This window comes from Pantherophis guttatus, chromosome 9, assembly GCF_059756535.1.
Source record: "Pantherophis guttatus breed Tessera chromosome 9, ASM5975653v1, whole genome shotgun sequence".
Lineage (NCBI taxonomy): Eukaryota > Metazoa > Chordata > Lepidosauria > Squamata > Colubridae > Pantherophis > Pantherophis guttatus.
In genome coordinates, this window is record NC_142071.1 from 28377501 (window position 1) to 28514120 (window position 136620).

The 136620-nt window shown below is 42.4% G+C and overlaps 5 protein-coding genes across 11 annotated transcripts in view; 1 reads left to right on the forward strand and 4 right to left on the reverse strand.

Annotated features, from left to right (window-relative positions):
• GRIK4 (glutamate ionotropic receptor kainate type subunit 4) overlaps nucleotides 1-3098 on the reverse strand; it is a 409943-nt gene extending 406845 nt beyond the window's left edge. The window contains exon 1 of one of the 2 annotated variants that reach the window (XM_087875700.1): nucleotides 2830-3098. The gene's annotated coding sequence lies outside the window, so the exon portion shown is untranslated. The remainder of the gene's footprint in view (nucleotides 1-2829) is intronic. The other variant, XM_060683210.2, reaches the window with a different exon arrangement.
• Nucleotides 3099-22699: 19601 nt separating this feature from the next.
• ARHGEF12 (Rho guanine nucleotide exchange factor 12) lies at nucleotides 22700-91115 on the reverse strand. Of its 5 annotated transcripts, none has more exons than XM_034430490.3 (42): nucleotides 90944-91115; nucleotides 89402-90460; nucleotides 67858-67881; nucleotides 67446-67534; nucleotides 64936-64992; nucleotides 53178-53276; nucleotides 52740-52789; nucleotides 51854-51911; nucleotides 50872-51050; nucleotides 50351-50428; nucleotides 49744-49863; nucleotides 48804-48935; nucleotides 46868-46939; nucleotides 45046-45138; nucleotides 44249-44359; nucleotides 43728-43826; nucleotides 42928-42970; nucleotides 42306-42411; nucleotides 41690-41827; nucleotides 41069-41101; nucleotides 40374-40488; nucleotides 39011-39113; nucleotides 38658-38864; nucleotides 38264-38396; nucleotides 37961-37996; nucleotides 37167-37321; nucleotides 36609-36755; nucleotides 35685-35770; nucleotides 34751-34876; nucleotides 33280-33394; nucleotides 32545-32645; nucleotides 32288-32365; nucleotides 31401-31476; nucleotides 30935-31102; nucleotides 29051-29138; nucleotides 28262-28351; nucleotides 28013-28089; nucleotides 27420-27632; nucleotides 26509-26976; nucleotides 25442-25749; nucleotides 23889-23958; nucleotides 22700-23067 (listed from the first exon to the last, which is right to left on the reverse strand). In XM_034430490.3, exons 2-42 carry the CDS (start codon nucleotides 89431-89433, stop codon nucleotides 23057-23059), a joined length of 4584 nt encoding a protein of 1527 aa, XP_034286381.2. In that variant the 5' UTR covers nucleotides 89434-90460; nucleotides 90944-91115; the 3' UTR covers nucleotides 22700-23056. The 5 variants fall into 5 exon arrangements, with proteins under 5 accessions (XP_034286381.2, XP_034286380.2, XP_087731825.1 ...); XM_034430489.3 differs by having other exon boundaries at nucleotides 38658-38867; XM_087875699.1 differs by lacking the exon at nucleotides 64936-64992 and having other exon boundaries at nucleotides 90944-91110.
• Nucleotides 91116-102103: 10988 nt separating this feature from the next.
• On the reverse strand, nucleotides 102104-105687 carry TLCD5 (TLC domain containing 5). Of its 2 annotated transcripts, none has more exons than XM_034430488.3 (3): nucleotides 105615-105687; nucleotides 103863-104062; nucleotides 102104-102743 (listed from the first exon to the last, which is right to left on the reverse strand). In XM_034430488.3, exons 2-3 carry the CDS (start codon nucleotides 104056-104058, stop codon nucleotides 102205-102207), a joined length of 735 nt encoding a protein of 244 aa, XP_034286379.2. In that variant the 5' UTR covers nucleotides 104059-104062; nucleotides 105615-105687; the 3' UTR covers nucleotides 102104-102204. The 2 variants fall into 2 exon arrangements, with proteins under 2 accessions (XP_034286379.2, XP_034286378.2); XM_034430487.3 differs by having other exon boundaries at nucleotides 105601-105679.
• On the forward strand, nucleotides 105420-111026 carry LOC148112510 (uncharacterized). The gene is made up of 2 exons (XM_087875701.1): nucleotides 105420-106042; nucleotides 109864-111026. The coding sequence occupies exons 1-2, from the start codon at nucleotides 105475-105477 to the stop codon at nucleotides 109956-109958; spliced, it is 663 nt and encodes a 220-aa protein (XP_087731827.1). The 5' UTR covers nucleotides 105420-105474; the 3' UTR covers nucleotides 109959-111026.
• A 1899-nt stretch (nucleotides 111027-112925) lies between these two features.
• LOC117673217 (TLC domain-containing protein 5-like) lies at nucleotides 112926-131805 on the reverse strand. The gene is made up of 3 exons (XM_060683202.2): nucleotides 131686-131805; nucleotides 127640-127845; nucleotides 112926-113620 (listed from the first exon to the last, which is right to left on the reverse strand). The coding sequence occupies exons 2-3, from the start codon at nucleotides 127833-127835 to the stop codon at nucleotides 113031-113033; spliced, it is 786 nt and encodes a 261-aa protein (XP_060539185.2). The 5' UTR covers nucleotides 127836-127845; nucleotides 131686-131805; the 3' UTR covers nucleotides 112926-113030.
• Nucleotides 131806-136620: the final 4815 nt, after the last annotated feature.

Consider the following 136620-nt stretch of genomic DNA (forward strand, 5'->3'; position numbering starts at 1 on the left):
AGAGAGAGAGAGAGGGATAGAGAGAGGGATAGGTAGGTAGGTAGGTAGGTAGGTAGGTAGATAGATAGAGAGAGAGAGAGAGAGAGAGAGAGAGAGAGAGAGGGATAGAGAGAGGGATAGGTAGGTAGGTAGGTAGGTAGATAGATAGATAGATAGAAGGATAGAGGGATAAATAGAGGGGTAGGTAGGTAGGTGGGTGAGTGGGTGGGTGGGTGGGTGGGTGGATGGATGGATGGATAGTGGGATAGATAGAGGGATAGATAGAGGGATAGGTAGGTAGGTAGGTAGATAGAAGGATAGATAGAGGGGTGGGTAGGTAGATAGGTTGTAGGTAGGTAGGTGGGTGGGTGGATGGATGGATGGATAGAGGGATAGGTAGGTAAGTAGGTAGGGAGATAGATAGAAGGATGGAGGGAGGGAGGGAGGGAGGGAGGGAGAGAGAGAGAGAGAGGGAGAGAGAGAGAGAGAGAGAGAATGAGAGAGAAAGAGGACCCTTTAGCATTTCAACAACCATCTCTGGCTTTCCTTGATCCCTGCTGCCCATTTTGTACCACATCCCAGTTGTAACTGGGCCCAGCAACTCGATCACACCGCTTTAATTATACCCTTCACAAAGATGAAGGAATACTTCCGAAGGAAGAAATAAGTGAAAACAGTGTCATCGTTCCAACTGGCTATCCTTTTCCTTTTGAGTGCAGATCCTGCAAAAAGTCAAACCGGGACACCCACACACACACCCCATTGTTTTCCCTTCTTAAAAACACCCCGGATCGCAGTAGGTCCAGCCCCAGCCCCACACCTGGTGGGTGTGACGCAGCAACCTTTGCAAAAGGTAGAAGGGGCGGGGAAACTGCAGCTGCGCCCTTGCAATGACAGCCCTACTGCATTTACACCTGCAGCCCAGAAAGTCCGGTAAGGCAGAAAGCGGCTTTTCCTCCAGTTAAGATGAGGTGACAATTTCTCAAAGGGGCCTATTGGCAAACACAAACTCTGGAGGCACAAAACAGCACCCAGGAACCTGGCTGGCGCATGAATGAATGAATGAATGAAGCACTGGGAGTTGCTGAAGGGAGGTTAGAGGAAACTGAACCCAACTTAGCCAAGTGCCCTTTCCTCCTGCCCAAAGCCGCTCATGCCCATCCCTGGCTGCCATCCTCTTCTCCGGTCACTGGGCACTTCACTCCACCCCGCACCCATCGCTCGCTTCCGCCTGAGAGCCCCCCCCATATATCACTTTCCCTACATATTTACTCTATCCCCTTTCTCTTCCACTCTACCACTCTCTGCAGCCTCCTTCCTTCCTTCCTTCCTTCCTTCCTTCCTTCTTTCCTTATCCTTCCTTCCTTCTTTATCCTTCCTTCCTTTCCCTTCCTTCCTTATCCTTCCCTTCCTTATCCTTCCTTCCTTCATCCTTCCCTCCTTTCCTTCCTTCCTCCCTCCCTTCTTTCCTTCCTTTCCTTCCTTCCTTTCTTCCTTTCCTTCTCCTTCCTTCCTTCCTTCCTTCTTTCCTTCTCCTTCCTTCTTTATACTTCCTTCCTTTCCCTTCCTTCCTTTTCCTTCCCTTCCTTATCCTTCCTTCCTTCCTTTCATCCTTCCCTCCTTTCCTTCCTTCCTTCTCCTTCCTTCCTTTTCCTTCTCCTTCCTTCTTTATCCTTCCTTTCCCTTCCTTCCTTTTCCTTCCCTTCCTTATCCTTCCTTCCTTCATCCTTCCCTCCTTTCCTTCCTTCCTCCCTCCCTCCCTTCTTTCCTTCCTTTCTTTCTTTCCTTCTCCTTCCTACTTTCCTTCTCCTTCCTTCCTTCCTTCCTTCCTTCCTTCCTTCCTTCCTTCCTTCCTTCCTTTTTCCCTCCCACCTCAACCACTTGTTCCTTCCCTTCTTACACCACTCCACTTGGCCAAAACAGAACAAGAGACACCCCCAAAGCCTGTTTCCCTCTCTCTCCCCCCCCCACTCTCTCTCTCTCTCTCTCTCTTTCTCTCCCTCCTGCCCCCCCTACACAATTGTATATCAAATTGGTTCCTTAAAAAAAAAAAAAAACACCGAGACAGAAGCCAAAGAAACAGTTCAAAGACTTAGTCATGTCACCCTCTTCAAGGAGAGCCAGCAAACCTCCCTTCTACGGAGCCCCCCCCCCACCTCTCCTTCCCCACTTTGCAAGAGGGGAACCTCATAAAACCCACCCCAGGATTCCCTTCTGGGCTTTCCATCCAGGAAGGGGGGCAGTTCAATTTGGGCTCCCCTCTTCTTTTAGAGAGGCATCCCTTCCTCCCCCAAATATCCTCTCTCTTTCCTTTCTCTTCCCACTCTCCCCCTCCATCCCTCCCACCCCCAAATCTCCTGTCTTAATCCTGTAAGGTTGGGGAGAAGGGGCCATCTGGAAAGTGATGGGGGGGGGGGACACACATGAGAAGGGAACTTGAAGGGAAGGAGGGCAGATCGCTGGGCACGATGATCTCCCCAACAGACCAGCCAAGGGAACCCATGATGTTCTGGGCACCCCGGAGCTCCCGACTCCGCGACGGTTCGGGGAAATTGGGCGCTCGGAAGCCCAGCTCTGGGGGGGAGGGGAGACCCTTAGCCGGACCCTTCCCTTCACCCCAAAAGAACGCAGGGGGATCAGTCAAGCCTTGGCGCCCTGCAAAGAGGAAACGGGGCTCCCCTTCCCATCTTCTTTTTCTCCTCCGGGGATGGGAGGGTTGAGGAAGGGGCTCCCCCAAAAGAGGCGTCCGGAATCCGGGGCGCGAGAAAGGAGCCCACCCACCCCCGAGACGCGACCCCGAGAGGCGGAGGGTCTCGGCCGAGCGGCAAGGCTGGGCTGCGGTTGTCCTACCTGGGCGGCTCCGCGGGGTTGGGGCGCAGCTGGGCGGCCGGCTCGGAGGCGCCCCCGGTTCTCCTCCCGCCGGGAGGGCAGCGCGGCCAGTGGGAGGGAGGGACGGAGGGACGGAGGGAAGGAAGGGGGCGACAGCTGCGGCGCCGCCGTTGGAGCGCTTGGCCGGCCGCGCTGGCTGGAAGGACCGGAGCGACGAGCGACGCGCTCGGCGAACCGGCAGCAGCGGCAACAGCAACAGCAGCAGCAGCCAAGCCGCGTCCAGTGCCGGCGGCGAAGAGGGCCGAGCGAGCCGCAGGGCGCCCCCCGGTGGCCACTGGGGGGAATTGCACGGGCACGCAGCCGAATTACCGGCGGATGATGATGCGGGGCTGGGGGGCGGGGGGGGTTAGTGATGGAGAGGTGGAAGAGGGGTGGGGGGAAAGAGAGGCTTGCAATTGCAATCATCCTTCGGTCGTTGTTGATCCGTGGGAACCTCGAACTCCCCCCCCCCACGAGCGGAATGACATCATCGCAGCCGGGGCTGGGGGGGTGGGATGGGGGGAAGATCGCAAAGGATCGCTGCGACCGGGAAACCGGGACCTTTTGACTTCCCTCCTCGCCCGGGAAGCGTGACCTTCAGCCCGTGGTTCTTTCTTTGGGGTGGGGGCAGAAGGGAGGGGTCTTCAGCGCTGGAGAGAGGTCCACGTGGGGGAATAGTAGGGGTCTGGAGGGAGGGGGCAGGCGCCGAGGGGATGGAGAGGTCCTGTAGGGGGGAGGAGGCGACCCACGCACAGGAGACCGGGGTGGGTGGGTGGATGGGGGTGCAGTAGTGAAAAAAGAATCTTTGGGCATCTCTGTTGGGTGGAGGAGGGAGGGGGGAAAGACTCGGGAGGGGGGGCGCTTCTTTCTTCACTCCCCGCCCCCCCCTCCGCCAAGGGACACGTTTGGAGTTGCTTTGGGGTTCTGAGCCCGGACCCGGCAGGGATCAAAGCGAAGGGGGAGGAAGCGGCGACACTGCTGGGAAGAAGTCAGGGCAGCTGCTGCAAGAAAAAGGAGCAACAGGTGGAGGGAGGGAGGGGAACGGAGGGAGGAAAGGAGGAAAGGAAAGGGGGAAGGGGAGGGGAGGGGAGGGGGAGGAAAAAAAGGAAGGGGAGGGGAGGGAGGAAAGAAAGGAAGGAAGGAAAAGGGAGGGAGAGAGGGAGGGAGGAAGAGAAGGGGAGGGAGGGAGGAAGGAGAGGGGAAGGGAGGGAGGAAAGGAAGGAAGGAAGGAAGAAGGGAGGGAGAGAGGGAGGGAGGAAGAGAAGGGAAGGGAGGAAGGAAGGGAGAGAAGGAGGGAGGGAGGAAAGGGAGGGAGGGAGGAAGAAGGGAGGAAGGAAGGAAGGAAGAAGGGAGGGGGAGAGGGAGGAAGGAAGAGAAGGGGAGGGAGGAAGGAAGGGAAGGAAGAGAAGGGGAGGGAAGGAGGAAAGGGAGGAAGGAAGAAGGGAGGGAGAGAGGGAGGAAGGAAGGGGAGGGAGGGAGGAAAGGAAGGAAGGAAGAAGGGAGGGAGGGAGGGAGGAAAGGGGAAGGGAGGGAGGAAGGAAAGGAAGGGGAAGGAAGGAAAGTGAGGAAGGAAGGAAGAACAGGAAGGAGGGAGGGAAGGAAAAATAGCAAGGGAAGGAAGAAAGGAAGGAAAATAGTGAGGAAGGAAGAACAGAAAGAAAGAAGGAAGGGGAGGGGAAGGGAGGGAAGGGAGGGAGGAAGAAGGAAGGAAGGAAGGAAGGAAGGAAGGAAGGAAGGAAGGAAGGAAGGACAGACAATGCTAAACTCGTGTTGAATTTCCGTGGCAGTAACCAGCTGGAGAGCGCAGGGATGCTGCACCCAAGGCCATCGAAGCAGCTAGACTCAGTGGTCGAGTTGGGAAGGAGGCTGGCCCATCTCCAAGGGGGAAGGAGGGTGGGGACCCAGCCTCCTGGGCTCCCTCTTCTGGGCAACTGATCTCCTCCTTAGGGCCAGTTGACCGGCTGAGGTTGGGCACAGATCGGGGTGGGCGCCACTATGTGGTCAGGAAGGAAACACAGTGCAGTATGTCAAGCAAATGACTAGCTGTCTGCAAGGAATATAAATCCTTCCATTCCCCGCTATCCTGAAGAGCTGAAGAAGCTTTCCCGAATGAGAAGCAAAACGTCTTCAAAGAAAAAAAAACAAAGTCCAGTTGCCTTTTGAAAAAAAAAGTGTCAGGTTTCGTTGCTATCTTAAATAAACTTCATTCTCAAACGCAAAGTCTCTAATGAATCTTTTTTTTATTATTTAAGAATAGGAGAACGACATCCTTGAACTCTTAGTGCAGCCAAAACTGGCCCCTTCTTCCAAACCCCTCCCTTTCCGTTCTTCAACCCCAATGTCTCATTGGCCATCGTGCAGATCCATCTCTTCGTCCCAAGCACTTTCTTTTCACAGGAATTTTCCCCCTCCCTCTGTCACCCAGGTAACGCTATCTACTAAAGAGCAGGGAACTAGGTAAAAGTTCATCTCAGCATTAAAGCAAAGCTTCTCCCTCTTTCATTCATGTCAGCGCTGGAGGAGAACATAATTTGGAACGCTGACAAAAAGCACCTTTGGGGGGAAACAGGGTAGATAGATGGATGGATGGATGGATGGATGGATGGATGGATAGATAGATGCCCTGTTTTCCCGAAAATAAGACCCTGTCTTATATTTCTTTGAACCCTGAAATAAGCACTTGGTCTTATTGCACTTATTTGGGTTTATTATCAGGGGATGTCTTATTTTGGGGGAACTGGTACATCTAGTCAATGTTGAACATGTAAAAAATAAAACATGCTGGGGCTTTCTACTATGTAACAGATAATCTGTGAAAAAGCAAACAATAAGATTCTTCATCATCCAGGTCACAAAGATGCTTTTTCAAGAGGCAACTGGACTTCCTTTGTTTTTCCTTGAAGAGGTTTCGCTTCCCATCCGAGAAGCTTCTTCAGTTCTGGCTGAAGGGTGGAGGATGGAAGGATTTATATTCCTTGCAGTCCTCTGGTCGTTAGCTCTAGCTGAAGAAGCTTCTTGGATGAGAAACGAAGGGTCTTCAAAAGGATAACCAAGAAAGTCCAGTTGCCTCTTGGAAAAAAAACACCTTTGGGACAAACAATATTAGGAATCACGTACACACGATGGCACAAATAATTTGAAAGATCCATATTGAGAAGAAACCAGAACTTTTCCCATTGATGGTATGTACAACAACTGCAGTAAGCAATATGCACAATGATGGAGAGATGCTAAAACACTGACAATCAAAGGAAAAAATTGTGAAGTTTGCAGAAATGGCAAAGCTGACAGGTCTGGTCAGGGACAAAACAATAAATTTGTTTTTATAAAAAACTGGAGATCTTTTATGGACTTTTTCCTGAAAATGAAAAAGAATGAAATGATGATTTCAACTGAAAAAAGGTTGAATAAGAGGCTGAAAGAATTTTCTTTCTTTCTTTCTTTCTTTCTTTCTTTCTTTCTTTCTTTCTTTCCTTCTTTCCTTCCTTCCTTCCTTCCTCCCTCTTTTTTTCTTTCTTTCCTTCCTTCCTTCCTCCCTCTTTCTTTCTTTCTTTCTTTCTTTCCTTCCTTCCTTCCTCCCTCTTTCTTTCTTTCCTTCCTTCCTTCCTTCCTTTCTTTCTTTCTTTCTTTCTTTCTTTCTTTCTTTCTTTCTTTCTTTCTTTCTTTCTAGAATATTAAAGAACAGTTTGTTTATAATTAGTTTGTTTATAACTAAAGTTTGTTTGTAATTAAAAAATTATACACAAACAATGGGTTTGTTTATAAATTAAAAAGAAGATTGGGAGTTTGCTGATTGTTTTAGGTGTTTTTTTCCCTTTAATTCCCTTTTCTTTCTTTTGCTCTACTGTTGTTGTTTTTTTCTCTGCACCTCTCTGATTCTTTTTCTTCTGATATTTGTTATGGTCCGAAAAACTGAAATCAGCCACATCTGATCAAACCAGGACCATTTTCATTTTTTTTTTTTTTACAATTAACAGATATTCAGTGATCGCGATTCAAATAGAATTTTATGATTGAGGCATTATAGCCCATTTTATCTTTGGCAATTGCATTTGCTCCGTCTAATGTCTCCAGAACTTCCCACACAGCTCTTTTGACAGCAAAATTCAGCACTTTATTTTCTTTGAAGAATGAACTCACCTAAGTTCAAGGAAGATGCATTTGTGCCTAAGGGTGGGTAGAATTGAACAGGGGCGATGTGAAGATGGATGCATTTTGAGCTACTTTTATTTTCTCCAATTTTGACAGAGCAATGGTTGATAAAAGTTAGGCAACGATTGAAGATGATGATGTGGAGTTCTTGGTAGCCTCTGACCTTCGTTATCAGATTGAGTAGGTAGTCCTTGTTTAGCGACTGTCTCATTTAAATGGCATATAAATCAAATTTAAAAAAAAATTAGCAACCACTCACAGTTACAACAGTGATAGAAAAGTAATTTTGCAATCAAGCCTTGCATTGAGGACCTCTGATGGTCTATGAAACAAAGGAAAGCTGCAGTAAGATCATTAAATTGATGGCTAAGATGGAGAGCTTGTCGATCGAAAGGTGGGCAGTTCAGCGGTTCGAATCCCTAGTGCTGCGTAATGGGGTGAACTCCCGTTACTTGTCCCAGCTTCTGCCAACCTAGCAATTCGAAAGCACGTAAAAAATGCAAGGAGAAAAATAGGGACCACCTTTGGTGGGAAGATAACAGCTTTCCATGCATCTTTGGCATTGAGTCATGCCGGCCACATGACCACGGAGATGTCTTCGGACAGCGCTGGCTCTTCGGCTTTGAAACGGAGATGGGCACCGCCCCTTAGAGTTGGGAACGACTAGTACATATGTGCGAGGGGAATATTTACCTTTACCTTCACTACGTAATTCCTTCACTTAGTGACATCGCCGGTCCCAATTTGGGTCCCTAATGAAGATTACTTGTAAACGTTTCACTACCCCATTAGGTAACATCATCAGTGTGAGGGAGGGAGTATAGGAATTTCTCTTCGACGGGTGGACAATATTTATTTGGGTCAGTGATTTGCGAGGGGGCAAAAAAGATGGTTAAAATCAGGTTACTTCCAATCCCCTTGCTTACCAACAAAAGTTATAATCCCAGTTGTGGTTGTAAATTGTGTATACTGTGTGCAGGTTGGTTGGCTTTGAATATGGGATGGTGTTGGGGAAAAAAAAAGTTATTTTCCCACTCAGGGTTTAAAATTGCACCCTTCATGCTGCCACCTCGAGATTATCCGACCTTTTTATTCCTCGGCATAAACAGAGACTGCATAAGAACAGCTCAGCTGCTGAAATGACTCAGGCTCTCGCTGCCGAAAATGCCGTCCCCTCAATTGATGGCTCAGTCATGCTAAGGGAAAAATGCATTAATACAAAAATCTCCACCTAGCACTCAAAAAAAAAAAAAACCCACTGCCTTGGCTTGGCTTGATTTCCTTTCCCCCCTCTAAAAACTGGTTCACCAGGCAGGGCTGTCAATATAATAATTTTAAATTGGGGTATTTTAATTTTTGGGGTTTTAAATCGGCCAAATCTATTTAATTATTTTAATTTTTAATTATTGTTGTGTCTTGTGTTTTTAAATTGGCTGTACACCGCCCTGAGTCCTTCGGGAGAAGGGCGGTATAGAAATAAAATTATTATTATTATTATTATTATTATTATTATTATTATTATTATTATTATTATTATTATTATTATTATTATTATTATTATTTTGCAGTGCCACTCAGAAACGCCGGCACCTGCTCCGTTGGCAGAAACACCTGCAAATTGTTCTTGGGGGTTTGTGGTGGTGTCCCCCCCCGAAAGGTGTAACGTCTTGGTTGAGGGAGAGGAAGGAGGCCCCTACTTGGCACTTTTGGCCTATTTCAAAAATTAGCAAGAAGGCGCAGGGCAGCGGTGAAATCCGGCTGGATCTATCCGGCTTGCGCGAACCGGTAGGGCCGGTGGCGGGAGGCTCCGCCCACCTGCCGGGACATCATTACATCTCGTTTTTGACCCTCTGCGCATGTGCAGAAGAGGCGCGCACGCTCACATTTCCGAACCGGTATAGAAGGAAAGCGTATTTCACCGCTGGTGCAAGGGGAAGGTCACCGAAGTTTGGCCATTGAATGAAGTTATGAGATGGGAGCAGTGATGGAATTCAACTTTTTTTTACTACCAGTTCTGTGGGCGTGGCTTGGTGGGTGTGGAAGGGGAAGGATATTGCAAAATATCCATTCCCTCCCCACTCCTGGGGGAAGGATATTGCAAAATCCCCATTCCCCTCCCCACTTCTGGGGGAAGGATATTGCAAAATCCCCAATCCCTCCCCACTCCAGGGGGAAGGATACTGCAAAATCTCCATTCCCACCCCACTCCTGGGGGAAGGATATTGCAAAATCCCCATTCCCCTCCCCACTCCTGGGGGAAGGATACTGCAAAATCCCCATTCCCACCCCACTCCTGGGAGAAGGATATTGCAAAATCCCCATTCCCACCCCACTCTGGGGCCAATCAGAGGTAGCATTTGCCGCTTCTCCGAACTACTCAAAATTTCCGCTACCGGTTCTCCAGAACCTTCAGAACCTGCTGAATAGCAGCCCTAGATCGGAGGGAGGGCAGTGAAAATAGAAACACAGGAGTCCTTAATCTGTTTTTAAATTTAGTCCCACTTTGTCCAAAAACATCAATGTAATTTTTTATCGTTAGAATAAAAAATAAAATCTTACTTATTGTTTTCTAACAATAAAAAATTACATCGGCTTCTTCTAGGACTACGATGTCTATATTTATTATTTCCATTCATATGGCTGAACCATGCCAGATTCTTATGCCAGGCCTCTGGATGTAATTGGGGGAAGCAATCCACACGATACGGTGGCTTTTGGATTTCCTGTTGGTGCCCCATCCAAACTGAACCAGGATCCAACCTCTTCAACATCAGCCCAGCCCAGCTTACCTTCCTTACCTGGTTGCATAAAAAACTTCAGCAATCAGGCTTTATTTCCGTAAGACTCAGGCAGAGGTGTCCCTTTCGCTTGTTAGTATTCTCACCTCACCAGTCCCTGGTATATCAAATCTGTTTGCTTTTTTTTTTTTACACCCCTTGATAAGATCCAACCTTTGGAATATTTCCACGGTCTATTGTTGTTTTTCTTCTCGCTTGGTCTCGAACAGCAAGAAAAATAAAAGCTTTTAAACCTTCAATTAACGAGCTATTTCGCGAGTTTCCTTCTGCTAGCGAAAGACGGCAGTTTCAAAAAAGAATTGGGGCAGGAGCGGGAAAGGCGAGGAGGTACCTGTACTGCAGACACTAGAACCGGGATGGCGAACCTGTGGCACGCATGCCCAAAGTGGCACACGAAGCCATGTTGCCTGGCACATGCGACCTTGTCTGTTTGTCTTCTGGGTTTCTGGAGTGCATGCTCACACAACGATCAGCTGTCCTTTGCATGCACTGTAGTGGCAAAAACTGGAGTGCACATGTGCACCGGCCAGCTGATTGTTGGCTGCCCATGCGCACCAGAACCCGGAAGTTCAGCTTTTCCAGAGCGCGATCTCTTCACACGCGCGGCACTACCAAAAACCAGCATGGCATGTGCACTAGACAGCTGATCTTCAGGGGCACATGCGTGGTACAACTCGGAAGTTCAGCTTTTCCAGAGCGCAATCCCTTTGAGCGCGCAGCAGTGCTGAAAACCGGCCTGCACATGCGCACCAGCCAGCTGATCATCAGGCAGGCATGCGCGTGTTGTGGCTCCGACCCCCGAGCCCATTTTATCGGAGGAAGAAGGCTCCGAAAGGGAAGGAGAGGAGTTGGCCGGGCCTCCCTCTCCAGGATCCTCCTCTCTGGCAATGCCTCAGGTGTCTCCCGAAGGAGAAGAGATTGGCCAGGAGCCAGGTATCTCTGAGCAGGTGCAGTCGGACAGTGACGGGGATGAGTCTTGGCTGGATCCACGCCAGCATCGGAGAGATAAGCGCGTGCAACAGAAGAAAAGGCGTGCCAGAGATTAGGCTGAGTCACTGGACCACACCCCACAGGATATAAAAGGGAGCGTGGTGGCCAGTCAAACCTTGTGACGAACAAAGCTGAAAGCTTCCATGCCATTCTGCATTGCCGGACTTTTGGCTATAGGCTTTGCTGGACTATAATTGTGAACTGGACTTAATTTACTCTGTAACATTTACTTTGATGTACAAAAGCGGAGAGAAGTTCTCTCCTCCCTTCGTGAGTAAAAGACTCTTGGCAGGCAGCCACTAGGTTGCTGTCAAGTTCCGTTATCAAAAGGGAGTTTTTTGTCGGCTGGTTTGGTTTTTAACTCTTGGATGTCTGTTGGTGTGTGTGGGGGGGGGACGGGGACAGAATAGCGCGCTAGAACCCGGAAGTTCGGCTTTTCCAGAGCGTGGCCTCGATGAACGTGCGTGCGCATGTGTGACTTTTCCGCGCGACCTTTTCGGCACTCGGTGCCAAAAAGGTTCGCCATCCCTGCCAAGATTCCGTGCAGAAAAGTTGTATTGTATGTCTGTTTGCGTGTTTAAAAAATTAAAAAAAAAACTTTACAAAAATAATAATAATAAAGTAACAGAGTTGGAAGGGACTTGGGAGGTCATCTAGTCCAACCCCCTGCTCACGCCGGTGACCTGTACTAGGGATTCGAACCGCCGAACTGCCAACCTTTCTGATCGACAAGCTCAGCGTCTTAGCCACTGAGCCACCTAGCCAGGCTTATCCCAAAGGTGCTTTTTTTCAAAAGGCAGTTGGGACTTTCTTGGATTTTTTTTTTTTTTCTTCTTTGAAAACATTTTGCTTCTCTTTCAAGAAACGTCTTCAGTTTTGGGCGAGAAGCGAAATATTTTCAAAGGAAAAGAAAAATACCCAAGGAAGTCTTTTCGTCAGGCCCTAAAAACTTACTTTTTTCAGTTAGCCGGTCTGTCTTGATTTTAGGGTTGATTTTTTAAAATTTTGATACTGATTTTAAATTGACAAACTTTAAATTATGGGCCAAATTTATTAATTATTTTAAATCTGTTTTTAATTGTAATGTTATGTATAAAAGTTTTTATTTTGGCTGTTCACCGCCCTGAGTCCGAAAGGAGAAGGGCGGTATAGAAGTTTGAATAATAAATAAAAATAAATAAATAAATAAATAAATAAATAAATAAATAAATAAATAAATAAAGAAAGTCCGGTTGTCTTTTGGAAAAAAGCACCTTTGGGATAGATCTAAGATAGCTTTGCTTGGTTCATGGTCGCCTCTGTTCCTTCAGCCTCTCGTGATCCCTGCGTTTTGGCTATGTGCCCATTTAGGATGACAATCAGATGTTTCTGCTAGCCTCTTCTAGAAAGGCAAGGCCTGGAAAAAAATAAAATAAACCAGAATTATTCGTCCGGTTAAACAACGCTGCAAGTTGAGTTTTGGCATCCTGCTCCCCGCCTCCCGAATCCTAATATCCATAGCCATTTCTTGCTAGCGCATCCAAAAGAACAATTTTATAGGCAAGAACAGATCTGAGGAAACTATTGTGGTGCAGTGAAGTATATAATAGCCATTGTAAACCATCCCTTTCTCTCCTCTCCCCGCCCTCCCACATCTAATTATACACATTTCTCAGAGAGTGTTAGCTGACTCAAATGAAGTAGAAAGACGGAGTTGCATGAATGAAACGGTGTTTGGGGGGAAAGAAAATGGTTTGATGGTTGCCATCCAAGGGAAGTGTGTGTGTGTGTGTGAGAGAGAGAGAGAGAGAGAGAGTGTCAAGTTTCGTGGTCGTCTCGAATAAAATGCATTTCAAACAGAATCTTTGCAGAAAAAAAACTCCTTTTTATTGAGCACGACATCCTAACATGACTCCATACGAAGCCAACACTGACGTCCAGCCCCCAAACCCTCCCTTTCCGTTCCCCACTCCCCTGCACTCATTGGCCATCTTCCAAGTCATTCTACCCCTAATCTACTCCAACTCAAAGGAATTTCCCCCCTCCCATCTCATCTCCTCGGAAACATTATCTCCAGGGAAAATAAGTAGGTGAAAAGTCAGCCGTCCCTTTCCAGACGCCTTCGCTTCTCCTTCTTATGTCAGCACTAGAGTAAATGCAGCTTGAAGTGCTGACACAGAGACAGAGAAACAGAGACAGAGACCAACTGACTCTGGCCTGATTGGCCCATGTGATGGGCTGCAAGGGCACGGAAAGTAAAACTTAAAACTTTACTTTTAACTGGGGGGGGGAACCTGATTGGGGGGTGGGGTTGGAGTCAGGTTTCCCCAGACGTGGCAATATGACATGCCTAATAAATCTATAGTTTGAGGAGTATGCCTGCCTTGGAGTTTTGATTCCGTTGGGTGTGTTACATGACATTGAGGACCTGTTATCCTGCACGAGTCAAAAAGAGGGCTGGGAAAATATCTACAGACCCCTCGCATCCTGGACGTAAATTGTTTCAACTCCTACCCTCAAAATGACGCTATAGAGCACTGCACACCAGAACAACTAGACACAAGGACAGTTTTTTCCTGAATGCCATCACTCTGCTAAACAAATAATTCCCTCAACACTGTCAAACTATTTACTATGTCTGCACTACTATTAATCTTCTCATCGTTCCCACCACATCTCCTCCCACTTATGACTGTATGACTGTAAATTTGTTGCTGGTATCCTTACGATTTATATTGACTGTTTCCTAATATGATTTGATTGCTTATCTGTTCCCTATGACTATCATTAAGTGATGTACCTTACGATTCTTGATGAATGTATCTTTTCTTTTATGTACACCAAGAGCGTATGCACCAAGACAAATTCCTTGTGTGCCCAATCACACTTGGCCAATAAAGAGAGAGGAAGAGAGAGAGAGAGAGAGAATGAGAGATTGAAAGAGAGAGAATGAGAGAGGGTGAGAGAGAGAGAAAATGAGAGAGAGATTGAGAGAGAGGGGGGAGGGAGAGAGAGAGGAAGAGAATGAGAATGAGAGAGGAGAATGAGGAGAGAATGAGAGAGATTGAGAGAGAGATTGAGATTGAGAGGAATAGAGAGAGACAGAGAGAGGGAGAGAGAGAGAGAGAGAACAAAAAAGAGGAGAGAGAATGAGAGAGGGAGAGAGAGAGGAAGAGAGAGAAAGAGAGAGAAACTTCCTTATTCATACCGCAAGGCAGCCACATCCCTTCAGTAACCTGCTTTCCACCCCCAGGAGCAAAACAAATTAAAGTTAAATTTATATTGTTTGGACTGTTAAATTGGCCAGGCCCACCCAGTCACATGTCCACCTAGCCACGCCCATCCTGCTGGTCCAGCCCCCCAATAGTCTGAGGGACCGTGAATTGGCCCCCCCGTATAAAAAGTTTGATGACCCTTGTTTTAGGAAGACACTGTAGGAGAAATGGCAAGAGCCTGTAGTACAGTGGACTAAAGGACTGTTATTAACATCTGCTACTTGCAATTACTGCAAGTTCGAATCTCGCCAGGCTCAAGGTTGACTCAGCCTTCCATCCTTTCAAAGGTAGGTAAAATGAGGACTCAGATTGTGGGGGCAATAAACTGACTTTATATAAATATACAAAAGTATGAAGGCTATTGCTTAACGCATTGTAAGCCGCCCTGAGTCTCCAGAGAAGGGTGGCGTATAAATTAAAGCAAAAAAAAAAAAAAATGCTTTTTGTTGTGTATTTCCCACTTGTTCAACCTTACTAGAAGAGGCCATATGTTCACATAAATTTAGTTATTGGATTTATACAGCCAAAAACCCAATTGAAAATGACTTAACATGTTCAATTCTAATGGGGTGGAACAGAAATGAATACAAGTTCATTAATTTTGGAAGATGGCTCCAAATTAATAAGACCTGGAAGCTGAGAGAAAGTCACCTTCTGTTAAAAGTTTTTTGTTTCGAATGTGTGGGTTTTTTTTTATTATTATTCTTTTTTTGCAACAAGTTGTTGCCACTTTCCTCCAATATAAATAAAACTCCATGAAAGGGAGCGGGGAACTAGGAAAATGGTTGGGTTGTTTTTTTTTTTCCTGCCACGAGAAATGAATAAATTGTTTATCCCCCTCATTCAGCTTCCTGCTAATCTTCGAGAGAAGTAGCTTTAGGAAAACACAGAAGGCGACAATGGAGTCCGTCTTACATCAGTTATGATTTTCGCTATCCTGACGGACGCGAGGAAAAAAAAATGTCCAAGATAACAGAGAGGCTTATCATCAGAAACGCAAAACACAGTTCAAATGAACAATTACGTAGAAATAAATGGCACCTTTTACAGTATACGGAGACTATGAGGAAGGGTGAGAGGGATACAGGGAAAGATTAAAAATATTTCGATAGCCTCAGACAATTGAGTATATTGGAAGCCGCGATTCAGCTCAACAGAAAACTCACGTTCAGACTAATGGAAAGATAAACTCGATGCCGTGTCCTTAAAATCTTTTGTTTTGTTCAGATAAACAAACAGAAAGCAACGGCGATACAAACTAGGCGGGCACCAGAAGCTGACTGCAAATGTTAAAAATGTGGCGCCCCTTTTTCCTGAATCCCATCAGAACTTTCGAATTTGTATCATTTATAAAAAAAAAAAAATAATAACGGTAGGGATAAAAACATCCAGATAAATAAATATTAAGGGCACTGGTGGCTCAGCAGACTGATAGCATTGTGATTAACACAGCTGCCTGCAATTTCTGCTGGTTCGAATCTCTCCAAGGCTCAAGGTTGACTCAGCCTTCCATCCTTTCTAAGGTAGGTAAATTGAGGACCCAGTTTGTGGGGGCAATAAGTTGACTTTGTATAAATATACAAAAGGATGAAGGCTATTGCTTAGTGCATTGTAAGCCGCCCTGAGTCTCCGGAGAAGGGCGGCATATAAATCAAAATTAAAAAAAAAAAAAAATAAGAGCAGGGAAACATGGAAGAAGCGTGGGGAAAAAAAAATTACAATGTCCAATAAATATCGAGTTTGGGAAAATGGGAAACTGCTCAAGGCTCCATTTCTGTCATTGGTGTGGTTTCATTGTGACAAGTTTCCTTACGGTTTAGATCGGGGTATCCAACTGTGGAGATTTTTAAGATGTGTGGACAAACAGAATTCCCCAGGCTTTGGAATTCTGGGAGTTTTAAATCCATACGTCTTAAAAGTTGCCAAGATTGGGAATTCCTGGTTTAGATGACCTTGAAGCGAGAGAAGAAAAACTACTGGCTTAAAACTTAAGCTTTTTTTAAAAATTTGATTTATATGCCGCCCTTCTCCGGAGACTCAGGGCGGCTTACAGTGCGTGAAGCAATAGCCTTCATCCTTTTGTATATTTATACAAAGTCAGCTTATTGCCCCCACAAACTGGGTCCTCATTTCACCTACCTTAGAAAGGATGGAAGGCTGAGTCAACCTTGAGCCTGGGGAGATTCGAACTTGCAGTAATTGCAGGCAGCTGAATGTTAATAACAGGCTATTAATCTGCTGAGCCACCAGGCTCTTTGGTGACCAGCTGGCAAAGCCATCCTTGGTGAATTCTCTGATCCACGAAATGCAGCTCAAGATTATGGATGGCTTCAAAATTCCAGTTCCCGCCTGAAGCCCAAAGAAACGCTCAATGGGAGGCCGAGCATCAAATCGGCACATGGATGAATTTGAGGGAAGGCTCGAATTGCTACGGAGCCGGCGTGCCTAAAGACTTCTGGATTTTTACCAATTGCAGCATCGCTTCCTTTTGCAATTACAGTGATTATTATTATTATTTTTGCTGATATTCACAGTTTTTCCGTGCTGCGAAAAAGCTATGTGGGACTTTTTAAAAGCAGAAAAAGTGAGGCGGTGTTTTAATAAGTCGACAAAGGACCTTGACTTTGTGGCAAAGTTATGTCCAAAACGACACTCAGATCTTGCAAATTTTAAAGAGGACTGTCATTTCTTACGTTTCAGGGCAACATGTTGTGCTTGCAAGCAAACTACTAGACTGTCCTTGAATCGACGGTGTCCCTAGTTTGTCATACATGCCTAATTCTGTCCTTTCTCTATATTTGGGCTACTCTTTCTTTTGAAAGAGCTTTGGGTGGGAGGGGGAAGAGGGGGGAACAATTCATTCTGTGGATCTTTTTTCCTCTCTTCTGAACATCCTGTTTAGACGAATAAATATAGCATCATATTAGCCATCTATTGATACGTGTAAATAAAATGATTTGCACAGCTAATACACAAAGTGGATAAAATATGCATGTTTTATTACTCCAATTAATCTTATGGCTTGGTTTTTCTTGCTTGAAGAGGCAATTAGAACTGGGGAAAATTAAAAAATGCTGCAAAACTCCAGCATCATTTTTAATGCCCGGAATACCTCTGGACTCCAAAATGACCTCAGAAGGTTCTTCAGAAAAACAAAAATTAGCCATATGGGTTGTTGTGGCCCAGTTCCTAATTCGAATGTGTCCACCCCACTCACTCCCCATAAATATGGAAGCCAGAATAAAGTATTCTGACAAGTTCTTTGCCTTAAAAGGAACCCGAGAAGCCAACTCAGTGATGGGATTCAAGTAATTTTAACAACCAGTTCTCTGCCCTAATGATTTCTTCCAACAACCAGTTTGCCAAACTGCTCAAAAAATTAACAACTGGTTCTCTCAAAGTGGTGCGAACTGGCTCAATTCCACCACTGATCCAACTCAAATTGTTATCTCCCGGTCTCTTTTGGAAATGGTGGTCCACAAAACCGAAGATGATACCAAATGCACCAGAAGAGAATGACCTTGTCAGCCTGGTTTGGAAACCTTCTGTCTGTTCTTGAAGGTCAGCAGTTCTTAAGACTTAAAAATCTTCTCATCTTACAATGAAACAAGGAACTTTCAAGATCAAAATGCAGAGAAGTGACCTTGAGACTCGGGAAATGTGCTGTACCATCCAGCTAATCAGCTATTCTATGTGTTATATTAAGCCCTGACACTGGGAGAGGAAAAAAAAAATAACCATGTTTCATAATTGTATTGCTGACTCAGAAAGGTAAATTGTACTGAGTTACAACCAATTTATTTGCCTGTCAATAATGCCCGTGACAGCTGCTGCTGTCAAATTCTAAAACCACATGAAGAACAGAGTCAAATGTTGGCTCTTTTGACCTTATTTACTGATATATGAATGCTTTAATTATAGGTTTCTCAAAATCCAAAAGGAAAAAAAAAAACACCCACAAAACTCAATACTTTTTTTAATGATCAATATTTTGTTCCAAAAACATACAACCTTATCAGCTAATAAGAGCTATTTTACAAACATACATACATCTGGATAATTAGAACAATAAATTCTTTTTTTTTTTCTTTCCTTTCCTTAGACATTCAAACATGATCAGTTAAAAATACAGGATATTCGATCTGTCTTATTGTTGTTGTCCTTTTGTTGGTGGGTTGGTTGGTTTTTGCATTTTCCTTTCCAAAGAGTATTTTCAGATTGGAGTCTTGTGTTTTTTCCTTAAAAGCAGAATCTGTTAAAAAGGAGTAAATGCATGGCAAGCAAATAAAATACAGTTCTAGCAGTTGGAGCATTACAACAAACAATTCCATTTTTTTTTTAAAACAAAAAACAAAAAACAGAAGAGCAGAGTAACATTCCAGCTGCAGAATCCTTTTCCACAGCATCTGCCTATAAATTGGTGCAGGGGATGGGGTGGGGTGGGGTGCTGAAGAGGGGAACAAGAGCAAGAAGGGACTTCTTTGGAATGGAAGAGAGAGAGAGAGAGAGGAGAGGGAGATGCAATTCACTCATCAAAGGTACAACCGGCATTGAGATTCTAGATGAGGAAAGCAGCACAAATAAAGTAGGGGTTTTTTTTTTCTACCAAAACAAAAAAAAAAGTTATCCTGACATATGGCAGAGTAAAAGATAATACTGTATGGGTCTTTCACCTATGCAACCTCTCTTCGCACTTTAGTTGTTAACGGTCTCTTTTTTTCTCAGAAGCTATCAATATTTTCTCGGCACAACCGTCAAGAATATCCGACATCCCAAAGCAATGCGGGAACCGTTATGACCTTTCTCTCACTCCATCAAGCGATCCTATTTCTTGCCATTCCTACTCTCAAGGGTAGATCGGGGGGGAGAAATTGGCAGGCAGCGAGAGAGGACGGTTATGCAAAAGGTAAACCCCCCTACCCCTCAAAAAACCGAGTGAAGACAATCTGACTTCGATTTTGTCTCCTGCACAATGTCTCGTTGTGAATCAGTGACAAGATCGCGTCTACACAGGCGGCGAGGCAAGACACAGAGTTGCTGGTAGAGGGTTGAGGGGTTAGAATGGGTCATTCTAAGCAGACCTCCAAGGCAAGACCGGGAATCCTTATTTTCAGCCTCTTTCAACCATCGGCGGGGCCATGGGAGAAAAAAAAAATTAAAAATGGAACACATGCTTTGCAGTCTGCCAGGCCTTGAGATATGGCTGCTCAGTGCTGATTTAGTCAACTGGGAAGTAAGAAGCGGAGAAACTCAGAGCTACTGAGCGGCATCCGGCAGATTAAAGCACCATCGCTGCAAAATACGGAAGGATTGGAAAAACAGAATCCTTTTTATGAATTGTATCTATAACTTCTGCTGGCTCGGGACAACCCTAAGTAAGCCCAAGCAATCCACCATCCCGTCAGAATCCTCCAACTCTCTTCATCTTGGGCAATGTTTCTGAACCTTTAAGATGTCTGGACTTCAACTCCCAGAATTCCCCAGCAGCAATGCCGGCTGGGGAATTCTGGGAGTTAAAAAATCCAGATGTCTTAAACTTGTCAAAAGTTCAGAAACGCTCGTCTTGGGTGTACGGTCAAAGGACATGCAAACCAAGGAGGGAAGGAAGCTGTCTTCAGATTCAGAGTTTGCCTTCTTCAGCCCAAATTCCAATATGTTAGTCCAATAAATCCAGGTTAAAAACAAAGAGATCCTAAATATGATGGTAGCCTAAACGACATAATATTCTCTGGTTAAAAAAAAAAAAGAAGTCTTTCATCGCTTATATTATTTTCAGTTAGCCAAGGGTGGGTGGTGAGAGTGAGAAAAAGAAGGAAGGAAGGAAGGAAGGAAGGAAGGAAGGAAGGAAGGAAGGAAGGAAGGAAGGAAGGAAGGAAAAAAGATGGGCCCAAGGAAGACATGATCACAGCCAGTAGGGAAGGACAGGGAAAGTCTCTTTGGCTGGAATTCCTCATGGCTGTTCTAGAACATTAAGGATCCAAAAGTTCCAACACCAATGGGAATCCCACAAAGTGCATTTTTTTAGGGTTGACCCTTTTCATAAAAATGGATCTGTGCTCGGGGCCTGTTGTACAGTAGACGCGCGAGGGACATCTCCTGCGATAGTCTACTATCGCATAGAGTCATGAGGCTGGAAGCAGTTGGTGATCCCCATTTCTCACTACCTTCTCTTTCTCATCATAAAATAATAATGCCCTTAACGGGAGATTGTGTAATAGGTGGCCTAGAGAAGCCTTGGACAAAACACACACACACACACACACACACACACACACATACGATACAAAGAAACCGCCAGGAAGACAAGAACACAGGACTCTGCTTTGCTCTCCAGGAAGGGTGGGGGGGAGAAGGCAAATGATCTGTCCTCTGTAGAGGTCAAACACGCCCTTCAGTTGCTTGGCAGAGCCTTTGGGCATCCTGACCCTCTCTCTCTCTTTCTCAGGATGCTGAGCAGAGGTACTTCTGTGGCAGAGGTATGGCAGAGGATCGGATACTGGTCTTGCCACAATATCTGTAAAAAGTGGCATCCAGAAGTGGTTTTCAGCAGGTTCTGACCAGTTCTGGAGAACTGGTGGTGGAAATTTTAAGTCGTTCGGAGAACCGTTAGTAAAATTTCTGACTGGCCCCTACTCCCATCTATTCTCTGCCTCCTGAGTCCCAGCTGATCGGGAGGAAATGGGGATTTTGCAGTATCCTTCCCCCAGAGTGGGGTGGGAATGGAGATTTGACAGTATCCTTCCCCTGCCACGCCCACAAAGCCATGCCACGCCCACCAAGCCACACTCACAGAACCGGTAGTAAAATTTTTTGAAACCCACCACTGGTGGCATCCAAGTGTCGACAAGAATTTACCAATTTCTGGCTCCTTCACCTACTTATATTAGGGAAAGATCTACATCTATCTGGATCTGACTTCCTATGGCTCCATGGATGTGGAACCGAAGCATGGGAAGGTGAAAATGTCACGGTTCAGGGACCAAGGAAAAATGTTATTTATTAGACTTTCTTTGCGGACCCATCTCGCCTAGAAGTGACTAGAAACACCTTTGAAAATAGGGAAATGTTTTAAAAAACAGCGTCATCTGTAATACGGGTCGGATCTTCTGAACATAAATTTTCCATTTGGGGAATTGCTTGGAATTTTAGGAGGGAGAAGTTTAGAACCGAGAATCAGCAGGCGGGCCCTGATAACAAGAGACTAAAAAGAATTTTGAGTGGCTGGTGGCTTCAGACCCAAATACTTTGTGACCCAGACAAGTAGGAAGTTCCTGCCTTCAATATGCACCAGTACTTTTGATTGGAAATATTAGGGAAGGGGTGTGGGGGTGTGGGGATTCAAAAATAGTTCCTGCTCTTACAGCTCTTCCCTGTTAAGTAGAAATGGATCTGGATTCCTGGAAAGGGGGGAAAATGTTTCTCTGCATTCATGGAGCATATTCTATGACATTCATGCTGAAAATAAGAAGAAGAAAGAAGATATTCTACACTTTACAGTGCATTCAGCATGGTTTTAAAACATTAAAGCAGGGGTCTCCAAACTTGGCAACTTTAAGGAATGTGGACTTCAACTCCCGGAATTCTGGGAGCTGAAGTCCACAAGTCTTAAAAGTTGCCAAGGTTGGAGACCCCTGCATTAAAGGGATTTCTAAAATTTGGCACATTTAGAGCTGTTTTGCCAGGAAAAAGAAAGGGCCAAGGATTGGACAGCTGGCACAAAGATAAACTTTTTTTCCAAGTGAGATGTATCCTGAATGGAAAAACTACCCAAAGCAGACAACGCACTTAAGTGTCTTAATTTTCTACATCAATTCTATAAAGCTTGAAAAGGCCCAGCTCCATCAGGATATCAGCCCTGCATTGAGATTATTATACCAGTATGATTCCAGAGCATTTTTTTTTTGCATAAAAAGGGGAAAAAAAATAGCACTATTCCAAGCTAGGTCTCGCTCGGTCTATTACTACCCACACCGGTCAGTAAGGCACACTTCTGGATACTGAACAATTCTGGCCCCTACCTTCCAAACTTAGTGGCTAACTTCCACAGCAGTTACTCCTCGCAGTTCATTAGAAACATGGTAGCCTCAGGAATTTCTGACAAATGTATTGCTTTTCTTTCTTTCTTTCTTTCTTTCTTTCTTTCTTTCTTTCTTTCTTTCTTTCTTTCTTTCTTTCTTTCTTTCTTTCTTTCTTTCTTTCTTTCTTTCTTTCTTTCTGTTGCTTTCAAAGGGAAGTCACCATAAAATCAGTACCTGGCCAAGGAACACAGCTCCCAAATTCTGATCCTTATCTCTCTTTAACTCAATACAGGAAAAATAGAGGCATCCCCCCCCCCCAAAGAGAAATTGCCAATTTGAAATCCTTCCCTGGCTACCTAGTGCACAAGAAGAAAGGCTGCCCTGCCTGCTGCTAGATTTCGCTCCACACATACACACAAAAAAAACCCCTTTCTGAGGAAGGGGTTATTGTTGGCAGAATCCAGGGGGAAAATCAAGACACACACATACACACACACAACTCAGAGTAAGGGTTCAGGAGAAGAGGAAGAAAGATGCTGGGAACCTAGCAAACTGGCACTATCATTTTTTTTTAAAAAAAAAAGCAAAATAAAATACAAGTTAAAGTGTGCTTTCAGTACACGGAATGAAGTCAAATAAATACATTGATTTTTTTTTTAATGTATAGATACATTTTTTTTTATATCCTACACCCAGAACTTTATACATTTGGTTTCTTCTTTCTGTTCCTCTTTTTTCCTCTGTTTGGAATCAAAAAGAATTTTCTGGTAGCAAGAGGAGGGGAACGAAAATCACCCCCCTCTCCCTGAAAGGCTAGTGCAGACACCTCAAAGGAAAAACGGCCCCCTTCTCCACTATGTGGAGCCCCCTCCCGATTAAGGGTCCGTTGAAAGAGGCCTAAGGCCAAAAGAGTCCAGGCAGAGGCCGGCTGAGGCTAGCAGAGGCTGATTCAAGGCAGAAGGCTCCGTCCAATCTCCAGTGATTGGCAAGAAGGCGATTAACTTTTATCTGAGGACAAAAATAGAAACAGAAAAGAAGTGCTGAAAAGAAAACCACCAGGGATGTCTATGAAGAGTCTCAATCATGCAGGTTGTCCCAAAAGGTGTTTTACCAACAGGCAACTGGGCTTTCTTGGGTTTTTTTTTTTTTCCTTTGAAAGCATTTCGTTTCTCATCCAAGAAGCTTCTTCAGTTCTGAGAACTGAATAGATAAAATCATTTTTACTGATTTCCAAACTTGGGTCAAAATTTCTGGAAAGACTTTGGAACCATTTCTCTCCTCCCCTTCTCCCCCCCCCCAAAAAAAACTGGTTCTTTAGATGCAATTGTTCCATTAATTAAGGGGTGTGCAACCTTTTCCAGGCTGAGGGATTACACTTGGCCTTTAAATGGCACGCCAAGGACATCTCTCCACAAATTAAATTAAATTTTGTTTGATCAACATTTAAATAAGATTAAATGTTGCCACCATGTTTATCCCTGACGCAATGTGTTTAATAATGCACCTTATAAAAATGTGGCAACAAAGACTTTTGGGAGTCCTAGACTGGGCATCTTTGTTTAGACAGGGACACAAGTAGACATTAGCAAAAGGGAAAATGCTGAGCAGAGAGGACGTCAGGTCAGAAATGCGCAATCAGCACAACTAGGCATTGATTCATAATGTTTTGTAACCATTTTGTTTTGTTTTGTTTTTTTAAATTAAGTGTCATGAAAACTGAAGAATTCAACAAGCATCACACAGTAGCTTCCCTTGGAGCTAAATCCTACAAATAATTAAGACGTTACTTTACTATCAGATCAGCTATCCGAGGAATAGGACAGGCATACCCGAATGCTCATCTGTGGTGATGGAGCCAGACAGCCGATGCTGAAGAGCAGCGTAGTTTTCCTCCACTTCCTGAAAAACACAATTCATCGTATACACTTGAAAGAGATTCTGATGAACTGCCGTGGGGAACTACTCTGGAGAAACATGTGGTGGCCAAAAACGCTGCTTGAAAAAGGGATGCAGACAGCCAAAAACCCTCCAGAGCAAGGAGAGATTGCAAGGCTACCCACATGTACTTTGCGAAGCATATTCTTGATGAACGTATCTTTTCTTTTATGTACACTGAGAGCGTATGCACCAAGACAAATTCCTTGTGTGTCCAATCACGCTTGGCCAATAAAAAAATTCTAATTCTAATTCTAATATTCCCTCTCTCTTTGTGAGCAGACAACAGGAACTGCATTTTTTTTTTGGTCACTGGCTGGGAATCAGGATTATGCTTATAGTAGCTAATATTGCCTACATGGACTTTAAATTCAACCAAAGCTCATCTTTTCATCATTTTGGATTCAATTTTTCCCCTATGACTTGACTTTTTTTTTTTTTTTTAAAGATTTAGAAATTTCAGATTGGCAAGTTTTATTGAAATCACTGGGTGAGTTTCCTTCAATCCTTTAAAAAATGTTTACCTATACAAATTTAAAGATTTGTATCAAAAAAAAAAGGGGGGGGAGAATATGCAGCAAAAGGATGATTATTGTTGCTCAGAGGGGCTTGATTTAAACCTCTGAAGCTAATTGAAAAAGATCCTTTGTCAGGGGAAAATCCTTTATTTATATACTGCGAAAACTAATAAAGACAACTTTGAAGATTGGACACTAGAGAGCACCGAATGGCTATCTTGAAATAAATGTTTGATGTTTTGAGTGCACAACACAAATTCTTAAAGCCAAAGTTAGGCAAGAATCTGTTTATAAGGTGGCAACTAACTCTTCCATTTAGGACACTATGCTCACATCAAATCTTTCTGTCTGATCTTAGTACTGTCGGCTCTGCTAGATTCCTCTAAATAAAATATTGACTTATCTCTTTTTGAGCCTCTGAGACTTGAATAGGGTTTTGTTTAATTTTGGCTCAAGAAGTTTCAACACCTTGGCTTTGATAAATCAACACTGGTTTCAACCTTTACATTTCAGTGTTCTAAACTTTAAACTGTACAATGCAGTTCTTTTCTAGAAGTCATTCCTAATATTCATTCACATTCTCCAAACATGGAAGCTTCTCTTCCTCAGGGTTATTCCAAGGTTTTCATTTTTCATCTCTGTCTCCAAAATCTAGGGCAAATCTTTAATCTTAAGCAACCCAGCCAATATATATATATGTATTCTGGAGAACGTCTGATTCTCCTGGTTTTAGAATTTATAGGGCAGAACTGAACATTAGTTTGAAAAGATACTGTGAAAATCAGTCAAGAAGATAAACATACCTCTCTGGATGACATACTCCCCACAAGCCTCTTAATCTCCAATTCTTTAAAATCTAGCCATTTTTTTTTTAAAAAAAAAGGATATATACAGCCCAAAGATCCTCCATTTAAACGAGAACACCCTACCTTCAAATGCTGAAGGCTGGCCTCTATGTTCTGGATGTAACGCATCATCAGGGTACGCGACTCGACAGAGAAGGAAGCCCTTAATGCCTCTGAACTGGATTCCTTGGCAGCTTGCCAGTGGGAGGCCAGCAATTCCTCTGCAAATGGTGAACTGGCTGTAACTGGCTGGCCATCCCGAGACCTGGGTAGCTGGTTGGCAGAGTCCATTGTGCTTTTGTCTGCAGTGCACTTTAGAACGAGCGAAGGTACCTCTTCGTCGGTGGAGCTCTCCTGTACTGTGCCATATCCATCGAGGATCAAATAATTTCCTGGAAAGAGAACAACCTTAGTGGCCCCCCATTTATGAACAGCTCCAGCAAATAAATGGCTTGGGGGAGCATATAACCCGATCTATCTGTGTCTGTGTGCCTCGTGCAAACTTCCTTTCTCAACACACTTTTGCTGCTCTGTTACGAAGCTTTTCCACTGTCAACTAGTTCCCGCCACACTTTGCCCTTGCTCTGGAAGAAAAGAGGGGCACCGCTTATGGAAAAAATGTGCAGTTTCTTAAAAGCGTGTGCCATGTAGGGGAAGTGGCAATCTGAATGGGATTTCGGGTGGACAGAAGGGGTGTATACAGATTAATATATATATACAGATTAAGGGATCTTGTAGGTCATCTAGTCCAACCCCCCGCCCAAGCAGACCCAACACCATTTCTGACATATGGCAGTCCACTCCCTTCTTGAAAGCTTACAGTGATGAAGCTCTAATTGGATTTAATCAGCCTTTTATTGCTCCGAAAGATCAGAGGGAAAAGGTCCAACCATGATAAGATAGCCAATGGATGGAACCCGACACCACACCTCCAAATTCTATTGCTTATTTCTCTCCCAATGCATTTCAAGCATATCCAGAGAAACTCTGATTATTAGGAACACGCTTAATGAGAGAATTCAGCATTTAGCAGATACTCTTTTAAGTTCTGTCATGGCTCAGAAGCACTCCATCATCCTTCCCAACAACACCCAGGAGCTTTTACAACTCAGTTGTTAGTTTCAAATTTGTACCCTGGTGAATTGACTCACCTGAGATCCGTAGCTGCACCTCTTCGACCTCCTTCCCATCTACCACGTCACCTTCTGATGGGTTCTCTTCACCGTGAGCTTCCTGAGCATCAAAAAAGTGCTCCCCACCATCATCCGCAGCACTGGTTCCTCCTTCCAGTTCCTTGGCTGGGGGCTCTGGGTTTGTTCTCGAGGGGTCCATCAACTGCGCGCTATGCAACACAGGGTCCCCTGGGGATACCAATTCGTTCGAAGGCCATTTATCGCAACTAAGTTCAAAGTCATTTGTCTTTGTCCCCGTGGGTGTCCTTCCAGGCCCAGACAGGGTAGTGTCATCGTTATCCGAGTACTGAAGTCCTCTCTTGACAATGTTCTCCTCAGGGGCCCCTGGCAGATCTCTTCTATGGTCAGAAAAAGGATGCCAGTCTTCAAGGGATGCTTGTTCAGACATGCCAAGCTGCTGCATCAGTAATTTCTTCAATAAGCCCACTGAAAGGAAATGCGAGAGCGTCAAAGTAAAGTCCTGGCAATTATTCTCTCTTCTTGAAGGCGTCAGTCAAGAGGCAGGAGGAGGGGAGGAGCCATCGGCTCTCACTGCTTTTGCCCTAGGAACTGGAAGACAGAAGTCGGATTTCTCCACTAACTGTCATCAGCCTTCAGTCAAATGGCCAGGGGTCAGAGAAGTTAGGGGTCCAAGTCACCTTTCACTTAATTTAGGAGAAGCTAAGCCAAACTGGAAAACAGTCTAAGCACAACACTGGTGTTATCACTGGAATATAGGCATAGCCTGATAATCTGATTTTCTGTTACCCGATGTTTGAAAGGCAGGTTATCTTCATTTGTTCAAGAGGCAACAGATATACCTCTAAATCCATCAGACAAAATTTCTACCTATTTCAAAATTTCAGATTCATGTACCTTCAATTACTTACAGTTTCTTAGTGCATCCAACGCCCATCGATTTTCTGAAGCTTGGAATGAGAGCTCTGGACTACTTTGGCTGTAATGTTCGGGTGACTCTTTAATCAGTAGGTCAGTTGGTAGTTTTTCTCCAAACTGCTTGTTGGCTTCCAGAAGTTCTTCCTCTTCTGACTTCTCAGACATGGTCACTGAAGGAGACGGAGTCTTCAGCCCCAAATCTTTATCTAATGAACAAACCAAATGCCAAAATGAACACGAGAGTTTAAAAGAAAGCATAAGCATGAGTAAGTAAGCATTCTCTTTGTCGCATAGTTTAAATTTTATTAGCTCTTCTTTTGGAGTGACAGCTCAAACGGCAGAACTTACATATTTATGGACTTCCAAATCTTTGGAGGCAGGGAATGTGATGTCAAACAGAATACAAAAAAGTATTAATGTACCATTGACTACTGAGTCTCTTGAAGAAAAAAGTGAAACATATCTGCAGAATTCTGTACCATACCCTGTCTAAGGTAATTTTCCAAAAAGGCTCATTTCAATCAAGGAAGTCTTCAAGCTCTCCAGCATAATCAGCAGTGCATTGAAATCTGCCCTTAGCTTTTACCTGGGCTTTGTTTGCTGCTATCTGGGCTCGTCTGTTCTTCCTTCAATTTATGCTGGTCATCTTCTTCCTGGTCTTCTCTGAAAGCCAAAGAAGGAAAACAAATCAATCACTCTGAAATCCTCACTCATAAGTTGCGTCTTTTTAAAAGGAAGACCCTGCATTGTTACAGGCTATCTATGGAATTAAACACCAATCAAAATTTCTTTTTGTTCAGACATACGGGGTTTCCCCCACCCCACCCCAACTTACTCGCATGGTCCCGATTGTGGCAATGGAATTACATTTCTGCCTCTTCCAACTTTGACGGTTCCTGCCATCTGTACTATGAGGTCCTGCCATCTATAATAATGCAAATATAAAGAAATTTGTCCAAAATACATCTTCTTCCCTGTCTCCTGAGAGATGGGCACAAGTTCTACTCCCGTCAGTGCTCCATTTAAGGTACTGTGTCTTTTTCTACGTATGTGTGGCCTTGGTGTAATGAGGGTGCTTAAGTCGCTTTGAAGTACCTTTTCTGCTTGAAACTGAATAGGGCCATATCCCCAATTTTCATACTTTGGGTGCTCTTCTTGAACTAATTGAGATTTAAAACTTTAGCAGAACATAGGGCAAGGGCATCCTTTCTGTCCTGCTTCTCAAACAACAGCAGAAACACAAACTGTCCAACATTTTGCCTAATGACAGATGGCTCTATGTAACTTACTAAAGACTACAAATATTTCCTATGACATGTTTTGAGAAGCCCTGCTGTTGATTAGTATGTTATTAATTCAGGTTGACTTTAAATGTGGAATGTTACATGGACCTCAGTTTTGTTTCTTGGTTAAATCTCCTCAAATCTAATGCTCCATTTTTATCAGCAGGAGAAAAAGATGACTTTATATGCCATAATGGGAGGAAGAATCCTCAAAGAGTCCTGTAAAAAAAAAAAAAACCTTACAACTTCTAGAGGGAAGCTCCTTCACAGATTTGGAACACAAGATTTATTTTCCTCCTTAACAACTGATAAATAGTCTGCATTTTCCCAAGCCGACTTACACTGTCTTTTCAGAAACTGTCTGTGCCACCAGTTCATAAATCTGGGCTCCATTTTCCGACATGGAAATGACAAAGAATGCTTTATTATCTGGAGAAACAAAGAACAAGTTAAAGCTGATAGAACCTCTGTCGTCTTTTGATTTACTAGAATTCAGCTTTGTATATCAGATATGGTTGAGAAGAAGACAGTAATTGTTGCAGTAACTACATGAGTTTAGAATGGACTTCAGTTGCATAGGTTGAACTGATAGAACACAATTCCCCCTTTCCCTCAATCAGCTTTTCCAACAGTTGGCGTGTTCAGACTGTTTTGTAAAATGCTCTTAACTAGTTCTTATCCACTGGGTAAAATATGCAGATAAAGAAATGATAAGAAATGTCATTTCTTATCTATAAACTTCACTCAAGAATATAGTATATAGAGTTATAAGAAATAATTCCATGCAGAAAAACAGCCATGCCGTAACTACTCAACTAATTAACTGAGGTTTAATAATCCTGGGGTTTTTTAAATTCTGGTTTCTTAAATTGGGAAGAAGTTATGTGGCTCTTCAATATACTTCTTTGCTCAAGTGTGACTCTCAATGTTGTATTTCCTGCATCAATCCTTGGTCAAGTAAACGCTAGCACAGGTGTCGTGACTGAGGTGGGCCATTTTGCATGAAGGATCATCGAACAGGTAGGATAGGAAGGACAACACAGTTCACTTCTATTTGTATAAAGTTCTATGAAAAAGTTACGTCCTCCCATTTTTGTCACTAGTCAATATCAGAGCTCCTTATGGATGCTACTAATATAAATTAAGTTCTTCAAATATCTAAGACTGATTATGTTTTAATCCACTAGAAACCAAATAGCTGAAATTAGCCACTGCTTTAATCTTAGCCCAAAGGAATGAAGCAGCAATTCTCACACTTTACCTCTCGCAGGTCAGAGGTTTAATTACAGCATCTATTACACTATTTGCTGGAAAATCAATTATACAACTTCGGTATGGAACCTAATTAGGCTCTTTTCCCAAACTGGGTAAGTCAGCTTTTTAAGAGTAGTCAATTCTGGCGAGCACTTTTATTTAACTGGATTCAAACAGGGCTGCTTCTATTAAGTATAAATCTAAAGGGGAGGAGAAAGCCACAAGAATATTACCCTCCTAGGACCTTTCCCCAGAAAAATCAGAAGTGCAGCAGACTGAAGACACAGATAGCCAACAAGATGGTAACCAAACTACATAGATTTTACTATAGCCCTGTTTGCAGCTCTGTGTGTATGGGTTGAACCATTGTCTTGTGGTGTTACCTACTTGTGTTTCAACTTCAATAACAGACACTTGGGGGAGGGGGGGTTCCTTGGGTTTCATTACCCCAAACCAGATAACATCATCAGTGATGTGATGATGTTACCTAGTTTGGGCAATGAAATATCTACAAGAAAACAACCGAGCACAGAGAGAACACCAAGGACCCTCGTTTCAACCCTGAGCTACAAATATTCTCCCTTTACGGTAAGAGATACTTGGCCTGATATGCTCCTTTCCATCGAGGGTATGGAAACAGCAGTCCATTATATTACCTCCACCAACTGACATGAGGCTGTTACTGGAGAATACACTTCTCTGGATCGACCAGACATCATAATGATATCCATACAGCCTGAAAAGTTCCAATTTAGACTCAACTGCCCAGAGAGCATTCTGTCGGAAAATTGAGGGTCAGCTAGATGCTTGAGAGAAGCACCGAGGTTTTTCTTAATGAGCAATGGTTTTCAACCTGCTATTCTTCCCTGAATTCCATCCTTAGACCCCCAGGGCAATGATTGGATTAGACAGCACCATTTTTTTTTTCCAAAACAGCGTTAGAACTGCTTAACCTTCTCAGCCCTACTAACCTGTAGCCACTTGGCGAACCAAGACTGTGTTCAATTTAATAACAGGGCTAAATGTGTGCTTGCTATCGGCTGTATTAGCCAGGATCTTGCTGTGACATCTCAACACCAGTCTGTCATCTTGCTTCTGCAACAATACCAGAATATCTTCCAAGAGCAATGTATAGAGATCTGCAGTGGTAGGAGAAAAACGGAAATGGGCTATTATTTCTACCTTGTAGTTATCGAAGGCTGCACCCCAAGCAGAAGCAATAATAAGCCATAAAATTTCTCAGCCAGGCATACAAAGCATTTTAGACCCATCTGTAATTCTGAGAACCAGATTGAAAACCGCTGCGGTCTTTATTATCTTCCGGCTCGTTTCAAAATAGTCATTGCTTAATTAGCTCTAAGGAAATTACATAACATCCTCATGTAATTTCCCCCGATGTCCTACAAGTCTCAATGAAAAGAACAGATAACAACGTACCAATAGTTTTGTCACGATTCACCTTCCAAGTCAGAGGCCCTTCATGAATCATTTTCTTCTTCGTGAGATCTAAATTCTACCAAAAAAAGAGCAAAAAATAAAAATAAAAATTATCCATTCTGATTGGTAGGTCCTTGGTGTTTTGTTGCTTTTATTGTATTTTACTTCCTACTAGGTGTTTTAGTGTTGTAACTACTTTTCTGGTCACTGCTCGTAAAATTCAAAATATTCATCAGAAGGACCACCATTACAAATTTGAGGAACCAATATCAGAGATCTTTTAATACCTATTCACTATCTTATTTATTCATAGAAAAAGGCAAAGAGTGGTTTTGACTATTTCACTTTGTAATTATCGTAGGGAGGTCATTTTGCACCAAAGAATTCTAACCTGAGAAGAGGGACAAGAAGGGACTTCATATTTCCCTTTCAAGCCTCCTTTTCTAGACAATAATTCTCATTTTATATAGCCTGATCCAGCTTGCTGATAAATCCAGGTCCGTCTGTGTCAGCAGTGAAATCCGGCTGGATCTATCCCGCTCGTGCGAGCCGGTAGGGCCGGCGGCGGGAGGCTCTGCCCACTAGCTGGGACGTCATCATGTCCTGTTTTTTACCCTCTGCACATGCGCAGAAGAGGCGCGTGCGTTCACATTTCCGATCCGGTAGCGAAGGTAAGAGCATTTTACCCCTGGTCTGTGTCCTGAGGAGAACTGGCCCCAAATGTGGTGAGATACGTATCATTTTTTATTCTTTTTCCTTTGCAGTATCTTAAAATCCAAATACTGGAGGCAATACAATTGGGTAGAAACAGAAGCAAAAAGAACAACAAAGTATATTTCTGAATGCTTATCAGATTTCAGGATCCCGCTCTTCTTTCTTCCACTCACCCTGAATTCATCCAGCAAAGGGCCCTCCACCTGCTTCAGGTAGGACAAATCAAGCCGCCGCTGGTAGTCCTCCAAATGCTATTGAGAAAAGACAAATTCAAGTCAGTTGAAGGCAAGCAACAATTAGTCACTCTGGGATCCCTTTAAAACAAAGCATAGACAGAGACGCCTTCTCATTTATAAAACCATAACCCCGCCCTCGCAGCCAATAAACCGCTTCAGCTTTTGAAAACCGAGTTACATCTGCCTCTTCTTACCTGCTTGTTCTCAGCTTCTTTGACAGCTTGGTTCACAAAATTGAGAATCTGCCGACAATGATCTGCTGCTTTCTTCACTTTTTCCTTCTCTAAAGGTTGCTCTAAAAAAATGAAACGGGTGAAATGTGAAACAATAATAATGAAACACATAACCACATATACACTCAATCTCCAGACAAAATTGCATTCTTTTGTCTGCTAAGACAAAATGTGAACGCCCCACATGTTCAAGCTTCTTTTAAAAAGCAAATTATGAAGCTGAACTTTGTATCGATGCTTTGTGAAATTCATGCATTAATGTTGTAGGTAATAAGAGTGCAAAAAGGGAGGAATGGCAATGGCAAAAATGAATACCCAGCCTCATCATTAACAATCTAATTTTTTTAATTACAACTCATCACTTTGCTCCTTCATCTGGAGGAAAATAAGGGAATTTATTTATTTATTTATTTATTATTATTTATTAATTTTATTTCTATACCACCCTTCTCCCGAACTACTCAGGGCGGTGTACAGCCTAATTAAAAACACAAAGACAGACAGAGTTTAAAAATAATTAAAATTATTAAATAATATTAAATTATTAAATAATTTCAGAAAGATGAAGCGGTACTGAAATGGGGACAAATTATTTTTTGACGGAATTTGTTAATTTGAGTTTCATTTTGAACCCAAACCATTCTCTGCAACTGCCACATCCCAATCCAGCCACAAACAAAATGGGAAACGTGGTACCTGAGTACTTTGCAATATTATCCAGCAAGAGGGGATACTTGGTGAGCCGTTGCATCTCAGTGGGAATAATATCTTTTAGCTGTAATCGGCGACACAGCGGATTGCTCTCAGCTTCCTAAATGGAAAAAGTGGAAGTGCATTTGTAATTTTTATTAAGACCATAATTACCTGAATTGATACTGCCCTATAAACATTTTAGTGGTTTGCGTTTCAGGCTAGAAAATACAAGTTAAGGTACAACCAAGATTAAGCAGAAATGCAAACAATCCTATTTTAGTAGGCAATTAGAGGAAAGGTCCAGGGTGAAGCCTGGGAACAGCTTCCACTGCTCATTATTTCAGACTTAATATGATCAGCAATCAATCTCAGTCGCAGGCTTACAGGAGACGGTAGCTTAGTTTTTCGCGTCATGTAGAGAGTACATAATATTTTAGAATCCCAACCACCGAGCCGAGAAAATTAGCCAAGATCTTTCATAAATCAAGTGAGATACTTGGCATTTATTCTTTTTTCTCCTTCAGTTTGTTTTTTTTTTTAAAAAAAAACAGGACAGCCTCAGAAAGGCTTTTTTTTTTAAGAGCTCAACTTTGGAAATGGAGAGCTCCACTTCCTGCAGAGGCTTAGATGGGGGAGGTTGTCTTCCAGCCTATAAATTGACTCCAAGAAGCTAACATGAATCTGAATGAGCTACCAGCTCATCACAGAGCCAAGCTAAAGGGCGGGGTGGGGTGGGGGCACTATTTGGTAGCTCTTATACTGAAATGGAGCAAAGGCCACCTTCGCTGGATTAGTATATTAAAGATTCATAGCAAAAAATAGCTCATGCCCGAACAGATTAAGCACAGTTCTAATTTATAAATTACAGGTCGTCCTCAATTTACGACCACAATTGAGCCCAAAATTTCTGTGGCTAAGCAAGACATTTGTTAAGTGAGTTTTGCGCCATTTTACTTTTTTTTTTTTGGACACAATTGTTAAGTGAATCACTGCTGTTCTTAAGTTAGTAATATGGTTAAGTGAATCGGGGTTCCCTGCCGACGTTGTCAGAAGGTTGCAAAAAGTGATTACATGATCCAGGGACCCTGCAACTGTCATATATATATGAGTCAGTTGCCAAGCGTCTGAATTTTGATCACATGATCATGGGGATGCTGCAACGGTCGTAAGTGTGAAAAAATGGTCATAAGTCACTTTTTTTTTCAGAGCCATTGAAACTTTGAATGGCCACTAAATGAAGTAAGGATTACCTGTATAAAAAAGTATAATTTTAATTATTATAAGTCGTCTAGGGCTGCCTCGAGCTGCAAAAGGCAGCATGTAAATTGAATGGAATGAATGAATGAATGAATGAATGAATGAATGAATGAATGAATGAATGACGGACGGACGGACTGACTGGTTTTGTCCTCACCTCCAATGTCCAGCAGTCCTAAAACAAGGATCAGCTAGATGCCAAATCCCAAATACTTACCTGGACGAAAGTTTGGAAGCGAGAGTCCTTCTTTTGCCGTGACTTGATCACCTCAAGAGCAAAAGGTTGGTTGCTACAGAAGGTAGCCGTGGCTTGCTTCAATTTCTCCTCGCCTGCTTCACTGAACTGGGATGAGAATCCACAGGTACAAAAGGTTAAAAAAAAAAAATGAACTGCAGATATAATGCTAGCGTGAACGATTATTTACACAGCAGATGGACGCTTGGGAACGAGACATGTTCTGTGTTAGCCTGTTCATGGGAAGACCCATGTGCCTCTTTCTTTCTATTCTTCTACACAAACTTTGGAAAAATAGGGGTTCCTATTACCAACTTTAATGTACAACTCCCAAGATTAAATGATAAATTATCACAAAATATATTGCTGCTAAATATCAGCAAGCCTCATTTTTAGTAAATCCTGATTAACTCTTTAATGCCCTGATGAATGCATTAATACTTGCTGCACTTTTGTATTTTAAATGTTCTTACCTGACTCCAAAAACCTAAAGTGAGAACTTATAGCCTGAAACTCTCCAAAATGCTTAAAAACTTTGTCTTCCTATCACTTCCAAGTTTTGCACTCTCTTGACTTTGTGAACAAATTTTAGAGGACAAGTAATCTTCTTTTTCCTTTAGGAGGTATGGTGACCTTTAAGCTAAATTATCTTATTCACTCTGAAAGTCACTCTGCTAGATATTTCTTAGCAGAAGCAAATACATGCCCCATGCTGCTCAATCTTCCTATTTTAATACTGCCCCTGTTATATAATTCTCTCAGAATGGAAGTTTCAGATAATAGATTTCTAGACAAGGTAAGAGTTGTAGCTCAGCTGATCTTTTATTTCTCAAACACTTCAATTCTTAGAGGAAGAAAAAAAAAACCCTAAACTTGTGTTGTTTCTCATATGTACACACACAAACATTTAGTTTACCCAAGTTAACAAATCTTCTCCAATTTGATCAATTACGGATGTCTCGTTTCTTTTCCTCACTGCTTTCATCTGCTCATTCAGTCCAGCTAAGTAGCAAAGAAAAAGAAAGAAGGAGAGAGATTTGGGAAAAACCAAAGCAATTGCCTGAAACCAATCATATTTAACCACCCCATGGTTATTTCAGGATCAACTTCTGAGTGTTTTTTTTTTCTTTTCTTCCTGCATTTTTCTGCAATGCAGGGTCCCTTTTTTTTCAGAACAAGACTTGGTTGATCCATTGGCTGGGACAGAAATTGACTAATCCAACTTGATAGCTGAACCTGACATTGTGAGCTGAGAAAATGACTGACCCAAAGACACCCAGCTGGCCTTCATGCCTAAGGCAGGGTAAAACTCAGCCTCCTGATTTCTAGCCTGGTTCTTTTAACAATTAGACCAAGATAACTCTCTGTATTGTATACTATAATATAATAGAACAGAATTCAATATGTATTAAGTTATTTTGCTGTTCAATGTGGTAGAAGGGAACAATATTCTGTGGGATTATTTTCTTGGAAAATATTTATGAGGAATCAAAAATAATCAGCCTCATAAAATCTTCCTCCTCCTCCTCTGTTCCTCCTCTATTTCATATACACCCTTTTTGTCCAATAGCTTTTATAAGTGATTGGCTCACAGAGTGAATTAATTTAAAGTCTGAGACAGGATAACAAGCTTGCAGTAAGCACAGATTCAAGCACCACTCTACTCTAGTGGCCAACAAAACCCTTTCTCACACATACAAACAGCTATGCAGCACAATCTGAGGCCCTAAAACCCCAGGCAGCCCCTCATGCCTTAGATGTGACACCCTCGGTGAAGCCTTCTGGGTTAGTCACTCCGATAACTGCTTTATTAATCCAGCAGTCAGGCAGCCTCACTCACTATGAAGCTGGAGGATATCCTCCAGATTTGAAAATATTTTCCGCAGGTCAGGAGCTGTCAGAATCCCTTCGCGGGACACCCGCTGATAGAACAAGTGATCCAGGACTTTCAGCTTACGGACATGAGCGCGTTCAGTGTAGAATAATTCTGGAAAGAAGGAGAACAAATAAGAGTGGTTGTGATGGTCTTCGTAAGGGAGAGAGGAGATTAGATGAAGAATGTGCAGATAAATAACACCTTCAGAATAATATCAGGAGGTATTCCCTGAATTACTGAACAATTGAACAAACCCTTTTAGATAAAGAAGAATCTAAGTGACATGCTCTAGCTGTCTTTTACTGCCCCAAATATATCACAATTGGCACTGCCTTCAAAACTATGGCAGGCCAACCTCCCTCTCATCTTCCTAGGAATTTTCCTCTGGACAATGTGACTGAAAGCCAACGTTGCGATTTTGAGGGTGGACACAGCACCTCAGTTACAGAAAACAAAGAAACAACCAAGCATTGGCATTCCTCTGGTTCTCTCCCCCTCCACCCTCCTCCTCCATAAACTCACCATTAATCACTTCCTGGCGTTTAATTTCAGATGGTTTCAAGCCAAGCAACACTTCACGGCTCACCAGCTGCTGCCAGTTGGGCTGGTCAGTCTCCATGTCGAAATCAAAGAGCTCATCTTCACTGTGGACATCCCCAGCACTCACACTGTCCACTCTAGGAAGAGGGAAAGGAAAGAGGCCCCTTTAACTTTAGCAAGGCACTTTGTGGGAAGAGTAAGAAAGACAAAGGAATAATAAGGCAGCCTGGGTCCTTGGTGACTAACACTTGCCTTAGGGTTGGAAATGATGTCTAATCAAGCTTCGTATTGTATCCTTAGTATTTTCTTTTTATATTTTAGGTGGAGAGAGCCACAAGGTTGCAGCTCAGCAAAAAGGGGAAAGGCACATTTCCCAGAGACAGCATAACAGCTAATTAAATTTTAATGAGGATCTGCCTGCTTTATACCAGGGGTCTCCAAAGTTGGCAACTTTAAGACTTGTGGACTTCAAGTCCCAGAATTCCTCAGCCAGCAAAGCTTTGTTGAAGTCCACAAGTCAGCTGCGCTGGCTGAGGAATTCTGGGAGTTGAAGTCCACAAGTCTTAAAAGTTGCCGAGTTTGGAGACCCCTGCTCTGTACCATATCTAGGTTTCACAGGAAAACTTTATATGAACGTATTTGGATTTCTAGTTGTCTCTATCCGAAGTCAATAAAGATGCTGATAGTTTATGGGCCTTTTCTTCCTTCCACTATAGTCAGACTAATATAAGAAACTTGCCAGAATCTATTTTAAACACATGTATACTTGTACTCACTTGCGGAAAGGTTTTGGAGTCCCTGATTCTCCTAACCTAGAAAGGAAACCAAACTTTTATGAAAACGTTATTTGAGAAAGTGATTTTTTAAAAATTGATCACTTTAGATAGAGAGTTCAATAGTAACTCAAGATGAACTTCAAACCAATGAGGAACAGAGTTATAAACGACTAAAAACAGTGGTCGACAATTGAATTGACTATCTAGGCTGTCATCTCTGTTGTCCTACAAAGACATGCCATACTTTATTCTCGTATCTCTAAATTACAAAAGTTACTGCTTAAGTTTGAGGCTAAGACTTGCCTATCAACTTCGCCTTCTTCTTCCTGCAAATGGTCCAGGGGAGGAGATGGAAAATCAAATATGACGCTAGGCGTACAAGGTATGCTGTCCACAGAATCACCAGGATTAATTGCTTCTCCAACTTGCTTTGGCCCTAAATATAAGCACACAACAAATCAATAAGGCAGAGCTGTATCAAACATCTAAAGCCATCCGTTTTCTAAAGTGTTTCCCACCATTTCTCCACCTATTTTTCCTAGGACCACATATCATCTCTCGAATGAGATAAGTGGCCTTTCAGCAGTCAGAAACCTATAAAATGACAGTGACTTCCATGACAATGGAATGTTTTCCTCTTGCAACTGGGAAGTGAAAAAAGACTGTAATGCAGTTTTTGACGATGATGTCAATTTACCCGTTTCGCCATCTTTGCTCCCTTCCTGAGATGGGAACGTTCCGGAAACTGCTGGAGACACCAAGTTAGCAGGCTGGAAGGCTGAATCCATGCCATCACTGATCCCACTTTGGCGCATCTTGACCACTTCTGGCGGTTCCGGGCTGACTGAAGACGAGGAGGATAAGTGCTTTGGATGGCGTTGTTTTTGTATCTCCATGGCTCTGCCTACTGGGTAAATAAGGAGTAATCAGCAATGCAGAAAATTTAGTCTCCACTGAAATCTGAAAAATACATCCACCGTAGTCTAGCTTCAGGAAACTATGACCAAGTTAACTAGAAAAACAAAATACGTATATCTTCAGTTGACATACTTGCATAGCTGTCATGGCGGCTCGGCCTCCTTGGAGGTCCCAGGATATTTGAGAAGACTCTCCTCTTCTTTTCATCCCCTTCCTTATCTTTCTTCATACTTTGCTGCAGTTGAAAAGGAACCGAAAGTAATAATGGTTGTCAAAAGTGCCTTTTCATGAAACCTTTTAAAACGTGGGTGTCCAACTTTTGGGCTTGCCTGGGCCACACTGAGTGAAAAGGAATTGTCTTGAGCCATATATATAAAAAATAGAATTAATGTGTATTGTTATCGCTAAAAATCACACAATAATGTTAAAAGTTTACGATCCTGTGGGTCACATTGCTAGCTGTCCAAGCTGCATGCGGCCTTTGGGCCATGGGATGGACATGGCTTGATTTAAAAGGAAAGTTTTAGTTATTCTGCAATTCAGATTTACCAAATGATTTTACACCTTCAAGATGGAAACAAACTGCTGTGTAAAGACTAACGAGAGACCAACACAAGTAGATGCATGGTCTCTTAGAACATTTAGTGCTCAAAGCAGAAAAATGCACAGTTCCAAAGAAAGGGAACAATTCACTGAAATTCCCTTAGCTGACCCTATTAAAAGAGAGCTGCTTTACAATGTTGTATCAATGTCCTTAGTTAATAAGAGCCTCGGTGGTGCAGCGGACTAAAGTGCTGTTAAGTGCTAGCACTTAGCTGCCAGCTGCCTGCAATTAATGCAAGTTCGAATCTCACCAGGCTCAAGGTTGACTCAGCCTTCCATCCTTTCGAGGTAGATAAATTGAGGACCCGGATTGTGGGGGCAATAAGCCAACTTTGTATAGAACAACACCGCCTGGGGGGGCCGAAAGCCCTAATAAGCAGGTATATATAAAAAAGTATGCAGGCTATTGCTATAATGCATTGTAAGCGGTCCTGAGTCTACGGAGAAGGGCGGCATATAAATTGGACTAATAAATAAACTAAAAATAAAATAAGTTTCAAAACTGACACTTTTCACTTTTTTGCAACAGCTTGTAAGGAATTCAGTTTCTGGTACAAGACCTAATACACTTTCAGTCCATGCAAAAGAGATGTACATAATGCTTAATTTTGTATTCTCTACCAGGGTGGCTAATTAAAGTGGCTGTACATAGGATATACTCTACTTTGTCTCCAACATCAGATTCAGAAACTCTATTTTCTACTAGATACAATTTTTCTTCTATTGAAGGAAAAAGGCTTTTGCAATAGGCTCAAAGTGTCAGAGACACACGGTACTAATTAACATCACAGTTGTGCTTTGTTAACATCATGTTCTTAAAATAGTTACGTATCAATTTGCCAAACAGGCACCTGGACAGAAATTCTGATTTTTTAAAAAATATCCACCTTACCTTTATCTTTGGCAGGAATCCAATCCGTCCCCGTTTTTGGTCTAGGTTCCGGGGTTCTTTAACACGTACACCAAGGTGCTTCATGTAGGTGAGAATAACATACTGTATAGCTGAACTGTAGATGAGACCAAACAGAAGAACGGGAAAACAATATCACATTACTTCAATGATGGGATGGCAAATGAGCTTCTCTCTTTTCCAGTATATTTTTCTGACACTGACAATTTATATTGTTATGGAAGGAAGATGTGAAGATCTACCTGCAAATGATTATTTCTATTATCTTATTAGTGAAATAATCAACATCATTATTATCCTGAAATTGTTGATTTAAGTGGGAATTAATAATAATAATTGAAAGAAAAATTACGTGATCCAAAAAGTATTGAGTACTAGCAATTATAATACTCATAAACCCAAACTACAGGGAGGCATGTAGTTTTAAATTCAGTCACTGCCGTTTCTCTTAAAGTAGGATGTGGGATAGAACGGCTGTGAAAGATCCCTTGCTTGTTATTGTATAGATCCAGGTCCTGTCGGATTATAATGTATTGGTGTAAAAGAGTGTTGAGAGAAGAATATACAGAAAATAACTGTAATTTGCCTAAACCGCCAACAGAGGACTCCACCAGTTCAGCACATATAATAAACCAGAATGGAAAGGTTTAGTGTGATTGTAACCAGGGTTTAATTACCTCTTATCCTCTTCTATAGGCTGAGATGACATCCTGCAGAGGAAAGAGGCAAAAATTAATTTTAAAATGTCAGTTTCAATGCTCGATATTGACTTTTATTTAGACTGGCAAAGACTGTCTTGTCCTTCAACCCAAATTGTTATACTACTATAGGAATATGGCCAGGGGGTTAAATGATAAATGGAACAACTATCAGATGTAGAGTGCATAAAAATTCTACATTTTGTTGTTGAAAGTTGTTAGCAAGAAGTCTCGGGTCATGACCACAATGAACCAAGATTGGATAATCTAAGTCGTATTTTACACTTGAATGCAACTACCAGCGCTAGTTGTAATTAAGAGGCATACCTCTCATCTTATGGTTTGTCAAGCCCTGTTTTCCTCTGCAAAACATAGGCTCTGCTTTACGACAATTCATCAACAGAAATAATTAAATATTGCTGGGCCCCAGCTCCATTTTTTAGAGCCGGACTAACAGCTACAACAGAACGCAATGATCTGAGCGCAGCATCTACCTATCAAATTCATCTCTGAGGGAAGATGGAGTAATTTCCTTCCTCCCCAAGTTCCTTCCTCTGCACAGGACAGCTAGAAGGTTGTGTCTGCCTCAGGCATACTTACAGCACGTCTTCAATTTTAGTCAGGATTTGCTCCGCACACGCTCTCTCCTTCTCTAAGGTCATCCGGTCCCGAACGCGTTCTGCATCCAGCCTGGTCAGTTCTCCTTCTGCCAGCGTGAGGCCCATGCTGCGTTTCTGTCTAAAGGCACAGAATAAAGAGTGAGAAACCCTTGTGAGCACAAGAAGGGAAGCCATGGGGGCTCATCTTCAAGTGGGCCACCGATTCAGCAGGCTTTTCTTAAATACGCCTTTCATACCTCAATGAATCCAATCAGTTAAAAAGAACACATTATGCATTATGTGAAAAGAAGACAGGCAGTTCTCACTTAATAACTATTCGTTCAGTGACTGTTTGAAGTTATGGTTGTGTTGAGAAACCAGTCCTCAAAGTAACAGCCACTGTAGCACCCTGATGGTCACGTAATCTGAATTTGGGTGCTTGAAAGCCTGTCCACATTTAAGACTGCAGCGTGTACTGACTTAGATTAATTTCCAAAAACCCCAAATCCTCAAAATGAAGATGGATACTTGGCAGGAAGTATTCCCTAAAACACTACAAATAAACAATAACTAAACTTCAACGTTTGCACAAAATTTAACCGATAAACAACATGTACCTAAAATCTTCAAGGTGCTTTTGTACTTCGAGAAACACTTTTTCTTGCATAGCTTGAATACAGTGGCGGTGCAATTCTTCAGGAATTAATTCCAGCCTTCTCTTTTCTGCAGATTAAGGGGAAAATCCATTTTATTTAGAACCAAGTATTTAGCTGACTTTTATTTTAGCTTTACTTCGGCAGCACAGATTTTTTTTTCCTATCTAATAATTGGAAGCTTTATCTCCCCACTGGGGCTGACGTTACTCAAATACAGCGCTGGTGCTGTGGTTAGAACACAGTACTGCAGGCTATTTCTGATGATCACTGGCTGCCAGCAGTTTGGCAGTTCGAATCTCACCAGGCTCAAGGTTGACTCATCCTTCCATAGTCGGTAAAATGAGGAGCCGGATTGTTGGGGGCAAATATGCTGACTCTGTAAAGCGCTTAGAGAGGGCTGTAAAGGACTGTGAAGCGGTATATAAGTCTAAGGACTATTGCTAATACAATTTTTCCTGCCTCCCAAGTTACACCTGTTGATATCAAAAAATGCTACGATACAAAATTCATTGGAATTTCTCAAAAAGCATAACATGTCCAAGTTCTAAAACAATCTTATCTAGATTATTTTCAATAATCTTACCTAAATCACTTGCAATTTCATCTGGAACTGGGACTTTCAGGTTCTGCAAAAATGAAAGGTTAAAACGTAAGGAAAATTCTTCCTCTGACTAATTCTGAGAATGAATATACTCCTACCTCCTGATATCCACGGGGTGTACATCATTCCAAGATTCATGTACATACATAGTAACACACATAAAACCTTTTCCCATATAGGTAGTCCTCGATTTACGTCCACAATTGAGCCCAAAATTTCTGTTGCCGGGCAAGGCAGTTCTTAAGTGAGTTGTCCCATTTAATGACCTTTTTTGTCACAGTTGCTAAGCGAATCACTGGGGTTGTTTAGTGAATGATGTGGTCATTAAGCAAATCCGGCTTCCTCCACTGACTTTGCCTCTTAGAAGCCAGCTGGGAAGGATACAAATGGTGATCATATGACCCCAGGACAGTGCAACTGTCATAAGTATAAGTTGCTAAGCGTCCAGTTTTTGATCATGTGACCATGGGGATGCTGCAATAATCATAAGTGTGAAAACAGGTCATACTGTAAGTCACTTTTTCCGGTGCCATGGTAACTTCAAACGGCCATTAAATGAATTTGGTTAAAGTCAAGGATTACCTGTATCCATTTCCCTGGATGTAAAAACAAAATGTAATCTACCTTCAAAACATGAGTGATTTGGTCCCCCCCAAAAAAATGAGTTACAAAGCACTGCGGATGATCTAATTTCAAAGGCTCCAAGCCCATCAAAACAAGGAACAGAAGATTAAAACAAGAATGTGCCTTCTGTAGCTTTTCTGTATGTGTTTGGAACTTACTGCAGCTCGATCCAGAAAAAATTGATTAAATTCAGCAAACACTCGGCGAGTCTCTTTGGAATTTGTTTGTTTGTACAGGTCCGCAAACAGGTAACAGAGCTACACAAACAGAAAACGAGAATACAGTAAATGATAAAAGTTGAGCGGAAACTTAATTCTACCTCCAAATGTTTCTTTCGGGTTTTAAAGAGAGTTTTCACAGCGATGAACTCTTCTCAAAGGGTTAGAAAATGACATTTTTTCCCTCAGCCGTTCACTTCTGTGACCACGCTTTGCACAATATTTACAATATCAGAACAAAATAAGAGTTGTCCCCCACTCAAATCGATATCAGCCTTCCTCAAACTGATATCCTCCACATCTGTTGAATTGCCTGACAGATTGTAGGGGCTGAGGTGTAATCGGAATTGGTTCAACACAGCTGGGAGGTGACAAATGGGGAAAGATATATTTAGGCTGAATGGGAATTCAGAACCCATCTGATACATAACACAGAAATGAGCTGTAAAGTGGCATCTTACCAAAGAAGCAGGGTCAAACTGGGAAATAACGTGATGCAAAAAGACAGCCAGGTGAGCGGGACGTGATTTCAGTAGCTCAATATTCTGGAAACAGCTACATTGCCCGTTGATCTGTAGAGAAACATGGACATTTTCAGAATGAGCCCTCCAAGCACTCACATTTCTTCCATCATAAACTCACATAAAACCTTCATCCTGTTATTTTCATCCTAATATGTATCTTTGATCTTTTTAAACTACAAACCTCTTTCTCTGAGACTCCCTTATGAATCTCCAGCGAACCAAAAGCATATGTAATGGGAAAGAAGTTTTTATATGCTGCCGCCAAAATTCAAACCAGATAAGACAGTTTAGATACTAAACTAAGGTAAGGTACTTTATATTGATAAATCTTATAATTATATACTTATACTTTGTAATCGGTGTAAAGTACTAAGATTACAAATGAGTACACAAAACTGCTTTCACAAACGCTTTAGGAAATTGAAGTTGTTACTGGAAACATATCAGTATATCTTTCAACAAATGTTAACAGAATTTCCTTAAAATGAATCCTCTATCCCTCAGGTGTCAAACTCGCCGTGTCATGTTGCCGTCATGTAACATTTTGTGATGTTTTTTCCATTCACGGAGCTGGGGTGGATGTGGCCTACATGTGAGCATCCGGCCAACAGGTCGCCAGTTTGACACCCCTGCTCTATCCAAATTTTGGGGTGGATGGTGGTGGCGATGGTGGTAGTAAGATAAATTAAGCTGAAGAAAGTAATCGCATGATGGTTGGCAGGCTAAGATCCTACCTGTTCTTGTTCACCATCAAAGTCATCATCTTCTGCTCCAATGATTGGAGGTGCCACACGAGAAGAAGGGCTTCCAAGGCTGGATGGAGAATCCTGGCATTGTCAGAGAAAAGAAATCAGTGTCGTTTCTATTTCAGTGAGTGTGAATATTACAAGGCCATTTTCCCCTGACAGTTCTATACACTAGAAGAAGAAAAAAAGATTTTTTAAAGAAATCTTAGGGGAAAAAAAAAATTGGTGGATATACATTATACTTCTTGATTCCAATACACTGTACATATTGTGAGCGCCTATATAAAATAATCCGATCAAATAAAAATGAAGTCTTCTATCAAAACCGCTATTGTTCATTAAACCAAATGACGCAACCAGCTACCGAAAGTAAAGATAGCTTTTGTTAAACAGCTGCACAGCCTGCCCTTAAACCAAATATTTGAGCCACTACAGAAGCTGGTACTTTCACTGAAGTACTGTTATATGGAGGAGTGTAGAGTGTAGAAAGGGAAAAAAAAGGCAGTGGAATTTGAGGGAGGGAGGAGGCAAAGAAAACACTGGGGGCCTACATCCTTTCCAGCTGGATTGCTCCCTCCCTACCGTGGAGCCATTAACCCAAACTGCCCTGTAAGGAAGAAAAAAAGTCAGATGTCAGGTCCCGTTTTAATGGAGCTGGCTGCTTTGTTGTGTTTGCAGTGTGTGATTCTTGCTGAATCTGTTATACGCTTATAAACATTGTCATCTGATTTTGAGGACTTTGGAAAACAGGATACACATCTGCTAAGTAAATTAAAAACTGGTATGTGGAACACCGCCATGCCAGTCCAGTAATAAACCCTCCCCAACAAAATTCAGAACATCATGGGAAAAGCAAAGTTTTTCTTTGCTTAAGAAAAACGGATGTTCTGCCACTTGATTTTGGCCAGACGTGGTGGACTTTTGGAAGGTGAAAATTTGAGCTAAAAGGCCTGTTCCATGAATGTTCTCAATACAGAATTGCATGGCGTGTTTCTACTACAATCGTTGCTTCTTGACATAATGCTGGGAGGTCAGTATCTGCATGTCTTTGAAGCCTCCAGGATTGCCGGTTCTCTTTCCTCAGAGGAAAGAAATACATTCGCTTCCTTAATGTCAAGGCAGAACTAGTCGAGCATGGCTACTGCCTTCGCCTCTTCAGGTCAAGGGCACTCCAGAGAAAATAGATTAGAGCAGAGGTATCCAACCTTGACAACTTTTAAGACTCCCAGAATTCCCCAGCCAGCTGTGCTGCCAAGGTTGGACACCCCTGGATTGGAGCCTGAAAAACTTTGTGGATTGTTATAAAAATGCCTGCCTACCAAGTTAGGAACTCAGATCACAGATATAATGCAATAGTTGCTTGGCAAGTGTACGTACAGACTAAGAGCATTATTCTATCTCTCACATACACTTAAAATGAACCCACTGGGGGGCCCTATGTAGGGTAAGAGGCAGGCATCTCTCCCAGCTTTGCCACCAGGGACAGAAGTGTTGGAAACAGAACCCGAAAATGCCTGCAGATAAGCAAATGTCGACGAGCCGTTCTCCATAAATTGTAATGAGAAGGTTGCACTGCCAACTACAAAATCTTAACAGATGGAAACATCCAATCAAGAAGAAACAAGCAATGTGGATTTCTGAAATCTCCGAGCTGTCTAAATTTATAAAAAACCTAATTAAAAGTTGAGCGTGCCTCTACAAGGTCAAAAATCCAGTGGCACCTCAAGAAGAGAAAAGAGGAAGAAAGAACACAAATGCTTGTCCGTGGCTAGTGCAGAAATTTCTATCCAAATATTCAAGGTACTCTTACCGTTTCATGAGTCTCAGTCTTCTCTGGGCTGTCATCCAGATAGCTCTGATCTTTCAAGACACTGCGAGGACTCTGAGGAGGAGGGGAAATGGAAAAAAACACTCCACTCAGTGTTTACTATGTTAAAAAGCAGGACACAATAAAAGATCCTATCAAGTCTAGCAGCTACAATTTAAAGAGGATGTATGAGACTAGTAAAAAAAAAAAAAAAAAAAAAAACAGATTTGGGATACATATTGTTAGATCTTTTCATTTAACTTTGCTTTTGCACGTTCCATTGTATACATGCCAACTGTTGATAATTCTAATTTCAATGTCTTCTCTGATCTTAATTCTGTATGAGGCATTAAAACATAGCACATTCTAATAATATTCCAGTTCCTTTTGAAACACAATCTCAAAAAAGGCTCAATGTTTCTTTAAGGGAATAAAAATAACAAATTTCCAAAACCAGCTCACAAGATACCTGGAATCGTTATTTTTTTTTAATTTTTTTTGCCACAGTGCATTCAAGATCTCCAATCAGATTCTACCAGATGAATGTTGCCCAATTTGACGCTATTAGTAAGTACCACAATGCTGATTTTAATCTTCACAGTGGCAATAAGCAATTTTGGTTCACAAGAATAATTACCCCACAACAAAACCACTGCAATTCATTGGTGGGGCCAGTTGAAAGACCACACTAAGTTAACCAGTTGGTTGTAATGACAGGAAGCACACACACACACAAAGAGCAGGAATTTAACCAATGTGAGCTTATGTCATGCTCATTCCACAGTTCATATTTTGGGGAGGTCATAAGTTCTTGTGCCTCAAAGCTTCATAGAACTAACATAGGATTTTACTTCTGCACAGAGTCTGACTGCCACACTTTAGTCTTGTCAGTTATCTCCGACATTTGCAGGACCGGGTCAACAGCTTTTGACCCATCCCCTGAACCCAGGTCAAATGTTTGCCTCACTCCAGTCAGAAGGAATGTCCAAAGATAGGAAACTATCTTAGATTCGTTTATTCAGATCCTTTTAGGAGGATACAATTTTCTGTCAGCTAAAATTTTCAAACATTTTCTAGAAATATTAACCAGTGCATTACAAAAATCCCTTGATAAAGGATGAATGGGGCAAAGCAAAACCCAATTTTCAATCCACCAAAAACGTTTTCTGACAAAGACTGCATAAATCCAGGTTTTTCTGAACTACTTTCAGAAGCCCTGTTGGGCTACTAATAATTACATTTGGAGATACACAGTTGCCAAATGTTGTTGTTGTTTTTTTTAAATGTAACAACTGAGAAAAGGAGAAGGAAGAGGGTAAGGAGAATAAAATGTCACAAATACAGGGTTGCTGTTGCGAGGACAAACAGGAAATTCCAGCTCAATCAGGAAGCTGTTTGGCTACCTGTAAACATTTCTACCTTCTTACTGTCAGGGCAGAGAATATAACAAAATAAATAAACATAACATATACAGATAGTCCCCAACCAGTCATTTAGCATTTGTTTAAAAAAAAAAAAAAAGTGACCAACAACTGGTCTTTGCACTTAACAATTGTTACAATATCCCCATGTCACGTGATCAAAATTTGGATGCTTGGCAACCAGCAAGTATTTACAAAGACTAGAGCATACCAGGGTCATGTGACCCTGCCATTTGAGATCTTCCCAGCTTGGTTTCTGACAAGCCAAGTCAATATGGCTGCATGATTCCCCTAACGGCAATTATCTGCTTAATAACCATGACAAAGGTGGTTGTAAAACTAGGTGTGACTCATTTAATAACAGCCTTGTTTAGCAATGGAAACTCTGGTCCCTATTGTCATGTTAAGTGGAGGATTACCTGTGCTAGAATCTCCCTCCTTTTAGCGGAGGAGAGACACAGAGCTTTGCCATATCTCACTAATAAAACATCATTTTCCCCTCAGTCAAGAGCTCTCACCTCTGCTGTGTCATTCACCTGGGGGCCATCACCAAAATGACCATCTCCTTTATTTGACCCATCCCCCCTCTCAGCTTCCACCTCGGTGATCTGCAAAGATTCGGATATAGATTTGGAAGACAAAAGGACATCCTGGAAACGGACAAAGAGGAGGTTAAGAAACAGCAGACACCTTAATAAAACATTTAAACAGTCTGCCGCAGGTGACCCTGTTAAGATATTTGGTGGGGCCACCTGCTTAGAGAACAATTTAATTATCTGTAAACAAGCAAGCAAAACAAATAATAATCCCCCTCAGCTTCTTCATAATTTTTTTTTTTTTTTAATTTGATTTATATGCCGCCCTTCTCCGGAGACTCAGGGCGGCTTACAATGCGTTAAGCAATAGCCTTCATACTTTTGTATATTTATACAAAGTCAGCTTATTGCCCCCACAAACTGGGTCCTCATTTCACCTACCTTAGAAAGGATGGAAGGCTGAGTCAACCTTGAGCCTTGGAGAGATTCAAACCAGCAGAAATTGCAGGCAGCTGTGTTAATGACAGGGTGCACTAAACCACTGTACTATCAAGGCTCTTGGTAATTTAAGGGATGCACCAACAGATAAAAGCGGAGACATCCTTGCCTGCAACGATCGCATAAATACCCCCAGCCAGACTCTCTTAGCAAAGTGAGAAGTGTGTAATTTGTTATCGCAAGGCTTTAATTTCTGCATATAATGCATATAATGCTCTCCCTATCAAAACCAGTTTCTGTGAGCTAAATTAGAAAGTCGGTGCTGGCATTTGTTTGCGCATCCTTTGATTTTGCTATCCCTGGAAGGCCAAATGTGTGAATTGCTGCAAGGCGTGGAAGGGGAACGGTTCGCTCTCACCCGGCATTCCCAACTAAGGCAGCCCAGATCCATCCGGACCGTAAAAACCATCCGATTCCTGTTTACCTGAGCAGAGCCGGTTGCTTTGGACAACTGCTCCTGCAGTTGAGGAATATGCTTTTTGGCTTCCTGGATCTCTTTGAGCAGTCGGGGAGCCGGAGCACGGCTGTAGTCTTCCTGCAGGAACTGAAAGGGGGGTGCGAGGATAAGAGGAATCATCGTCATCAGGGTTCCCTGGTTCATGGTTTTGAAGACCAGGTTGGACCACCCCAAGCAAGCAAGTCCTAGGGAAGCCCTATTAGCTTTCATACAATGGCTGCCCCCCCACCCCCCACCCCGTGAAATTAGAACTCAGCCTCCCAAGGAGTACTGCTGAGATGTTATCACTTATTCCTCTAATACTCGCGACAGATTTAATCTAAGACATGGTGGATGGGAAGACGGGTTTCTAAATGGGACTGGTTACAACTAGGTTATTTAGGTCGTGGACTCCCCGATCTTGGCTTAAAGGGAGCAGCCCTTCTACCGATTTGTACAAGGAATTTCACAAAGTCATTCCACCCTCCCAAGCTTTTTACCAGGAGCATTTTCTATTTTGCAACCAGAACATGTAAATATTACGTTAGGTTAAATGGCCACCCCTGAATTTTTTCATAAATTTCCTTTTTGGTACCTGCAGTCGTTCCTGTTCTTTCTGCAGCATCTTCCTCAAAATTTCTACTTTCTGGTTGTGAACAATGTTATTTTCCTCCTGAAAAAGAAAAGATGGCCAGTTGTCATTTACAAACACAGTCTGCCTGAACTTGAACAGATGGTCTACAATGTACAAGTCTAACAACCTTATTAAGCATGACAACAACAAATCTTAACTAAGTTTTAATCAGATTCGACTATTAATTCAATTTCATTCCCATATGTTCTTCTCTCTCCTACTGCAACAGAAAATCGTGAACATGAAAGGTTTATGGGCTGGATATATAAATACCCAGAGCAGCAGATCAGACCGATTGCAAGTGCTCTAGTGCTATCCTAGTTCCATCTTCTCCTCACACTTTCATATAAATGATTCTGCTGTGATACATAAAACAGTCAACAGAGTGATGAGTTCCAGAATGGGTCTCTTAATCACAAGCAAAATAGGACAAAGAACTTTTTCCGGCCGTATAGAATAATCAAAACCAATGAATATCTTACCCCCATCAGCACCGGACTGGTAATTCTCTCTGTGTTTCCATAGGATCCAGGGGAGTGAGGTGAAGTCATGATGGGAGACATATGCCCAAAGGCAGCTGAGTCCACCTCAGAATCAGCCAGCGGAATCTGGGGCGACCCAGGTGGGCGCCCCTGCACAGTGAGCGCTACATAGGAACCCGCTGCAGAGGGAAGAGGAAACGCCATTATTTGAGAGACGAGGGACAAGGAAAACTGAATCTATACTTCCTGTTTGTTTCAAAATAAAAGAATGGAGTTCACGGAAGGACGACTATGGCTTGACATCAAGCACAACATACAAAGGCCAGTTTTTCCTCCACAAGGAAGCAGAATTGTACAGGTATTTGAGAAAAGGCAAATAGTTGCTTTGCATAAGTAGATTAATTCAGTACAAACACTGAGATGTGTCAGTGATCCAATCTGCCTGCCTGATCATAAATTCAAGTATGTCAAATTTATTCAGCTCGTTTATAGTCGTGGTATTGAACCAATACCCACAGTTTCAATCGTTGCTTTGAATCAATCTGTTGTTATTTAAGCTTCATCTTCTTTAAGAGAAACTGAGGAAGAAGGATGCTAACACTTCTGGAAAGAAGTAAAATGGAGAAGACTAGAACAATGAATCAGAACAGCAAAGCCCTAATATGGGCTCAATAAAGACAGGCAACTGGATCAATTGTGGATGATCGACACAACAAAAATAGAAAGTGGGATAACACAGTACATAGTGGAAGTCAACTGTCAATCAAAATACATTCCACAGGCTTGAAGGTTTCTTGGAAATGTTTTCCAAAACTACACTCTTAGTTTTTCAAATATGGGATATTTCAATATTATTGTTAAATTAAATTATTGGAAATATCATGACAGTTTGACTTTCATCATCTCTTGCTGAAATCTCTTAAAAGAATATACATAGTGTAGCGTAGCATAACATAAAGCAGCTTGAAAAGCATTTACTTACACTTTATCAGCTTAACCACCTCTAAATGGTTGGAATGTGTTACCAGAGTTCCATTCACCTACCAAAAGATAACAAAGGAGCTTATTTTGATTTTCAGCTTAGGTTAGATGATGGAACTCCTAATCTACAGAGCTAAACTGATTTAACGTCCACTATGCTCTTTATTAGGAAATCTGTCCCAATATCATGGTAAACAGAAGTATCGTCCATGATTCAGCCACCTCTTTTAAAAAAACAAAATCAGCATATAGAGCACATATTTGTAAAACAACAGAAAAAGACTCTATTTTTTTCTATGGGCACAGTACTCTGCAGCTACAGTTTAGGGATTCTGAGGGCTAGTTAAGAAAAAAAAATCAACTGTACAGTTATAAGCAGGAATTCTGGCTTTGCTTCCATGTATATGTCATTCAGGTCTTAAGGCCTAGGGCATGAAGTTGGAACCGAGTGCCATTTTATATCAGCCTACAAAGCAAAGTTATTTTAAAAAGCAGCTGGAAAGAGGCACTTATTGCTCACAGAAAAGGACTAATTTAAGTTCAATGGACTTCAGATGCTCCAATACCTATGCTTAGACTGCCTCTTTTTGTCTCTAATTCAAACCCCCTTTTTTGTATAGGCCTGGGTTTTTTGTTGTTTTTTTTTGTTTGAAAAAAAAAATTATTTGCCACTTAACATTCAGCTTTAATGAACACCCCTCACCGCACCTGTACATCAAAAGAAGGGTTTATTTGTATTGCTAATTCTAAATATAGACAGACAGCCTGCTTTCAAACTGTTCCCGAGAGGTTAGGTTTAGCAAAATATATACAGTGATGAAAACTACTGAAGCATTCCTAGTTCTCACCTCCTTCAATTCATTCTTCCAGCACTTAACGATCCTTACCTTAATGATTCGGTCACCAGTTTGAACCCCAGCCCGCATGGCTGCTCCATCTAGAGAGAAGAATCAGCTACTTAGAATTCAATACATTATTTCTAGCATTTCCAGTTATGCAAGGTATTGTAGAAAAAGAGTCTTGTTAGCAAGAAATTAGAAAAGGGTGTGGTAGCATCTTTTCCAACTAGCACGTTTTACTAAAAGGCGTAAGCTTTTGGGGAACTTCCGCTCACAAAAACTCATCCCTTTTAATAAAATGTATTAGTTGGAATATGTTCTGCCAGATTCCTTCCTGCTGTGCAAGGACCACACTGAACGAAGAATGACTTAAGCATGTTTTTACAGCACACAGTACATTTACATTCCATGCGTTACAGTTGCGTACTGCAAGATTTGTGTGATGGAACTGTAACAGGCACAGAGGTCCTGTATCAGCCTACTTACCTTCCTTGACAGATTGTACAAAAACTGGATTGTCACCACTGACTGTTAACCCAAATCCATTTTCATCCCGCTGAATAATAACGCATCGTTGAACTAGACCTGTAGGAGAAAAATAAAAAAAATGACAATGAGACGTCAGTATAGGCATCAGAGAAAAATCATATGATGATGATGAAAGTTTCTCAAAGTCCACCAAATGGAAGAAAACCAAACATGGAAGATTTGGATAGAAGGCAGAAGATGGTAAGTCAGTTGCCTTTCAAGTACTGATTATATGAAATAGAGATAGCAAGGAGAAGTTTGCTTTGTACATTGATCGTATTAATAAAGGAGAATATTTGTAGCATAGGGTTGATATAAGGGGGTCCTTGGGGTTCTTGGTTGTGTTACTTGATGTTACTTAGTTTGGGTAATGAAACGTCTGCAAGAAAATAACCAAGCTCAGAGACAACCAAGTCCCCCTCGTTGATCATATTCTAAATATAAATATTTTCAAAATTGTTCTTTAAATCCGTAGGTTGGCACAGTGGTTAAAATGCAATATTGCAGATAAACTCTGCCCATTGCCAGGAGTTCAGTCCTGACTGGCTCAAGGTTGATTCAGCCTTCCATCCTTCTGAGGTCGATAAAATGAGGACCCAGATTGTTGGGGCAAGAGGCTGACATTTATAAAGTGCTCAGAGAATGCTGTAAAGCACTATGGAGCGGTATATACATCTAAAGGCTATTGCTATTGCTTTTAAATCATTCCATACATATAACCTCTCCAAATAAAATGGATGAAATGTCTTATTCTAAAAAATGACAGAAGATTCACTCAAATGGGCATGATTCCTACATCTTTCCACTAGCAGGAAAGTAACCACTAATAAGCAATTTAAATTCTCGGGGAGTGGAAGCTGATCATGCTTTGAACTCATTATTACAAAGTAAATTACAGCCTTGCACACTCAACTGCCAGGAATGATCAGTCAAGTTGCTTATCTATTAAATGCCATGAAGATCCATTTTGTACTCATTCAGATATTGCATCTTTAAAATATTATCTATATTTCAACAGAGCCTTAATTACAGGGGATGCAATCTGTTTCTTCCCCCGCCCCCCTCAAACAGAAGCCAATCATTTCAATCAGATGTGGGCTACACCAATGAAAGAGCATCAGGACTTCTTTGGTGTATCTAACTCCAAATACCTTTCTTTGTGTTTATGTTCAATGACAGCTCGGATTCAAAAATCTTAATTATCAAGGATGTATCTCACTAATTGATAGTAAGGTCCTAATTAAGCAATACTTTGATGCACTTGGGAATCGTAAGTTATGGGACTCAGCACACAGTGATTGATTCCACTCATATTCTCTCCCATTTATGGATACAATTGCGTTGAATCACACTAAGGAGCTGAGGGCCTGGGCTGTTTTTTGTTTTGGTATGACTTTAAAATTGACAATCCAATCGTCGAAGTCTAGATTTGTTCCACGGGGTGTTACCTTGGCAACAAACTTCCAAAACAGCTGGTTATTTAATTAATATCACTTCTTATAAACCGTGCCAGGCTTATCACAGGGTAATATCATTGCATGTCTGTAATGCAAAAATTCTTTAAAGATATTGCCAATTCCAGATTGAAAATTGCCTATTGCATTGTCCCTTCCCACTGTGTGGGAAAATATTGTCAAGGTAATAGGCTCTTATTGCCTAGATTCTATTGAGAACAAAGGGGTATTATTTATTAGATATGGTGTCCAGATTGCTCACTGTGTAGCTTCTTTTGTCATAACATTAGACATAAAATAGCTGAAGGCTGTAATAATTGTAAAGGGGTTTTCTCTATTTAATGAGGTAAGTACTATGTAAACTCAGTGAAGATTAACTTTAATGTTTTGTCTCTTGCTGTGGGTAAACCCTGTGTACCAGTCCATTGATACATGGATAATAAAGTAGAATAGATACAGATTGATTTTTTTTTTTATTAAAATGTGACCGTATATTTAAGAAGCTGCTTCATAACTAAGACAAATAATTGACCTGAATAAGAAAGTGAGAGAAAAGTGCAAAAGCATCCAATTGCTCAGAAAATTGGCCAATTTTCAAATACAAAATTATATAATACTAGAGCAAAATTAAAGCATTCATCCAAACATCACTGGATATAGCTCTATCAATTCAGCTATTTAGAGCACATATGTGATGGATAAAACAACTTTTAATAAGAATAAAATTTGATACAGCAATAATTCTTGATAAATACAGTAGATTGCAAATTCATTATATAAGCAATTGCTCACACATAATGAAGAACTGCAGGATTTTTTTCTCTGCCTATGCACTAATTTCATTTTTAAAAAAAACCTCTAACAAAATATAGGGAATAAAAATGCAAGCACAAGCTATTTATGGACTATTTCCTAAAGAAGGCTAATTGTATAGTCTATTCTGGTTTGTATTCTTGGTTTAACCATACTATCAAGGCAGTGGTGAAACTCAAATTTTTTTACTACTGGTTCTGTGGGCATGGCTTGGTGGGTGTGGCAGGGGAAGGATACTGCAAAGTCTCCATTCCCACCTCACTCCAGGGGAAGGATACTGCAAAAACTCCATTCCCACCCCACTCCAGGAGGAAGGATATTGGAAAATCTCCATTCCCACCCCACTCTGGGGCCAGCCAGAGGTGGTATTTGCCGGTTTTCTGAACTACTTAAAATTTCCACTACCAGTTCTCTGAACTGCTCAAAATTTCCGCTACCAGTTCTCCAGAATCTGTCAGAACCTGCTGGATTTCACCCCTGTATCAAGGTAGTGTCAAAGTTGCCCGATAAAGAATAGAACTGGTTATATTTCTGATTTTTAAAAATCCAAAAACAAAAGAAAACTTGAGTATCACTTCACCTCCAATTTTAAGGAATTAAATATTATTAGCCTTGAGTCAAAGGTAGTTTGAGTCAAAGTTAAAAGTAAGGTGTAGAGAAGTAAAGCCAAATAAATGAACCACTACTCATATAAAATTGCCTAACAGACAATTTCAAACATGATCATGAATAGTTTCTTTTTCTCTGAATATCTTCCTAATTTTGTTTCCAAAACTGCTATTGATTAAATGTTTTGGAATAGATGCCTTGTGACACTTTCTAGAAAATTCCACAATTATAATTTAAGAGAATATCCAAAAGAAAGCTTTAAAAAAAAGGAACTGGTATTGATCCAGATGAAGATCTTTTATTGACTGAAATTGCTCATTCATGCCTTGATATTATGTTATCCTGTGGTTATAAAAGCAGAACCAAGAATTTTAAAGTATGGTTTTTGCTTATAGTTATTGCTTATAGTTATGATACAGAAAGGCCTAGGTAAATGAAATGGAATAGCACAATGTATCCATCTGGAAAGTAATGCAAGCAAGTTTATAAGAGTTTTTGTTTTCATGGTGTCTAGCATATGCAATAGTGTGTTTTAAAAGCTGTAAAATTCATTGAAATAAATAGTAATCTTAATGGCTGGGTGATTAGAGTTCCTTGATAACTAAAAAGTAAAACTAAGTCATTTTGACTTATGTCAAAAATGTTTGCATTTAACTCAAGAGCTGTATGTTTTTTTTTTGGTTAAGAAACTACAATTTCTGTAAATAACTTGATTTCAACATGCCTTCTTAGAAGCATTTAAATGCCTAAAATTACTTTTCTTGAGGTTCAAACCAGAACACAGCTTGGAACTGGTCCTGTAGATCTCTTTCTTCAGAATATAAAGAAATATAACATTTAACCCATTTTATAGCAAACGAACATTGTCTTACCTGAATGTTCCTTTTCGGAGTACTGCGACTGCAGTCCATAGCTGGGTTTCTTCATCATCAGTTCCTTTTGACTGGGTGAAATTTAGATACATCTCTCCTCGCCCTGTGGCCACGCCCACTGCTCCCATAATGCACCAGTCTTTGAACGAAGGCGCGACCACTAATATAGTCCAAGAAAAAAACCAACAGTTCTACAACAATAACAAGTCCAGACAACAGAGTCCAATAATAGGAAAAACAAGGGAGGGGATGGACTGCAGTCGCAGTACTCCGAAAAGGAACATTCAGGTAAGACAATGTTCGTTTTCCAGAGTACTGCTCCTGCAGTCCATAGCTGGGATATACCCAAGCTCAGAAAAAACAAGGGTGGGAAACTAAAGGCCCCCGGAGTCCTGCCTCGCTAGCACACTCTGCAGGACACGACGGCCAAAGGAAGCCTCAGCCGAGGCAAATGAATCCACCCTATAATGTCTGATAAAAGGAGTCACCGAGGACCAGGTGGCAGCCCGGCAGATGTCAGAAACAGATGCCTGAGTGGCCCAAGCAGCTGACGTTGCCGCACTACGAGTAGAGTGAGGCAAAATCCCGGCTGGGACCTGCCTGGCCTGACGTTCATAAGCAGTGGAGATGCAGGCCTTAATCCACCTGCCCACAGTCGACGGAGATATCTTCTGGCCTAAGGATCTTGGATGGAAGGATATCAAAAGGGCCTCCGTTTTCCTGAATGACTCAGTCCTGCGAATATAACGCCGGAGGGCCCTGCGCACGTCAAGTGTGTGCCAATCCCTCTCACGTTGGTGCTTGGGTGACGGGCAGAAGTCCGGAAGGATTAATTCCTGAGCGCGATGAAAATATGAGTTCACTTTCGGCAAAAAAGTCGGATCCAGGCGAAGAACGACAGTATTAGCGTGGAAAATACACAAGTCGTTCCGGATCGACAGAGCTGAGAGTTCGGATATCCGTCTCGCGGATGTGATCGCCAAAAGGAAGGCGACTTTATAGGACAAGTATTTAAGAGATACAGAGCTCAGCGGTTCGAAAGGGGGACTCATCAGCGCTTGAAGAACCAAGGAAAGGTCCCAGGTCGGATATCGACGAACTGGAGGCGGACGTAAGTTCATAGCCCCATGCAAGAATTCTCTGAGTTGGGGGTGCTGAGAGAGCGACGAATAAGGTGGGCAGCGAACGACAGTGGACAAGGCAGCGGTCTGTCGACGAAGGGTAGACGGTGATAAGCCCTTGTCCAGGCCAGACTGTAAGAAGCAGAGGATGTCAACGACCTGAGCCGACGTAGGGTCTACCAAGTTGTCAGCACACCAGACGCAGAAGGCCCGCCACGAGGCCTCGTATATGCGCGATGTCGAAGGTCTGCGAGACGCCTGTATAGTGGCTATGACAGAGTCGGGGAGACGGTCCTTGCGCAGGATGACCCGCTCAAACGCCAAACGGCCAATTGGAGCCACCCGGGATCTGGGTGGAAGACCGCCCCTTGGCGTAGAGAGAGACGGTTCGGTGGAATCTCCCACGGTGGAAGTATGGACAATGCTACCAGGTCGGCATACCACGGCCGACGTGGCCAACTGGGAGCCACCAGCAGAATTTCCGCACGTTCCTCCAAGAGCTTCCGAATGACTTGAGGGATCAACGGAAGCGGAGGAAAGGCGTACAAGAGACCCGGAGGCCAGCGGCACCGTAGAGCGTTGTGATCTTCCGCCGTCTGAGTTGGATAGCGTGTCACAAACCTGGGAAGCTGGGCGTTCGCCGGACTGGCGAAGAGGTCCACGACAGGCAGGCCGAAGATGTTGACGGCCTCCTGAAATATCTCGGGATCTAGTTGCCACTCCGACTGGTCTATCAATTGCCTGCTGAGCCAATCCGCTCTGACATTGTCCACGCCCGAGATGTGATCGGCCCTCAGAGACAGAACGTGACCCTCGGCCCAAGAAAACAACTTCTCCGCTTCCAGCATCAGGTCCCTTGACCTCGTGCCCCCTTCCTTGTTTATATGGGCCTTGGCGGAGATATTGTCCGTAAGGACGAGGACGTGCTGGCCCCGCAGCAGGGACTGAAAGTGACAGAGAGCCAGGCGAATCGCCCTCAGCTCCAAGATGTTGATGCTCAACGTTTGTTCCAAAGGCGACCAGCGACCCTGCACCATCTGATCGTTGAGATGGGCCCCCCAGCCCAGGAGACTGGCATCTGAAGTCAATGTCAGCCGATCCGGGAGCAGAAATTGAGTGCCGAGAAGAAGGTTGGGACCTGTCCACCAGTCGAGGGACATGGAAACTTGAGGGGGAAGAGAAACTTTGTGGAGAGAGTCGCTGCGACCCGTGCGCTGAAAAGGCAGCAGGAACCACTGCAACGGCCTCGTGTGTCTGCGCGCCCATGGCACTATCGAGAAGCACGAGACCATTTTCCCCAACAACTGGGACAGATGTAGAAGAGGAACAGAGCGTTTGGACCGGATGAGCCGAATCAGGTTGCGAATGCTCTCCGCCCTGTCCGGGGACAGGGAGACCTGGCCCCGAACCGAGTCGATCACCGCCCCCAAGTGTTGCAGAACCGTGGTCGGGTGCAGATGACTCTTTGGGAAGTTGATCGAAAACCCGTGGTCCTGAAAGGAGCCGATGACATGGGCCAGGTCCCGAGGTGCTTGGCTTCTGGAGGAGGACAGGACCAGAACGTCGTCCAAATAGCATAGGACCCTCACAGGTAACGCTCGGAGGGCAGCTGCCACCACCGCTACCAGTTTTGTGAAAGTCCTTGGGGCAGATGACAAGCCGAAGGGCATTGCACAGTATTGATAATGGTCCTCCCCAAGTTGGAAGCGCAGATACTGGCGATGGGCCGGGAGGACCGGAACGTGCAGATACGCCTCCTTGAGATCGACAGACTGGAGAAGGTCGCCCCGTCGCACAGCAGCAAGGATGGATCCCAAGGAGTGCATCTTGAACCTGCGGTAGCGGACCGACAGATTCAGCTGCTTCAGATTTAGAATGGCCCTGCAACCCCCCGAGTGTTTGGGGACCAGAAAGAGAATCGAATAGAATCCCTTGCCCCGCTGATCCAATGGAACAGGTTCTATTGCATGGATAAGGAGCAGGTGGAGGACCTCCTTCCGCAAGAGAGCCGCCTTGTCGGGGGACAGGTGAGTCGGACAGCGGACGTAGCGAACCGGAGGACGTCCCATAAACTCGATGGCCAGGCCCTGAGATACTGTCCGAAGGATCCAGTCCTCCTTGGTGGAGAGTTCCCATTGGTGGCTGAAGAATTGAAGCCTTCCGCCAATGGGATCCTGCAAACTGTAGTCATTTGCCTCGACGAGGCTGGCGGAAACCGGCTCCACGGAAAGGGCGTCTGGAGCTGCTAGTTCTGGACCTGTCCCGAAACCGTTGTCTGTCCGAATAGCGGTCGGCCCCGGAAAAGTAGCTGCGTTGCGAGTAGGGGCCCCCTGACCCCGACGAGCCCCGAAAGGGCTGACGTTGAGAATAGGGTGCGTAGCGCCGTTCCGGTCTGCGGTACGAGGACGCGGGCATCACCTTTCTTTTATCCTTGTCCTCGACCAGGACAGGATCCAGGGCAGGACCAAAGAGGTTCGGGGCCTTAAAAGGAGCCGCCGCCAATTTCCACTTTGCCTTGGCGTCAGCTCTCCAATTTCTGAGCCAGAACAGTCTACGGGATGTCACAGACGAGGCCAAGGCTCTCGAGGCAAACTTCACCGAATTTAACGAGGCATCCGCCGAATATTCGGTGGCAGCAACAATTTTATTTATATCCTGATGAAGACGCGTGTCTTCTGGCGGTAGTTTCTCTTGAAGTTGCCTCAGCCAAAGCAATGTGGCTCTATTAAAGAACGACGTAGCAGTCGCCGTCTTAATTGTCCAAGCAAGAGATTGATGCTCTTTACGAAAGGAGAGTTCAGACTTCCTGTCCTCTGATTTAAGAACGTCCAAGGCGTCCGAGGACAAAAGCGAAGAAGAGGAGAGGCTGGCAATCGGATGGTCAACCACAGGTAAAGATAGTAAGGAGTCCAATTCCGGAGCCCCACAATACAGCTTTTTGTCCAGGCTGGTGGGACCCATCAGAGAGCCCGGTTGAGACCAGGGGGACTGTAGAACATCAGCAAAGAGTTGAGGACAAGGAATAAAGTCCTTGCCCGGTTTGGATGACGAAAACAAGGCCTCATGAGTGGCCGAAGAAGTAGAAGGTTCAACGGATGGGGCTTCCATATTGGTGACCCGCCTAGCTTTATGCAGCAGAGATTTAAACAACGAAGGCCTGAACAAGCCGGAAAAGGCAGGAGTGTCCGGTGCGAGGCCTTCATCTTCCGAGAATTCTAATTCCTCAGGAAGCTCTCCCTCCTGCTCGGAGTCATCAGAAGAGATGTGAGCCAACCGGGATGGAGACCTGGAACGACCTGGAGCAGACGAGTGAGAAGTACAAGGCTGGGCTGGAAGGGGTTGTTGAAGAACAGATTGGTGAAGTCCTGCAGCCAAAATGGAGGACAGAGCAGTAGACAATGCCGCTTGCAAATCCACCTGGGGAGCCAACAGCTGACCATCCTGGCCCCGAAGTCCAGCAGCGGTCGGGGTAAACGTTGCTTCAGCGCGACGGGAAGACGGAGCATGAGGCTCTGCAAGGCCCACGGTTGAAACGTCAGGTAAGGAGACAGAGGCCCTCTTAGCATGGACCAGACCAGTCGCAGCCTGAGAAGTGGAGGTGTCACGTTCCTCACCGAGCTCCTGAACGGTCTCAGATGCCAATGAAGAGCCATGTTGTAGGTTGGTAGCAAAGACAGAGGCCGAAGAGGCCAGTCTGGCCTTATCGTACTGCCTCTCGAGCGCCCTGTGTCGGCGCTGGGCGTCCTTCTCCGCCGCTGCTGAAGGTCTGTGCTGGCGAGAATCAGGAAGAGCGACAGTAGACCTGCCCCTCGATTTTGATTTATGTTTAGACGGTGCCCTTGGCGGACTAGGCTCCCGTTCAGAGTCGGAAGACAGGTAAGAGTCAGCCATCTCAAGCGTGTGGGTCAAGGTATCTATACAAGCAGATGCCTCCCTTTTCTCTCCCTCCTTTCTTTTTTCTTTTTTTTTTTTTTTTTTTTTTTTTTTTTAAATATAAAACCCAATAACTGTAAAATGCCAGGAACTATATACAATAACACCAGAGGCCTTGTATGATGGGGCAGCAAAGGCTCAGTAGAAAGGTCCAGAAAGGCCCCAAGAAGGAAGGCCAATAAGGTGGCCTAGGGCAAACAAGGCAAGCCTCAGGTCCCGGCCCACAGGGACAGCGATGAGGCAGAGCTGGCCAAACTAAAGTCCCGCACTCAACGTGGGCGAGAGGGAAGGCAAATATCTGCCGCCAAGGAGGGGAGCGACCTGCGGAGAGCTTGACACAAAATGGCCGCCGGACCGACAATTGCCCCCAAAATGGCGCCCGCGGTGCTCGGGACCACGTGGGCTGATAGCGGTTAGCTCAGGGCGCGCTCTGAAGGCAATCCGAGCGCCTCGGACACAGACCGGCAATTTCAAACCTGAAAAGGCGCCGCCCGAAGGTCGGACGCCTCGCAGTCTCACCGCCCGCCGAAGGGCTCGCCCCGGCGCTCCAGAGACTGACGATTGAAGAATCTCGTCGGCGCAGCACACTACGTCGCTCTAGCCAGCCAGCGCCAAAGGGAAACGTCAGAGCTTGCAGGGCTAACCATACAAGGCTCCGGAGCCGCCTCTAAGAGAGCCGATACGAACCGATCACAGGAAAGGGTGTGGGGGTGATCGCAGCGATCCGCAACCCCTGCGCTCACACCAGCGGCTTTAATTAGAGGCAGGGACCCGCCCCGAAGGGTCGGAAACCCCCGGCTGCGGTCTGACGGCCGTCAGAAGCCCCGGGGAGAAACGGACTGGCGCCCCAGACTCGATTGTCACTCCCTGCAGCCTCCTATTAATACCGGCTCTCACCGAGAGAAAAAACTAAACAAAAATAAATAAAGGCCTAACGCTAGAAAGCTAAAATCCTACAAGGATAGCGAGGAGAGAAAAACACACCAGTCTTCAGTGACTGAGTGAAAAGACTGGTGCATTATGGGAGCAGTGGGCGTGGCCACAGGGCGAGGAGAGATGTATCTAAATTTCACCCAGTCAAAAGGAACTGATGATGAAGAAACCCAGCTATGGACTGCAGGAGCAGTACTCTGGAAAACATCCGTTCAGGTGTTAAGTAACAGAAAGACTGAAAAAAAGATTGATGCCCGCTAAAATGGTATTCCTTACTTACTTTATATCTTTCCATACAGCAATCAAGGTCTATGGACCTTTCATTCAGGAAAGGAATTTCAATAGTTTTCACCTCAAAAAGGTAACTGCCACACCTTTAATCCCCTTTGACACTTTTAGATATTTTTTTCCCAATGCCCAAAAGCAAGCAGAAAGACTGCAGTCATCAGCAATATAAAGCACAGCATTTTCTGCTGGAAGGTTCTTAAATAGCTTCCCCCGTCCAAAGCAAATATTGCAAACTTTCCATACAGATTTCAGGACTGGAAAGAAGAGGGAGAAAAGGAAGCAACCTAGGAAAGCCAATGACTACTGCAAAGAAAGGAGAGGAGCTTTCACAGTTAAACTGTAACTGAACATAGGAAGTCTGAGAGGAAATGGGTTGCATTATGAAGTCATACTTTATTATACATGTTTATGAAAAATCAAGATATAGCATGCAACAGAGAAAACAAACTATAGATAGATTCTAATAGGCATACTAAATATTCCCACAAACAAGATAGATTAGTTATTTCACACACAAAAAGAACTTCGTTATGCAGTGGTTTCTCCCAGTAGTATATTAATAAAGACTAAAACTAGTAGTTACACTTCTATACAATACAATTGCATTACAATTTCTTATTTATTTATTTTATTTATTTAGTTTGTCAAACATGTACAAGATAACAGGAATAAGTATAAACATGGATATGAATACAGGAAATGGGTACGAATAAATGGGGAATGTAGAAAGAGATCTACAGCACAGTTCCAATTCTTAAATTGTTATGTAAATGTTTTTTCTCACTGTACAAAATGTGCAATAGCTGCAAAGGAACTATATAAAATCCCCATAAAGGGATTTTAATTTGATAAAACCACCCATTGTTGCAAACAGAGTTTTTATTTTTTAAAAAATGTTTTAAAGATGGCTAAGATTTCTTTTAGGGGTATATCTGCAGCCTCCACTACAGGTACTTCTCATCTATCAATCAAAGGGACAGAGATATCTATTTTATAAAACTTTCTGTCTCCATAAAGAAGAGATAGGGTTTTGTTTGTTTTTTGGAGAGAGGGGGGAAATCCAAGGAAATCCTTGGGAACTGGTTATGAGCAATAATCTTAACAGTTTTGGGTGTTTCAATTTAAGCTATCTCCAACTATTCACAGGGTTAAATAGCAGCAGACAAAAAAATTAAGACAGGCTATAAAGATTTCTATCATGCAATTAACTGAAATGTCATTGTAGTTAGAAAGCCATCCATTCCATGCCACAGTTCTATGGAATTTTTAAAATATTTCATATGATAAAGAGGTACCTACACCACAAGTAATGGTCGAGAAGCTAAAAAAATAAAAAGACTCTCCCTTTTTTTCAAGCAAACTGCTATCATATTCCACAGAGTACAACTCCACACTTCCAGAAAATTGTTTTACCTACATAATGGTTAGTGCCAATTCCTCAAACTTTCCAACCCAAAGAAAAGATGTCATTTAGATCCTGGAAGACAATATAAAAAACATCTAATATTCGCTACAAAGGTTAGTATCCACCAGCAAGCTTGCACATTTAAGCCACATTAAAAGCTCAGTCCTTTCCCCTGATGCAAAGCTAGCCATGCATAGCAGGGAAAAGGCAGAGGCCTTGAGCACACAGAACAATTGAACAGAACACACCGAACAAAGGCACAAGGCTACAGTGGCTGCTTCAGCTTACCATATGTCTCGGATCTACTCTCCTCTGAGCTATACTTTGTCTTCCTGGAGGAGCTATCTGCACGAAAGCAGGAGAAAAGGAGAAAGAGATATAGGAAATATGGAGACCAACATGGAAAAACTTCATTAAAAATGATTTCTACAATTGGGTTAATTCATGCAAAACACAAACAAGATATGAGCATACAGAGATGGTAACATCTGAAATCAGAATGTGAAATAATAGTAGTTGACCGAATAGATAACATCAAATGTAAAGTTCCAGAAAAAAAGAAGGCATCATAATCAAGCTCCCTCCTTTCTATAGTAAAGAGTAATTGGAAAAGATGTTTTATAAATATAAAAATATAATGCACAGCCTTTTATATTGGCAAAGCCCTATATTTGCCAATGGTACCCAGAAAATAATTAATAGTTGAAGTATCCCAACCACAATGGGAAAGGGAGAAAGTCTTGGTTAGTTTGAAAATATTTTTTTCCTCCATCCTTGAAATAGCTAGGGATGATGTGTTGCTTCATGGATATCTCTTCTTAGGAGATATACTGTCAAAGGATCCTGAATATGTCCACTCATAACGCTGTAGGGACATACGAAAGTATAAATATACTTTCATTTCTTCGGCTATTCCTATTTCAATTATTTTTAATGTCCGTTTGTACTAATTTGGCAAAATTTGGAAATATCAGCTACCTTTATATTAAAAGCCCAACTCTTAAAAAGATCACACTTCATTCACCCTCGCAGTCAAACTCTAAGGAAATATTCTTTTTATGTTATGGATGGGGAAATGCTACCGTGTTTCCCCAAAAATAAGACCCTGTCTTATATTTTTTTTGAACTCTGAAATAAGCGCTTGGCCTTATTGCCATGCGCTCAAAAGCCCGATTAGGCTTATTATCAGGGGATGTCTTATTTTGGGGGAAACAGGGTACATTACGTTATGCAGGGAATAGCCAATTCTCCAAAATTCAAGCCTTAGAACTTCCTCCAAGATCTCATCTAGTAAAGTATCAGCAAAGAGAAGGAATAAACATTTCATCCCAACACAGTATGGTTATTGTTTTTTTCCTCTGTAGTTATACATCTTCCTGTATCACACACTGCGATCTTCAAAGTTATTCTCATCTGTGCTAAATTCTTGGAGGATAACAGACAAAATAGCTAAATTGCACAAATGAAAAGCAACACACCATGTGGGGCCAAGAGGCTCACCCGCAAGCCAGTCACACAGTTAGGAGCATACAGCAGTCAGTCTGGGTTAGTAGGTTGGGGTGGGTGGAACCTTCACATGCAGACTAATTTCCAAGACAGCATTAGACTCTGAATGCAATACAGATGGTCTACAAGTACAGGGAAACAAAAGAAAGAAAATGAATGTGTCCAGTTAAAGTTGATAGAAATATAAAATAATTGAGCGCAATTTCACTCAGAAGAAAACACTCCTCAGCTCCAGAGCCGGGGAATGTTAAGCATTTGCTCCATAGACAAGCAAACTAACAGACAGTACAATCCATCTAGCTCCGTTATCTATAGAGCAAGATCGAGTACTGAAGAGAAAATGGAATACAAGACCCACCCATAGGAATTCCCAGAGACAGGTGAACTGAACAACAGTGTACTTTTTAAACTGCTGCACCATAATCAAGAAAAAGCCTGCAAAATAAATATAAATTTGTGCAGTTCCTCATTTACATTGGCCCACATGGGCTAATTGCTAGTAATATGGCTTTTTCTTTAAGAAAATAAAAATAATCTGCTGGATCAGACTTCTGGCTTGTCTACTCCAGCAGCCTGATTTCATAGTTTCCTAGCAGATGGCCCTGAGAGGAAATAACACTGCCATATCAATGCTAATAATGTCAATCCCTATTAATTCGAAGGAAATATATATACAGATTAGTATAATCACAGGCAAATGAGTAAAATTTAATGCAGTTTAACACTGTTGGATAGGCTTCATACATCTGTTTCCTGAAGCTACTATACACTCAAGCAAAGCTGGAGTTTCTAACGCTTAAAGAAGTCACAATGGGTTCTGTGCATAAGTGCAGAAAGTGTACTACAGGATGCTACATTCACAACACTAGTTTTCCAACGAAAATAAACAGAGGAGAACAGTCACAGAGTCTCAAACTGAATCAAAATAAGAACTACAGGGGAAAACTAAAATGTATCTGTTATATAATCTGGCACATAAGGGTTCAAAAATATCTCTTCTTTAATGTGTCGTTTTCTACCTTGGTCTTCAACTTTCTAAGTAGATTTAAAACGAACAAAAGTCCCATCTACTATGCAACTCCAGAAGTATACAACTCAAAAACACAAGGATAAGGAAGAGTGTGCAACCCCACTGACCAAAATTATGCCATTAAAGTGGAAAATAAAAAATGTAGAAACCCTGTTATTGCCCTTGAATATAATATTGGCAAAAGAGGTTAGGCAACTTTTTAATTCCAAAGCTGGACAACAGGAAGATCTGGGTGTTCTTTGGGATGTGAAGGTAATTCTACCTGTTGGGTCAAAATCATGGGCACTAATGCAGCGCTCGACCTTCTGCTTCTTGTCTGCTGGAGACTCTCTGCTCAGAATGCTGCCATGCCTGAAGCCAAACAGAAAGGGGAACAAAATCATTTTTTTACTGCATTACATAAACTGAGCTAATTTTAAGAATCCTATTCATATATTTCATTAACATATTTAATATAATTAATATATGCCCATTTTCCGTATTATTTCTATTTGGGAAAACAATCTACCCAAAGGCAGGAATCCATGGTTCATTTCCTAGGTCTCAGATAATGCAATCTGGTTAGTGGTGTGCAGCTAAATATATCCAGAACCTTCCATATTAGCTTACTGGAAGCTGGGAGAAGACCAGAACTTTCTTAGTAGATACAGAAAGTCAAACGCTTAGAAACTTACCTTGTAGGTTTTTTGAGGGGAAACCTGAAAAGCAAAATAACAAATAAAAATAGTTAGCATCATATAAATTGTTTTCAGATTACAAGAAATCAATGTCAGCCTCCATGTAACAGATTTAAGGATAAAATTACCGGAATCCCTAAAATGAGAGGCATCGTTAAATTCATCAGGACAACTAATATTCTAGTATATAGTTCAATCATTCGTTCAGTCAAACAACAACTGAATTCCTAAATTCAGTAAATGTAGGAATTTACTCCTAAATTCAACGTAATAGATTTTAACAAATATACACTGTATCCTAAGCTATTTAAAGCATCTATTAGAAAAGTATTTAAGAATCTGTTGCACACAAAAGCAACTGAGTAACTCATTTCACTCTACACAAAACTCTCAACTGAAAATTGGCTATAAACTGTATAGCATTATAAAGCAATTAAGCAGCTTTGTTTCAAAGCTTTAAAAACTTTATTAATAAAACCAGTATTAGCATTTACAGCATTTTTCAATTCTGTTACTAAAATGTAGGGCAAATTTGCTTCTAGGTTTACAGGTAAACACTCAGAAATGCATTACTGAGAATTCCATACTTATTCTCTCTTTGCCTTCATCTTTCTACATGAAAATCTAGCTTCCAAGCAAGACTGCATATGGCAAGAGGGCAAATTTTACACAGGGCTTCTAGGATAGATTCTCAGAACATGATTATATGCTGAATCCACGATTTAATACTCAAATTACCATGGAGGTAAAACTATCTTTTCAACATGATACCACACTAAGAATTATTTAGGCAGCATCTAAGAATATAGGCAGTTCCATGCAGCGTGTTTTTATGTAAAGTTAGGGTGTTCTGGTTCAATAAATTAAATAGTTCCAGATATCAAGGAAGTCCTTTATCACTCCAAGGGCTTTAAATACAATTGGTATAACAACAGATTTCTTTTTCCATAAGTGTTCAAGATCAACCTCAAGCCTCGGTATTTCATAATTTTTTCCAATGCCTTGACACTAGCATCATCTGGTATATCAACAAGGATGACCATACTTTCTTCTTTTCAATAACTGTTATGTCAGGTATGTTTTGAACAAGAGGCCCATCTTATTTTAAAACTGCACTACACCTGAGTGAACACTGTATCATCCCACTCTCCTTAGAAAGAGGCTTTGTATTTATTCAAGGAAAGCTCTATAAAATAAACTCTATTGCACTGAAATTATGTGATGATTCTTATAAAAAGTAAAAAAGGTTTTTCATACTGTGCTAAGTTAAAAATCGCAACTGCTATTGCATTGCTTATAACAATGAACTAAAGAAGCAGAGATAGTCAGGACTATCAAAACAGGAAATCAGAGAAGGGCAGCTAACTGACAATCCTTACAAATTATCATGAGATGACCACATCAGATGATACTGTATGAATCATCCAAAGTACATGTACAGTATTTATCTTTTCTTCAGGGAGAACTTAACACTGGAGGCATTATTGTATGATGTCTGAAAGGGATTCAAAACTGGCACAACATATTCCACTAACTTTTCAGCCCATTTAAAACATTAGGTCTTACTCAGCAAATTATAAAGACAGTATGTTTTCCAGACTATAAGACGCACCTGATATTAGACACACCTAAATTTAGAATAGGAAATCAACAAAAAAAAAGTTTTTAGCCTCCGTGCCCCCCATTTTCGGGCCTTTTCCAGCCTTTTTTTGGCCCATTTTCAAGGCTTTTTTCTGCCCATTTTTGAGGCTTTTTTCAGCCCATTTTCAAGGCTTTTTTCTGCCCATTTTTGAGGCTTTTTTCAGCCTGTTTTTGAGGCTTTTTTCAGACCATTTTTTCCAGGGGGAAATGGCCCCAAAAAGCCTCAAAAATGGGTTGAAAAAAGCCTCAAAAATAGGCCAAAAAAGCCTTGAAAACAGGCTGAAAAAGCCAAAAAACGGGCTGAAAAAAGCCTTGAAAGTGGGCTGAAAAAACCCTCAAAAACGGGCCAAAAAAAGCCCCGAAAATGGGCCAAAAAAAGCCCTGAAAAAGGCTGGAAAAAGGCCTGAAAATGGGGCGTGCGGAGGCAAAATAACGGCCGATGAGTGGGCAGGGCTTCGGCAATATTTGGTATATAAGCCGCACAGACATTTTCACCCCCTTTTGGGAGACAAAAAAGTGTGTCTTATAGTCTGAAAAATACGATGAGTAGCACTTAGTTAATGACTACAGTTGGGACCAGTAATTCTGGTCAAGATGTTACAGTTATTAAGTGGGTAACCATGTCATTTTACTTGATTTTCGAACCATTTTTGCGACAATCAGAGTCGCAAGGGTCATTAAGGAAATCACATGGCTGTTAAGTGAACGTGGTTGTTAAGCAAATCCATTTTCCTTAATGAGTGGTTTTGGTTTGGATGCTGCAATTAGTCCCAAATGTGAGTCGGTTGTTAAGCACACATATGCAATCATATGACTGTGGGAGGGCGGCAGCTGTAAATTCAAGGATGGGTTGTAATTTATTTATTTTTTTAGTCTGTTGTAACTTCAAATAGTAGTTAAGTGACTGGTCACTAAGCAAGGACCACTTGCTTAAGGACTATCTTGGTGGCATTTTCAGGAATGGTTTTTGCCACTACCTTTGTAGGGCTGAGAGAGTGAGACCGACCAAATTCACAAATCTGGTTTCAGGACTGAAACTCACTGCTTCCCAGGTTCTAGCCTTGTGCCTTTAATCACTACCCTGAAGTGGTTCTCAACTGAAGTATAAATACAGTGAAACTGTAAGAGTTTAGTTACTAAAGGTTCAGCTATAGTCTAGCCATTCAGTCCTCGTTCATGCAAGCTCTTTACCACTGTTCCATGACACTGGTCCTTGGATTTTTCCAAAAGCTGATGTCAGGATATTTCACAGAGAAAGAACTGCATTTACAAAATCAGCAGGAAAGGAGGGCTTCCCCAGCAGCTAGACTCAATGTAGCCATTGTGCTGTACTGTAAGTGGGAGCCAGAGTGTTGTCAAAGGCTTAACTTGCTGCCGAACTTGTGCTCGCTTAGGAAAAAGGATTTTCAAACACAACAAAAAATGACAAACATTTCTCCTACCAAATACTGTTCTTCCCAAAGGTATTCATTTTTTTATCATTGATAATGCATTCTACAAACTGGGTAGTAAACTACTTTAGTCGTAATAAACCTACCAACAGAACTGGCTTCCATTTTCCTAGTTATTTTTTAATTTGCAAATAATTACTGGTAAACATCATGGCATTGAAGAGTTCCATTTTATAGATTTCTAGACACTAAGATGCGGCTGCATTGGGCAAAACCTGAAATTCTGAACCAATACAATTAAGTTAAGTTGAGAAAAATCCCTTTTCTACTAACAGAGAATACAACTTGATAAACTGAGTCTATAAAATATGTTATTATTTATATATAAAATTTGTATAGTTGCCCATCTCATTGAAGACGACTATGGGTGGCACAAACAACTATTCTGGGAAGCAAACAACATTTCATTAATAACTTTAAACAAATGAAATAATTCTACAAGTTTTCTCTGTAATTATGACTTTGGGAAACTGGAAGACAAAGTAAAGAATATAAATATATCAATTACATTTAATAATTTGAAACTCAAGTATGCTTAATGTAAGATTTACCTAGAATCTTTTGTTTCAAAACAACAAAAGTATATAAACTTCCATGCAGAGATAATCTAAATAATCAAGGGAAGGCTTTATAACTCGATGATTGAAAACCTATGTTTGATGCAGGAGATTTGAAATTTCGAGCATCTTTGAAGGGGCTGGCAAAGAACCGTGTCTAAAAATAGGCAACACTGAGCTAGGTGGATCAAGCGTCGGTTTTCATATAAAGCACCTGTTTATTTTACCTACCACAGTCATAACTATAGTAAGTCCAATAAGCTTACAGCAATTTTAATTGTTGTATCTATTAGCTGTATTTCACATGCTTTGCATCATTAAACAGCTATTAAGACCGTCTACTTCAAATCTGTGCAAGAAACATTTAAGATAATTTTAGACTGTACTTGAAGCAGTTGAACAATTAGATTTCCCCGGTACCCAAAATATTTTCATCTTCTATGTAACATGGTACTGAAAATTAAAATCCAACAAATATGACTAGAGGTTCACAGAATAAATTTCTGAGATTCCTAGTCTCTATTTTTACTATTTCCTGCTGTATAAGCACAGAAAGCTGCCCTACATTGTAAGGAATAAGAGTACATTTGCTAAAATACATGAAATACGCATTGGCATACAGAGAATACTAGATATGATTCTCCCAACATATTTGACCAATCAAATAGAGGCATATAGCAAGAAGGATTGGCCTTCCATAGCTTAAAATGTATGACTGAGAACTAGAATCCAAAATCCTGTTAAAAGCAAAGGATAAACCACAATTACTGACTCTTCTCCATAGAATAATTTTATAAATTATTCTTATAATCTTTATGGTTTGACCAGCAGGCTGAACCTTTACCTTAATGGAGTATAAAGTTCTACTGATTATTTCACTCATCTTCAATTTAGTTGCTATAATCAGCTGTACTGCAGGATCTACTACAGTAACTCCTAAGGAAAAAAGATCTGTTAAGAATTTCTGGATAGTCGACTGTTTTGTGATATAGGAATAGGATAATTTATTTAAAACATTTATATTTTCATTGAACCCTAATATATTTATTACATACGTGCTTTGGTAAACTTAATTTTAAAACTGAGCAATTCTTTTTAAAAAGGATATTTCTTTAAAATATAAATTTTACCATAATATAGATTGATTGTTCTTGTTTTAAAGTCTACCTATTGTATTGCATAGTATATAGTATCCTGTTGAATAACCTATGAATAAAACAAAAAGAGGATTTTGAAGACAGAGGATAAGGTAAGAGAGGCAAGACAATCCTACTACACTAATGCCCGAATAAACCATAAAATGTAGGATATAAAGAGCATATTATTTCATTTGAATAATACCCAAGATCTTCTCCTATCAAGTCAAATCACTGGTCTGTTTAGACCAGTATTTTCTGCCCTGAGTGGCATTTCTCTAAAATTCAACACTGACACCCTATCTAGCTTTGCCTGAAGATACTGGAACTGACATTTAAAAAGCATATGATCTCTAACTCAGGCTCAGCTCAAATTTATTTGAGCTCTAAAGCTTCTAAAGCTAAAAAGCGTTATTGCTTAGCGCATTGTAAGCCGCCCTGAGTCTCCAGAGAAGGGCGGCATATAAATCAAAAATTTTTTTTTTTAAAAATCACCTTATGCAATACAAAATCTTTGCTGTTACTAATTGAAAGAAAGCGGAAGATTTATAATGCCGTATCTAGTGAACGATTTTAAAGACAAGAGTAACCGGAATGGTGTTTTTCTAGGAAAGAATATGCTTCCTCTGTTTCTTCTAAAAAAAAATACTTCCAATGAAATTAGTTCACGGCATCCCTCTACCACTCAGTGTATCTGCAGCAATTCACTTCGATGCTTTAACAGGCAAAGATAAAAGGGAAGTCTCTTTTAAGTCAGGTTGATTGCTGGTAACTTAATAGAAACATTAAGTAATGGCAACAGTATAGGTGTGGTTTTTTTAAATTTCCCTGTCTAGCCTTGAATGTACTCGCTGGTGGTCTCCTATCCACATACTACCAGGTCCAATATTTCTGAGCTAAGGTGAGTGAGGTGCTGCCACCTGCTGAGACATGCATTAACTGTGATAATTGCAAATGGATACAGATACTTCCCATGCTGTCACAAAGCATCACAGAGCCTTGTATCAGCAGTATTATGACACCTATTGACAATAGAATCTTTCAAATTAGTTGTTCAAATTCTGGACCAGTAATATTATTAAATCTACAAACTGACAACCTAATAAAACATACAAACTGGCAACCTAATTTGCAGACTGTTTTTTTTTTAAAGCAACAATAAATAACCCAGCCAGTAATCATATTTCAAAGGGGTTTACTGCAAAACTCGACTGATCCAATTTTGAAATTGTCAAATTAAAATAGATTACAGACTATATAACATTTGTTTTCCAAAAAGCCCTATATTTCCTGGTTCATTCCTATTAGATTAGCCACTTTGATTACTAAACACAGTGTTTCCCTCTTACAATGTTGTTAAAAGACAAATAAGATATTCAATCCCATTATAATCATTTACTAACACTGAACAATAACTACCACAGAGACATTAACCAGCCTTGCGTATGGGTAAATCACAAAAGCTGGCAAGCGAGTTCTTACAAAGCAGAATAAAGGTTTGCATTCAGCTCAGAATCTCTGATCAAGAGAACAGTATTGCTGCCTGCTTCCTCCATGCAAGACATATTTCTTGGCTGTCAAAAGCTTTGTTCTCAAACTGAGGCTACCAAGAGCAAAATATGCTTTCACAAAATAGAAACCATCTCTCAGAAAAGCGAGTGCACAACGATAACCTAGCTGCACAGAATACATATACTAACCATTATATACATTGCTTGCCATATACTCTCAAGATAAGCTATTTCCCAGCCTTTTTTTAAAACTGCATCTGATATAAAGAAACAAAGACTTGGAGATTACCTGGGTTTTTTTAAAAAAAATATCCAGGAAAAGTATTCCACTCAAAAACCAAATCTTAAAAAACAAAACAAAAACCTGCTATCTATCTGGTTTTGATGGTTTCTTTAAAGAGATGCTTTAAAATCACTGAAGGCTTTTCATCAGTTGGGAGACAGGAAAAAGGAGGTGGAGTTTCACCAGTTTTCCCTCCCAGTATTTACTGTACTGTGGTGGTGGTGTTAGCAGAGCAGCGAAACGAATTATAGTATAGTTATTTATATTGCTCTTCTGGAAATATTCCTATCAGAAAGAATTAGTATGCTTTATATCTGGGCACTCATTTATCCTGAATGGTCAACTAAATTAAAAATCAAAATAAAGAAGCTTCAGCACAAAGCAAAAGAGAAACGTGAAAATAACTGATATCAAAGCCATGAAATGGTATGAAACAGGGAATACTGAATCAGTTTTTTTGTTTTATTGCATTTTTATGTGTTCTCTTTTTAAAGGCATTCTGATATCTAATTTTTTAGATAAAACTGATCTGTTATAATTGCAGTGGTTGTGCAGTGGTTGTAATAGTTTTAGATCTGGCTACTTCTCCATTTTCTGACACAAGATGGATGTATTGCCACTTCATCAAAACTGAAAGCATTACTTTCGTGAACACTTTAACAAATTTCACATTAGAGGTTTTATCCCTCACAACCTTAGTTTTTAATTTTCTTGATCCATGAACAGAGAACAAAATGATGTGTAGGAAAGAGAATATATTATCGTGTCTCCAGCAACTGGTTGTCATTATAAAAACATACAATTCTTTCCCCACTAAAGGCTTTATTCTATTTGAAAAGGGTTCCTAATTATCTTGCTATATGGCTCATTTACTAAGATGACAATTAATGCTCTAGCTCACCTCCCAGCACTATACTATTTTCACAACGTTTTCTTTTCACTGTCCGTGCTTTATCTGGTTATAACTCCAATTCTATTCTATGCTCAACTAGATTTTTGCCAGGCTCCCAATGCTGCTTTTCCCTCAATTTCTCTCATTTAAACCTGTTGAATATTTTTACATGGCTTCCCAGTTGAGAACATTTTATTTGTTTGCATACTGCTGCTTTCCTCCGGTCTGCCAGGTCTTTCAGAAATTAACGCCTGCCAACTATAAACCACATTAGGAACAATATTCAGGAATCAGGGCCTTCCTCTTGCAAGAGGGAATGAATAAAGGTTAAGGGATCAGTTCAAAGAGGAGTTAGCAACTTAACCAACGTGGGGAAGATAGAGAGCAGTGGAGGGACATGTTTTCTTTTTCTGCCCCAATAAACCTAATTAGGATTGTGAGCAGTGCTGGCAGGAGAGAAATTTCTTCACGCTACACTGTCTGTTTGTGTTTGATTAATGTAAATCTTCTCAAGACTCTAACCATGCCCTCGGCAATATGATGGCTGTAGTTCTGTTAACCAGCATATATGCAACTGAAGAAAGTAAAACACAGGACAGAAAGAGGACCTTCTCAAGATTCTCCCTTAATCCATTCTGGTGACACAATTTCAACAATGGGCTTTGAATGCTGCTTGAGTGAATGTCACTTTGTCACAATACTAAACTAGACATTTCTATCAGGAATAAAAAAAACTAAAAAAAAAAAAACCCACAGAAATAATAATTAGCAAATGCAGAAAAGGGAGGATAGACATTGTCTGTTGCAATGTTCATATATTTCACAAGATGTAATTTAAGGGAGAATATAATTACATTTTGAACAGAAATATCAATTTTCATAATCAATGCCAAGGTAAGGTAGACGATCCAATTTATTCCAATAAAGTTACCAAAATATTAGAAACAATTACTATACAGTATAATGGATTTTTGTTTATATTTCAGTTTACCGGAAAATACGTCAATATGTGTCAGCATATCATACATCAATATGTGTCAGCATATCATTCAGCACTTCATTTCTGAATGTTTCAATGCATGGAATGATACAGATATTGCGATGAGGAAGAAAAACACAAACCAATTCTGGAAGATCTGTTCCTCATTCTTTAAATTTCTCTTAAGTATTAAGTAATCCAATCACCTTAGGTCCCTCTCCATAAACAAATATGGTGTTACTTAACTTTTGTTGAACCTGACATTACACAGTTTGGGCCAATATTTGTTTCTCGCCTTTAAAGATGAGATATTTAAATGGGAATAGGCAGCACATAAATTTTTAGAAGAGATAAGATAGCTTACCTCCTATCTTTCCAGGATAAAATATTATTTAAAATATACTAACAATACATTTAACATGCAACATAATATAAAACAATATAAAACAATGACCCTATAAACAATAATTAAAATACCAGAGCATTAAAAACTCTTGTAAATTTTAAGTTATTGATAAAGCCTGATTTGGACTAACCAATGCTATTGCTTTTTAATATTGATTTTGCTATAAAGCAAACGATACTTATAAAATATTCTGCAGCTCTAAAAACAAAGCTAGCAGAAATCTGAACATACCTGAATTACTGCATTTACCAGCCATGCTACCTATCAAGCAATTATTACGGCGAAACGGTCAAATTCTAAATGTGCAGAAATGAATTCATACATTAGATTAATAAATAAACAAACCTTCCCTTTTCATGAGTTTATGAACATGATAAATAAGAAAAGAACTTAAGAAACTTGAAAAAGTGTTCTTTGGTGCAAGGCAAATTAATAAATAAATAATTTTAGTTTTATTGCCATGTTTTTTTTTTGTTTTTTTTTTTAATTTTGCCTGCCTATTTAAGTGAAATAGGAATTGCTACATTCCTAGTTCAACAGCTTGTATCTCCATTTATAAAGAATATTTTGAAGTAAATTGTATATATTAGTTTTAGATTGAAGAAACCATACTTTTAAATTTTATAAATCATACCTTTGTGAGCAACCAATTCATTTTACAAAGCCACAAAGTAAGTTTACATCACTAAAGTGTGCTAAAATCAATATTACATGTATTTCAAGCTTTCTCAAAATGGCTTCTCTTCCCAAATCCTCTCAATTCATTTTGCTTCATGGCTTCAGACTTTCAGAAAATATATGTGTCTATCAACAAGAAATCCAGTATTACCTTGCTTTTATATTATAGGTTTTTAGAGTGTTAGTCACACAATTAATATCCTTTTGTTTATTGATTTAAGTTTGATTGTTTTTTTAAATCAGGCCGAGCTTGAAGAACTCTATAGAGGTATAGATGGCTATACAGGTGCCTATGCACATTAAGTTTTTAAGTCTTACTTTATTCTTTTCTGTTTCAGTTTAATAGAGACATTATTCTTTGCAAGAACTCACTAATCAGAGCTTTGTGACATAACAACAAAGTAGCTGTAAATATTTATATGGAATTCACAGACCTTTACCCTAAATGAAAAGTCAGGCATGGGAAATGAGCAGATTCTCAGAGCTGTGCACAGCAGATATGGACAAATCTCCAAGGAACAGAGGCCTCATCACTAATGGGAGTTGAATGGCAATGAATACATACAGTGCTACTAAACAGCCTTAGATTTCCCTTTGGCAAGATTTATTATCAGTGATACTATATGAACACCCTGAGAATACCAAACAGCTCACAGAAATTCAATTTCTTAATGAGAAATGCGAAACAATACCTTGGTGTTGACAATAAAGTTTATGGCTAAGAGTTTAAATGCTAACATTCAATACAATTTATCACCAGAGGAGAAGGTGAATATATTCAGCCAGAAGGAGGGGAAAACATATTGTAGATGTTCAAAAAGAACCAATTTCTGTGTGAATAGGTATATATCTATATATTAAAAAAAGAGTCTGGGGTACAAATAAAATTGACTCCATCTCCTATCTTTTTTCCAAAGCTGCAGTTGCCAGAGAATAATTCTGCAATATTGCCTCATTAATTCTGGTAAGTGGAATTCCTTTTCCACATAGTAGTTAAAACAAATATTGTGGCAAATAAAAACATAAGATTTAAACACTGTTAATTATATAATTTCTTAAACAAAGGACACTCAGGTGTTCTCTAACATTAAATAAACAAAAGTCAGTTGGTCACTTGATAACTAAGCATATTAATCTTGACGTACTTCTTTATACAGTAGTTACGTGATAAGAATGTAAATGATACACCATAGAATAATATATGAACTTCTAGTTTACAAGGTTTCTCTGCACAAAAATTTACAAAACTATTTTAAGGAGAGGATACAAATGATTTGGAATCAATATATACATTATGGATTTCTAAATGTTTGTCAATTTCTCAGAGATTTCTAAAGTTAAATACTCAGCTGCTATGGTAGTTAATTGGTCTACAGTTTATTGCAAATACGCTGACATACAAACAAATTCATACACAGTAATCAAATTGAAGTTAATGTCTATACAGCAAAAGGAAAAAAAGAACAGTAAAGGAATGTTTGAGAAGGAAGTTTGTGGTTTTACTCTAGTGACTGAATACTTTTAAAACATCTCTAAGCCCAGCAGTAATAGTTGTGTTTATTCCAACAATTTGCTATTTAATAAATAACATTTTATTTTGTAGTATGGAAAAATTAATATACAATTTTCTAGTCTTGGTCATCTTTTTAGTTATTTTCATCTTAATATTAGTAAAATTTCCAGAGTACTTATGAAACCCTGCTTACTCTATCCCTTCTTTCCTGCAACTAGTAACCACACACAAGCTCCAGAAACAGAAAAAACTAATTTATACTATTGTTTTTTCATTGCTGGGACTGCAGTAAAAAGGCAGGACCCAATATTTCTTAGGAAATAAATATTTTAAAGGGCTGCTTTCAATTGCAATGACTTTCAAGAGATATTGAAACTTTCCTGACATTATATCCATATATTTTTTAGAGGCAAAATCTCATTGCCCAGTGCTCATGGGCACAAATTCTATTTATCTTCTAAGTCAATTACAATTCAAGTCACATATTAATGCTCATATCATCCCCTTATATTATACTGCAAGGATATCCAAATGAAAAAGATTAAAAATAATATTACCTTAAACATATATTTTATTTTCTTCTATTATTGCACTACATTCACTTTGCAAAATGATCATGGTTATTTTTTTAAAAAAAACATGTCCAGATATACAAATATATGTGGATATACTAATAATCTTAATTCTAACCATTTTCATCAGCAGCTGGCATATTTATATTTTTTCAATATTAATGGACACCATCCTATATCTTTTAAATATTGAGTGCAACATAAATGAGACACACTTCAGAACATTAGTAAAAACTATTCAAGTTCACATCAGGAAGTTTTTAGTGTCAAGGAATCAAGATCAGGGGGAAATATTTTGGCAATATGAACAAATGGGCAAACCTCAGATTTCTAGCAAAGATGTAGTTTTTAAAATACATTGTACAAGTGTTCAAGAATCAGTTGCTTTTTCAAAGGAGAGAAACAAGATACCTAAAAATAGTTTACTTGTGGTAACACTGTCAAAGCTTTCTACTCATCCATGAATTAGGAATCCATGGGTATTTTAGCCCATCATGCGTTGTGCACATATCAGTGTGACAGAACGTAAAATGGAAAGGTACACATACCGCTGGGGAAACAAAACAATCATACATTTTACTGCTAGCATTTCTATGCTGCTTTATTTAACCTCATCTTTTAATCAACAATCCGTTGAACAATTGCACAAGCATTCCAGGGTCATAGACCTGAGCACACAGAAAGAACCTTTGGCCTGAGATGCAGTTGTGATCAATGAGGCAGCTACATCTGGCCAACAGAGGACAGGGTACAGACTTAAGCCTCTATTTGTCCACCACAAAGGAGCATAACATGTATGAGCAATGCAGGGGAATGTACATCAAATACTTTATGTATTTGATGATCATCTGTGCTTCAAATGAGAATTTTGGGTGGATTTGTCTGAGGATCTATTTGTTTGTTTTCTTGGCTGTCCACAGTATTCTCAGGTGTTTTCTCCAACACCAAATTTCAAAAGCATCAATACTTTTCTATCCTATATTGACATTATTATTAGGATCTATATTGCTATAGTTGTTTAGTTATATTATTACAGTATTTATTACTGTAAACTGTGTTGGGTCCAGTTGGATTGAGACAGTGCATTAACTACATATATAAAAATAATATTTAAAAGGATTATCAGCTGTTGCTTTTACTTAATATCTGCCAATAACAATTGGCAAACCCCAGTAGTGAATAATAATACAAAGAGTCAGACAATTCTAAAATTCTCACACTACATGGGAGATCACTGAGTTATGATAGCTGGAAACATTGCTATCTTTTGCCATTTCCCATCTCCCAAATGAAACAATGTCAAATAAGCTAAAAAAAAAATCTATTCTAAAAATAGAAAATTTATAAATGATTCCCTCATAAACTGAAATGCCAAGAAGTATTTGATGTATATTCCCCTCCATGGAAAATCAGTTTAGGACGCTAGCATAAGTTAAGAGTGGGCAAAACAGTTTAAACAAGAGTAGACTAATGACTTTGTGAACTTGGTTTTATAAAACCCAGCTCTAGATAATCACTTCCGCTCCTGAAACCACAATGGCTTGCACAAAACTAACCACAACTTTTTTTGTTTGCATTTTTTCATCGAATTGTAGAAGCGTTGAGAGTTGCATATTCTTTTAATGATAAAGTACTTCAATTTTTGGTTAAATCCGTGCAGAATGACAATGAATTTGCTCAAATAAGTCAGTCACATCTTTGTAGTCCTCATTTTGCTAAGCAGCAAATTAAATTATTCCACATGCACTGCCCTTGCAAAGCCACACCTCATTCATGTGGATACAAGCACACAACTAAGTAGTTTTCCCTTTGGCAATTTGCACATGTCGCTTCTTTATCCACATTGAGAGGCCCATATTGTTAATTCACACCTTGTGCTTCATGCCACATCGCCCAATGAGATCATAAAAAAGACAAGAGTAATTTTGCTGGGTTGTTTAAACAAGAAGAGGTTTAAAGTGCATATCCCAAAATCAGCACATCCTGTTGCAAGACTAAAGATAAAAATAAAAACCTTATACAGGTAATCCTTGACTTACAACAGTCCATTTAGTGACTGTTCAAAGTTATAACGCCACTGGAGAGAGTGACTTATGACCTTTATTCACACTTAGGACCACTGCAGCATTCCCATGGTCACGTGATCTACATTCGGATGCTTGGCAACTAGTTCATATTTATGACAGTTGCAGTGTCCCGGGGACATGTGATCCTCTTTTGCAATGTTCTGACAAGCAAAGTCAATGGGGAAGCCAGATTCACTTAACAATCGTGTTACTAATGTAACAGCTGCAGTGATTCACTTAACAACTATGACAAGAAAGCTCGTAAAATGGAGCAAAATTCACTTAATAACTGTTTCACTTACCAGCCGAAATTTTGGGCTCAATTGTGGTCGTAAGTCAAGGACTCCCTATACTTCAAATATCAGTAGGACCACAGCCATTTTGCAAGGGAGTGGGAGTCATAGGTTTTAAGAGATAAACTGGACACCACATGCATATGCAAAACATAATCTATCTATTTTGCTTTCCAAACTCCCAAAAGAAGAAAAAAACCCTGCATATCCTAAGGGGCCCTGTGAGGCACAAAAAAGATACAGACTATATATATGGTCCTCAACTCATTTTCTGTCCCTCTGACCTACTGGATAGAAACTTACATGTGAAAGGGAAGCGCATGCGAGGGGGTCAAATTCAAACAACCCAATGGGAAATAAAATTACCTGCCTATAAATGGAGGATATTTATTCTTGTAGTGGAAATGAGTACATGAAACTTTTGTTGTCAGAAATTAGGATACCAAGACTATTTTATTTTTATTACAAATCCACAGGAGCATTATAGGCTACTAATGCCATATAAAGATCAATAGTTTGGCCAAGACCTTAAAAAGTCTGCAAGAACATACTCCTATAAGCTCTTTTCTTTACAGGATGCCAAGTTCTTGTAAGATATTTCCAAAGGATAAAAAAAAAACTCCAAACAAAAAAGCAACCCTAAGATCAGACAGTCCACTTCCTTTTCCTGTTTTTTTTTTTTTTTGTAACTGTGTTCACAATACACATTATGAAAATCCAGCTTGTTTTCCCTTAGTAATTTTAAACAGTATCTATTTTTATTTTTGCTGAAATTTGTCCCATATAAAGCTTGTATTTTCCTTGATTTGCTCTGGATTTGCTCCTCCTTCTGCCACTTTAATTAAAGATTGTGCTTTCAAAACAAAAGTAATGAATGTACATATATACATACTAATTAGGCTACTCCCTTAGGGTAAGTAAATACAAATAACAAGCCAAAGAAATTAAAGGCATGGGGTTTTTTAAAAAAAGACTTGTTAAATCTGAGGTTAAATTATAACCTTTCCATACCCTTTTCTAATCTTGAAAACCATCCTCCATCAGATGCATACACATTTTCATACATTGCATTTTATTCTTTAAACAGTGAATATACAACTTCCTATCTTTTTATTTAATCTCTGGCTGCTTCTCATAAACAAACATGTATTGTTTATTTATGCAACATCCTCTACAAACGATTTCATGGGGAAAAGTGCTGGGTTAGAGGGAGAAAAAAATTAACATAATCCCCCCTTTAAATTCATCTGAACAATACTGAGGCTGTTAATAAGTAGGCTGGGTGTGCTGTGTATTTTATTAACACTGATTTTCATATTTTTTTTTAAAAAAAACATAGATTATTCATCACGTATTACAAGATACGTTCAACAAATGCTAACTTCAAAATTAAAACCAACATCAATCAGGAAAGAGCAGTATAAAGCAATTGTAGATTGCTTCACAGCATATAAAGTTGTTTTATAGTATTGTTAACAAAACTTATTAAGCAAACAGCCAAGGCATCAGGAGAATTATAGTTCATAAAAGTGTAGTAAAGTTTTGCAAAAATTTAAAACTAACACCCTGAGGTTATGAACAGTGACAGTCCCAGCATTCAAAAACATGTTATAGAATAGCCTTAATATCACTATCTCTGAAGAGTTTTACTTAATCTGGTATCTTGAAATATGTTGTGATTGCAAGTCCTGGAATCCTCAGCCAACTGAGTTGGGGAAAACGTATCAGGGAAGTTTCCGCTTGAGCAATAGTACAAATCTAAGATTGTATTCAAATACGTTAATATAAGGAGGCCATCATTGGAAAGGACAAGTTCAGAAGGTTTGGTTCACATTTACTTGAGAAGAGTGTATGTCCTTGGGATTATTTTTAACATTAATAGGAAATTAACCCAGTTTAATCTTCACCAAAAGCCATTTTTTCATCCACAATGAAATTCAATGATTTTTTGCTAAAATGTGCAGTATGATCTTGCAATTCTGAGTTGCAGGAACAGAGCATCACACAAGGACAAAATGTGCCACCGGGGGTGGAGGGGAAATGCCCTTAATTTCATTATGCAATCCTTTAACAAGAATCACTCCTACATCACTACTTATACTTTATAGATATAACTCCCTTGCTCGCATATTTACCATTAAGTTATTTAAGACTGGACACCCAAAGGTGCTTTTCAACTGGACAGCATTTGTCTGGGATGGGATCAGCATTCTTTTCCTGGGCAGCGCATTGAACTATATGACCTCCAAGATACCTTCCAACCCTATAACCCTAACTCTTAAATAAAGAAATGTCTATGGCTATTTTTTTTTTTTAATCAAACATTAAATCCACAGCAAGTTGCTAACATCAACACAAACTTAATCACCTCCAATTTCCCTATATCTACGAAGCTGTTAGTTATAAACTACAGAGGGATTCAGGATAATAGGTGTATCTGAATAACTACAGATTTTAATACAATTCTGAAAAAAAAATCATAAAGCAGCTCTCACATGCAGGTTTTGGTACAAAAATCTGTCCCTCTGGTATTTGGCAGCCAATCTGAAATATGAAAATTAAATAAGTTTCCTTCGTATGGTGGTATATCCAAAAAGGATGTTCTGAATGCAATGAAAATAACTGAGTATATCATTTCTCTGAATCTTTTAGTTCTCTGTAGATATTAATAATTTGTCATAAGTTCAATGCAACCAAACAATTACATATATTGGGTCAGCAAGTATCGTGTCTCCACCCAAGCAATTATCTCAGCTTTCTTCAAAACCAGAAAAGCAAGATCTAGCATCAGCTACTGACAGAAGCCTAGACATAATATAACCATCTAGTTGTAACCAACAGAAAACCTTAAACATTTACTAAGAAGGGAAGGGGAAGGGGAAGGGGAAGGAAAGGAAGAACTAAGCAAAAATCAAGGTTATACTCATATTACTGGTGTTTGTTCCACATCACATATGGCGTTCTTGAAACTTTGCTAAAGAAAAGTGAACTGTTCATTAGATAAGAACAAACTTTACTGTAATATCTGATGCCCCACTAAAACAAATTATCTAGATATTCACCCAAAGTTTTGTACGGAAAAAGCTATATTGAAGTCTTTAGATTTCTTCTTGCCAATTGGTTTCCAAGCCAGCTTGATGCTTTCCTAAATTTTAAAAAGTGGCTCTAAGGCAACATAACTTATTATACACTTCAAGGGTCCCTTTCCCATGGAAGCCAATGCAGGGCTGTTTAATTACCTTGTCTGAGAGATGTGTCCTTTTTCAGGTCACTCATTTATAGCTTCATCTTCCTCTCAAGATTGTTGTGGTAGGAAGCTACATATACACTGTGAACTATCTGACCAAAAAATGGATTATACTAATTGTTTCACAACATGGTAGTAACATTTTAATGTGTACTTTGTGGTATTTACCTGATAAATTGAATTTAAGTAACTAAAATGCATCAATTGCCTTATGATCTAATTTATAGTCTTCAATGGGTTTTTCTGATGAGTCAAGGAGACTGTGATTAACAATCTGGGTTAAAAACACTTTTATCCCGCTGTTCAAATAAAGAGCAGTTAACAATAACTTACTTGCTTGAACACTACAGATGATCAAGATGAAAAAAGTATGCTGGTCCAGCTTTGTGGAAGTAGAAAAACAACAAACTTAATTTCTTGAATTGAGTGATTCCTGATTGTGCAGCTGAGTATCAGAAATGATATATGGTGTATGAACATACACTCAGAAGACAATAGAAGTTAATCAAGTAAATTAATAACAATTGCACTATAATTCTATACATGTCTGTTATGAAAGAAGTCCCTAGAACTCAGCGGAGCTCATTCAGAATATGAGGATGGCTGCAACCTCAATCAATTTCAGCATCTAGGCAGGGGGCAGAAAGCAACAATTAAAAAATCCACTGGAAGTCATTATATAAATCCTTTCCCATTCAAGTAGATTTCACAGAAAATACCCAAGAGAATGGATATCATTTTTTTTAAAAAAGTACCCATAAATTCATTCCAGGATTAGTCTTTATTTTCTATAAAATAAAAAACATAAAACATGCCATGTCTATAAAATGTTTTAAAAGAGCATAGCTTGGAAAATGCATGAAAAGAATGTCTAGGTTGCAAATTTTAAGAAGGCAGGCACATTCAATGTTTCTAGGCTGCAGCAACATAATATGCCAGAGTTCACATCTTAAGACTTTTCTAAATTCCATCCGAGCCCCAGCTTGCCCAGCAATGAAGAATAAAAACTTGTATCTAACTCAGCTCAGCTATGTATTCCCTATCACAAATGACACAAGACAGAAAATGTCCAAAGCTTGTCTGCAATCAGGCTGGAACAGAAACACTCTTTTTATCCGATTACTTGGTGCTGAAGAAATATTTTATTGTTATATTCCAATTCAATTCAACACATCTACTCAAGCATAAGCCACACTGACTTCAGTAGGCCTTATTACCAGATAAATGTTTAAAGAACTGTTTTGTATTATCACATTATTGTTTAATCTGAGAATAAAATATTTTAAAAGAAGCAAGTCATTCAAGTGTTCTAAATGAATTGTATGGGATCATACAGATATTGAATGAACCTAATAGAGGGAGACAAATTTCATACTCTTGAGAAATATTAAGCAGGAATTTTATTAAGTGTAGCTCAAGAGGCAATAAGATTATATATTTTAATGTCACTGAAATAGCAAATACCCTGCCTTAACATATAAAGACTATTAAACTCATTTCATATTAATGACAGCAGTAATGTCCAAAATAGTCGTCCTTCCTATTGCTAAAAGATCAATAAAATTAGAGGGATGATATGATTTCAACTACATAAAAATTACAGGCATACTGAAAAATCCCAATGAACTGGATGAAATGGATGGATGGAACTGGATGAAAATAATTTGTGAGGCTATTCCAGTTATCAGCAAAAATGTGCCACAACCCATTTCTGAGCAGTTCAAGCCTCACCTACATATGCCTAAACCATACATAAAATATAAAATTAACCAATTTCCTTGGTTAATTTCCTATACTACAGCAAAATAAAATTTCCATTTGCACTTCCTTTTTTACTCCTCTCAAGACACACTGCTTAAAACAGAATTTCAGCAATCTATAAAATGAGAAACGTTATAAGCAGATTCTCAAAATATAACTTCATTAATCAATCAGCCTCATTAAATTTATAGAATAAAAATATGCACTTTTGAACCACAGTTTGGTTAAACAACATTTGCTTTAGTGAATATACTCTTTTACTGAAACAAACTGGACCTATTTCCCAGAACACAATGTCAAGGGATAGAGAAAGTTCGCTAGAAGTACTGCAACTGCAAAAGCACTCTCATGCAATCCCACCAATCTGACTTCTAAACTAAGTTTCTGGAAGACTTCAAGGCACAGAGAAATTAGTGATTTTAACACAAAGCCACTACTACAAAGTTATCTGGAACAGATGCAAGTAGTTTAGGCAGATACAATTTTATCTATTGCACACTGACTCAATCCACAACTGAAGAAATATCAAATTGCCAAAAGTAGCAATCAGGTAATCTTGTCATTGCATTACAGAGACCATTATATACAGCTTGATATTCTAATTAAGGCTTACAAAGGAGAGAGTAGCAAAATATTTACCTTAGAAAAGGAAGCTCCACTAGGATAGTCAAGGACAATAGCAAGGAAAGTTATCAGCTTCCTATACATTCACTGTTGCTATATAGCATCTGAGTTGTTACTAGCAATATTTTAGATCTGACTTACAGAGTAAAAAGACTATAAAAGGAATCAGGAAAAAAATGTATTCCACTATTACAACATACTTCCCACCTATTTTGATGTTAACTATTGGTTGCATTAAAGTATAACAAATAGTCCTGCAGATCTTCTGCTGAGCCACAGAAATACACATTTTTATATTACAACCTTCAAAAAGTCTTATATGAAGAATAATAATCAATGCTTCAGCACATGTTCTCTACAGAATAAAAACATCTGTATTATTCTATACTATATTTTAGAAGATGAATCTAATTAGGAAAAACATCCAGAATTCCTAATATTCACAATGAAATTATATTAAAAGGAACCAGATATCTATCCTCATTTCAACTAACATTTCCCATCCCCCAAACAGATTCAGCATTTTAGAAATGTAAGAATGTACCACATTCACCTTATTTTGTAGTCAGCTTGAGAATCCAGAAAATGATTCCATGGATCATAAATAATCTATGTTCCTACTGACTCCATGACTCTTTTACAATATATATTCTTCAGACTGTTGCAGTGATCCCCAAACCAAACATTTATTTCTTGTAACATCTAAGTACCTGGATGGCAAACTAAAATGTTATTGGTTACCTGCTAGGGGGAAAAAAATGACTAGTGCACTTTTTTCTATTTATGATATTGCATCTCATCATCATCATACAGGCTTGTGGTAGCCCTAGATTTTGCACTTATATTAGATGAAAAGTTCATGCTTTAAAATGATCACATGACCCTGATCAACATCCTATACACTAGGAGACCCAGCTAACTGGGCCCATCCCCAACTACCACAGAATGGAAGTTGATTGTAGTTCAATTCCCATCAGTTCCAGTAAACTTAATCAATAGTGTAGAATGAGAAATGCAGTCCAGATCAAAGTTGTTAACAGGTTCCTTTTTCTACAGGGGAAGAATATCTTATAGATTCCAAGACTACACCATTCCCAAGTCTCCAACTGCCGAGAGGAAATGGGGTGGGTAGAAATATAAATTGGTAAGGGAGGGGAAACAACATGGCCATAGGCCAACCATAACATCTCTCTTCTATTATACGAACAAACGTTTTAGTATTTAGTCCTGGAGAGCCAAATAAGACCAGCTACTAAAATGACTCCAAAGGTAGACATAAACAAACCACTAAAAAGTGCTCCATCACTGGAGATTTTTAAGAAGAAACTGGACAGTCACTTTCCTGAGATTGTATAGGTTCTCCTGCTTGAGCAGGGGGCTGGACTAGAAGACCTCCAAGGTCCCTTCCAGCTCTATTCTATTCGAAGTGCCACAAAACCATTTGGGACATAGGTAGGCAACTTAACGTCACCCTGAATGACCTTTGCTGCTACAGTGGTACAATATTACCTAAGAACGCAAGGACCTTTGCGCAGCCCAAATCTTCATTGCATTTATATCAAGTTTCCAATTGGAATTCCTATCATGCCTATCTGGTGGCCTAAAAAACTACCAGGCTAACACATTTGGGAAAGGAAAATCCAGATTGTTTGATCAGCAAATCCAAAGCCAATTCCAGAAGTGCAGCCCAGCCTCACTCATGACCACCTATGTGCTTTCCGCGTTTAAGCCACCAGGTTGAATATATGTGTGTGTGTGTGTGTGTGTGTGTGTGTGTGTGTGTGTTTTTCTTCTAGCCAGGTTATATATATATATATAATTTTACCCAAATCCCAAGCAAACAACAGCAGCACCAGGTCCCACTGATATATATATATATATAATTTTACCCAAATCCCAAGCAAACAACAGCAGCAGCAGGTCCCACTGACCTGTCCGTGATTGCGGACTGTGTGCCACTCATTGGAGCCCCCGGCAACAGGACGATTTTTTAGCCAATCTGCATCTTACGGGCGATTCTTTAGGCGACTGTCACTTTCCCACACTCCACACCCGAGTTCAGAATCCAGCCGTATTCCAAAGGAGAGCAGAATCAAAAGCCACACGGGGTTGGTTTGTTTGTTTGTTTGGTTTGTTTTTGTTTGTTTTCAATCTTCCAAAAGATCCACCTCCCGCGACACTCGGGGAAAAGCCACCAGGATCTTCTGCCAGGAAGCAAGGAAGGCCGTCACAGCCATGATGAGCTCCTCTGGAAACCCAGCCGTCGCCTCAGTTCGAAAGGAAGACCCATCTCGGTCGAAGGAGTTAAATCAGCCAAAGAAGAAGAAGACGACAACAACGAGGACGATGAAGAAGAAGACGACGGTGCCTCTGGTTCAATTCCTCCTTCCCAGCCCTTAGTTCCCTCATTACAATCCCAGGATCTTCTCCAAGTCTTTTACGGCATCCAAGGCAGCCAGGTGTAGGTCAAAGCCAGGAGTCCTCCATAGGCTGGGGGGTGGGGGAGTGGGGGGGGCTGTTCCCCTTCCAGAAAAGACCCAAAGGGGAAAAACAACAACACAAAAGGAACTTGGGGGGGGGGTTGCAGGAGGTGGGGGAGGGGGTTTTAATGTATATATTCAGCAGGGCAGGAGAACCAGGAGGGGAAAAAAAGTGAGGATTGGGGGGGGGGAAAGAGAGGGGGGGGGCTTTCTATCTTCTTCCCTCCAACTTTTTAAAGATTTCCTCCAGGGGTCTCTTGCAAGGTTGAGAAGCCCACCTGACCCTCGACCTCCTCCCCCCCCCACCCCCAAAAAAAACAAACAAAAAAAAAGCCTTTATGGGGCGGCCTTTCCAACCTCCATGGAAAGCAGCAAAAACACCCAAAAAACACGGCAAGTGAGGCCTTTTCCTTAAAAAGGGGATTGGGGGGGGTGTCAAAAAAAAAAGAGGGGGGGCACAGCGGGGTCCCCTTCCAAGGAGGGGGAGGGGGAGGAAAGCTCACACCATACCTTGAAGAGAGAGAGAGAGAGAGATTAAAATAAATAAATAAAATAGAAATTCCTATATATAGGCGGCGGGGGGGGCGAAAGGGGGGCTTGCAGAGGCCTCCCCCCCCCTCCACGAAGCCAGGCGCGCCCCTCCCCCCCTCAGGACAGGCCGGGTCTGAGGGAGAGGAGCCCACTTTTGGCCCCCCGGCTCGCTTCTTAGGCCTCGGCGGGCTTCATGCCGCCCTCGGGGCTGCTGACAGGGCGGCTTTGAGGCGGGAGAGGCGCCCCCTCCTCCTCCTCCTCCACCACCACCACTACCACCACCGGCGGCTCTTTCCGGCCCACTCGGCCCGTCCCGCCTGAGGAGATTTGGAAGCAGCAGCAGCGACGACGAAGCAGCCCAGCCGCGGCCGGTGAAAGGGAGGAGAAGCGGCTCTCTCTCTCTCCGCTGTTTTGCTTCCTCCGCCGCCGATCCTGAGGAGAATTTTTTTTTTTTTTTTTTACCTCAGGCCAACGGTCCCCGCCGGCTTCCCTCAGCCAGGCCTCGGCTCCCCCTCGGCAACCTTCGGCTTTTTCCGGCACTCCCGGGACTCGTTTTATTCCCCCCCCCCTTTCGGCTCTCGCTTCCCTTTGCGACGTTGGCCGCCTCCGCTCTTCCCCCCTCCCTTCGCGCTCCAGCTTTTTTTTTTTTTCTCCCTTCTCTTCCCTCCACCCGACCTCGCGAGATCCCTCCGCCGGGACTCCGCCTGACGTGGTTGTGTGGCTTTTTTTTTTCCATCTCTGCTTCTCCTCCTCCTCCTCCTCCCGTAGCCTTGTCGCCTCCGCCGTGGTGGTGGGAAAAAAAATAAAAGGGACGCGAGGAAAAGGAGTCCCTTTGAAGGATGGGGGAGGCTTGGAAGGCAGGAGTTGTTTGAGAATAAAGGGGGTTGTGGGAAAGGGGGGGGGTTGTGGGAAGAGGGAGATCCAGGTTTCCAAAGAGGAGAGATTTATATAAGTGCAGCGTGGCGTGCAAAGAGAAAAAAAACAAACAAAACACAAAAGTGAAGTTGGGACCAAGTTGCGAAGTCGCTTCCACTTTGGTGAATGAACCAACTGGGAGATCCTCTCCTTCCTTTTTAAGAATAGAATAGAATAGATATTGGAATGAAGAATAGAATAGAATAGAATAGAATAGAATAGAATAGAATAGAATAGAATAGAATAGAATAGAATAGAATAGATATTGGAATGAAAAATAGAATAGAAATAAAATAGAATAGAATAGAAGAATAGAATAGAATAGAATAAATAGAATAGAATAGATATTGGAATGAAAAATAGAATAGGAATAGAATAGAATAGAAGAATAGAATAGAATAGATATTGGAATGAAAAATAGAATAGGAATAGAATAGAAGAATAGAATAGAATAGAATAGAATAGAATAGAATAGAATAGAATAAATAGAATAGAATAGATATTGGAATGAAAAATAGAATAGAAGAATAGAATAGAATAGAATAGAATAGAATAGAATAGAATAGAATAGAATAGAATAGAATAGAATAGAATAGAATAGAATTCTTTATTGGCCAAGTGTGATTGGACACACAAGGAATTTGTCTTTGGTTCATACGCTCTCAGGGTACATAAAAGAAAAGATAGGTTCATCAAGAATCATAAGGTACAACACTTAATGATAGTCATAGGGTACAAATAAGCAATCCAGAAACAATATCAATATAAATCGTAAGGATACAAGCAATAAAGTTACAGTCATACAGTCCTAAGTGGAAGGAGATGGCTGATGGGAACAATGAGAAGATTAATAGTAATGCAGCCTAATGTGAATAGTTTGACAGTGTTGAGGGAATTACTTGTTTAGCAGAGTGATGGCGTTCGGGAAAAAAACTGTCCTTGTGTCTAGTTGTTCTGGTGTGCAGTGCTCTATAGCGTCGTTTTGAGGGAAGGAGTTGAAACAGTTTATGTCCAGGATGTGAGGGGTCTGTAAATATTTTCACAGCCCTCTTTTTGGCTCGTGCAGTATACAGGTCCTCAATGGAAGGCGGGTTGGTAGCAAGACAAGATTTCAGAGTTAGGAAGCAGACAAGGACAATAACTGCTCAGGGTCTTCTGCAGCTAAGACACCCCCCCCGGAAAAGTTTTGGCCTTAACACACACTTCCAACTGTTTGAAATGTCTTTTTGCTTGCTAACTGCTTTTGGGGAGGTCTGCGAAGAGCCGAGGTGATGCTATGTATTATTTTCCCTTCCTATGGACTTCCTTCCAGAGAGGGGGGAAAAAAAAGACCGAAGGGGAGAGAGAGACCAAATATGGCCCAGCCTTTTAATGCGTTTAAGCATTAAGTGTACTTAATGTCACAAAACCGGTTCTTTAAATACAAATATACATCGTGTACATACACGATATGTAAAAACATCGAGCGATGGAAAGCAGGGCTGGCAAAACAAATGATGCATCTGGAGAACCATCTTGCTCACAAATACAGAATTTTTAAAATGTCTGGGGCTTCCCCTCCCCCCCTTCTTGGTGTTTTTGCTTGGCCATGTTTGAATAAGATCTGTTGTGGCCCGTACGTGGCCTGTGCAGCTAGTAGCTGATTCCGACAGCGAGGAGGCTGGTGTGGTGCTGCGCCAGCAGCCTGTGCAGCTAGCACTCGAGTCAGACAATGAGGAGGCTGGAGAAGATGTGGAGCCAGAGACGGGGATTCAGCCAGGGCCTTCAGAAGCTCCAGAAGCTCCCTTAAGTGAAGAGGATGAAGAGGAGGAGCCTCTTCTTGATGCATGGGTGCGCAGAGCTGCCAAAAGGCAGGAGTGGCTCCTCAGGAGGAGGTCTCCTTGAGAGTAAGGCTTGGGGCTAATTGCCCACTCCCTTAGCCTATTTAAGGAGGAACGCCGACTGAAGCAATTCGCAGGGAACAACTTCGTTCACATACCTTCGTGTCTTGTCTTGCTTATCTTATCAGCTTCCTGCAAATTGCTTCTGGGCATTCTGCCAACCGCAGTACGCTTTCAGTTATTATTCTTTGAATTCTTGGCGGCTGGTAATACAGTTAATTAACAGCCATTGTTGTAAAAGACTGATTTATTTAGTAAACCAAGATTTGAACGGACTTTGTGTGTGCTGCGTTCTTTGGGGTCCGTAGCTGGAGCAGAACAAGATCAGTTAAAAACATTTGCAGTCTTTTTAAGATAATTAAAACTTCAAAAGCCAGGAGAAATAAAAGCAAACGGTGGTTGGAAAGCCCTGAAGCTCTTGAAGGATTTTTCCAGCACGGATTCCATCGTTTGGCTATGCAACCCAACGATAAGATATTTGATGTGAATCAAAAATTTTGCCTCCTCTGAGCAAGTGAGGTCATTCTACATACAGTATGTTGCTGTCTTCTAAGGTTGGTTTCATCCTGTCGGTGTCCAAGTCCAGTGATCATTGCACTAAGTGGACACAAGGAGAATGACTTGCATTAGAGAAGACCTGTCTATGGAAGTTCTCCGTCATCCAGATCAGGGATCTCCAACCTTGGCAACTTTAAGCCTGGCGGACTTCAACTCCCAGAATTCCCCAACCAGCAAAGCTGAGGTTGACTCAGCCTTCTACCCTTCCGAGGTGGGTAAAATGAGGACCCAGATTATTGGGAGCAATAAGGTGACTCTGTAAACTGCTTAGAGAGAGCTGGAAAACACTGTGAAGTGGTATATAAATCTAAGTGCTATTGCTATTGTCCTTCCTTCCTTCCTTCCTTCCTTCCTTCCTTCCTTCCTTCCTTCCTTCCTTCCTTCCTTCTTTCCTTCTTAGAATGCAGTATTGCAGGCTAACTCTGCCCACTGCCAGCAGTTCGATTTTGACCAGCTCAAGGTTGACTCAGCCTTCCATCCTTCCGAGGTGGGTAAAATGAGGACCCAGATTATTGGGGGCAATATGCTCTGTAAACTGCTTAGAGAGGGCTGTAAAAGCACTATGAAGCGGTATATAAGTCTAAGCGCTATTGCTATTGTACACTTTGCAGCGTTGAACATACAATACTCTGTGCAAGTATCATTTTGTGTGCGTGCATGCGTGATTGTGAGAGGCATAATAAGGATATGTTTAGATTTATTCATGGCATGGAAACAATGGATTGGGTTTTCTGTTACTGCCCTTGCTCCCAGAATGAAAGCCAGCTGCTGCAGAAGGCAAGCCGAAGAAGCTGTGGCATCTGTGTGGGTTTCAGACTGGTATTTGGCTTGTGGTGGGATAGAGAGAAAGGGAAAGATGGATGACAAAAGAAGCCTTGCTTTTCGGTTCTTGATTGTTAAAGTTGTTTATCCCATGACTTTTTTTTTTTAAAAAAAGTCCTTTCCTTTGCAACCATGAGGACTAGAGGCTTACAGTTTTAAGGCACGAAGTTGATTCTGAGGCAGCCCCTCGCTGTTGGATTGGTTCTCGTATTTGCATTTATCCACGATTTGTTTAAGCTTTACTGTAGTGGCTGAAATACGTTTGAATATTAGTAACTTGGGGTGGTAGTTAGGCTGTTGGTTTGAGCCCGATTAATTTGCATCTGATAAAAAGGTATTGAAAGACCAGTGCTCTGACAGACAAGCCCAACTCAAAATGCACAGACGATGTCTCCTCGAATGGCGATGAAACATTTGCAATCAAATTGCCAAGCTTGGAGCTCAAACCGACAGCCTTACTTCAAGTTTGCTACGTTTGCATAAAATGCTAAGCGACAAATCAGAATTTAAGAGCTGGAATTATGCAAGGAGTCTCTTTGAAGCAAAATGTGCAATAAATCAAATCAATAAATAAAGACTCTACGTCCATATTCAGCCATTTGCCTCACGGCTCGGTAATGTAAATGGTAGGAAAAATCCAAAGTTATATATATCAGAAGTGCGACATTTCTTCAAGCTGTAGCTGTGGCCTGTGTCTTTCACGAATGAAAAGGAAAGTTAAGTACTGAAACACAAGTTATCTTCTTTTCCCCTTGTGACATTAAAATACAGTAGAACCTCTAATCACGACCATAATTCGTTCCATAACTTTGGTCGCAACCCGATTTGGTTGTGACCAGAACCTAATTTTGGAAATTTGGCGCTTATATATAAAAAAAAATTGTGCGGAAGGGAAAATCGGCTGCGAAAAAAAAATAATTGTGAATTTTTTAGGTCAGAACATGATTTGGTCATGGTCAGAAGCGTTCGTGACCAGAGGTTCTACTGTATGAAGGTTTTCAAAAATAAAAACTGTGTACCAAAACTACTCACATGGTAGTTTAGACCACTGTTTCTCAACTTTGTTAGGGACGCGGTGGCTCCGTGGCTAAGCCTGTGAGAATGTCCATAGACACATTTCTGGCACTGTTATCTTACCTGGGTAAACTAGAGACTGGGTACCTACCCTACTAATCACAGGCTGTTAATTTTGGATAAATCTATACAATGTTTAGGGACGCAGTGGCTCAGTGACTAAGACGCTGAGCTTGTTGATCGAAAGGTCGGCAGTTCAGCAGTTCGAGTCCTGAGTGCTGTGTAATGGGGTGAGTTCCCGTTACTTGTCCCAGCTTCTGCCAATCTAGCAGTTCGAAAGCAGGTAAAAAAATGCAAGTAGAAAATAGGGACCACCTTTGGTAGGAAGGGAACAGCGTTCCGTGCGCCTTTGGCGTTGAGTCATGCCGGCCACATGACCACGGAGACGTCTTCGGACAGCGCTGGCTCTTCGGCTTTGAAACGGAGATGAGCACCGCCCCCTAGAGTCGGGAACGACTAGCACATATGTGCGAGGGGAATCTTTACCTTTACCTTTTCTCTACTTTAAGATTTGTGGACTTTAACTCCCAGAATTCCAGATTTCTGGGAGTTGAAGTCCACACATCTTAAAAGTTGCCAAGGCTGAAAAACACTGGTTTAGACTTTAAGAAAGAGTCCAAAAAAGAGAGTGGATTTTTTTTTTTTTTTTGGTATTTTCTTACATTTGCATGGCAACGACTCCCATATATATACTTCACCGACGGGGACACCGCTCGAATGTATTGACTCAGGGAAAAAAGACTAGCTGAGCTGAAAGTCCAGGATCCGAACGGTTTCTGAGAAACTGTCTACTCGGAATAAAAGGACTGCAAACGCTTATTGACTTTTGCAGCTCTCTTTTAGATCCATGGCCATCAGGGGGAAAACACTTTGGCTAGGCTCAGCAAGGTTTCTATGGCAGGACTCCTGTCTCATTTATTTCCCCTTGCCAGGAAATCCATGGGCAACCTGAGCTCGGTTCATTCTCTAACGCTGCAATCTGTCACCATTAAAGCTTCGTTGCCCCACGAGTTTCTTTTAATTCACAGCAATCGGGTCCAAAATGCACAGCCCGCACAGCATCCATTGGGATGTCAGGAACATTTCGAAGCGGCTCTAAATTTCCAAGAAACGTTCTCAGAAGGAGAGCAGAAAGATAAAAAAATAGCAGTTAAAATTAAAGACGGCTGCGTTGCATGATTGAAGCAACACAAAACACTTATTTTGTAATAAGTACGATTTACACACTCCTACAAAACAAGCAAGCTCCTCTAGTGCAGTGTTTCTCAACCCTGAACGCTTGAAGATGGGTGGACTTCAACTCCCAGAATTCCCTGGGAGGAAGGCTGGGAATTCTGGGAGTTGAAGTCCACTGCCAAGATTGAAAAAATACACTATTCTAGTGTACAGTATAATGAGCTATTCAAAATAGATTGGTTTTTTTGGGGGGGGATTTTAAATATTCTCTCATTTTTTGTGTCAAAGAAGGAAGTTTATTAGAACCTGCTATAATTTTTACAGAGACCCCAGAGTAAAAAGATTTAGTTTGCTAATCAACATTCATGCCACAGACATATAGGAAGAAAAATTGGATTTTTGCAAGCCATTAGACAGTTGTTGTTGCTTTTAATAAAAAAAAAAAAGCTTGCAAAAACCTCCTTTTTAAACGATTGTGTCTCTTGTACAGAGAACTGGCGAGAGAAAAATAGTATAACTGTGGCAGGTTATGAAAACACAAAGGCTGTGAAAATGGAGTATTTCGATAGCAGCGTTTCAAGAAACAATTAGGATTATTATTATTATTATGTACAGCGTCTGGGTTTGTGGAAAATGAATTTGCTTCAGAAATAGCGACCTTCTTCACGCACCACACAAACCGTAAACCATGATGCTTGATTCCCCCTTCACCCGCGTGGCTTGTTCAATTTTGGCTTAGAGGGATGTGCAGATTTAGCAAACTAAATCCGGCAGTACATAGTTAAGTGAAATATGTCTTGATACAAAACTTGACTTTACAGATGTGAGGTACTGATGTGTCTTTGTTGGCTTTCCAGAATGCAGCAGCTTTCCAATTTTTCTTGACGGATGTTTCTTCCAAACTCCCCTTCCCTTTCTGCCTTATAAACAGATCATCCCCTGAAGACTTGCAACATTTGAGTGAAGATGGGGAATGCTGGTTTGCCTATGAAGGCTTGGAAAAAGCCACACGGTGAGTCGTGTTTTCATTTGTTTGGATAACAGAATAACGGTGTTGGAAGCAGTGGTGAAATCCAATTTTTTTTTACTACCGGTTCTGTGGGTGTGGCTTGATGGGCGTGGTGTGGCTTGGTGGGTGTGGCTTGGTGGGCATGGCAGGGGAAAGATCAGAGGTGGGTTTCAGCAGGTTCTGACAGGTTCTAGAGAACCGGTAGCGGAAATTTTGAGTTCAGAGAACCGGTAAATACCACCTCTGGCTGGCCCCGCCCCCATCTCTTCTCTGCCTCCTGAGTCCCAGCTGATCGGGAGGAAATGGGGATTTTGCAGTATCCTTCCCCTGCCACGCCCACCAAGCCATGCCCATCAAGCCACACCCACAGAACCAGTAGTAAAAATATTTGAATTTTTTGAACCACTGGGAAGGATACTGCAAAATCCCCATTCCCTCTCCACTCCTGGGGGAAGGATACTGCAAAATCTCCATTCCCTCTCCACTCCTGGGGGAAGGATACTGCAAAATCCCCATTCCCTCTCCACTCCTGGGGGAAGGATACTGCAAAATCCCCATTCCCTCTCCACTCCTGGGGGAAGGATACTGCAAAATCTCCATTCCCTCTCCACTCCTGGGGGAAGGATATTGCAAAATCTCCAGAACATGTCAGAACCTGCTGGATTTCACCCCTGGTTGGAAGGGACTTTCGAGGTCTTCTAGTCCAACTCCCTGCTCAGGCAGGAAAGCCTATACCAGTGATGGCGAATCTTTTTTGACACCAAGTGCTGAAAAGGGAGCGCGCACATCCGTGTCTGGGCCAAAACCTGGAAGAGGAGTTGCCCAGGGCGCATGCGCACGCCCAAAAATGAACTTCCGGTTTCAGCCAGCTACTCTTCCGGGTTTCTGGCACGCATGTGCACACGGCAATCAGCTGGCTGGCACGCATGCTTACGCAGGAAAACGGAAGACTAACTCTTCCAGTTTCCAGCACTGCCGCAATGCAAAAAGTCCAGCTGATTGTCGCACACGCATGCACGCCAGAAACCCGGAAGCGTAACGGGAGACGCAGCGCGTGCCAGGTGGACATGGCTACATGTGCCACTTTGGGCACGCCTGCCATAGGTTCGCCATCCCGGGCCTATACCATTTCAGACAAATACCAATCTCTTAAAAAAACTCCAATATTAGAGCGTTATTAGTATGGTTGTGGTTTTTTTTTTTTTTCAAACGGTCAAAAAAAACATGATAGCCAGAAGCTTTAGTGTTTTTAAGGGGACTGGACAAATTTGAGAAGGATGAGGGAAATCCTGCCGATATTGTATGTCACATCCCTGCTTCATCCTTTTTACACGTTAATAAAAAGAAAACCTATATATCGTTGGCTTTTTAAAAATGAAAACAGCTTTGTGTGTGTGTGTGTGTATGCGTACAGTGGTGGAGCCGACATGTAACACACAAAATCATGACCATCCCGGCTGCCTCTTCTACATGTGATACTGTGTTTCCCCGAAAATAAGACCCTGTCTTATATTTTTTTGATCCCCGAACTAAGCAGTTGGGGCGCGTGGGGCAAGACGGGACTCCTCTTGCCATCTTACCTGATTTCCAGCTCTGTCTCCCTAACTCTAACCAGAAGAAATGGCAGGGATCGGCTGCCTATGCGTTTAAATATTTTCATGGAGGGCTTATTTTTGGGGGTGGGGGGTGGGGCTTATTTTACCACATGCGCTCAAAAGCCCTTTTGGGCTTATTATCCGGGGAGGTCTTATTTTGGGGGAAACAAGGTTTTATCATGCCTGCCCCAGACGCACACTCTGTCAATTTTATGTCCGTAAAATCTTTTTTTATTATTATTGTTATTTGTTATAAAACATAATACAGTTTTGCTGTGCCCATCATTGGTGGGACATTGGAATCACTGTTACATGGTAATGCCAAAGACGTATACAGGTTAACCGCTTAGTGACACCTCTTAGTGCCTTTTTAAAGACCAAACCCCCTTCGCCGTCTGGGAAAGGCAAAGAGTTTTGGGGAACAGAGCAGCATCGAAACTGTGGCAAAGGAAACCATTTGTCAATCCGTCTGTCAATAAATAAAATAAATATATAGCTCATCTCTTTAAAGATGGACGCTCTTGCTTCCTTGTCTCTCAAACCTGGCCCTTTCGCAGGGAAGAGATCAGTGGTGAGATTCAGCCGGTTTTATCCGGTTCGGGCGAATCGGTAGCGGCGGCTGTGGGAGGTTCCGGCCACCCGCCGGGACGTCATCACCAGTGGTGGGTTGCTCCTGGTTCTGTCCGGTTCTTGCAAACCGGTAGTAAAAGCGGCGGGAAGCCCCGCCCACCCGCCCTGACGTCATAATGGATGATCTGCGCATGCGCGGAAGTGCTCCCGTTGCGAACTGGTAGTAAAGGTAAGTAGAACCCACCCCTGGTCATCACATCCCGTTTTTGACACTCTGCACATGTGCGCGCTCACATTTGCGAACCGGTAGCGAAGTGTGAGTGAATACCACCCCTGGAAGAGATGGATGAGAGGCCAGGTGAGCCAAGGAAACAAACCTACTTCAATACCTGGAATGTACACCTGAGATGAATATTTGCAGGTTCCTCTGTTTGAAAACCAAAGCAGATTCCATGGGAAATCTAGCACACCAAGGAGACTCATTTAGCTCCGTTTTCTTCCCCATAGACAAATCAGCCTGGCATGGAAAGGAGAATCAGGCTGTGTTGTCTGAAGAGGTGATGACTCTTAAATTCTGCAATCTCCCCGTGGGAATCCAGACTGGTCTCTAAACTGGTTTCTTACCCCCCGCTTTTTTTTTGGTTAGTCTTTAGTTGACTCTCCTTTTGCTTAGTACAGATGATAACGGAAAACATTTTGTGGTGATTCAGCAATAGGATTGGCAAGGAAAAGATAATAATGCAGAAGAGCTCCCAGTTTGTCTTCTGGAAGGGGGCAGCTATGGAGAAAGGGATCTGGAGGATATCTGGAAGGAGACATGAATATGGATGGATGGATGGATGGATGGATGGATGGATGGATGGATGGATGGAAGGAAGGAAGGATATGTGGATGGATGGATGGATGGATGGATGGGTGGGTGGGTGGATAGAAGATTGGGTGGGTGGGTGGAAGGATGGATAGATAGAAGATTGAATGGATGGATGGAAAGTTGGATGGATAGAAGGTAGAAAGCATAGATGGATGAAAAGTTGGATGGAAAATGGATGGATGGAAAAATAGATAGATAGATAGATAGATAGATAGATAGATAGATAGATAGATGACAGATGGTGGATGGATGGAAGGAAGGAAGGATATGTGGATGGATATGTGGGTGGGTGGATAGAAGATTGGGTGGGTGGGTGGAAGGATGGATAGATAGAAGATTGGATGGATGGAAAGTTGGATGGATACAAGGTAGAAAGCATAGATGGATGAAAAGTTGGATGGAAATGGATGGATGGAAAAATAGATAGATAGATAGATAGATAGATAGATAGATAGATAGATAGATAGATGACAGATGATGGATGGATGGATGGATGGATGGATGGATGGATATATTGAGCAAGACAGACAGACAGACAGATCTCTATCTATTTAATGCCAGGGAAGCTAAGACTTGATGGCCTATAACTTCACTGTCCTTCAAAGACGATCTAGGAAGAACCATTCTAAATTATTTAACAGCATGGACTGTGCTCTTCTATATCTTACCCATGTTTCATCTGGTCCCCTTAATTCAGGGACAGCGAACAAGAGGGAAAAACAAATTCCAAACCAGGAAAAGTTTGGTAGTGGCAACCAACCCATCCAGGAGGCTCTTTAGAAATACTCCTGGGTTACTGGGATTATGTCTTAATTTTGAAAAATAGAAAGGTTATTAGAAAAGGTCCCCCACAACACGAGTGTGTGCAACACCTTCCCACTAAGCACGAGCATCTGCACTGGGTTGAAACAGGAATCAACTCTATTCTGGCTTGCGACATCCGATGCATCTCTCTAGATCGTAGTTATCTTCCACCTTTCCACCCATTGCTTAGGACATCGGCGGTGGCAATTGTCTCATTTCTTCCTCCAACAGTTCTGGGAAGTAGGGTTGGCTCGGAGTACCGGTAGCAGCAAGTCCACCCTCATCCAACTGAGTTTCACGGTTGAGCAGGGAGGTGGACCCTGGATTTCTCCAGACATAGTCCTGTGATCTACCTACAACGCTGCCTTGGCCCCTTCCCTCTGTTGGTGGTTCAAACAAGACCAAACTAATTATCGATGCTAAATCTTGGAGAACAACCCACGATCAGGTCAGTGACTCTTGACATATCCATTGGCGTTCAAGTCCACCTCTTTGTTCCACCAAGCCCTCCAGGCTTGATATTTCTTCATAGTTTTACGCCGGGCAAACCTAAAAATGCTGACCATGAAAACACAAGACACTGCATACATGATGAAACCTCCAACCTTGATGAAGACTCTGGGCCTGGGTGACAACAACACGCAGTACATCAGCCAAGCCCCGACCCCAATCCTCACGCCTGCGAAAAGCACCACGAAGAGGAAGTCCACCACGTCTCCTATCAAGCTGGGGTACAGCCCCTTCTCCCGCAGAAACCAGCGGGCCTGCAGGAAGGGGTTGGTGAGTTCGCTGCCAAAGATGACGGCGTTGACCTCGCCGGCAGACTCGCCCAAGGCCAGGGAGGCGCTGATGCCCAGGATGCTGACAGAATGGTGGACCAACATCAAAGGTCCTTCAGCCTTAAAGTAGACGCACCATCCCAGGTCAAAGAGGAAGTAACCCAAACTGATGCACAAGGCGTGGACCTGAAGCGCCGTATTTGGGTACCCTAGAGGAGAAGAAAAGGAAGAGAGAAAAATCAAAGGTATAAGTACAGATTAGGCGAAACTTGGCTCAAAAACAGTCCCTGGGAGAGGGACCTTGGAGTCCTAGCAAAAGCTGGCTGGGATGGTGATCACATGACCTCTGGCAGGGTTCAGCAACCTGCAGCTCTGGAGCCGCATGTGGCTCTTTCACCCCTCTGCTGCGGCTCCCTGTCACTCAAAATATGCGTCACAACCGCCAATGTGCGACACCCACCGGCACGCAATTTATTGAGCTTTTCAACCCCTGGTAGGCCAACCATGGATAAATCCAATAAAAGTTTCAGAACGTTTCATTCAATTACCTATGCTAGTTTCGTGGCCACTCAAGAAATAGTCAGGCGCGGGAAGGGTTTTGTGGCTCCCGGTGTTTTCTTTTCTGTGGGAAACGGGTCCAAATGGCTCTTTGAGTGTTTAAGGTTGCAGACCTCTGACCTACGGTCATCACATGACCCAGTAGGTCATGTGATCGACCTGCAATTTCTCAACATTAGGGGTGCTCAAAAATTGCGACACACCTTGGAGATTATAAATATAGTTTGGTTACTTTAATATAATTTAAATGTGCTTGGTAAATACACTACATAAATATCATAACTTTTTAACATTTTCTTTGTTTCATTGACCTGGGTATGTTGCAACCAAGGAGTGGGTTCTACTTACCTTTACTACCGGTTCACAATGGAAGCGCGTGCGCAGAAGCTTCTCAGTATATGCAGATCATCCATTCTGATGTCTGGGCAGGTGGGCGGAGCCTCCCACCACTTTTACTACCGGTTTGCAAGAACCGGAGAGGAACTGGGAGCAACCAACCACTGGTTGCAACCATCCTAAATTCATGCCTGTTGCCAATTGCCTGAATTTCAACCACGTGTCCATTGGGCTGCTGCAATGGTCACAGGTGTGAAAAACCGGTCCTAAAGTCACTCTTTTCAGGGCTGCTTGAACGGTCACTAAACGAATGGTTGTTAAGTCAGGGAATACCTGTAGTCTTGAATGATGTGGTTTCATCGTGGCTTGTTGCGGGAACTTGGAAAATAAAGGGAGGACCAAGGTTTGCTTCTATGGAAATGGACTGGACATACCTGGGTAAGTCATTGGCCAGGGACCGTCGATAAATCCAATGTAGCCGGAGAGGCAGGTGGCGAAGACGCCATGAGTCAACGTGACCAATCGGCAGCTCCATTCGCAGGCACGCTCTCGGTAGTGATGGCAGGACCAGGCGTAGAGGGAGAGCCAGCCACATAGGCTTAGGGCCACCCACAGAATCATGGCCATCATCCTTCTGCAGCGGAATAGAAGGGAAATGTGGAAAGGGATGGATGGATGGATGGATGGATGGATGGATATATATATATAGATAGATGGATGAAGGCATGAATGGATAGATGGATGGATGGATGGATGGATGGATGGATGGATGGATGGATGCATGGGTAGATTGATGGATGGATGGATGGATGGATGGATGGATGGATGGATGGATGGATACATTGATGAATGGATGGATGGATGGATGGATGGATGGATGGGTAGATGGATGGATGATTGGATGGATGGATGGATGGATACATTGATGGATGGATGGATGCATGGATAGATGGATAGATGGATACATGGAAACATGAATGCATGAATGCATGGGTAGATGGATGGATGGATACATAAATGGATGAATGAATGCATGGATGGATGATTGGATGGATACATGGATGGATGGATACATGGATGGATAGATGGATGGATAGATACATAGATGGATGGATGGATAGATGGATACATGGATACATGGATGGATGAATGCATGGATAGGTGGATGGATGGATACATGGATAGATGGATGGATGGATGGATGGATGGATGGATGGATGGATGGATGGATGGATGGATCGTAAATGTTACAAATAGTTGTATAACTGACAACCAATATAAGCATCTACAACCAACAAACAGACACAAAGATAGCCCTTAACAAGCCACAAAGACCTCAGGAGGCCAACATTCCTGACATCTCTGGATAAATGGCACCATCATGAATTGCATCAGCATTCTAAGGAAAAGAAGTATTTTTTTTTTAAAAAAAACAACTAAGCAATTTATATGGCTGCCTATCAGCATTCTAAGGGTGGGTGGATGGATGTTGTCATTATTGTCCAATCTTAGCAACTACCTAGATTGTCCTTATCCTGGTCTTTCAGGTGTTCCCACATGGTGGTACTTCAACAGTCAAAACTGGATTTGAAGGCCACCCATCTTAAAGCTGCCCAAGATTGAAAACACAACACTAGAGGGTCCTTCTGGTCCCTCCCCGACCAAGCCACATGGGATCTATGGTTGGGTTCCCCCCATACAGGACAAGCCCTCCCTCCCTCCCTCCCTCCCTCCCTTAACCAGAACTCACCCCATACATCCCAAGCCATGCAAATAAATCTCCAACCTTTAGCTACCAGGCATATCTCTCAGAGCGAACCCACCGCGCGGGAACTAACGCTGCGGAGACCCTCTCCTCCTTCTTTCCGCCCCCGGCCGTGGCGCATGGGAGTTGCGATCCCGTGCATGGGAGTTGCAATCCCGTGCGGAGCCCCAGCCTCGTTTATGGCCAAGCGCAACCTGTGGCGCGTTCCTTGCGCGCCCCCGCCTCCAGCCTTTTTTTTTTTTCCGAAAGACCCCGCAGCATCGCGCTCCGGCCGGCGGCCGATGCGCGTCCCCGATGAACCGGAGCGCTCCCGAATGCGGTCGCCCGGACTCTTCGCCCACCCGCTACCCCACCCAACCCAAGCCACTCAGCCCCGCCGGCCGAGGAGAGCGCGCGAGCGGGCACACCTGTCGGAGCTCACCTGGCCAAGCCAGGCCCCGGGTTTTTCTTCTCCCGGTCGCCCCCGGCGGCGAGGGCGTCTCCCGGTGCCCGAGATCACCGAGCTTCGTCCGGGCAGCGACGATGGCAAGGCGGAGAACGGAAGCCCGCTTAGGGTCACCTGCTGGTGGGGAGGACGGATGGCAGCGCCCGCGGGCACCGCGCCGCCCGCCGATCGCGCGCAGGAGTCCAGCGCGCAACGTGGGGGGAAAAGGAGGCGCCTTGCTGGATCGCTCGCGGCCTCGGCTTGCTGGGAGAACGCGGCCAGGGGCTTACCTGGCAGGCAGACCCCGGTTAAAATTAAACTAGGTTTAAGGCGTCCCGGCCCAAGTGGGGAGAACCGTTTTCTCCAACGGTGGTTGGAGGAAAGCAGCGAAACTGAGAAGGCGAAGGAGCGCGTCGGTCCCGCAGGTACGGTAAATCATGCCATAGAAGGAGGCACCTGGCTTAGTTTGCAAGCAAGTAAGGCTGAAGTTAAGTACCTGTAAACTATCTGCAGCTTGGGCAGTTCAACAGGGCAGGAAGCAGCCAGAAATCTGATCCGAGGCCAACTGCTGTTGAGTTATAGTTGGCAATGCAGCTGTGCCCGTCCCTGGTTAGAATGCAATGGTTTCAAAATCTTGTTGGGTATAAAGTAGATGTATATGGCCGATTAAAATATTTTGGAAGGCTCACCTTAAGACTAGAGACTCCTCTATGTTAAGATCTATCTATCTATCTATCTATCTATCTATCTCCCTATCTATCTATCTATCTATCTATCTATCTATCTATTTATCTATCTATCTATCTATCTATCTATCTATCTATCTATCTATCTATCTATCTATCTATCTAATAATCTATCTATCTATCTATCTAATAATCTATCTATCTATCTATCTTATCTATCTATCTATCTATCTTATCTATCTATCTATCTATCTATCTATCTATCTATCTAATAATCTATTTTATCAATCAATCATCTATCTATCTATCTATCTATCTATCTATCTATCTATCTATCTATCTATCTATCTACTGTGTTTCCCCGAAAAATAAGACCCTGTCTTATATTTTTTTGAACCCAAAATAAGCGTTTGATCTTATTTTCGGGGAGGTCTTATTATTTTGGGGCACGTGGAGCAAGATGGGGTTCCTCTTGCCATCTTACCTGATTTCCAGTTCTGCGTTTAAATATTTTCAGGGAGGGCTTATTTTCAGGGGGACGCTTATTTTAGCGCATTCGCTCAAAAGCCCGATTGGGTTTATTATCAGGGGATGTCTTATTTTTGGGGAAACAGGCTATACATATATATAATCTTCAGGGGTGAAGATGCTGACTGCTTGCTGGGAAAAATCAAAGGTTACCAAAGCAAGATAGACAGATGGATGGATGGATGGATGGATATAGATAGATAGATAGATAGATAGATAGATAGATAGATAGATAGATAGATAGATGATAGATAATAGATAGATGATAGATGGATGATAGATAGATGGATGATAGATAGATAGATAGATAGATGATAGATAGATGATAGATAGATAGATAGATAGATATAGATAGATGATAGATAGATAGATAGATAGATAGATAATAGATAGATAGATAGATAGATAGATAGATAGATAGATAGATATTGCTTTTGTAACCTTTGATTTTTCCCAGCAAGCCGCCTGCATCTTTACCCCTGACCAGGAATCCTGGCTTCTTTAACCCGATGCTTTCTTGTTGCCTTTCAGAGGTCTTTATTAGTTGCTTGGGAATTCCCACTGGGCCCAAATATTATAACCCCTTACTCCCCCCCCCAAATAGTTTTATACAAAAAGAAAGTTGCCTGTTTATGAATCAGTAAACACAGAATAACACATAACCGAATAAGTACATTTATTAAATCACATTCATTCAGGCTAAACTCCCATCGAGTAGGTCTCTTCCCACTTAGCGAACATATTATTGATGGACAAATTCCAAATATCTTAGAATATAAATGAACAAATCCTTGAACCTTCTCCCTTCGTCACAGATTCCCACGTCGCACACAGATATCAAGAAATCTGCGAATCGCCCTGTCTTGATTCACACGTTTAGACTCCCGTTCGTCGTATTCGCACAAATGGGTTAGAATGTGGATTAGTTCGAGTTTTCCTTGCCGCAAATATGACCCAGTTAAACTCCGGAAGCAATCCTGTGGGACATTTGAAGAGAAGGATTAAGGGCAGCTTTCTGGAGCATTGTGAGGTTAGCTCTAATTATTCCCCTGAGTACAGGAGGACAACTTCAGGAGTACACAGCCAGGGGGGAACCACTGCTTGTTAAATGTACACACACTTCTTGGTTGAAGGAGTTTTGGGAAGATTTGGTTAAGACACCAGGCTAGAAAGCAAGAGACCAGGAGTTCAAATCCCTCCTTAGTCACAAGAACTGTCTGGGACAGTTACGCTCTTTCAGTCCAGCTCACAGGGTTGTTGTTATGGGGGAAATAGGAGGAGGAAAGTGTCTTGGATATATTTGCTGCCATGAGTTATTTGTGAAACTAATAAAGACAGGATAGGAAGGAACGAAGGAATGAAGGAACGAAGGAATAGAGTATGAGGAAGGGAAGAAGGAAGGAAAGGAAGGAAGGAGGAATAGAGTATGAGGAAGGGAAGAATGAAGGAAAGGAAGGAAGGAGGAATAGAGTATGAGGAAGGGAAGAAGGAAGGAAAGGAAGGAAGAATAGAGTATGAGGAAGGAAGGAAAGGAAGGAAGGAGTAACAGAGTATGAGGAAGGGAAGAAGGAAGGAAAAGAAGGAAGGAGGAATAGAGTATGAGGAAGGGAAGAATGAAGGAAAGGAAGGAAGGAAAGGAAGGAAGGCAGAATAGAGTATGAGGAAGGAAAGGAAGGAAGGAAAGGAAGGAAGGAGGAATAGAGTATGAGGAAGGGAAGAAGGAAGGAAAGGACAGAAAGGAAGAAAGGAAGGAAGAATAGAGTATGAGGAAGGAAGGAAAGGAAGGAAGGACTAACAGTAAGAGGAAGGGAAGAAGGAAGGAAAGGAAGGAAGGATGGAAAGGAAGGAAAGAGGAATAGAATATGAGGAAGGGAAGAAGGAAGGAAAGGAAGGGAAGGAAGGAAGGAATAATAGAGTATGAGGAAGGAAGGAAAAGAAGGAAGGAAGGAGTAACAGAGTATGAGGAAAGGAAGAAGGAAGGGAAGGAAGGAAGGAAGAATAGAGTATGAGGAAGGAAGGAAGGGAAGAAGGAAGGAAAAAGGAATAGAGTATGAATAAGGAAAGAAGGAAGGGAAGGAAGGAAGGGAAGAAGGAAGGAAGGAAGAAGGAATAGAGTATGAGGAAGGAAGGAAGGAAGGAAGGAAGGAAGGAAGGAAGGAAGGAAGGAAGGAAGGAAGGAAGATCTCTAAAGGCTTGCTGTGGTAAGAAGAACCAACCTCTTCTCTACATCTAGAAAACTGCTCATAATGTGTGAAAACATGTTCTCTGTTCCTCTGAAAACCTTGTACCTCCGAATATATTACAGAAGGGGTTTTTATATAGGAACTTAAACAACAATACTATCAACATTTTTTTTAAAAAAAAATACTACAATAATTTTGACCACCTGTACAAGAAATTTATAGAGACGGAGATTCTTCTATTATAAAATACCCAATACTTTCAGGTCTCAAGAAATATTAAATATATTTGTTATGGTTTAAAAAGAAGCATTTCACAAAAATTCTTTTTCGGGTTTATTGGTCTCCTAAAGAGGAAAATTGGGCAGTACCCCTCCTCTTTAGGATCATTTTGATATTATCATCAATATTTTGATCATTTTCACAATTAGTTCCTTATTGTCCTATTGGTTCATTTGCGAAGAGCTTGGGGATACATCCTGCGCAGTCAGTTACTGAAAATATTGTTTTGTATTTCTGGAAGGACAGTTGTGTGTCACATGCCACAAACGGTCCGTTCTCCCCTCCTTAATTGTCATAAAACAGGCACCAAACAATCTGATTCCATGCACTTCAGCTTTAATGGTTTGTTTAAAAACTGCAGCTATTTTTATAGTGATGCAATTATGAAGCCCGTATTGCAAAAAAGCAGAAAAAGAAAACAGCCCCCCGGGGAACGTTGTTCCCTTGCCCGTCCTGTACAATTTCATTTCACGTGTTTGTTTGTTTGACTTGTGTTTGCAAGTCCTTCAAAATATTTTCATTTGTGGCTATAAGCAAAATTGAGAGCTGGAATGTTGTTGTTTTTTCCAGATCCTCAAATCCACTCTGGAGCAGGGCGTTCAAAAACGATTCGAATCCCTTGGGATTTTACGCTGGGAAGAAATAAGCCGGAGGAGATCATATAGAAGGATGTCGTAGTAGTGGGAATGTTTGAATGGAATGGCTGCTTCCAAGATGAGCAGACTCTGGCTGAATGAGTTGTGAAATTGCACCCTCTGGAGGCTCAAACATTGTATAAAAGGTAAAGGTTCCCCTTGCACATACGTGCTAGTCGTTCCCGACTCTAGGGGGCGATGCTCATCTCCATTTCAAATCCGAAGAGCCAGCGCTGTCCGAAGACGTCTCCGTGGTCATGTGGCTGGCATGACTCAATGCCAAAGGCGCACGGAACGCTGTTCCCTTCCTACCAAAGGTGGTCCCTATTTTCTACTTGCATTTTTTTACCTGCTTTCGAACTGCTAGGTTGGCAGAAGCTGGGACAAGTCACGGGAGCTCACTCCATTACACAGCACTCGGGATTCGAACCGCTGAACTGCCGACCTTTCGATCGACAAGCTCAGTGTCTTAGCCACTGAGCCACTGCGTCCCTAAACATTGTATAGATTTATCCAAAATTAACAGCCTGTGATTAATAGGGTAGGTACCCAGTCTCTAGCTTACCCAGGTAAGATAACAGTGCCAGAAATGTGTCTATGGACATTCTCACATTTTGGAGAAAGTATATTGAAAAATTGAATAATGAAATAATGAAGGATTGAGCCTTGGTAGTACAGTGGTCTAAAGCACCCTGTTATTAAGACCAGCTGCCTGCAATTACTGCAGGTTCGAATCTCGCCAGGCTCAAGGTTGACTCAGCCTTCCATCCTTTCTAAGGTAGGTAAATTGAGGACCCAGTTTGTGGGGGCAATAAGCTGACTTTATGTAAATATACAAAAGGATGAAGGCTATTGCTTAGCACATTGTAAGCCGCCCTGAGTCTCCGGAGAAGGGCGGCATATAAATCAAATTAAAAAAAATAAAAAAATAAAATAGTGTTTTAATATAAATAGATTCAAAGAGTGAAATATGGGAAATATGAATAAGAATTAAGTATTAAAAATGGGAAAATTAGAGATTGAATAATGGTATTGTTGAGTATGTTTAAATAATATGATTTGCAGTGGAATAATAAAGTGAAATAACAAGTCATAAAATGAAAATATATTTTAATATATATACAGGTGTATTAATAGTGGAATTATATATAGATTGGCTGAATAAAGAATATGAATAGAATTAATTTGTAGGTTTAAATAATATTGTGATTGGCATTAGAATTGTATATTTAAATATTGAACAATGAAATAACGAAGGAAAGTATTGCAATACAAAGGGAACGTCTTTTAATATAATGGTGACATGAATAAATGTTAGAATGAAGACAGAAATAAGAGAAAGGGGAAATATTAGGCACATTTTTATAAAATAAAAAAAGTAGAGTGGAATAGAAGAATAGAGTAGAGTAGAGTAAAGTAGAGTAGAGTAGAATAGAATAGAAGAATAGAATAGAATAGAATAGAATAGAATAGAATAGAATAGAATAGAATAGAATAGAAAGTAGATTGGAATAGACGAATAGAATAGAATAGAGTAGAGTAGAGTAGAGTAGAGTAGAATAGAATAGAATAGAAGAAAAAGTAGATTGGAATAGAAGAATAGAGTAGAGTAGAATAGAGTAGAACAGAACAGAACAGAATAGAATATAATTTTTTATTGGCCAAGTGTGATTGGACACACAAGGAATTTGTCTTGGTGCATATGCTCTCATTGTACATAAAAGAAACGATACATTCATCAAGAATCATAAGGTACAACACTTAATGATGGTCCTAGGATACAAATAATCAATCCAATCATATTAGGAAAGTATTAACATTAGAAATGTATAAGCTGGATGAATGTGATGATTAATAATATTATTTTATCTGTACTGAAATATTTGGCATGCAGGTGTCACACTATTCACGCACTGATATGTATATGTAATATAAAATTAAAAACTTGATAAAAAAAACCCATTCTGGAGAAAGTCCACGTCCACGTTAAAACTGAACAGCCCTCTCTCTCAATTGAAGGGGAGGGATACGACATCCCCTGTCTCCTGTTTACAACACGGTCCTTCGCGAAGTTTTCACCCCCATTTGCACCCTGATTCATGTAACCCTGAGGGGTGCAGATAAGCCCCCAAGTGGCCTCAACGACTCCCCGAAAGCGAGCGATCAACCTTCAGAGTGCTAAGACCAGACGACTGCAAGGAATATAAACCCTTCCATCCTCCGCCATTCGGTCAGAATGGAAGAAGCTCCTTGGATGAGAAGCGAAACGTCTTCAAGGCAAAAAACAAAAAACAAGAAAGTCCAGTTGCTTTTTTGGGGGGAAATAAAAAATAAAAAGCACCTTTGGGACTACCAGAAATCTGGTTTTATATCCCATCTTTGAACAACTGACAAGCATCTTTGCCATCTGAGTTACCTGCAGTGATCCTCCAAATCAGGTGGGACTCTGTCTGTCTCCCCCTCCCCCCCCCGGCTTGGGCCCAATGTTTCTTGCCTCAGACCCAGTGGTGAAATCCATTTTTTTTTTTTACTACTGGTTCTGTGGGCGTGGCTTGGCAGGGGAAGGATACTGCAAAATCTCCATTCCCACCCCACTCCAGGGGAAGGATACTGCAAAATCTCCATTCCCTCTCCACGCCTGGGGGGGAAGGATACTGCAAAATCTCCATTCCCACCCCCACTCCAGGGGAAGGATACTGCAAAATCTCCATTCCCACCCCACTCCAGGGGAAGGATGCTGCAAAATCCCCATTCCCTCTCAACTCCTGGGGGAAGGATATTGCAAAATCTCCTTTCCCACCCCACTTGGGGGCCAGCTGGTTCCACTACTGGTTCTCCAGAACCTGTCAGAACCTGCTGGATTTCACCCCTGCTCAGATCCGTACTTCACTGTGATCCATTTTAGCAGCCCCCTCTGGCAAGTGGCCTTTGACACTGGATTGACTGATTTCAGAAGTAAACCTCTTCCTCTTGCAAAACCTCTTCTCCCAGGCCATTTCCTATTGACTTTGGCTGCATTTTGAACATCATCTTGAATTCTAGGCATGGCTCTCTGGAGCTGAGTCATGAATCCAGATCTGGCGTGGAAAATAGATTCCCAAGTCAACAAGATCTATTTGCTCCTTGTAGGTTGGGTTCAACAGACCCCCGGATACCCAAGTTCGGAAGAGGTTGGCTACTCTTGGTGGGATCTCTTCGGGTTCTTCCATTTTTCCAAGCCTGGATTTTCTTGTTGATTTTCTTCCTGGAGAAGCTGAAGATCTTCATCAAAAACATGAAGGATACCCCGTACATCGCTAGGATTCCACCCTTGAGTGTCCAGTACGTCTTGGGGGACTTCATCACGGAAGGCATAATCCAGGCGCCCCCGACGATCCGCAGCCCCAGGAAGAGAGCCACAAACAAGGTGTCCACTACATCGCCAGCCAAGCTGTCGTAGCCCCCGCTGTCTCGCAGGAACCAACGCATTTGCAAGAACGGGTTGGTGATCTCGCTCACGAAGATGATGGCGCTGAGTTCGGGGCCCGACTTGCCGGTGTCCAAGACCAGCGACATGCCGCCCATGCTGAGCAGGTGGTGAGAGAGCATCAGGTCGTTCTTGCTCTCCAAAAGGAATTCCCAGCAGAAGTCGAAGATGAAATAGCCCAGCGACAGACAGAGGACGAACTCTTGGAGCGGCGTGTTGGGGTGGCCTAAAAATAGATTAAATTATTATTATTATTTTTTTTTAAAAAAAGAAGAAAAGCAATTTAGTTTTGTGTTCCCCTTTTTTTTTGCATTTTCTCCCTTCTGAAGATTCTAAAGCAGTGAGGCTCTAGGAGCGGTGATCTCGTTATAGTGATCTTGCAAGACCCGGCCACAGATTGGAGTGTATGTGTTGTAACGTTTTAATGTTTTAATGTCTTCTTTTAACTTTTGTATGGGATGTTGTTGCATTGTTTTATTCTCTGTTGTCAGCCGCCCAGAGTCCCTTGGGAGTGGGGCGGCATAGAAATGTGACAAAATAAATAAATAAATAAAATAATAAATAAACCAGGAGCCTGGTTTAGCTCAACAGACAGAAGCACTGTAATGTAACACCAGCTGTCTGCAATTAAAGTAAGTTCGAATCTCGCCAAGGCTCAAGGTTGACTCAGCCTTCCATCCTTTCTAAGGTAGGTAAACTGAGGACCCAGTTTGTGGGGGCAATAAGCTGACTTTGTATAAATATACAAAAGTATGAAGGCTATTGCTTAGCGCATTGTAAGCCGCCCTGAGTCTCCGGAGAAGGGTTGCATATAAATCAAATAAAAAAAAAAATAGGACAAGGGTGTCAAACTCAAGGCCTCCAGGCCAAATCCAACCTGGTGCTTAGATCTGGTCCATGGCCCCATCCTGGAAACACCAAAGGACCAGCCTGTGCTGCCTCTGCCAGCGAAATGGAGCTCCAAGATCTGTTTTCGGCCGCAATGGCCTCCTGCAGCTCTCTGCCAGCAAAAACGGGGTCCGGATGAGCCATGCACGGCGTCCCTGAGCTCCATTTTTGCTGGCAAAGGGCTACAAGAGACAGTTGCGGCTGAAAACAGAGCCTCGATGAGTGACGTTGAGCTGGCCACGCCCACCCCCTCCAGCCACGCCCTCCCGCCCGCCCCAAGATCAAACACAACCCTGATGTGGCCAACTTGCCATGGGAAAATTCAAGGTTGTATTAATCGTTTCATTCAATTAGTTTTATTCTTGGTGACCAGAAGCAATCGATGGAAACGAATCAAGGAGAGAAGCAACCTATAACTAAGGAGAAATTTCCTGACAGTGAGAACAATTAATCAGTGGAACAACTTGCCTCCTGAAGTTGTGAATGCTCCAACACTGGAAATTTTAAAGAAGATGTTGGATAACCATCTGTCTGAAATGGTGTAGGGTTTCCTGCCTAAGCGGGGTTGGACTAGAAGACCTCCAAAGTCCCTTCCAACTCTGTTATTCTTTATTCTGAGTTGGCCACGGCAAGTTACAAATACAGATTAACAGAGTTGTAAGTCATCTAGCCCAATTCTCCCGCCCAAGCAGGAGACCCTACCCCATTTCTGACAGAGGGCAGTCCAGTCTCTTCTTGAAAGCTTCCAATGATGAAGCTCCCAAAACTTCCGAAGGCAACTTCTGTTCCACTGGTTGATTGTTCTCACCGTCAGAAAATTTCTCCTTATTTCCAGGTTAAATCTCTCCTTGATCAGTTTCCATCCATTATTCCTTGTCTGGCCTTCGGGTGCCTCGGAAAATAGCTTGACCCAGGGGTGAAATCCAGCAGGTACTAACAGGTTCTGGAGAACCAGTAGCTGAAAGTTTAAGTAGTTCGGAGAACTGGCAAATACCACCTCTGGCTGGCCCCAGAGTGGGGTGGGAATGGAGATTTTGCAATATCCTTCCCCTGGAGTGCGGTGGGAATGGAAATTTTGCAGTATCCTTTCCCTGCCACGCCCACCAAGCCACACCCACAGAACCGATAGGGGAAAAATTTGAATTTCACTCCTGGCTTGACCCCCTCCTCTCTGGGGCAGCCCCTCAAATACTGAAAGTTGTCTCAATCCAAAGCAGTGAAACGATAGATTTTAAAGATGGCTTAACTTTGATCATCGTCTGACATCCTGAAGCTTTTAATAAATTTGCCAGTTAAAAGGTTTTGATATGCATTCCTTTTACCTCCCCGCCGTCACCCGAATCAACCTTCTGCCAGGAAAATTACCCTCAAAGAAAATTACGGGGGAACCGCGTCAAACATCACATCGAGGAATCAAAATGTTTTTGTCTAGACTTTAAAATAATCTCTCTTTTATAAATGACATCAGTGCAGTGAGTAATGCATCTAAGCGAGTGAGCTTGCCACACATTTACTTCCATTCTCAGTGGGATTCGACGTTTCTCTCCCCCACACACTCCTTTCCTTAATGTTAACTACGCTAAGAAGAGGTTTGTTTTAATCATTGGTTATACAAGCCATAACTGGCTGGGTTTGACCAACTTGCTGAGCGGTAACTTATAATTTTACAAATTGCAGCGTTCGGCTTTAGACGGCGTATCAAGAGGGGAAACCATGTTTTGCAATCCATAACTATTGGCTTCATATTACGGCAGCACGCTAAGTCATTATTGCTTGTTATAAGCTACCAAGAATACTGTATCTAAGGCAGAAGTGTCAAACTCAAAGCCCGGAGACTGGATCCGGCCCATGGAATGCTTAGATCTGGCCAGGGATGGGCTGTTGGGGTTCGGGAGAACCTCTAGCTAAGATTCTGTGCAGTTCTGAGAATCCCCAAAGCCCACTTCTGGCTGGCTCTCCCCACCCCACACCGCTCTGCCCCTCCCAGGAGTCCCCACACGACCCATTTTGGATGCAGGTAAATGCAGGCCACGTGTGAAGGCTTGGGGAGGGCAAAAAATGGGCCTACCGGAAGTTCGGGAAGGCCAGAAATAGGGCTGTTTCTGGCCTCTGGAGGGCCTCCGGAGCCTGGGGAGGCTGTTTTCGCCCTCCTGAAGGCTCGAAGAAAGCCTCCGGAGCCCGGGGAGGGCAAAAACGCCCCCCCGTCATGGTGCAGGAGGCTGACTAGGCCACGCCCACCATGAGCACACCCACCCAGCAACCGGGCAAAGAACCCCTTGCTAAAGGCTGCTGCAGCTGAAAACGGAGCTTGCAAGGCTGTGTGCAGCCCTCCCAGGCTCTGTTTTCGCTGGCAATGTTGCAGGAGGTCGTCACAGCCGGAAACGGAGCTTGGGAGCCTGTTTTCACTGGTGGAGCACTTGGGCCGCCACAGGTGCCCCCGATATGAGCGATGTCGAGCTGGCCATGCCCACCCCAGCCACACCCACCCCCATAAGGTCAGACACAACCCTGATGCGGCCCTCAATGAAATCGAGTTTGACACCCCTGAATTCTAGGGCTACAATGGCAAACAAACAAAGGAACAACAATAGCAATATTAGAAAACGCTTGCAATTAGCTCCCTGCAAAATGATTGGCTTGAATATCAGCGTTTTTACATTGCTGTTTATTTGTTCCATTTTTATAATACCACAAGTAGTCCTCAATTTACGGTCACAATTGGGGACCGGAATTATCATTGCCGAGCAGTTGGTTGTTAAGTGAGTCGCGTGTGATTTTACCACCTTTTTCGCCCCGAATCACTTCAGTCGCTAAGCGAATCGAACCGTTGTTAAGAAAATCAAGTTTCCCTCCTTGACTTTGCTTGTTGGAAACTGGCTGCAACTGTCATAATACATGCCAGTGGCCAAGAGCCTGGATTTTGATCACATGACCACGGGATGTTGTAAGTGCGAGGACTAATTGTAAGTCACTTTTTTCCAGTGCCGTCGTAATTTAGGGAACGGTCCCTAAGTGAATGGTTGTGAATTGAAGACTACTTGTATTACTATGCTGTCAAGATTAGGTACCTTCTGAAATCTGAATTAAGGAGAAACTTTCTAACAGCGAGGACAATTAACCAGTGGAACAGCTTGCCACCAGAAATCGAGGGCGCTCCATCGCTGGAGGTTTTTAAGAAGAGACGAGACAGTCACTTGTTTGAAATAATATACATGTCAAGTTTCGAGGTCGTCTCGAATTGCATTTTCAAACAAAGTCTTTGAAGAAAAACTCCTATTTATTAAGCATGACATTCTAACCCGACTCCAATTGAAGCCAACACTGACTTCCAGACCCAAAACCCTCCCTTTCCGTTCCCCACTCCCCTGCACTCATTGGCCAACTTCCAAGTCATTCTACCCCTAATCTACTGCTCCAGCTCAAAGGAATTTCCCCCCTCCCATCCCATCTCCTAGGGGATATTATCTCCAGGGAAAATAAGTAGGTGAAAAGTCAAACGTCCCTTTCCAGACTCCTTCGCTTCTCCTTCTTATGTCAGCACTAGAGTAAATGCAGGTTGAAGTGCTGACATCACGTTCTCTCCCTAAATGCCTATGGAGTTTCTCAATCATCTAGGTCATGGTTGTCCGAAACATGCTTTTTCAAAGGGCTCCACACCCCTTTGCGCTATTCATGTGAACCTGAGGGCACAGATAAACCTCCAAGTGGCTTCAAAGACTCTCAGAAAGAGTACTAATGACCAGATGATTGCAAGGAATATAAACCTTTCCATCAGAACTGAAGAAGCTTCTCGGATGAGAAGCGACACCTCTTCAAGGAAAAACAAAGAAACTCCCCTTGCCTTTTGAAAAAAACAACTTTGAGACAGCCATGCATGACCTGGATGGCTGAGAATCTCCATGTTATGCTGTGTTATGAGTTCGTAAGATTGCTACTGCTGTCAAATACGTTCATCCTATTTGAAGTTGATAATAATCATTCCAGTTCTACTGAGGAATGATTGAGTCTGTCATCTGCACTTCTATAACTGTCTGGTTTGGCTCTGCAACCCAACAAGACCGACACAGACTTCAGAGGATCATTAGAACTGCAGAAAAAAACAATGGCTACCAACCTGCCTTCCACTGAGGACCTGTATACTCCACGAGTCAAAAAGAGGGCTGTGAAAATATTTACAGACTCCTCGCATCCTGGACATAAACTGTTTCAACTCCTCCCCTCAAAACGACGCTATAGAGCACTGCACACCAGAACTATTAGACACAAGGACAGTTTTTTTTCCCACATGCCATCACTCTGCTAAACAACTAATTCCCACAACACTGTCAAACTAGTTATTAAGTCTGCATTATTACTAATCTTCTCATCATTCCCATCAGCCATCTCCTCCCACTTATGACTGTATGACTGAAACTTTGTTGCTTGGATCCTTACGATTTATATTGATATTGTTTCCTGATTGCTTATTTATACCCTATGATTATCATTAAGTGTTGTACCTTATGATTCTTGATAATAATAATAATAATAATAATTTTATTTCTATACTGCCCTTCTCCCGAAGGACTCAGGGCGGTGTACAGCCTGTTTAAAAACACAAACAAAACAACAATATAAAATTTAAAATAATTAAATAAAGTGGCTCAGATTTAAAACCCCAATAAATTTATATATCCCAATTTAAAAACTATTGTGTTGCTAGTCCGGCCTGGCGGAATAATAGGGTCTTCAGTGCGCAGCGAAACGCCCGGAGGTCGGAGATCTTACGAATTTCCGGGGGCAGTTCGTTCCACAGGGCTGGGGCTCCCACAGAGAAGGCCCTCCCCCTGGGCGCCGCCAGTCGACATAACTTGGTTGACGGCACCCTGAGGAGACCCTCTCTGTGGGAACGGACTGGTCGGTGGGAGGCTATTGGTGGCAGAAGACGGTCTCGGAGGTACCCGGGTCCTATGCCATGGAGTGCTTTAAAGGTGGTAACTAACACCTTGAATCGCACCCGGAAGACCACTGGGAGCCAGTGCAGCTCGCGCAGGAGGGGTGTCACATGGGCACAATGAGTTGCGCCCATAACCACCCGCGCGGCCGCATTTTGGACCAGTTGGAGCCTCCGAGTGCTCTTCAAGGGGAGCCCCATGTAGAGAGCATTACAATAGTCCAACCGGGAAGTAACAAGGGCATGAGTGACCGTGCGTAGGGCGTCCCGATCCAGAAAGGGCTGCAACTGGTGAATCAGGCGAACCTGATAAAAGGCCCCCCTGGCCACGGCCGTCATATGCTCTTCTAAAGACAGCCGTGCATCCAGAAGGACACCCAGATTGCGAGCCTTCTCTGTGGGGGGCAGAGATTCACCCCCAATAGTTAGCGATGGCACCTGCTGACTATATCGGGGCGCCGGAAGCCACAGCCACTCGGTCTTGGAGGGGTTGAGTCTGAGCAAGTTCTTCCCCATCCAGACCCGCACGGCCTCCAGGCAGCGAGACATCACATCAAGGGCATCGTTGGGGTGGTCTGGGGTGGAGATGTACAGCTGAGTATCATCAGCGTACAGATGGCACTTCACCCCAAAACCACGGATGATCTCACCCAGCGGCTTCACATAAATATTGAACAGGAGGGGCGAGAGGACTGACCCTTACGGCACCCCCCATGTGAGACGCCTCGAGGTCGACCTCTGTCCCCCTGCCAACACAAACTGCGAGTGGTCGGAGAGGAAGGAGGAGAACCACCGCAAAACGGTGCCCCCTATTCCTAACCCCCTCAACCGCTGCAGCATGATACCATGGTCGATGGTATCAAAAGCTGCTGAGAGATCTAATAGGACTAGGACAGAGGAGCAACCCCTGTCCCGAGCCCTCCAGAGATCATCCACCAACGCGACCAATGCCGTTTCTGTGCTGTACCCCCGCCTGAAGCCCGACTGGTACGGGTCTAGATAGATAGCTTCATCCAGGTGTCGGGAAAGTTGTCGTGCCACCACGCTCTCAACAACCTTCGCCACAAAACGAAGGTTGGAGACTGGACGATAGTTAGCTAATTCAGCCGGGTCCAGGGAAGGCTTCTTGAGGAGGGGCCTCACCACCGCCTCTTTCAAGGCGGCAGGAAAGGCACCCTCACTCAGAGAAGCACCTATAATCCCCTGGAGCCAGCCTCGTGTAACCTCCCGGGAGGCCAGTACCAACCAGGAGGGGCACGGGTCCAATAAACACGTGGCGGCACTAATCTTACCCAGAACTCTGTCCACATCCTCGGGAGTCACAGGATCAAACTCCTCCCAGATAACATTCTCAAGACCTGCCCCGGTCTCCTCCCGTGGACTCATCCAATCGGAGTTCAAGCCATCCCGAATCCGAGCGACTTTATCATGCAGGAATTGCACAAAATCCTCAGCACGACCCTGCAAGGGATCTTCCCGCACTCCCCCCCCCGAAGAAGGGAGTGGGTCACCCTAAACAGGGCAGCTGGGCGGTTCTCTGCAGATGCGATAAGAGCGGAAAAATGGTTAGATTTTGCCGCTTTTATCGCCACTAGGTAGGTCTTGATATAAGACCTCACCTGTGTCCGGTCAGAATCGGATTGACTAGTCCTCCAAATGCTCTCTAGGCGTCTTTTCCGACGCTTCATCTCTCTCAGCTCCTCAGAGAACCAAGGAGCTAATTGAGATCGGCATCGGGTCAGAGGCCGCAAAGGCACGACGCGGTCCAAAGCTCCAGCGGCCGCCCTTTCCCAGGCGGCCACCAGTTCTTCAGTCGAGTCGTGTGTTAGAGTCTCAGGAAACGGCCCAAGCTCCGTCAGGAACCTTTCGGGATCCATCAGGCGCCTGGGACGGAACCATCTGGTTGGTTCCGTCTCCCTGCGGCGGGGGAAAGCGGTAGGAAAGTCTAAGTGAAGGAGCGAATGATCTGTCCATGACAAGGGTTTGATGTCTAGGTCCCCTCTACCAAGATCATTCAACCACTGACCAGAGACAAAAATCAGGTCCAGAGTGTGTCCCCTTATGTGAGTGGGGCCTTGAACTAACTGGGTCAGGTCCAAGGCCGTCATGGAAGCCATGAACTCCCGAGCCACCTCTGACGCCCCACCTGTGGATGGGAGGTTGAAATCCCCCATGACAATAAGTCTGGGGGTATCGACCGCCACCCCGGCAATGACGTCGAGTAGCTCGGGCAGGGTTGCTGCCACGTGGCAGGGAGCCAGGTACGTAGTCAGCAGACCCATCTGCACCCCACGGCCCCACTTCACACAAAGGGACTCACATCCGGCTATCTGAGGAACAGTGGTCTCCCTCGGATAAAGACTCTCCCTAATGATCACCGCCATGATGATGAATGTATCTTTTCTTTTTATGTACACTGAGAGCCTATGCACCAAAGACAAATTCCTTGTGTGTCCAATCACACTTGGCCAATAAATAATTCTGTTCTATTCTGTTCTGTTCTGTTCTGTTCTACTCTATTCTATTCTATTCTATTCTATTCTATTCTATTCTACTCTACTCTACTCTACTCTACTCTACTCTACTCTACTCTACTCTACTCTACCCTACTCTTCATTCCAATATTCTATTCTATTCTATTCTATTCTATTCTATTCTATTCTATTCTATTCTATTCTACTCTACCCTACCCTACCCTACCCTACCCTACCCTACTCTTCATTCCAATATTCTATTCTATTCTATTCTGTTCTGTTCTGTTCTATTCTATTCTATTCTATTCTATTCTATTCTATTCTATTCTACCCTACCCTACCCTACCCTACCCTACCCTACCCTACTCTTCATTCCAATATTCTATTCTATTCTATTCTGTTCTGTTCTGTTCTATTCTATTCTATTCTATTCTATTCTATTCTATTCTATTCGCACCTTCATCTCCAAGGTGCAAGAAATAAAAAAGCCCAGCTGATTCTGGACTTGTCAGAATTCCTCTAAGGGCAAGTCATGCTCGGAGTCACCTTTGCCTTAGTCACCTCCTGTCTTGGCAATTGCAATATGTTTTACATGGGGCTGCCCTTAAAAAAAAATACCTGAAATCTTCAACTGGTTCTTAATGTAGCTTTGTGGCCTACGTGGTTTTGTGTAGGTATAGATTTGCACACATGTCTCACCTCTGCTGTGATAGCTGCATTATTGGTTGTTGATTTGCTTTGGGGTCCAATTCAAAGTGTTAGTTAGGGCCAGGTTATTTGAAGGACTGGGGAGGATGGTTCCCCTCTCTTAAGGAGGTCAATCTAGGTGTGGGATTCAGCCGGTTCGCGTGAACCGGATGTTAATTTTAGTTAACAAAGTCGAGTTGTCTTTTGAAAAAAAAAAAAAAGCACCTATGAGACCTTGAACCTAAAGTTAATCATCCCTCCTACACATCGAAAACTCTCCCTGGAGCAAATGAAGGACGTTTATGGAAGGGTGTTAAAGCTGAAACTCCAAATTTTCTTTCTGCGGAAACCCTGTGTAGATCACGAACTCTTCCAGCTGGGTTCACATTCCTGATTCTCCTCCCTTTTCTCACTCTGAATTCTCCCTGTGTAAACATACTGGGTTCCTCTATGGTGAAAGGGCAAAATGCCACAGCTTACTATTCATTTAATACTCTTCAAAATACAGGATATTATTTTTGATGCTGCTGTTTAGCTCTTATTGCCCTTGGAGTAATTGCAGGGCTCCCACGTTGCAAATAACAAACAGGGCTTGTAAATGCTGCCCCTGTTGTATGGGGCAGGGAGCCAAAAGCTTAGGATAAGACTTTCCTCCAAGGAATTATTTGACCCACAAGGCTGGCAAGGTGTTGCGTGAAAAGGGTTCAAGATCTAATCCCAGCAAAGGAGAGCTAAACTAAAGGCAGGAGAAAGGGCTTGTGAGGACACCACAGAAGGGGCAACATGCAGGCTAGCAAAACTGAATCCACATCGAAGCCCAAGTGATAAAGACAGAAAGCAGTGAATGAGACACACACACACAGAGATGAAAAATGGATGATTTTTTGAAAGAAAGAAAGAAAAGGAAAGAAAAAAGAGATAGAGAAAGAAAGAAAAAGAAAGAAAGAAAAAGAAAGAAAGAAAGAAAAAAGAAGAAAGAAAGAAAAGGAAAGAAAAAAGATAGAGAAAGAAAGAGAAAGAAAGAAAGAAAGAAAGAAAGAAAGAGAAGGAAGGAACTGATGGAGAGAGAAAAAAATGAAAGAACAGACAGAAGGGAGGGAGGAAGAAAAGGGAGGGAGGAAAAAGAGAAGGAAGGAAAGAACAAAGAAGGGAGGGAGGGAGAAAAAAGGAAGGAACAGACAGAAGGGAAGGAGGAAGAAAAGAGGGAGAAAAAGAGAAGGAAGGAAAGAACAAAGATGAAAGAAAGGGAAGGAGAAAAAAGATTGAAAGAACAGGCAGAAGGGAGGGAGGAAGAAATGGGAGGGAGGAAAAAGAGAAGGAAGGAAAGAACAACGAAGGAAGGGAGGAAAAATGGAAGAAGAGACAGAAGGGAGGCAGGAAGAAAAGAGGGAGAAAAAGAGAAGGAAGGAAAGAACAAAGATGAAAGAAAGGGAAGGAGAAAAAAGATTGAAAGAACAGGCAGAAGGGAGGGAGGAAGAAATGGGAGGGAGGAAAAAGAGAAGGAAGGAAAGAACAACAAAAGAAGGGAGGAAAAATGAAAGAAGAGACAGAAGGGAGGGAGGGAGGGAGGAAAAAGGAAGGAAAGAACAAAGATGGGAGAAAGGGAGGGAGAAAAAAGATTGAAAGAACAGACAGAAAGGAAGTAAGGAAGAAAAGGGAGGGAGGAAAAAGAGGAAGGAAAGAACAGAGCAGGGAGGCAGGGAAGGAGGAAGGAAGGAAAAGACGAAAAAAATAAGCATGTTACTCCCTCAGCTGGCCTCACATGCTTTTGGTATGTCCTGGAGTGCACTGTTTTCACTTGCAGAAGGGAGTTTCTAGTCCTTATGACCGAAACTGGGTTGGCCACTCGGTTAGCTCGAAAGGCTCAGAATTCCATAAACGATCACCGCCTCCCTCAAACATTATATATAAAGAACTGGAGAAAGCTAAGAGTTCTTAGTTGATGGCTGACTTTATACCTGCCAGCATTTTGCTTCTTGTCGCCACCAAAAATGAGTGGCGTCATTTTTTTTGTGACCTCAACACAACCACTGTCTTCTCTGAAACTCCTGGGATTCGTGCTTCAGAAGTGACGGAAACATCCTTGCAGGGCAAGTCCAACTCGTCCCTGGCTGTGCACTACCCACCTACAACTTGGAAAGAAATCTCAGCATTTAATTGGGTCACCGGGGCCTTTCTAATGCAGTGAGTAACAGGGCTTAAGGGCGCCGAATGCAACGTTCAAATCCCTGTTTACAATCCAGCTTGCTGAATAGCCTAAGATCACTTGTGATCTCTCGATCTTCCCCACCCCTGCAAGGTTGAGGCGAGGTGAGAGGTTTCTGGGGTGTGAGGAGAATAGAGGAGGAACACCTAAAATTGCCTGACAGTGAGAACAATTAATAACAATTAATAATGTTTTAAACGATGGGCCAAGTTACTTAATTATTTTAAATCTATTTTAACTGAGTCCTTCGGGAGAAGGGCGGTATAGAAATAAAATTATTTATTTATTTATTATTTATTTATTTAACTTTTGTATATAAAGTGTTTTACTTGGCTGTTCACCGCCCTGGGTCCGAAAGGAGAAGGGCGGTATAGAAATTTGAAAAATAAATAAATAAATAAATAAATAAATAAATAAATAAATAAATAAATAAATAACAATTATTTGATAAATAATAATAATACTAATAAATGCCTCCAGAAGTTGTGAATCAGTGGTGGGTTTCAATTTTTTTTTACTACCGGTACTGTGGGTGTGGCTTGGTGGGCGTGGCATGGCTTGGTGGGCGCGGCAGGGGAAGTATACTGTAAAATCTCCATTCCGTCCCCAATCCAGGGGAAGGTTCCTGCAAAATCCCCATTTCCTCCCGATCAGCTAGGACTCGGGAGGTAGAGAATAGATGGGGGGCGGGGCCAGTCAGAATTTTTACTACCGATTCTCCGAATTACTCAAAATTTCCGCTACCGGTTCGTCAGAACTGGTCAGAACCTGCTGAACCAACAACCCTCTATGCATGGCGGAGTGCCAGAGCGCTGGAGTGCTGGAAATCCAAAGACGAGTTGGCTGACATATGCATGCTTGTTTTTTGGCCATTTTTGGCTGTTTTTCGAGCCATTTTTGGGCTGTGTTTCGGGCCTTTTGGGCTGTTTTCAGGCCAGTTTTTGGCCTAATAAGGGCCTGAAAATGGCTGAAAAATGGCCTGAAAATGGCCCGAAAAACAGCCTGAAAAAGTCCCCCAAAAGTTCCAAAAACGGCCCAGAAAACACCCTGAAAAAAGTCCTGTTTTTGGCCATTTTTCGGGCTGTTTTCAGACCATTTTCCAGGCCGTTTTTGAGCTGTTTTCCATGCTGTTTTTAGGTGGTTTTTGGGCCATTTCCAGGCAGTTTTTTGGGCAGTTTTCAGGGTATTTTGGGGGCGTTTTTCGTGCAAAGACCAGCTGGCTAGCATGCCAGAAACCAGAAGAGCAACTGGAGAGGGCTCTGTGTGCCACCCCTGGCACGCATGCCATAAATTCACCATCACGGGTCTAGGGTTTCCTGCTTGAGAAGGGGGTTGGACTAGAAGACCTCCAAGGTCCCTTCCAATTCTGTTATTCTGTTTGAGAGTGCTGCATGCTCTAAACCAGGATGTCCCAACCTTGGCCTCTTTAAGGCACATGGACCTCAACTTGTAGAACAAGGCAACCACAAGCCCTTTGAGACGGGCTGCAGAGACCACCATGGAGTCGCCAGCAGATGAAGTGGGCCTAGACTTCTAACGAACTATTTTGCACCAATCATGGAGCCTGTTAATTATGGGAAGAGGTGAGAAGCTGTTGAGGAAGAAAGGAAAAAAAAATGGGAAGTTTCTCTATACCAGGTCGAGCCATGTTGGTGGATCGTTGCTGGAGAAGTCATGTGAGCTGGGTGGAAGATGAAACTAAAATGGAAGGCGGCACATTGACAGCCGAGAATGTGCAGGAGGAGAACTTGTGGCAATCAAAAAGGTCACCTGGATTAGGAGAAGCAGTGACAAATGGGCAAGAAGGCTAAGAGCATGATCCTTAGGTTAGGAAGTCCATAATTTAAAGATTAGGATCCTCAGCCATTCCTCTCCTTCCTCCCTCACCCCAGGATAATAACGTAGGCCAACTTCTGAGCACAAGAGTCGTATGACTTTTGAGAACCCAATGAAACCTTCAGCTGTGCCAAATTGGAGGGTCAGGTTGGGAAACATCCATCTGAATCTGTGGCTTGAAGCACAGAGGGGTTGTATCTTCTGGAAGGCTTAGCCCAGCTGCTTTGGGGCTTCCCCGCATCTTCTGAACGTGCTCATAAGACACATGTGTCAGGTTGGGTTGCAAGAATGATATCTCTGCATGCCGTTGACCGGTAGGGAAATGGAAACAGCCACATTGAGCCCTGGAGAAGACCCGGTGGCCTCAACGCTTCAAGGACCAGATTTGACGGGTCCTTGGTGCTCTCTGAGCTCGTTTTTTTTTTTCTTGCAGACAATTCATTACTCAAACTAGGTACCCTCATCATGAAGTTATCTAATTTGGGTAATGAAAGATCTGCAAGAAAACAATCCAGCTCAGAGAGCACCAAGGACCCATGAGCCGCAGTGGCGCAGTGGTTAGAGTGCAGTACTGCAGACAAGTTCTGCTAACTGCCGGCTGCCTTCAATTTGGCAGTTCGAATCTCACCAAGGTTGACTCAGCTTTCTATCCTTCCAAGGTGGGTAAAATGAGGACCCAGATTATTGGGAGCAATAAGATGACTCTGTAAACTGCTTAGAGAGGGCTGGAAAGCACTGTGAAGCGGTATATAAGTCTAAGTGCTATTGCTATTGTCCTTCCTTCCTTCCTTCCTTCCTTCCTTCCTTCCTTCCTTCCTTCCTTCCTTCCTTCCTTCCTTTCCTTCTTAGAATGCAGTATTGCAGGCTAACTCTGCCCACTGCCAGCAGTTCGATCCTGACCGGCTCAAGGTTGACTCAGCCTTCCGTCCTTCCAAGGTCAGACCCAGATTGTTGGGGGAAATAAGCTGACTCTGTAAACCGCTTAGAGAGGGCTGTAAAGCAGTATATAAGTCTAAGTGCTATTGCTATTGCTATTTCAACCCTGAGCCACAAATATTCTCCTTTGCTGGTCTAACTTTGCCTAGCCCTGGTTCCAAGGCTGAGACAGTGGGAATTTTAGGTCACCCATTGGCAGTGTGGAAGACCCTGATCCATTATGCCAGTCTGATGCCACTTGCTTCTTCCATATATGCTGGTGGAGGTTCACCCACATCTTCCTACCTGTATGAGTCAGCGGCCAGGGACCATCAATGAAGACAACATAGCCAGAAAGCAAAGTGACCATCAAGCCGTGTAAGAAAGTGACAATTCGACAGCTCCATTCTGCGCCGCGATGCCTGTTTTGATACCAAAATCCCAAGTAGAGAAGAAGCCAAGCCAGTGTGCTACTGATGACTTTGAGAAGGATGGGCGACATGTTCTTGTAGCTAAAAGAGAGAGAGAAAAAGATAAATAATATGCACATTAGCCCAATGCAGGGGTGAAATCTACTTACCTTCCCAAGCGGTTCGGAAGTGCACGTGGCCCGCGTGTGCGTCAGGTGTGCGCTTCGACCCTCTGCGCATGCACAGAGGATAAAAACCAGGTTACTTCCTGGTTAAAACCAGGAAGTAACGACGACCGGGCAGGTGGGCAGAGCCTCGTGCCACCATCGCTACCAGTTCTCCGAATCACCGGCAGCTATCCCTACCGGTTCGGCTGAACCGGTCCGAACTGGGAGCATTTCACTCCTGGCCCAATGACAATGAAGCCTGCTGGCTGGGGAATTCTGGGAGTTGAAGTCCACACATCTTAAAATGGCCAAGGTTTATGAAGCACTGATCTAGACAATTGTGTCTTCCTGCTTTCCTCCCATTGTCCTTCTCTCTCTCCTATTTTTCTCATTTTCTCCCTCTTTTTCTTCTGCATAATTTAACCAAAGTAGTTAAATCAGGGGTGTCAAACTCAAGGCCTAGGGTCAGATCCAGCCCACGGGGTGCTTATATCTGGCCCGCGAGGCCACCCTGGAAACAGCAGAGGATTGGCCCGCAGTGCCTCTGCCAGCGAAAATGGAGCTCACAAGAGTCACGGGCAGCCCTCCCAAGCTCTGTTTTCACTGGCAGAGGGTTGCAGGAGGCCGTCGCAACTGAAAATGGAGCTCGGGAACCCGTTTTCACTGGCCACCACAGGTGCTCCTGACATGAGTGATGTTGAGCTGGCCATGCCCACCTTGGCCACGGCCCACCAGCACTGCCAAGGTCAAACACAAGCGTGATGTGGCCCTTGACGCAGGGGTGTGTTCTGCCCCAGCTCCGGATTCCTGAGGATATTGACACGCACCAACGGTCCTTATCAAATTTATTAAGTAGCAAGAATAAACCAAAGTCCGGCAAAGGTTGGCAACCAGCCCAGAAAACAAAATACGATAAGACTTTTCCAAAAATGCTCTGATGATAATCACAAGTTGTTTCCAGCAAGAAACTTACTAATGGCGTGTGACTTAAATAGGCTAAGGGAGTGGCCAATTATCCTCAAGCCTTACTCTCAAGGAAACCTTCTCCTCCTGAGTAGCCACTCCTGCCTTTTGGCAGCCCTGCATGCATTGAGAAGAGGCTCCTCCACTTTGGTCTCTCCACTTGAAGGAGCCTCTGGAGGTTCTGAAGGCCCTGGCTGAGTCTCTGCCTCTGGCACCATATCCTCTTCAGCCTCCTTGCTGTCCGATGCGAGCGCCGGCTGTGCTGGCTGCTGGCGCGACACCACACCAGCCTCCTCGTCGTCGGGATCAGCCACAATCCGCACAGGCCACTGGCGGGCCACAACAGGGTGAAATCCAGCAGGTTCTGACAGGTTCTGGAGAACCAGTAGCGGAAATTTTGAGTAGTTCGGAGAACTGGTAGCGGAAATTTTGAGTAGTTCAGAGAACTGGAAAATACCACCTCTGGCTGGCCCCAAAGTGGGGTGGGAATGGAAATTTTGCAATATCCTTCCCTCAGGAGTGGGGAGGAAATGGGGATTTTGCAGTATCCTTCCCTTGGAGTGGAGTGGGAATGGAGATTTTGCAATATCCTTCCCCCAGGAGTGGGGAGGGAATGGAGATTTTGCAGTATCCTTCCCCTGCCACACCCACCAAGCCAAACCAAGCCCACCAAGCCACGCCCACAGAACCAGTAGTAAAAAAATTTAGATTTCACTACTGCCTCAATGAAATTGAGTTTGACCCCCCTGAGTTAGATGATTGATAAATAGATAGCAAGATAGCCGGTTTTATGGTACTTTGATATAAAAAAAAGTTACAATTAAAAAGGTAAACGCTAATGCAAACTAAAAAAAATAATAATAGTAAAAGCAGGAAGCGGAGCAAGGAAAAACAGAACAAGAACAGAAAAGAAAATAAGAATTCAGTAAGGAAAAAGAAATATGGAAAGAAATCATTTCCTCCTTCCTTACAACAAGTATAAACAATTAACGTATCTCCTTCTCTTAAATTAAAACAAATAATCTCTTCTTTCCATACCTTATCTATAAACAAAATCTTAAAATCTCCCTGTTCAGTTGTGATCAGCAGAAGTCCATTATGGGTTAAGAACCTATCTAATTTAACCTTGATCAAATAAACCAATTTTATATTATTTCCATTCACTTTTAACAATCCTAGAACTTGGCTTTTTTCCCTCCATTTTTTCCTTTGTCCCCTGTTCCCAAATTCTTCAAAATTTTAGCAAGCCTCTTCTGTAAATCCAATATAGAAAAAAACACTGAGGTTACTTAATTTTATTATTTTTACATCCATTTTAATTATGGTTGTTGTTGTTTTTTGTATGCCCAGTGTAGCATCTTCTTCCATAACATTCTTGTAACCTATCATTTTAAAATCCATTTTTACTTCTGTATCAGTCTTGCCCAGTACCATGTGTTCCTTTTAATAACATCTAGCAACATTTAAGTGTTATTCTCCTTCAATTATAATATTTAGTTCCTTGTGGTTCCCCTTAATATCCAACCTTCAAAGACTCATCCTATCTTTGTTTAAAGAGATTTTTTTTAAAAATTCCCGCAGGAAAATTATTTTAATTAATTGCAAAATAATCTTATGTTGTATTCATCAGGATCCTTAGTCTGTGTACAATTCCAAAATCAAAATTCTAATTCCTTTTTTTCATGTTCATTCAAAAAGTATTTTTAAGTCCGTAAGCTTGTATTTTAAATGTCTTTCGCTAAGGGTTGAAGGAAACTCAGACAGGGCTATAAATCTTGTTGACTCAAAGGCTCCTAATGGCTGGAAAGCAATTAACAAGCAATTTCCAAAAGTGGTTAGTAAGGAAATTATGCAATCCAAATATCCTTGAAAGGTGGGTTGAGCAAAATAATTATTACCTCCCAGAACGCTAAACCCATCAGAAAACTCTTGTCTTGCAGTCTCTTCCTGAGTAGCAACTGCACGGAGCACTAGTGGGCAATCTCAAATCCTTTCCTTGTCCAGAGAGGAATTACTGTAAGAAGAACTGGTCCACATGATAAGTTGTTTTTTTTTTTTGCTAGAAATGCAGGCATCCTGGAACTTCAGTCCATCAGCTAGAAACCAATTAAGTGAGCAGTCGACTCCCCCAAATCTCTAGGGCCATTCAACAACTTTACTCTCTTCTGTTCAATAACTTTACTTTAGGTCAGTGATGGCTAACATTTTTGCCACCGCGTGCCAAAAGCGTGGGGAGTATGGGTTTTTTTTGCACATATGCCCACACCCATAATTGTGCCCCACCCCCCCTGTGCATGCGTACATGCCTCTCGGTGCTCACCCCGCTTTTGGCACACAATGGCACGGTGGGCCCGTTTTTCACCTAGAGGCTTTCTAGGAGCCTGGGGAGGGTGAAAACAACCTTCCCCAACCCCCTGGAGGCCCTCCAGAGGCCGGAAATGGCCCATTTGCCAACTAGGTGGGACCGGAAGGCCTGTTTTTCGCTCTCCCTACGCTCCAGAGCCTTTCTAGGAGCCTGGGGAGGGCAAAAACAGCCTCCCCCACCCCCCCGGATGCCCTCCAGAGGCCAGAAACAGCCCGTTTCCCGACTTCCAGAATTCGGCAAACTGAGCTCGCCTGCCCACCGATATGGCTCCGTGTGCCACCCGTGGCACGTGTGCCATAGGTTCACCATCAGAGCTCTAGGTCCTCTGTTCTAAAACTTGCATTCTATGATTTTAATTTCTTAATTTCCAAAGCCTTCATTATTGTTTAAAAATGTTATACACAATTAACATGTCAGGAGAGTTGACCCCTGTCCCCAGGTACTCACCAGCAAAGCCCCAAAATCCTTGAAACAGAAAAAAGAGGACGAATCCAGGAAATGATTTAGCAGTCAGCTATGAGTGATGTCCTCTGTCGCTGATTGTTAACGAAGTTCTGGAACCCCCCCCAACACCTGTCTGCCTGCAAATCTTCCTCCACAACCCTAAGAACAGCTGGACCTCCAAACCTATCGGTACCTCCTTCACGAGGAGGATGTCAGCTTCTGGAAATGAAAACTGGATGGTTGGTATCTCTGCTCTCTTGTTTTTCTTTATATAATGACTATCTCTCTCAATCACCAGGTCCAAACCAACCAGATTCTTTTGTAATGACACTTCAGAAGCATCCGAGTAGAGTTCTTCAGATTGGCCGTGACTCTTTCTCTGATGATGGGAGTTTCCTTCCTTCTTCTGCTGAGGAATTAGTAGCACCATAGCTGTCTCATGACACTAGTGTGCAAGCACTTTGCAAGAGTAGTCCAGGATCAGGTGCTGAATACCCAAAATACTTCTAGAAAAAGGGAGGATGTCTAGTTAGAACTAGAGCGGTTCTGAGATGGTTATGGCACAGCTGTTCCATCTTGACAGAATCTTTCCTCCTTCCCTCCCTCCCCTTCATCTGTTTCCTTTCCTTCTTTCCTTCCTTCCTTCCCTCCCTCCCTCCCCTTCATCTGGTTTCTTTCCTTCTTTCCTTCCCTCCCTCCCCTTCATCTGGTTTCTTTCCTTCTTTCCTTCCTTCCTTCCTTCCTTCCCTCCCCTTCATCTGGTTTCTTTCCTTCTTTCCTTCCTTCCTTCCCTCCCCTTCATCTGGTTTCTTTCCTTCTTTCCTTCCTTCCTCCCCTCCCCTTCATCTGGTTTCTTTCCTTCTTTCCTTCCCTCCCTCCCCTTCATCTGGTTTCTTTCCTTCTTTCCTTCCTTCCTTCCCTCCCTCCCTCCCCTTCATCTGGTTTCTTTCCTTCTTTCCTTCCCTCCCTCCCCTTCATCTGGTTTCTTTCCTTCTTTCCTTCCTTCCTTCCCTCCCCTTCATCTGGTTTCTTTCCTTCTTTCCTTCCCTCCCTCCCCTTCATCTGGTTTCTTTCCTTCTTTCCTTCCTTCCTTCCCTCCCCTTCATCTGGTTTCTTTCCTTCTTTCCTTCCTTCCTTCCCTCCCCTTCATCTGGTTTCTTTCCTTCTTTCCTTCCCTCCCTCCCCTTCATCTGGTTTCTTTCCTTCCTTCCTTCCCTCCCTCCCTCCCCTTCATCTGGTTTCTTTCCTTCTTTCCTTCCTTCCTTCCCTCCCTCCCTCCCCTTCATCTGGTTTCTTTCCTTCTTTCCTTCCTTCCTTCCCTCCCTCCCTCCCCTTCATCTGGTTTCTTTCCTTCTTTCCTTCCTTCCTTCCCTCCCTCCCTCCCCTTCATCTGGTTTCCTTAATTTAATTTAATTCAATTTATATGCCGCCCCTCTCCGAAGACTCAGGGCGGCTCACAATACATTCCAAAAAGTCATTATAAAAAAACATTTAAAAATTAAAAACATTAAAAACTCATTCACGCCATTCATGGCCGGATCTCGCCGGATCGCAAGAGCGAGATCAACGGCCCCAGGCCTGCCGGAAAAGCCAGGTCTTCACCGCTTTCCGGAAGGCCAATAGGGTGGGGATGGTCCGGACTTCAGGAGGTAACTGGTTCCAGAGAGCTGGGGCAACCACAGAGAAGGCCCTCCCCCGTGGGCCCGCCAGCCGGCATTGTTTAGCTGACGGGACCCGGAGGAGACCGACTCTGTGGGATCTTACTGGTCGCTGGGAGCTATGCGGCAGAAGGCGGTCTCGAAGTTAACCTGGCCCTGAGCATATGTAGGGCTTTAAAGGTAATAACCAACACCTTGAATTGTGACCGGAGACCAATAGGGAGCCAGTGCAGCTCGCGGAGAATTGGTGTAATGTGGGTGTATCTAGGTGCACCCACGACAGTTCGCGCGGCTGCGTTCTGGACCAACTGTAGTCTCTGAACACTTTTCAAGGGAAGCCTTCTTTCCTTCCTTCCTTCCCTCCCCTTCATCTGGTTTCTTTCCTTCTTTCCTTCCTTCCTTCCTTCCTTCCCTTCATCTGGTTTCCTTCTTCCTTCCCTTCTTCCCTTCTTTCCTTGTCTCCCTCTCTCCCCTTCATCTAGTTTCTGTCCTTCTTTCCTTCCTTCCTTCTTCTTTCCTTCTTTCTTTCCTTCCTTCCTTCTTTCTTTCTTTCCTTCTTTCCTTCCTTTTTTCCTTCCCTCCCTCCCTTCCCTTCATCTAGTTCCCTTCCTTCCTTCCTTCCTCCCTTCCTTCCTTCCTCCCTTCCTTCCTCCCTTCCTCCCTTCCCTTCATCTGGTTTCCTTCTTTCCTTCTTCCTTCCCCCCTTCTTCCCTCCCTTCCCTCCCTCCCCTTCATGTGGTTTCCTTCCTTCCTTCCTTCCTTCCTTCCTTCCTTCCTTCCTTCCTTCCTTCCCTCCTTCCTTCCTTCCTTCCTTCCTTCCTTTCATCTGGTTTCGTTCTCTCCTTCTTCCTTCCTTTCCTTCTTCCCTTCTTCCCTTTCTCCCCTCCCTCCCTCCCCTTCATCTGTTTTCCTTCCTTCCTTCTTTCCTTTCTTCTTCTCTTCCTTCCTTCCTTCCTTCTTTCTTTCCTTCCTTCCTAACAAACAGCAGGGATTTGAGTGCAGAGGAGAATGTAATCTCATTTCCTGGGATTTGTATGATTTTATAATCCACCAGGACACTTCACATTTAGGGAAGGCAGAAGGAAACCTGTTTGGTCTGGTTTTTTACTCATCACAAACAAGACAGGGAAACAAATCTCTCCCCAAAATATTAAATCTCCCCCTTTCCATGAGAAATTTGGCCCAGATCTAGGGAATATTGGCACGCAAGAGGATTTTCCCCCTTTTTTCCCAAAAACAAATGGCTTCTTCCCAATAAAACGTTTTGGAAGAAAGGCAAAGGTTAAGGAAGACTGTTTTTAATCAGGCAATAATTTTAGGATCTTATGAAAAGCTGAAGGGAAAGGATGGACAATAGTGAGATGTATCAGTCTGTATATATATATTTGGATACCTGCTACTTCTCACATCACCTGGGTGGCATACCCCACACCGTTCTACTTACCGCATGCCTCCTTTTGGCATACACTGTGTGCGCGCACCTCACATTTGGTGCGTGGTGTGCACTGCGCAGATGCAGCCAATGAACTGGTAGTAAACCAGTTCAGTTTTCACCACTGGGCCATGCCCACCATGGCCAAGCCCACCCAGCATCTGGAGAGAGAACTGGTTGCTAAAATTTCTGAATCCCACCCTTGGGTCCATCTGTTGAGATCAAGAAGAAGGGGCTTTTCTGTGGTGGCTCCCTCCCTGTGGAAAATCATTCCGGTGAGAATCAGATTGGCTTCCACCTTGACACTCTCTTGAAAGGCCTTGGAGACATGGATCTGTCAATGGACCTGGGGACCCTAGAGTGATATGGACCCCATCAAGTGGTTGGCCAGATTATTGTCATTGGGGGAGGGGAGAGTTATTGAATTTTGTACTGAAATTTTATCTTTTGTAAATCATCCAGACTTATCATGAATGAGTTAGGTGGCCATATACATTTTCTTTAATAAATAAGAAATAAATTCGTATTCTAGATTTTAGATAGATAAATATTTCAGATGTGGGCTAATTCATGATATCAAAAGCTACTGCAGAGAAAGTTGAAAGAACTTGGATTGGTGTCAGCACTTCAAGCTGCATTTACTCTAGTGCTGACAAGAAGGAGAAGCGAAGGCGTCTGGAAAGGGACGTTTGACTTTTCACCTACTTATTTTCCCTGGAGATAATATCCCCTAGGAGATGGGATGGGAGGGGGAAATTCCTTTGAGCTGGAGCAGTAGATTAGGGGTAGAATGACTTGGAAGATGGCCAATGAGTGCAGGGGAGTGGGGAAACGGAAAGGGAGGGTTTTGGGTCTGGAAGTCAGTGTTGGCTTCTATGGAGTCGGATCTAGAATGTCATGCTTAATAAATAGGAGTTTTTCTTCAAAGACGTTGTTTGAAATGCAATTTATTTGAGACGACCTCGAAACCTGACAATTGGTTTGGTCTGTAAAAGAGAAGAAAGTAGATCCAAAGGACGTATAGCCCTGATTAATTGAATCATGGACTGGATTGACTGTCTGGAGCTGCCATTCATGGTCTTTGATTTATTGTGGACCTTCAACCATCATCTCTGCCTATTGTGGAAATCAGAGCATGCGATCAAAGGGATAGTCACTCTCTAAACTGTAATAATGGTGGTTTGTTAATCCAGATTTAATGGATTGTAGGCACCCCGCCAAAGTTTACTCAATTAATCCAATTTTCTGCATTTGCATGATCCATTGAGCCGTTAATAAGTCACATGGGCTAAGTTGACAGCACACTTGTTAACTAGTACACTTAAGTCTAGTTGGCTAATGTTTGCACATCAGTATGTTGTGAGAAGACAGCAGCCAATGTACAACTAAGCTTCACACGACTACTAAACCAAAATTAGACACATTGAATCATTCTAAACTCCGCATTGCTCTTTTCTTCTAGATGGTCAATTCAATTCTTCTTGTGAATGTCCAATGTCCACTTCATCTTTTTCCTTCACCTTCTTTGGCTGTAATCATACTAGTGCTCCACCAAAACTAGTGGCTACATTGCCTAAATGTATTGTGTTCGACTTGGATTTTGCTGTGGTTGAGGTGGAAGAGAGTGTTTAGGGCTGTGATGGCGTACCTATGGCCCACGTACCAGAGGTGGCACATAGAGCCCTCTCTGTGGGCACGCGTCCTGTCACCAGCTGCTCTTCGGGCTTCCAGCACTCGCATGTGCACTGGACAGTTGGTCTTCGCGTGGACCAGAGCACCAATAACCTGAAGTCTAGCTGGCTGGTGTGCACATGCTCCGGAGCACACGAAGACCAGCTGGCTGGTGCA

Excerpts from the sequence above, each read along its gene's own strand:
- ARHGEF12 (XM_034430489.3), bottom strand. The coding sequence starts at position 89,433 with ATGAGTGGCACACAGTCCGCAATCACGGACAG. Across the intron at positions 38,868-39,010 it reads CCGCCATGACAGCTATGCAA|TAGGCAGAGCCATGGAGATA; the intron begins GTATGTCAACTG and ends TTATTTACCCAG. Across the intron at positions 27,633-28,012 it reads TAGCAGCAAACAAAGCCCAG|ATAAAGATTTGGGGCTGAAG; the intron begins GTAAAAGCTAAG and ends TTTGTTCATTAG.
- TLCD5 (XM_034430488.3), bottom strand. The coding sequence starts at position 104,058 with ATGATGGCCATGATTCTGTGGGTGGCCCTAAGCCTATGTGGCTGGCTC. Across the intron at positions 102,744-103,862 it reads CTGGCCAATGACTTACCCAG|GGTACCCAAATACGGCGCTT; the intron begins GTATGTCCAGTC and ends CTTCTCCTCTAG.
- LOC148112510 (XM_087875701.1), top strand. The coding sequence starts at position 105,475 with ATGCGCGTCCCCGATGAACCGGAGCGCTCCCGAATGCGGTCGCCCGGA. Across the intron at positions 106,043-109,863 it reads GGAGCGCGTCGGTCCCGCAG|ATCCTCAAATCCACTCTGGA; the intron begins GTACGGTAAATC and ends TGTTTTTTCCAG.
- LOC117673217 (XM_060683202.2), bottom strand. The coding sequence starts at position 127,835 with ATGTCGCCCATCCTTCTCAAAGTCATCAGTAGCACACTGGCTTGGCTT. Across the intron at positions 113,621-127,639 it reads CTGGCCGCTGACTCATACAG|GCCACCCCAACACGCCGCTC; the intron begins GTAGGAAGATGT and ends ATCTATTTTTAG.